Here is a 121896-nt window from a genome sequence, read left to right on the forward strand (position 1 = left end):
CGGCGAAATGCGTCAGTTCACGTGGGTGGGAGGGGGTTGGGCTCGGAGCCCTGCCGCCACATTTCACGCGGATACACACACGGCCCCAGGAGCTGCTGTTGGCTCCACCTGCAAGTGTCTATGTGACTTGGCCTGTGTATCCTCAGTACTTTTACTTGTTCGTCTTTCAAGATTCAAGGACTATTACTTCCGTATCTTCAGGGTTGGGTGTGATCATAAGGCAAGTAATGCCTGTCTTTATGGATTACTCTTGAATATCGTCAAGTGGGAGAATGAGAAGAATGAAAACTCATACCTTATAACTCTGAGACCTGGCCGGCCTGGTCGCTCCCTACGCTCCACTTCGTGGTCCCACTCGTAAGTGGTCCAAAAGTCCCGAGGTTCTCAGTTCTGGCTCCACCATGGTGGAATGCCATCCCTCCTCACTCAGAACTGCTGAATGTCTCTCAGCGTTCAAGAAGGCTCTCATTTCTGGCATCGCTGATGCTCCGATCGAACTGCATCGCTTTCCGAGGAGGCTCGGGTCATTTAAAGTATACGGTTCACTGCCTTCGGTGCAGTTGTATGCTGGGGCCAAGGTATTTCTGCAGGTGATGCCAGCAGACTGACTGATCTAATGAGGACGTTTGCTCTGTCCTTGTTGTTGGCCTGGACCTTCTGAAGGGAGTGCTACAGAGGAGGACTCTCAACAAACTTCTATCCATCATCAGCAATGACTCTAACCTCCCCCAACCCCCCCCCATTAAGCAGGGAAGCACCTTCAGCAGCAGACAGGTTCAGTTGTGCTCTTTCAGGAGGTACTGACCTCTTACTGTTCCAGTGTTACTGAGCTATTGATACTACTTTTTCTTTGCACACATTTGTCTAAATGTGATAATTGTTTTTTCCCTATTTTTGGCACCGCTTTGTGTTTACGCTGTTGTCTCGTGGAATCTCTCTTTAGGTGATCTGTGTATGACCTTCAAAATAAAAAAATAATTCAAAGCACAAAACTAGTTTTTTGCTTTAGCGCTTTCTTCAGAGCTTGTGTTGTAATGATTTAACGTAAATTGTTAAGCAGTTTGAAATTGTCCTGGCAATAGATCGACCTCTGAACATTGTATTTATTTCACACTTTTCTCCAAAGCTGATTTAAGCTGAATGCACTAAGCAGCTTGCAGCGTTTTACCCATTTATACAGCAAGGTATTTTCTACATTTACATTCACATGTATTCATTTAGCAGATGCTTTTCTCCAAAGCGACACACACACACACACACACACACACACACACACACACACACACATTTTCAGAACCACTTGTCCCATACGGGGTCACGGGGAACCGGAGCCTACCCGGCAACTCAGGGCGTAAGGCTGGAGGGGGAGGGGACACACCCAGGACAGGACGCCAGTCCGTTGCAAGGCACCCCAAGCGGGACTTGAACCCCAGACCCACCGGAGAGCAGGACTGCGGTCCAACCCACTGCACCACCACACCCCCCACCAAGCGATGTACATCTCGTAGAAATTCTACTGATCAGACGTATTACAACGGTAACAGGAGTTTGGACCCAGGTCTTTACGTTCCAGCATCTCTAACCTCTACACCGCCTACTGCCCCAGGTATTGCTGTAATATTGTTTCAGTAATGAAGGATATATGTTATATATATGTATATTCGCAGTTATAATCACATGAAAGCGCAAAGATGTTCTCACAATATTTAATTCTAACACATGATGAAATATGTCTAACTTTTTGTCTGCAACTGTGTCTCTCTTTCTCCTAATGTGATGCACACATTGTATTTTCTCTGAGATGTTTGTCGCTTTGGAGAAAAGCGTCTGCTAAAGGAATAAATGTAAATATAGCTCTTCTCCCACATGGACATTGGGTTTAGTTCCCACTGTGCATTTTTCATTTGCTGGTGCCGTCTGAGTGGAAATGTTGGACTATCTGGGGAAAACTAGTTCGCTCTGGTTTGGTGTTACCCAAGATGAACCGGCGGTGTCACCCTCGACTCCCTCACCAGTTTGAAGCGGAAAACCTGGACTGGCTGCGAGTGATTTTTGACATCATGCAGAGGTGGAGCTTGGCACCAGCCGCTCCCCGGTTTCACCTCGGTGAGTCACTACAGGTCGGCAGCCTCCCGTCTTTCTCGTTTCCATTGTCACCGGGGTGTGTTCGGATGCCCCCGGTCTGCTCGTCTGGAATCCTCGCATTCATCTTTGCTGCCGCTGGCTTTCCATGCCGAGCTGCGGAAACGCTCGGCTCAGACACACCCATAAAGGCCATTTTCTGTCGAAAACCTGCTCGCCGGCTCATTGCGCCACCTCACAGACACGCTTTACTCGGAACGAAATTGCTCTGCACCTTGGTGGAGGCTTTTATTAACATGTCACATCTATTTCTCTCACTTATAATGTTATAAAGCCATGTTCTGCCACAAAATAGAATATACTGTACAGACACAGGCCTTTTAGCACACTTCAGTTTTCAAGCCTTTCTGTCAATTTCAAATGTATAAAAATGGTTAATAGGGATTTTGGGCTCGTAAGATAATGTTTGCTTTACTCCAGTTAAGGACATCTCCATCCACAGCCAAGGAACGAGGAGTGTCCTGCTGAACTACTGGTGACTATAAACCATTCAGTCTTCACTAATGGCATCTAATAACCTCGATTTAATGGGAAGTAATGATAACCTGTCAAAATGTGTTGCTGTGACCCATTCCTGGAATGTAGGGCCTCTGGAAAAATATGGGTTTTGCAGCAATGTTGCTGTAAAAGAAATGTGTCACAGGACACGTCTTCAAAAAAAAAAAAAAAAAAATCAGAACATCAGGTCTACTGAAAGCCTTGCCGGAGGCATGAGAGCAAGTACTCTACTTTACCAGTATTTCCGTCTTTCTGGAAGAAAGCAAATTTGGCCGGAGCCTGCTGTGTGGTGGGTCTGGGGCTCGAGTACTGCTTGGGGAGCCTTTTGATGGACTGGCGTTCCGTCCGGGGCATCCACACCCTCTGCCACAAGGTCATCCTGCTTGGGATGAGCAGTTGTAGACATTGTGTGCATGTAACAATGTCCTCCAAAGTGACTTACAGTGTTGTGTTTGTTTCCAAAGTTACTTACACTGACTTGCCCATTTATACAGTGGGGTAATGTTTACTCTCTCAATTCAGGATAAATATCTTGATCAGGGGCCCTACAGCAGGAGGTGGGATTTTTAAACTCAGGCCTATAGACTGAAAGACGACGATTGCAACTACCGCAGCACCCGCTGGCCCTGTTGTGAATGGCTGAAAGCTACTGTGATCGTTGAAGATTCACCGGCAGTAAAAGAGGGGAATCACTCAGCCGCTATCGGCGTGTGCTCAGTTTTCTAACTACATAAAAAGCCATCAAGGTGACTGGGAAGACCGCGGCCTTGCACAAGGCCTCCTATCCCTGTTCTTCCGCAGCCACATTAAGTGCTTGCATGGTTGTGTGTGTGTGTGTGTGTGTGTGTGTGTGTGTTTGCGTGCACGCAGATGAGCACGCCATCCCAGCGTGCTGACCCAAAGGTAAGGGGGAACTGGAGGAAAGGTGACTGGCAAATCGCAGTCCCATGGTTACTGAGTAATCAGCCCCCTCCGGTGCAAGTAAACCCTCTGTGTGTGTTTTTTCACATCGGCCTCTTTCCAGCTGCACTGTTGTGTAAAAATCAGCACCTCGCGGACGTGCAGGGGGTGGGAGAGGACGTGTTCCGGGGCACTGGACACCGGGAACGTCACCAAGCCGCTGATTATTGCAAACTTGAGGAACGTCATGTTGGGGTACCGAGGATGAGCGTTATGCATTTCTTTATGTACTTAGTTATTTGAAATATATTTTACGTGAATAAATGTATTCTTTTCTTACCTTTAATTGCATTTTCCGAAGTTAATCTTATTTTGAGCGGAAGGTACGACGGGAGGCCCATTCCTGGGATTTCAGCTAGCATCCTTGAACCAGAGCACTACCTGCTGGTCCAGCGTCACTCGGATCACGAGTTGTTTTTCTCCACCCCATCAAACTCGTGGCGCACACATCAAAACGGTCGTCACCGGCAGGCCGAAAGAACAGCATGTGAAATGGTTCGACCGGCCGCCCCTCGCCCCCGCAGTCGATACGGCTAGCGTGCTAGCACTCCCTGTATTTACAGACCTTGGCGCAAGGAAGAATGAAAATGAGATGACTGTGTCCGTGAACCTCGATGTGACCGCAGCCGGAAAGACCGGAACAACGTCCCCCGGAATAAGGAGGCCCTTCGGCTACCCGCCGTTGATCCGGGGCGTCGTGAACCCGTTCTCACCTCCGCTGCTTTAGACGCCGCCTAGCTGTGAATGGTGACTTGGGGGAAAAAGGAGAAGAAAATTAATAAAATGGAGTTTATTGTGTGTAATTATTGACAGCGCAGTGAATTGCTCAGAGTCTAGTCACACCGAAGTCATGTACCCGGGTCTGTGAATGAGTATCTCTCTTTCCTCTGTCACAGCTCACCAGTTCCCATGGCGCCGCGGGCCTTGGATCAGCAAGAACTAAAAGTGCCAACGAGTACACCACTCTTTGTTTTTGGCATCGGGCTGCCAATTTTTTGCCTATGAAATTGTCTCAATGTGTCTTTCCGCTAACTGCATCACGCCGTTCCATATCATTGCTTGCTTTATTCTATCAGGGCTTTTATTTCCCCCTCCCTGCTTTTGAAGTCAGTTCACCTCTTGGATGGCATGTGCTGCTTGTCTGTTCACCATTTACATTCATTTAAATGGGTAAACAATTGTAAGTAGCTTAATAATCTAGGTCACTTTGGAGAAAAGCATCAGCTAAATGAATAAATGAAAATGTAAATTTATTTAACTGATCCTTTTCTCCTGTGTGACATGAAATACAAGGTATTTACAGTGATCCACTCATTTATACAGCTGAGTAGTTTTTACTGGAGCACTTTAAGGTAAGTGCTCTTCTCAAGGGTACTATAGCAGGAGCAGCGATTCAAACCAGGTTCCTCCGAGTTCACAGAATCCAGCTTTGAGGAGTAGTCAAGTAAATAAAATAATAACCATTACACATGGGTTTTTATTGCTGAAAGAGAAGGTGTCAAAAAAAAACTAAAAACCAAATTCAACTAAGATGTTTCAGGTTCAAGTCCTTGTGTTTTGGGTCATATGAATCAAAGTGTAAAAACTGATGTCTTTTTCAGTTTTACCCCTATCTCTGATTTGCACACATCCCAGAACAGCAGGTCTATTTTGAAACATGAGAGTAAAAGACTCTCCATGCTGCTGAAATGCTAATGGATCTGTCCAAACTAGTAACCAAATCTAAAGGTCAACAGGGTGCAGAGTAAATATGACCTCTGCCAAACCCTTAGCCTTGTTGGACATTCCCAGTGCCAAACATTTAGACATCAATGGTAATTTTTCCTGGAGAATTTTAAAAATGTTTCTTTCTTATCTGGCCGGAAACCGAAGAAGTGGACCAACAGACCGGCATGGGTTGATGATTTAGAATTACGTAACTCATTTTGATCACGTTCCAGGAAACCACGTTCAGCGAGTTCACGTTGGCCGTTAAGCAAACACATCAGAAGCTTGCACAACAGGCTTGAAGGCACCATGGGGCACATTGTGGGATCCCGTGGTGAGCACCGGGGGGGGGGGGGCATTCTTGTGTGACAGTGAAGTCATCAAATGATGATCTTTGACGGCTAATACCCAGTTACCTCACTCCGCTTTACCTGCTCTGTGTCTTGATTCCAGTCCTAGCACTTTGAAAGACCTGGGAATGCTCAAGTTGCAAGTCAGCAGGTAATTATACTGGATTATGGAGGTTAACCATGTCTAGGCCTGCTTGCCATTAAAGTGGGAAGTATTTCTTGAGAAATATACGTATTGCATGACAAGCTTTAAGTGGGTTTCTAGGGGTTGATCTTTTTGGACCGGAACCAAAGCTCAGAAAATCTGCTCCCAGTAGTACTGTTGGGGTCCAGGTTTCTGTTCTCATGGCTTTCTACTCCTTCTTGCTATCATCAGACTTTCCTTGAAAGCTGTAGGTCCTTCCAAGATCAACCAGAAATTGATTCAACTTTCCAACAGTGGCATGAATGAGACAACAAACCGTATATAAGCAGTGGCTTTGAATCTGGACTCAGCATGTCTGTAGTCTCACGTGCTCCTCTAACACTGCAGTATAAGGGCTGTTTAGATGGGTCTCAAGTGTGTGAGTGAACGTGTGCGCGCGCGTATGCCCTGTGACATCAACCTTGCTTTGCAGTCCATCATCCCCAGATGGTGCAACGAAAACACTGCAGTGCAGCAGCCTGAGCATCAGGTGGCTGGTTGGAGGCACAATATGTTCTTCCCAGTCATATCTTATTAGATAAGGTTTTACAGACTCAGACTCTAGAAACTACACATTCTCTGACTGTCACCACCCGTGACATGACTATCACTGTCCAAGTTCTGCTGTAGAAGGACAGCTCAGTAAAGGATGATTTCTAAAGTATTCTGCAGAGATTCAAATGTGAGACCATTCAAGGGTTTCCAAAGAGTTACATCTCGCATACTTTATTGCCTTTTAATTTTCTGTAATTTCTTCTTTTTTTTTAGATTGACACCAGAGCAGAATTGAGTTGCAGCAACACGTGGACGGAATCAGTACACCATGAAATTACCAATACATACAGGTACAGGTAAATGCAACACAAGGATAAAGTGGTTACAGTTATCAGAAGTGCTGATATAGAAACAGTCAAGAAGTTCCAAAAATGGTAACAGATTTTTAACATTTATTTATTTACTATTTATTCTGAATTTAGAATTGTTGTGTATCATTGAAATGCTCACTTTTACAGTGGAAGTGATTTGGATACTTGAGTCAACTACATATTATAAGGGGTTTTCTGCTGTCGACCAGAGCAGTAAAATACATTTCCTTGCCAAATACGTGAGAACATTTAAGAACATGCAATCTGTTTCATCAAGTTCATCAAAAACTGAAACTGGGTTGTGGTTTAACAGGAATATCAAATATAAATTTTGACAAATCAAACTCTTATTAATGATCTTTTTAAGAGTTGAATGAATGACTTGACATACCTCTGTGTGACATCAAAGAAGTTAGGATCAGGACTGATCTGAACTAAAGTGGTACACACACACACACACACACACACAGAACCACTTGTCCCATACAGGGTCACAGGGAACCAGAGCCTACCCGGTAACACAGGGCGTAAGGACACACCCAGGACAGGACGCCAGTCCGTCACAAGGTACCCCAAGCAGGACTCGAACCCCAGACCCACTGGAGAGCAGGACCGTGGTCCAACCCACTGCGCCACCGCACCCCCCGTCTAAAGTGGTACAATCTCTTAAAATGTTAATCCCTGCAGTGTGGTCCATTTGAGACCACCAGCGTAAAAATTTCAGGCTGTGTTGTGCCTTTGTATTGCAATAAGATTAAGCCTGCATGCCGAACAATGAAGATGCCACAGTTATGTCCACAGCAGTGCTGGAGAATTCGGCTGATGTGGTGGATTCCTGATGAAAATGGGGAGATTTAGAGAAGCGGAGAGGAAGAGAGTATAATGGCTCCAAACTATGGGCTTCAGTTGAGATCCAAACTAGAAGTTAATGGTTCTGCACCTAGAAAAACACATACAGTGTGTAATTCGTGGTTCTTCTGAAGGGTAGTTACTTCTACAGGTCTTAAGATTGATACTCCTGGATAGGTCTGAGGTCACGATATCCTAGCATGTGGAAACGTCAACGGCTTGGTTGATCTGGACCATGACTTCCCTTTCAGGGTGTCCTGCAAGTCCAGTGAACAAGGGTGGCTAAAGCGGCTTAGTAGGGCACTTAGAGCAAGACATGCACCATTCAAAAGATGATGATGTAAAATGATGGTCCACTAATGATCAGTCAGAACTTTCTTGTCTGACTGTAGAGTTTATCCTTACTTCAGAAAATCAAAAAGTCACAGTTTTTGGGTCGTGGTGTTAATACTGACTTTGATGGTCTGACTGGTGACTTGAATGTCTGGGTGATCGCTTCCACAGTAGACAGTCAATTCAATGCAAATGGATTTTTTTTTTAACCATCACTCTGTTGCCTAACCTGGACCTGCTTCATGCTGTTACCTGCTACACAACAGCTGACACTGAGGCCAAAAAGAGACCCAGAGAGAAGTAAGGCAGTATGCCCAGCATGGGGGTGGAGGCTGAAGGAAAGGAGATGTGTGAGTATTTCATAGCAATAAGTTCGTTATCCAGTTTGCTAATGACTTGGGTAAAAATCATTGGCTTCAGATGTTGGTCTCCAGGTGGGACTAAATGGGTCATGCATTTGAATTAGAACAGATATTTTAAAGAATGTGAGATGGGACATACGGTACCACAATTTTGCTTATGGAGTGCAATTCCTAATGTGAATTCCTAGGATTTTGTACAGTAAGATGTACCTTATTTGAGAACGAATTTGTCTTCGGCAACAGCACAATGCTGACTCCACTTACTGCTCAGCGGACTGAGCTCAACAGACCAATATACAACACCGGTGAAAACCGAATCCACTTTCTGGAAACGTGCTTTTTTCCACAAGATATTCAGTTAACAAGTTTCACGAGGAAATGAACCAGCATGTCCTCCCAGCTCTGCTGTAGCAATTCCCTGAGATGTGGGACGCGTGTGCGTCCCTTCGCTTTCACTCTTCTGTCTCGTTCAGCCCATACAAGTGTTGTCTCGGTTACCTGTGTGTATTCAAACTTTTGACTGGTGTTGTAGCTCGGACACTGAAGAAGGTTGCCATCCATTTACATTCATTTCTTTTGCGGATGCTTTTCTCCAGCATGATGTAGAGCTCAGACAGCATTCGTGTTATATAGGGTTTTACTAGTGCCTAAAGAGTATCCCAAAAAGTCGTGTTTGAAAAAACAAACTGTTTTAAAAACAGAGCACAAGAGCAGCATCGAATTTTGGAAAGTAATGGGTTGCATCTTTGGCATTTCTTCCTCTTTATAAAGGCGGTTTTGTCTCACTTGATGTCACAGCTGGAAATAGTAGTGTTCCCAATCCCCATGTGAGAATGGAATAAATATCCTTTCATTGAAAAATCAAGGCAAAAACAGTCCATGTGTGTGTCAGTTTGTGTGAGTGTGCTTCCAGGGCTTCGGCAACAGTTTGAGAAGGGGATAAAAACCTCACACACAGCCTGGGTTTCTTATCCAAATCCAAGGCAGTTTTATTGGACCCAGAAAGAAGGAGGAGGTGAGCGGTGGATGGGTTGTGTGTGTGTGTGCAGGGATGTCTCGTGTCTCGCTCAGTCGTGTCCAGTTCCAGATGCAGAGCTCCGTGGCAGCCCGCCATCCCTGCCCGTGAACTGTGACTCGAACCCTGGGATGCTGCCAGCGCCCAGCAGGCTGTCCAGGGCCGTGATGTCAGCTGGGATTCCTGGGGTGAGGGATAGGGGTGGAGGGAGGAAGGGAGGGAAACTGACACCAGTCCAGTGAGGAAAAGATGGTCCGGTATCATCAGACTGATATCATCAGGCACCGTTAAGCCAAACAGGATTCAGCATAATTACGCATGCATAATAAATATGTAAACATAAACATCTAGGCTGTTTTGGGTAAAAGTGTACAGCTAAACAACAAATAATACAAATAATAAAGAGATTAATAAAAATACAAAGGCTTAATGTGTTTGCGAGCATTACGCTTCCCCCGAAACATTATTTCACTGCACATTTTCGCACTTTGCCGCACTTGACGTGGGATTATGGTCAGACCCAGAGAGGTTTCAGCGCCGGGGTCTCAGCAGAAAGGAGAGCCTGTGTCTTTTTTCCATTATATTTCACTCCATTATACCAGATTGTGGGCATAAAAACGCACGGAGACACATTTTGATATACAAGTACCAATTCTGCCTGGTAATTACCTCTGTTTACTGGCAGCCCTTTTAAATTGTGACATATTCGTGGGCTCCGGTTTCGCATTCCTTGCTCTCGACAAGCGCGAAAACTAAATTTAGAGGACACCTAAAATATGCAGCTGCTTTCAGGACTCAAAACCAGTCGGCGAACTGCTGTTGGATGAAACCGTGTTTTTGTTCAAAATGACAGCTTAGTTTGAGTCCGATAATGGTTTGAGACTTTATTTACCCCTGAATCCATTCCAATTTTTCGGCACGTACATCTCCGAGCGCCCCGCTGTCACGTTCGCTCCTGTCGCCAGTCACCAGCGGACCTTTTTTTTTTTTTTGAAGGCGCATGCAAAATGCGATAGTCGACTCTCCTTCTAGATTCCAATTCCCGTCGAGAAGCTGGCAGCAAATAAGACCTTATCTCTCTCACCTCTACAGAGTTACAGTTTAGTCTGAGTCTCAGTGTTTGGGTCTCAGTGAACCGACTGCCAAATTCTCTACAGTCATTGGAAAACATGTGAGGTGAATTCAATCCTGGAGCCTTTAGGACTCAGAGCTTACCTGTACTGCCAAATGGTCCTTCAGAAGAGTACTCTAAACACACAAAGCATGTTTTTTTGGAGAATGGACACTTTAAAAGAGGATCGGGACGCAAGGCAGAGGAGAGGGGCCGCAGACAGACGCCAGCCTATGCTCTGTTCGTTCTTATTGGCCTTCATTTTGCTGATGCTGTTGTTCAAAGTGACTTTCAACGTTAAGTATGTGCACAAGGCCACTTACCACGATTTATTTACTATGATTTATAGACAAGAGCCATTTCCGCTGTCAGGTCAAGGCAAGTACCTTGATTAAGTGTCCTGCAGCAGGAAAGGGATTTGAACCTATTTTCCTTGATTCTAAGGCTCTAAGCACTACACCACCGATTCGGCTTTGTCCTCATAACTGATTGCCCTCCGTCTTATGACACCTTTAAAACACAGCAGGAGTAACTCTACTGTTTCCCAGATGTCACGCATAGAAACCGGATCATCTAAACTGGAACTAGTTTAGTGAAGGACAAAAGGGTTAGACCACATACTCCACCTCAAAACTTTGGAGTGGAGAATGGAGAATGCATTAATAGCATATTAATAAATTATTAATATTAAGGTTAAGTGCTACAGAGAGAGAGGGCGCGGTGGTGCAGTGGGTTTGCCCAGGTCCTGCTCTCTGGTGGGTCTGGGGTTCGAGTCCTGCTTGGGGCGGCTTGCGATGGACTGGCGTCCCGTCCTGGGTGCGTCCCCTCCCCCTCCAGCCTTACACCCTATGTTGCTGGGTTAGGCTCTGGTTCACCCCGCTCGGGACAAGCGGTTTCAGACAGCATGTGTGCTACAGAGTTATAGATTCTGAATATTTTTTCTTGCCTATGTAACCAATGTAGACATAATTTTAAAACATACTGTACTTGCAGTTTTGTGTCACAACAAAACTCATCATTCCAAGAATATCTTTCCATATGTTTTCTTAAATTTCCAAGGAAGGTAACCTTGGAATGGTGGACATGGGCTTGGATTTCTGAAAAGAATACTGCTGTTTCTCTCCGCACGAGGGAACCGTCATAACTAATAACTGCCAATGGTGTCTTATGAGTGACTATGAAAATGTGATAATCTTTTAGCAAGGGTGGGGATCCCGGGCAACAGGTGCATTACAGAACAACATAGTCAACAAAGTTATGAGCTTAACGAGGACAAAGCGTTGTATACGAAAGGTATGGATTTTTTAAAAACTTTGGCTACGATCCTGGACGGCCCTGCAGCTCCTAAGTGTGGTTTCATTACACTTTCGTTCCTTTGGATGAGGCTCAAGGGGAGATGGAGAGAGGACAGAGCAGAGCCATATAGACAAAGAGAAGCATTTAGAGGAGCATGAGCCCAGTGTGTGGGGTCTGCAACCCCCCTTGAAAGAGTGGAGAAGGAAACCTTTCTCTCCTTTATTTTTTCTGCGCCAGCAGAGATACCTAATAATAGAAAATGTGCAACATCGCATTCAAAAAACTCCCTTTCCCTCTCTTTGGTTGCCTTAAAACACAAGCAGCGAGCGGAGGTTGGCAAGCCTTTCTCCCGCAATTAAGGGATGCCGTGACTGGAGGCCCGCGAAAGCACCATTGTCCTGGGGAGCGCTGCCAGCCGACCCCCCGATTGGTCCCTGCCTCTGCCAGGCGGCCACAGAATTCCACTTAACTATCTCTTTGAGATGAGGGCAGGGTAGGGAGAGAGGGCCCGACATGCCGAACACGTCCCAGTTCTAGCGCTCAAACGCGCCTCGCTGTTTCAATGTTGTTTCTCAGAAAGAAGAAAAAGACGTTTAATGGGGAAAAGGGGGCAGATGTGTTCTTTATTAAAGGCAGAAACAAGCCAAGCTGACATAGAAGAGAGTGGGATGGGGGAGGGGAGGTGCTTTGTCGTGTACTGGGGACGGGTGAGAAATTTATTCGCATTGTGTTGGACTGATTTTGTTTGCTCCTTCATCTTGCATACGTTCCCACAGCCCAGGAAGTGTTAGAAGCTGGAGAGAAGCTGCATTCGTGGCCTGCAAGAATTCCTTGGGGTGCTTGCTGTGGCTGTACCCTTCAGCTCAGGATGGAAATGGGTCTGACTGAGTTGAGCTTTGAGAGCCTTCATGAATATTGATAGGGGTTCAGCAGCGCTGAGGAATGGAGGATGTTTCTTCTACCACACTGGGTCCCAAGCTGAGAACCTGTGGGTTTTCAATTTTGAACCCCTTGTGAGTGGAGCCAGTCGGTGCTTACCAGTTGCAAAGATTCACCCATTTGTACAGCAGGCCAATTTTACTTTATCAATTTAGGGTAAGTACTAATCAGGTGTATTTCAGCAGAAATGGGGAATTCAAACCCATATCTTGCTATTACAAGGTAAGAACTCTATCTGCTGCATTATGGAAATCTTCTTTTACGTGTTATGGCACCGTATTTCTATCTTCAGGAACCGTAGGAAGAGCACCGTCAAGAGTAGAACTCAGCGCTGAAGTGAGTGCTGAACTCAGTGTTAATGAGGTAGTAAAAGGGCGGTTCCTCCTCTCAGTAGGTGAAGGTCAGCTTGAGGAGCGTTGTGATTTTAAAAAGCCGTTGGATGTGTCGATCCCCATTTTCTCTCTCTTGCGCTTCTTTCGGACATGAAGTTCAGGTCAGAGGACACGGCCCGACAGAGCTTTTTAAAATTTTATTGTGAAACAGTGCGGTTACCGTCTCTGCCCCCGTCGCGTTCAACAGAGACATTATGGACTGTCCAGACCGTGAGGGGTGCCTGCGTGCTTGTCATATGCTTTTAAACACAATTAAAAGAGGTATGTGAGCGGGTCTCTTATTTTCACCATTTTGCCAGCAGAGAGAGCGGCCTCGAAAGAGCCGCCAGCGAGGGGCAAAAAGTGTGTTGCAGCGACACCTAGAGGCGCAGTACCTGCACTGATATAACAGGTTATGTTTCCATGTGTATGACTGAAATGGAGGGGGGAAGGAAAGTAAAAGCAGGGGGAAGGTATTTAGGAATGATTGGCGAAAGGCCCTCACCACATCCTAACAGTCGAATAACGCCTGAACGCCTAACCAAGAGTCCTCTCACCAGTCGCCCTGCTGCCCCGTTCCTCTTGCACTCCTGCCAGATTGGTATATTACAGAGCGCGAGGGCGGTCCCCCTACACACGCGTGACATCCAGCCTGCCTGCTATGTACGCCCTATATTCTGCGTTTACCTTGTCCTTTCCTGTCGGTTGAAAGAGTGGCTACATGCAGCACGCAGAATAAAATCAAATGCTTCATGTGCATAAGATTTTCATGTAATTTAATTTCAAGTTCCCATTTTATAATTTGGGACGGTCCACAAAGGAAACTAAATCAGTCCCATGTTAGGAGCAGTGGAGCTCGTTGGCAGCTGCGTGTAAAAGCAGTAATTCGCTTCATCGTGATGAGGCACCCAGCTGGTGAACGATGGCAGCTCGGAGCTTCGCACAACTCTAAACTTTACCTGGACTTCAGTGGCTGTGTTCTGTTACTGATTCCAGCTCCACAGGGCGACCTGCTCCCCTCTGACCATCTATTAGGACTCAAGGTTTCTCAGTTATTTGGCCATGATTTCGAATGGTGAGTTCGTGTGGGTGTGTTCCACGTGTGTGGTAGAGCGCAAATGCTTGCGTGCCTGTGCAACTGTACACCTTTTCAGTATGTGTCTCTTGAACATATGTAAGTGCACGTGTGTTAATGTATGTGTATATGGGTCAAAGCACCTGCACCCCTCTATGCGCAAGACCTGATCACTCTGTACAGCTCAGCAAAGTTTACACTCTGCACTCCTTCATCTCTGGTAGCTTGGTGGTCCCGCACACCAGCGGTCTAAAACTGAAGGTCTGTTGGTTTTCAATTTTGGGCCCCACTGTTGTGGAAGAAACTCCCTCTGTCCCTCAGGGCTGCTGAATCCTTCCCGGCATTCAAGAAAGGTTCCAAGCCCTTCCTTTTCACAGCAGTTTCTCTCCTGGTCTCCTAATGGCTGCATAAATGTGTCTAACGCCGTCTGCTGTGATTGTCTATATATTCAAATGTCTGAATCCTCTGTCCGTGTCTAAAGCTGTTCCTTTGTTTTTCATGAGTTTTTCTGCATGCACTTTCTCTGAGCTGTACATCGCTTTGGAGAAGTGTCTGAGAAATGAAAAACATATGAATGTTTCAGTGTAAATATGTTTGTTTTAATGTGTGTTAACCTCTGGATGTATTTATGTGGGAAAACATGTTTGTATTTTAATGTGTGTTAATGTATGGGTATATTTATGGTCTTGCTTGCTTGCTCTCCCCATCCCATCACGCACTTGTTGCCACAACTGGTTTTGTGAATTACTCACACTTGCAAACCAGTTCAGACAGCTGAGGCTGTGTTTAAATACCAGTGTGTTGCTCTCCATACATGTACCCGAAATCCTATGGATGTCCAGAACAGTTTTTGACTGACTTTAGAGCTATACTTCTGCACATCTCTGGTTGGAGCTCCTCTTGGAATCCCTGTATAACATGACATCGTCTTTGTTTGCAGTTCCACATACCACATCTTGCATTCTCATATCTGTATGCACATTTGTCTGGACTTGGTGAATAAATGCAACCATCTTCAGGCTGATGGGATGTGTGTTTAGTATTATCAGGGTTAAGATCACAGAAACCCCACAGATCTCCTCAGGACATGGGTGGGAAGATGAGGGTACCCTCATATGGCAATCTAATAACATGTGGACAGTTTGGGCTGATAAACATGTGGTTGGACTGAGAGAAAGTAGAGGCGAAATGGGCTCACATTGCATTGTGGGAAGACACCACCTGTGAGTGGGCCTGTTACCCCACGGTGACTTGAGGCTGGAAAGTCTCATGGACTCAAGAAATTTTGACCCTGCTTAACCCGCTTGCTTCCCCAAGGTTTTACATTTACATTTGCATTTATTCATTTAACAGGGGCTTTTCTCCAAGCCGACATATATCTCAGAGAAAAATACAATTAGTGCATTACATCAACAGAAGGACTGATGCGAACTGTGACCACGACTATGTTTTGAGTTACCAGCTCACCTGAAAACGGGAGAACCTCCAGGAAACCCACGCGAACATGCAAACTCCAGACAGACCGATTTGACCACATGTCCGAAAACACAAATCAGGAGCTGTGGGGCAGTACCATTACCTACTGAACCACCCCCATCTGTGTTTTACAGTCAAATATTTCTCAAGACTTATTTTCACACAGGTACAACAGCAGTTCCCCCTACAGATACGAACCTGGCTCTTGTTAGTCATGAGGCCACCAGGGAACAGAAAGTTTCCTTTTACACAACAGTGGATAGGAATTTCCATTTCTACCCCACCGCAGTCACACACACACACAGAGTCTAAAACCGCTTGTCCCAGGCAGGGTTGTGATGAGCTGGAGCCTAGCCCGGCAACACAGGGCGCAGGGCTGAAGGGGGAGGGGACACACCTAGGACAGGACACCAGTTCATCACAAGGCACCCCAAGCGGGGCTCGAACCCCAGACAGCACTGCCATGCCCCTCCCCCCCACCCCCACCCCCACCCCTTCTCTACTCCTTTTATCCTGTTTAAACAGCTACCAGAAATAAAGCATTCAATCCCACCTCTCGGGTGGAATGCTAATATGCATATGAGAGTCGAAGGCGCACCAGGTGGTGTAGTGGCTAGAGCAGCGGTGCTTAGAGGTTCAAAAATATGTTTCGGTACCCTAGTGCTGTTGGATGTACAATCAAGAGAGCTGGGTTTAAATTGCACCTCCTGCTGTAGTACTCTTGATTAAGGTACTTAACTTGAATTGATACAGTAGAAATTACCCAGCCGTATAAATGGGTAAATCATTGGATGCAGCAAAATGTACAACCCTAAAATTGTAAGTCGTCTGTATGAAAAGTTTCCTATAAATGGATAAACAATTTTCAAAGCACGTATCTGCATTTTAACAGTCTTCATTATATCTTTTCCCTTTTCGCTGCAACTGACCATTCTTTTCTCGCTGAGCCGTGGGCAGGATGGTTAGTTAATTTCGTTATAAACCATGTTTGTGCTCATAGCTTGTTCACAACATTGCCATGGTAACTTAATGAACTCACAGAGGCTGTGTAAACAATGGGGACTTTGCTGGTGAAAAAAACACTGAAAAATTGGGCCACTGCAGCTGAGGGTGTGGAAATGCAGAAGAATATTTCCCTGCAGACAAGAGTCTTTTGGAAAGCCATTACAGTCGCTTAAAAATAGACTAAATTTTCTTTTACTTCTACTTCAATTTTAAAGGCACGGTTATTGATTTTATATTATTTATTGCTGTCGTACATTTTACTGTCCCGTCAATGTCCGATTATTTGTGGGAATGCATCTAAACGGAGTTTTTTTAGGAAGACCTATAGTGTATAATTTGTGCGTGTATGCATTAGTTGTACTTTTCACTATAACGCAGCAAGTTCTGTGATCTGAACTTAGTGACCTATTGCTGTCAAGTTCCACAGGCCGATGACAAGCTAACAGGAGCCTGTGAAGAGGGGCCGTTCAAATGGATGGTGATGTATGGAGCTGGAACTTCAGCACTACCTCCTAGACTGCAGAAATGCAGGATGCATCTTGAAATGTGAGGCACGTGGCTGCTAAGCAGATATTGAGCTGTTGTCCAGGAGATGGGAGATGGGAGACAAAGCAAGACCTCTGGAGGGGGAGAGGCTTATCTTCTGCTTTAATTGTGGTAAAGCCACAATCGCATCCACAATCCACAATCCACAATCCCCAACTGTACATTTTTCATTTCAACCAAAGACAGCAGCTGGTTCGGTTCTTCAAGCACATGAGTTGGATAAATCTGGTTTTTGCAAGCTGTACTGACACGATATTCTGGTGGATCAGCAAGTGCTCTGCTTAAAGAACTGAGCGCATGATTTAGGCGTAATCTACGTCTTTAGCTGACACACTTCTTCAAAGCAATTTACAATGTTAGGTGACTTACAATGACTTACCCATTTATATAGCAGAGTAATTCAGGGTAAATACCTTGTGCAAAGTACTACAGCAGGAGGTGGGGTACCTTGATGCTTCAAGTCACACATTAACCCCTACACTGCCTGCTACCTAGCAGTAAAACTACTGCTGCGTCCATCACTGAAGTATTGAACCAAAACTGTGACAATCCTGTAAACAGCCTCAGAATATTTTTTGAGTACTGTAAGCAATGTCCTAAGCTACTTTTACAGTTGTGTTCTGTTCTGCTTTTTGGGTTAATTACATCTGCTATTTTTACCCAACAACAGTTTAGTGTACATCTAATGAATGTATTTAAAACATGTGACCTGTTTTCACCCCGAGGCCAGATGATGGTTCCAGCTAATAACAAGATTGAAGAAAGGGCTGAAAGTCTCTGATGAGTGTGCCAGCAGCCCTGCAGCTTATCCACAGCGGAGGGGGACAGGACCTTGGGTACTGTGCGTACCTCTGAGAGAAACACAGCCTCATGGCTTGGCCAAAGCTCCTTCCTGGATTATCCTGTAAAATGAAGCTGGTTCAGTTGTTCCAAACTTCAGCTGAGTAACCTACCCTGGAAAGTTCCCTTTTCCTGAAGACCTCTGATCTGGAAGTGGGTCCATCTGAAAAAAGGCACTTCGCATTCAGCCTTGACTGCGGCGTGCGGACTTGGTCCTGCTCCTGATCGTGCTGTTCGGTTATAGAGCCTCATAGACCTTCACACATGCCCTCATAAAACCAATCTCCTTAATGAAGCACAACGCGCCCTGAAGCCTTGCGCCTCGGCCTTTGTTCCTTCCACCCACCACCAGACGCCTCGCAGGGCAGAGTGCAACCCATCTGCGACCCTGGCGCTACTCCACTCCAGGCCAGAAGACGTGGTCAGCGGTGGCAGCCTGCTGCGATTCCATTATCGCCACTTTGAGGGGATAATTTGCTCACCAGTGGGGAAGGGACAGGAAAAGATGGCTTGAATCTAGCTGGTCGCTCACATCGATCGACAAGCAAACAGCCTGTTCCGTGAAAAGAATTGGGCCATGTTCAGGGAGTCAGCAACTCCAATTCTCGCTCCCTGGAAGAACTGGCGCTGTTTTTTGCCTCATTTTGTTTGTCCAGCTTCCTCGTACTACATGTTGACCAGCGCCAGCACGAACTTCGAAGGAAGCTGACCGAAGCTCAAGCTGCCTGATATGCGGCCGACTCCTTCCGTGCCGTCAAGTTAGCGTCCGTGGCTAACGACACTCTCGCTGCAAGCCTGGGTCCATTTGGGAACGGAGTCAGGTTTTCACAATGCATTCCAAATTAACCTCACAGCGCATTTTTGATTTCTTCCTCTGCGTGCCAGGCATAATGAGCCAGGAACACTTCTGCAACATTTTCCATATGCACATCTGTCAGTTGGAGGTTATGAAACAAACGCAAATGAGGAGGAACAGCGATAGCTACTCATTGCCGTACTATAGCTGCCATATTTTGACACATTTGACACGTTTTCACATTGGATGCAGTAAACTGGGATCTTTGGAGCCTACTAACACCACCAAGCTACAGACAGACAGGTTGAATATTCCTCCAAAAAATTAACTGATACTGGCACTCAGCCTGGAAGGCTTCATAGAGTAATTCTGGCACATATGTATCCCGCACTGGTCTTAGAACTGATGGAATATTCCAGGACCCGTTGCTCAGGGCTTGGTTTCATTCTGGGTGTCTTTCCACAATGCTGCATTGTCCCATTGCTTGCCACCCTTGGATACAGCGAGGCAGAGCGGTTTCTCCCGACCCCCTCCGGGCTGTGGCCAACTGGCTGCCACGAGACACTGAGGAGAATAAATCAGGAATTTCCTCCACTCTCAACACTGTGTTTTTACGGCCCGATTCTGGCAACGCGTTGCCTCAGAAATGCCGCTCTGGCAAGAGCAGCGCCTCTTTATCTCCAAAAAACTTACATTTACGGTTTTTGCGAGGCCAGGAATGTACTATGTTTAGTCTTTTTATTTTTTAAATCTCACTACGCTCCGCACAGAAATTGCGTTTCTTGTTCACTTCCACATGGAGTTTTAATTGCATATCCGATTGTGCTTGAAGCTCCTGGGAAAGTCCATGGCTTGAGCGAAGGGACTATATTTTACCATACATTTCCCAAAAGCCTTCATAACCCCAACCATAAATCTATTGCCTTTGAGAAAGGACCTTGATCAGGCAGGTTCGTTACGGTGAAAAGTAAACTAAAGTGGAAATTGAACAACACTATATGTCCATTTCTGGGTACATTGCGTATCCACAACAGGGTTAAAAAAAGTCTTCATAACGTGTTTTGTTTTGAACTCCAGCATTACTTTTACCACAAACTCACAATCAATAAAAGGGTTTATTCTAATTCAGACATAAGTTTTCTTGGCGTTACACTGTATATAAAAGTTTGACATAGTTTAATAGATTATACTTTGTAAGACTTTCTTCTATTTTTATTTACTTCCAGCTATAACAAAAGGAAAACTAATTTAAAATTACTGAAAAAGTCAGAGGTGTTTCCATAAACTCCGATTCGGTGTGAATCCTTGGCAGGTTCGTCTTGCAAACAACGTTCCTCATGCTATGATCGATCACCAACATACAAGTAAACCAGACATGATCGCACACTCGCGTTTGGTGCATGTAACTATCGGCTCCACAGAAGCAGAAATTTTAGGAAATTTGTACGTGAAGAAAATGCAATAGTGAATAAACGGCAGAATTTGTATATTTTCAGATATTTCCATTCATAATATGAGCAGTCAGTTCTCCTTCAAGGTTATGTAGTAATGCTTCGTGGCTATAATAGTGAGACTCATCAAGGAACAAGATCTGGTACCTTTGTGTTCAAGGTCAGTGTCTTTAACTTCTAGACCACCTGCCTCCCAGGTCGTAGCTGTCAGAAGACAATGAATTTGACTTTGTACCTCCTTGTATTTTACTTCAACCACTCTTTGGATTTCTTTATTGTCATATTCAGTCACACAATCCATGTTTTACTTCACTCTCTGAGGGCACCACCAAAGGCTCATAAACTGCAATTAGATTTGATTACTGGTAAACCTAGACATCCAGCTGTTGACATCACTGGCACATAAAAGCTCATTTGTTTTTGTGAGGGCAGATTGAGAACTCAGTGGTATTGCAGACCCATAAGGGTACAAACCCAAAAGACGCAAAGGACCATTGTCTTCTGGGATTCAGTTGTTTTTAACACACATCATCTTTTCCTCCCCCAGAACTCCACCCTGTTCTTCAGACACCATGGTACTGGTGCCCTGGCGCCATGCTACTGTCCTGCAGCAAAACCAGCTGTACCCGAACTGGAGTGTTAGGATGTGTGAGCATTAGTACAGAAGTGAGTACAACATCATCAGCTACTTCTATTAATGATGATGAATAAGACAAGGCACAAATTTGTTTTATTCTCTGACTGCACTGGGTGGAGATCTCACATTTCTGACCCGTGAAAGACATCAACTGCAGGTGTATGTGCGGTATCTGAGCTTATTAATGTGTGCGTCTGTGAGCGCACATGACTGTGTTTTTTGAGGATGTGCATCCATTCGTGTCTGTACGTGCTGGACCACGGTGGACCAGAGCAGAGGCTGGCGCCAGTGCTTGAAATGCAGCCCGTCCATGAAGGAAGTGCTGCAAAAGTCGCCCGAAGGAGAATGTCCTGTACATTTTTATGGCAGCAGTCACCAATTAGCAGCCTTATGGCCCATCATGCATTTATAGAAATGTTGCATTTCATAAGGCCACGAGCACAGCAACTGCTGCTATTCGCTGGCAGTAGATTATTTCCGTTACTGTAGGCTCTGCAGAGAGGCTCTGAAGGTTGTAGACCTTCGTCATTGTCAGGCCTTTGGTGTTACCACTCAAATTAATGAAACACCATATCAGTGTTGTTTTCACAATAATTATCACTGTCACGTTCTGTATTAATCCTTTGAATTGTATAACAGTGAATTTATCTAGCGTCATCCCTATTGAAATATGAACGTTTACACGTTCCCCCCATGAAAGAGTTGCTCTCAAACCATTACTCTCATTACTTGTGGTGTCTTTGTCCAGGTAGTCCATTGCTCAGGTGGAGAAGGGTCCATATGTCCTCAACACACCAGAATGAACCACAGACAGCCTTTTCCTGCTCAGTAAGAGCTTACCCTCAGTGACTCCTGCTGAGCTACACCCACATCTCGACCTCAGAACTCCTGCTACAATAAACTAGACAAGACAAAAAGCCATAACAGTAAATAGTATTGTTGCTGTTATTAATACTTTTGTCGTAACACAATTAATCCGGATGAAATTACGTCATGAAATGAAATACACCGCCAGGATAAGAATGTAAACACATATAGCTCTTGTTTAGTCTTCCATGCAATGGCTGCTACTAGCCATCCGGTTAAATTTATTCCAAACACGACATTGAACCATAACAGAATTCCAGGCATCGCTTCACCTCGGCTATTTAAACGAAATGTGTAAAAAATGTAATGTGCTCGACGAGTTACGAATGAAAACATCCAAAAGGGGAGAAGACACTGTCCCAAGAGGAAAGCCTGACCTCTGAGTGACGGACAAGACGGATAGCGACAGATGTTGGTGAGCACAATATTTACTTTTCAATGACTCTCTTATCTGTGGCTGAATGACACGTAGTGCTGGGGGAAGAGAGTGAGAGGAGTCTGCGATCGCCGGGGTTCTCAGAACTGTCAATACTTGAGATGGTCCCGCGATATCACCGTGTTCCAATCCAAGGTATCAACATGTTCCTGGAAGTCTGTTCCCTCTGGCTCGGTAGTTCCTGTAAGGGAGAAGAGGGGTAGGCAGAGAGGTTTCGAGAGCTGAGTGAGGGGGAGGCTTTTAGGCTGAGGAATGGGAGCCCCCAGGCGTTTAAAGAGAACCTCTTGTTCCAGACGTTCTACCCTCTGGCCTCAATCAGTTCCTTCTGCTCCTGGCTCTTCTTGTTGTGTCTGCTGTGTTGCAGCCCTGTGGCTGCGGCACCAGCACGCAGCAGCAAAGAGAGCGCACTGCAGAACCCAGGAGGGATGCAGGCGGTGCTGATAATTCAGAATAATTTACCCATCATGGGCGTCAGATGTATAGGGACTGCCAGAAAACAACGCTTACACTATTAGTGTGAATGTTTGACTCAATTAAACCTCTTAGGATCCCTGAGCGTCATGCTTTGCTCACGTTTATTCGCAGAATGGAAAAAAAAGCGGCTCCAGTCAACCTCGAGTTCTCTGAGATTGTGGAGGCTGTGGGTTCCAGCTGTGCTCCAGTGCTGGGCAAGTGAATCCTCTCCTTCACCTCCCAGCTCCACAGTCAAGAGGGAGAGCAGCTAGTCCACAAAGTGATGTGGATTGTAACTGTCTGCTCATGGTGATAAATCTCACTTCTTGCCTTTTCAGTGGCAGCTAACAAGTTACTTTCAGCTAGTTACCTTTCATGCGTGCTGTGAAGCAGATACTGGCTTTGAAGGGAAATTTCGGATGAATGTTATTCCCAGGTTTGCTGTCTGAGCTCAGACTTTAGCAGACACGGGATTCAAGCTAGCAACTGTTTGGGTTCTAATGACCAGAGTTAGAAATGACAGACTAAACAGGGGTGACCAATACACACAGAAGCAGAGGTCTGGCTGAGATAACAAGAGTATGCCCTTGGGATTTAACCACCCATCAGGTGAATTCTTGGAAACACAGGAAAACATAGAGGAGGAGTTGTGGGGTGAGGGGTGGGGGGTTAGGGGGGCTGTTAGGATCCAAGAAAAGCGGAACAGGTTTAATTCTATTACCGAGACAGCAGTTTTTCCTTTTTTTTTTCTGCTGCAACACTGAACACGGGTTTATGTGTTATTTCAAATGCTGTTTGGTATGAAAGGTGCTCCCATTTTGTTACCAACCTCCCCCAGGATCATAACTTATTTACGAAAGGCCACCAATCATTAAGACGTCTAAATTGCAGTAGTACTGATGGACGCAGCTCGGTCTTGTAGGCTGAACTTGATATTATCCAAAAGCAGTTACATTCTGCAGTGGTCCTGCCTGGCACCAGAAAACCCCAGCACTACTGGATCAATACACAGGTTGAACTTTGATGTTGTGTCACTGACAATGGTACTTCGCTCTCCCATGAACAGTCTTAAGAACGTAAAGAAAGTCTTCTGTGTGCATACATGACAGTCTGGTGACACAAAATAAGTCTGGGCAGGTTGTTTAATATTATTGTTATAAACCTTTATCTAAGGTGATTTACAATATCAGCTGTGAAAAGAGGAGGGTATTTTACTGGAATAATTCAAGATACATTTTTTGATTAAAGGTTTATCCATAGGATTAGGGATTTTAACCAGGAACCTAACCAGGAGACAGTTCAGTATTTTAAAAACATTAAATACTTTCGCATAAGCAATTCAAGTTGAGTAATTACCCCCAGGTTTGGTCTGGGGCCTTGAACTCACAGTCATCTTTGCCATAAGTTTTTATGGCAGCCTATATTATCAACATCTGTACATTTCCATATCACTGCTCTCCCAGAACTGTCTTTACCACCTTCAAAGGCTGCTGAGTGGATCTTTGGCAGCAGAGGGGTATAATGTTCATCTGTTCAATTTACAACACAGTCATCATTTGGTTTGTTTACTCTTCATCACGCAGCCTTTTTCAAGTTCTTTAACTCAAGGATCAAACTCCAATAATAGATCATAGTTGATAGATGGGGACAGCTGGTAGCTTAGTGGTTAGCACCTCTATCCCTGTACCCAAGGGTTGCAGGTTTGATTCCCCTCTCTGGCTGTAGTACCCTTGAGCAAGGTCCTTACCCTGAAATTAATCCAGTAAATAAATTAACCAGCTGTATTAATGAGTAAATACTTGTAAGCATCCTAAACATTGTAAGCTCTTTTGGAAAATAGCATCAGGATAATGTGAGAGTACTGTTCATCTCTTGTCCTCCTCATGGTATTCTCAGACCACACACTGTTCAGGTGGGCAGCAGAACCTCAGCCCTGACTAAGTGCATCCACTGTTCTCAAAGGCATGTTGGAGGTTCTGTGGGCTGCTAGAGAGCCCCACAAAGCACAGGAAAGAAGCAAAAATTTCTCAGTTTTCCACACTTGTGTCAATGAACAGCAGTTTTTTTTTTTTAAAAAAAAAAACTTTAAAACTGGGTTCTGAGAAGAGATGGATCTCTGCAAAAACTTCTGTTTAATATTTCAGCTGGACAACTGAATGAGACACTACAGGAGCCAAAGCCTACAGATGACTGTAAAATGTGAATGTAGAACTGAACATGTGTTGTATTTTTTAGTCATCAAAGTTAACCTCATTGACTTTACCTCTAGTACAGCTCTGTTTTTGATAGGAGCCTGTGGGACTAGGTTTCAGGTACACTGTATATTTTATTGTTGGATTTATCAGCTCTTTGAAGAATACATAAGGAGCATCTGCAGTCTGTGACGTTTACACACACTGACTTTCTGAGACTTGGTAAAGACAGATGTGTTCCGGATTTGTTGGAGAATAGCGCCATCTGGAGGTGACTGAGTGCAACTGCAGCTTCGTCTGTATTTCACGTGCAAAAGTGCTTATCATTTACTATCATTCGTTCAGCCGATGCTTTTCTGCAATGCATCTACAATGTTAAGCTACTTGCACATAATTTACCCATTTATACAGCAGGCTAATTTTACTAGAGAAATTTTGGGTAAGCACCTTGCTCAAGGAGGGGCTGTGGCAGCATGGCATGGCATGGCATGGTGTGGCAGATTTGGCCAGTGCCCACGGTGTGCTTGGGGTGCCTTGCAACAGACTGGCATCCCATCCTGGGAGTGTCCCCTCCCCCCTTTAGCCTTGCTCTCTGTGTTGCTGGGTTGGCTCTGGATCACTGCGACCCTGCTCGATAGAGGTGGTTCTTCATGATGGATGGATGGACCTTGCTGAAGGTGAGATTTGAACCTGTTCCTTTTGGATGCAAAGGCAGCAGTTCTAACCAATACATTACCAACTGCCCTTATCAAATATGCAACCAGTTTATAAAGCTGGAAAAGTAGTAACAAAACTGAGGTTAATAACCTCTCTGAAGGGTGAGGTCAAAAATCTCAACCACTCAACCTGCAAGAAGATGATCAGGTCCTATGAATAACAGCTGAGTAAAGGCCAACATTTTGAAGGTTTGGGCTGCTTAGGTACTTTGGGGTGTTCTGGTATGGTGCATTAGATAGGAGCATATATGGGATTTTATAATATGTTTGGGATTTTGAGTTTAGATGTTATATTAATAATTTAGGTTCCACAGTAAAATATTACCGCTTAAACCTATAGTCATTTTGACTGAGTATTGATATATTTTTAAATAAAAACAAGTCTGCAGCATATTTAAAGATGGAAAAATGCCTGAACTTTCCAGCAAAGAAGAAGGCCTCTCAGTTGAACTTTGCTTGGTATTTAGGAATGCACCATCACCTTCTACCCGCCATGTGGCAGTGCCGCACCTTGTGCGCTCCAATCGAGCGCGACATGGCACAAACACACAGCCACATAAGAGTCTTGCTGCTTCCTATCACTATAGCTTGAGCACAAGGTGTTCAAAGGCCTGCAGCACTTTGCATCTCATCCCTGTGATTTAAAGACAAAAGCAGGTATACAGTCTTTTAACCAGCAGTTGTGTGTCTTCATACCAATATTCTCTTCCAACAATTTACGGAAATTTTGTTTGTTGGAAAATATTGTCCGCGCATTTTAAGTGATGCACATTTATTAATAACACTTGTGATGAGAAAACAACATTGAAGGGACTGCAGAGAGGAAAAATTAAAGCCCAGTCTCCAAAGCTGAAGGCAAGGATCTTCACATGACCAAAAGGCTCATCGCTCTTACGGAGGCTTCTGGTATCTCTGTGCTTTGCTAATGGCCCTAATGATGCAAAAATTTTAACTGTGGAACAGGTGACTGAAGTGAAACATAAGAACGGGTCTCTGAGATAAGCTTGGCAGGAGAAAAGGACACAAACTGAAGGAGAAAAGTGGAGGTGAGGAGGGCTGAAATGGGATGAGAAGAGTTGGGAGGGAGGAGAGTTGATAGCCAAAGAAGTTCTTCAGCAGTTAGCCAAGCAGAGATGAGGTTCCAGAACACAGTGGTTCCCATGGCAACAAGACCTCCCCACCCCAAGGCCTTGGTGTAGTGCAGAGGGCCCCACCCCTATCCCAGACCCCCCACCCTATGTCTTCCTATTTGTCCTGTTTTCCTTATGTTTTTTTAAACATCCCCAGCTCTGCGTATATGTATTTTTGTTGAAATCAGTTCCAGCTGTATTTTGGTCACTGTTAAGTTCATTTTAAATGCATGGTAATACTTAGAGCACCTGTCAAAAAAAAAAACACCAAAAGTGAAGCATCATTTAAGAAGGGCAGCAGATGGCGCATTGGTTAGAGCTGTTACTTTGTATTCTGACAGCTTCTGCTTTGAATCCCACCTCCTGCTGTGCTCCTCTTGATCAAGGCACCTAGAATGAATATAGTAAAAGTAGCATGCTGTATAAAAGGGTGAACTGCTGGAAGTACACAAATTTCATCTTGGAGAGAAGTGTGAGGTAAATGAGCAATAATGATGTTTAGGTGCATATTTCACTCGTTCTCTTCGCTCTGTGATGTGCGTATTTTTTCCAGTGTAATTCAGTGATCTCTCCATGTGCTCTCTCCTGTCTACAGTCGTGAACGCCCCCCTACCAGATATCAGTTTCCTGGGTCTCACCTGGTCACACACTCTTCTCTCACACACCTGTTTGTTACCCAAGACAACAGCGGCGGGAGAACTGGAACAATGTGGCTGCAAGTGGTGCTGTGATGAAATGGTACCTTTAAATATGTCATAACACTCATTCGGAGCTGTCAGGGTCATAACGGGCTTCAGCAGCCGAGCAGCGGGATGAGTTCGCATCGCTTTCCGAAGCTGCGTCAATGTAAATGTGTCAGAAAAAACTCAGCAGTAACTCTGTCTGTGTCTGCTGCCCTCAGATGAGCTGTGGCCTGCAGACTAACACTTTCCTACTCCACATGGCAAAATGCTGTAAATACATGTGTATTTAACTGCTCAAACTGAAAGCTTAAAGTGGCATTTCAATTTGCCACTCAACACACACACTGGCTGAGACCGCTTGTCCCGAGTGGGATCACGGTGAACCGGAGCCTAACCTGGCAACGCAGGCCGCAAGGCTGGAGGGGGAGGGGACACACCCAGGACAGGACGCCAGTCCATCCCAAGGTACCCCAAGCAGGACTCAAACCCCAGACTCGCCAGAGAGCAGGACCCAGCCAAACCCGCTGTGCCATTGTGCTCCCTTCGCCACTTAAAACTTCAGTTATACTTGCTTTCTGCTGTGCATTTATGTGGTGGCAACATTTACTTTTAATTGGGTTCTGTTGGAAAACAATCAGTTAGCCATAAATTAATTGTGATACTTTGCTAAAATGTTTAAAGTTGTGCGGAAAGGCTGAATGTATGTAAGCAAATCGATAAATTTGTATAAATGAAAATATGAACAGACGGGACAGAAGTTAAGTGTTAGATCTCCCATTACATTAAAATGAATCTCAGTTTAAAAACGAATGCTTTGCCTCCTTTCTATCTACTATACATTCGGGAATTTTTGGGACGCAAAAGAGTAACTTTAGGCTGTATTGTGACAAATTTATATTCATACCAGGAATAATCAGAGGATCTGCAGTCTTTTTATTGAGGCAGAAAATGTGCTTTTGTTTTGTGATGGGGACCCTCATTTCCCACCACTCGTCTCCAGCAAGGTCTTCCCTTCTTGGGAGAAGTCAGCAGCCGTGGGGAGCATGATGGACGGGGGGTAATTCCCAGGAAAGTTCACACCTTTCCCATCTTCATGGCAACAGTATCGCCCTGCAGCTCTTTTCACCGTTCATCTGCTGGCTCACGCAATGCTCTTCATCCAATTCGTCCTGAACACAGTTGTTTTTTTTTGCATTTCTTTCAATTTGCAAAACTATTCACCAGCCCAGTGATCATAAGATGAGAAAAATACCTCAGGGCGCCGCAAGTCGTGTGTGAAACTTGCAGTGTGTGGAGTTCATTATGAAGCCCAGCTGATCAAGCTGTAATAGAATGAGTTAATGAAACTGAACATAATGCCATCAACCCCAAAAGTGCAGTGTGGTTTCAATACATTGTATGCCGCACTCTGAGCGATAATAAACAGAAAAATAAGCACTCATCCTGAGCTTTTGAAGGATCATCGGCCTGCAAGCATACTCACTGCTGTATTCATCTCACACTAATATAGTTCTCCTCATGGTGTTCTTACAAAGTGCATGAGCTGAATTGCTTCATTTCAGATTTCTGTATTATAGTAGAATTATGAGAACTCTGGTGCTAGAAGAGACTTCATGGACAGTCAAGATAATAAATGGATGTAGGATTAGATCAAACCAGAACTTAGACTGGAGGATGAAATGATGAGACTGAGGTTATTACGCTTCGGACAGATCATGAGAAGATTGGATTCTGTCGATAAGACGGCGATGACTGGAAAAGATGGAGGAAGACGAAGAGGATGAACAGCAACCAGATGGATGGGCTCAAATCACAGTGACAATGGACACACCCTTTTCAACACCCAGGACACAAGTGGAGAACAGAACTTTCTGGAGGGACACTATACTATATATGTGGTCAACAAGAGTTGAAGTCCACTCAACAGCACTTAATGGTTTATCGTACTGATTTCAGTAATTTATTCTGGTAACTTATAATTAGCAGATAAAAATATTTGTATTTGTGTGTTCAGGGAGGGGGGTGGGTGCGTTGGACCACAGTCCTGCTCTCCGGTGGGTCTGGGGTTCGAGTCCTGCTTGGGGTGCCTTGCGACGGACTGGAGTCCCGTCCTGGGTGTGTCCCCTCCCCCTCTGGCCTTACGCCCTGTGTCACCAGGTTGGCTCCGGTTCCCCGCGACCCCATATGGGACAAGCGGTTCTGGAAACGTGTGTGTTCAGGGAGTCCTACTGGTGATGATCCAAAGAAATGCTCCACAGCTCAACACTTTAGCTGTAGATCAACCTGAAACTGCGCCATTCAAGAGTTAATGGCAGAAATGGGTTCGGAACAGCTCCAGCTATAGTGTAATCTCTCAGAAGCAATTCAGTTCCGCCGGTTTGCAATTTCTGTAGGATCTTAACCGCAGTTCAGGAGCAGAGCCCCATGCTCTTCTGTCCCTGAAGAAGGGGGTCTCCACCACCTGGTGGAGCACACCAGGGCTTGGCCTCCTTTCTCTGCTACAGTGAGCCTGGGGCAGACCATTTCAGCATCTAAATGAGCAGGGACACAAGCTGCACATGCCTCAGTCCTTCGAGGAGGGGAAGGATGAGTGGTAATATGAGTAACCTTACCCACACCCCTCCTCCGCCTCCCCTGAGTTAAGGTCTGTAATTAGAACCTCTTTTCTGGGACGAGTTGCCATCACACAACCACCTGACACCTTCAGAAACAACCTATTAAAGGGACTACGGGAGCCATGTGGCTCGAACTTCAAGTACCGTTACCTGGCACCGGGTCATCATTAGCGTTCAAGTCGAGCCTTGCTGTTCTGCCACCTTCCGAGTGCAGTCAATCACTCTACGACATAACTGGAGCAGAGACAGAGGGTGATGGGCTTATTCCACCTTGTCATCCTGGACTGCAGCGGCAGCTGAAAAGATCATGAACAGTTGTGGGACACCCCCGAACGCGGGTTCACGGTCAGAATCACCATCAGAATTTAAATAGAGTCTGTCCGAATACAGGGCTACTGGACAATCTGGATTAATGAGGCCGCTAAAGTTGGGGGTTTGATCCATCACATCAGGGAGCTGTCATTGCAAGGCCTCCCATGAGTTCTTCATGATCCTTTATGCAAACCAACCAAGACAATTTTTTTTCCAAAAGATTGTCAAGGTTCCATTTTACACCGATAATTGGAGATCGATAGAAAGCCAACGAAGCAAAGGTGGCTTTGGGAAATGGGTCCAAGGTTACCCCAAGGTTGGAGACTCAGTGACATAAGGCTGGCTCTGGAATCCAAGCAGAGCTTTTCATTACTCCTGGAACACAGGTTTGACTGGAACACTGGTACGTGCTGATTAGATCATTGATCCTTGAGGTCCCCTTGGGGTTTCATCATGGTGCCCATTTTATCACAGCTAAAATCTTTAAAGACTGTATATTGAAACTTACTTTGAACCAGCCACCATAAAAAGCTATTTTCACATTGAAATCTGATGGTGACCAATTATTGCAGAAGGGTGGAGTGTGGAATTTGTTGTCATTTGTCATATGTGTGCAATGCCATGATAAGATCTCCTGAGGAAATGGTTTAAATTACAGTAAAACTAATTTAAAACACCTGAAAATGAAAATACATTGTCTTGCCAAATTCCTATTCAGTGTAAATTGTTGCCTGATTCTCCATAAACACGGGCAACATTCCTCATCACACTTACACTCATTATTACACTGAACACCAGGCACATGCTGTAAACACCGTGGAAGCGAACTGAATTAAGGAGGTGATTTATCAGCTTGGCTGATAAACCCAGGATGCATTCTGTCCTTAACTGAAATTTTAGAAAAAATATAAGCGAAAAATACAGAATTTTCGAGAAAGTGTAAAATTTTACATATTTGGTGCAGAGAACGTAGCCGACAGTGGCTTTCCTTGTGTATTGTCACCAAATGGAAGGACTCAAAATAAAATGTGCTTTGTGAAATCCAACGGGACAGAGAAGGTGTGACGCCACAAGTATGTGTGACTAATTCACGTCACATGGTTGTTTGCACATCAATCTTCGCTACTTACCGTCTGACTGGCACTGAAAATCACCCACACAGACATGAAAGAGCAACAAGGTGTAGCTGGAAATCAAGCCGTCAAAACATCAACCGCTGTTTGACAGAGGAGGAGCTCGTTTTGCATGCGTTTTGAATTGGTTTGGTTTTAATTATTTGAAAAAAAAGACCTTGAATGGAATCTGTCCCACGTGAGAACAAGTCCACGAGAACATTTTCAGGGATTGCAGTCCCCTGGGGATTATATCTGTTTCAGTTTACCTCATCCTCATGAAATGCTGCTCCCCCAAAGGAGGGTGGGACTAAGTTGAGGGATGGGACAAAGGGACATCTCTCCTTCTCCCAGGGGTGCTGAGAGGAGGACAGCATTGGCCCAGCTGTGTCCCAGCCTTGTTTGTTCTGTTCACCCGTGTCCTTCGGGGATCTTTACAGGCTCCCTCTCTCTCCAACTCATCCAGCTTCTGCTTCCCCATCATCACTCTTTCCATCTCTCTTTATGCAGCCTGACATGCGTGTGCTCATTCGTCTGTGTGCATGCAGTTTTTTGGGGAGGGGTTTTATTACAGACAAAGAATGTCCCAGTCATGTCGACACCTCCTTAGCATCACCCATCCCGGCAATAGATGAATTTTATGTAAGGACACCTGTGAACCAGCAGGGTGACTTATGGAAAGTTACTTATTTGTTTGCTGATGCTTTTCTCCATCACAGCTTGCAAGGTTAATGTACTTTTGATTGTATTTAGCATATGTGAGCTGGTTGATAGTTTAACCCAGGTCAGGCTGTGAGAGCATCATGATGGACAGCTCCAAGGGAGCCACCCCAGCCCTAATTGAAAAATGATGACCAGCTGCTCCCACTCAAGGACAATAAGAGGCAGTGTAAAGGCAGCTGGCCTGAAGACTTTGGGACTGGTGTTTTGGGAAATAATGGGCTGAGACTGGGGGGCTGCGGTGGCGCAGTGGGTTGGACCGGGTCCTGCTCTCCGGTGGGTCTGGGGTTCGAGTCCAGCTTGGGGTGCCTTGCGATGGACTGGCGTCCCATCCTGGGTGTGTCCCCTACCCCTCCGGCCTTACGCCCCGTGTTGCCGGGTCAGGCTCCGGTTCCCCGTGACTCCGTATGGGACAAGCGGTTCTGAAAATGTGTGTGTGTGTGTGTGGGCTGAGACTGTGGCTTGGAGAAGAAGCAGTTTGGTTTTGTTGTTGTCTTTCTCATCAAGGTAAGTTCCTTGATGTAGAGTTTTGCACTAGGAGGTGGGATTTAAACATGAGTCCTTCAAGTGAAAGGTGGCCACTCTAACCAATATACCCCCTGCTGTCGGTTGAGAGGTGTTACTGCCCCTACAGTGGTGTAAAAATACATCACAAATGACACCTGAAGGGAATCAGCCTCCCTGTGAGTGTTGGAGAAGAAGCAGTTTGGTTTGGTGATGGTCATCTCAAGGTGATGGTCATCTCAACGGGTTTAACAGATGAACATTCACAAAGGACCTGCACCTACGAACCGTGTGTCGTGACCACATACCACCCGAGTGAAACTGAAAAGCAAATGTGTGTTCGGTGCTGGGGCTGATAGGGCCAGGAGAGCGGCCACATTAATGTCATAACCTTTGTCACTTAGCATTGCTTTGTCTTCTCCTGGTATATGCAAGTTTTTCTAAATAAGCTTTTTAAGTTCTTATTTTCAACGTTAAATTGAAACATTTTCTTAAAGGTTTTCAAAAAGGATTATGACTTTGAGTTAAAATGCTAATGCAGAATTCCATTACTTATTTTGGTGCTTGACATTCAGGCAGCACCTGGTATTTGACATTCGTGTGAGTGTTTTGGCAAATCATAAGGAAATTTTCTTTTACAAATTATGTTTAAACATATTTCCTTTCATTGCTGTCATTCTTTATTGCATTAACTTTTTAAAATAATCACTTCAGTTTTTTTAAAATTACATCCAATCTCAGCATAATGTGATAAGCCATGCCATGTGGGATAAATATTTCTATTAAATATACCAAAATAACAGTTCCTGATTAAACCATCTTGAAAAAGAGGAGCTGAAATACAAAAAAAAAAAACAAAAACAAAAAACTGCAGCATATTTAGAATGTCATGGAAGGTTGAAAGTGAAAATAGTTTGCATTATTTAAAAATCAGCCTTGAGTTTTTTTTTTAAAAAAAGGCGCAATGTGATGCCATTTATGTGACGATAAACGAACATTTATATTCTTTAAAAATCTGAACTCTGCCTCAGTTTGAGGTTTTAAATATCTGCATGTTAAGTGGCTTCAAAGGAACATTCTGACAGCTTGTCAACACTTTGGCAGACATAAGAAAGGTTCATAGTTGTGTATATAATATTTTGTTTCAGCTGGAAAACAAGTAAGCAGTGAAGCCAGTATGGGGCTGCATTTGGACATTTATAATTAAGCAGTTAAAATTTGAATGCATGATGTGCAGAACTGTCAGATGTACAAATCTATATTAAACCTTTATCAAAATAATAATTCCTAGTTGTTTTGAGCACAAGATCTCTGTGCTGTTTGTACCTAACAGTGCTATAGTGACTGCTCTGCATAATTATTTTATACTGTATTATATTGGAAGGGGGTGCGGTGGTGCAGCGCGTTTGACCGGGTCCTGCTCTCTGGTGGGTCTGGGGTTCGAGTCCCGCTTGGGGTGCCTTGCGATGGACTGGCGTCCTGTCCTGGGGGTTTCCCCTCCCCCTCCAGCCTTGTGCCCTGTGTTGCTGGGTTAGGCTCTGGTTTGCCGCGACCCCACTTTGGGACAAGTGGTTTCAGACTGTGGGTGTGTGTTATATTCTACTTTGTATACAGTAATTTGTTGGCTGGAGACCAGCTGAACATACCATGGCAGGACAGATTTCTCAAGGGCTGGCAGTTGTTCCCCTCCTGGTTTTCCAGCTTACAACCTACAACCCTTACTTCTCTACCAGCTACTATGGCTTTTATAGCATCGTCCTACAGAAAAGAACACATCCCTGTTCTGGAGTTCTCTTCCCAAACCACCTTCTTGTTACTTCGATTGTATTCTTCAAACTTGCTGCTTTTCAGTTAAGTTTACTATCCCCTTCTGTTGAGCGTCTCATTGGTTCTTTATTGCTCTACATGATTTGGATGCAAACTTCAATATTTCCTGCTCTGCTGAGTATTAGCAACCATTAAGAGCAGATGAATCAAAAGGGCTGGAGCTTCAGCGCCGAAGAGGTGTCTGGTGTCTAGCAGATCAACAAGACTTTAAAGGTCCATTAGGAGTTCATTCCTCTGTCTCAAGGGAGGGATTCTGACTTTCATATACTGATTCACTGGCGGTGGTGGTGACTTCTCAATGCACTTGGAACAGCATGGATGTGGGCAGACTGCTGAGATGACCGCTGTCCTCCATATTACTGCTACTGCTGCTATGTGTTTCTGGTTTACTAAGTGTTCGATCGTAACTTTTAATTCTGGGAATACTGTGTGTGTGTGTTTGTCTATGCTCTGCCCTATTACTAGTACATGTGCTTTTTGTTATACCGTTTTACTCTAGGAATAGTTGTGCTCCTCAGGTAGTGTGGAAGATACAGGTTCCAGGCTTCAGACATCGCACATATTTCTTTCCTAATGAACTTCTACACTTTAAGGAAATCTTTTCCAAAATGTCCATTGATCATAATTCACCATGAACCCTTGCCCTGTGTTCCAGACAGCTTTCTATTTTTGCAGCTCCTGTCCGAAATTGGACAGCTGATTATAAATGTTTATAAAGCACAAACGATCACACGATGTGTCACCTTTTCACCGGCCTCATTCCAAGCCATTATCACAAATTCTACATGTCTTTTTGGATTTAAAATCTATTTACTGAAATGAGAGCACTTGCATGTGTAGCTCCTGAATCTGATGCTCTTGTTTAGTGTCACCCATTGGGCCAAATCTGACTACACACAAAAGAGACGTACAGAATGTAAATAAAATGCATAACATTCATTGGAACTGGTGATACAGGTGTAACCTTATGCGTTCAGGTGCCTAGAGTTGGGGATGTCATGATGCCTTCTGGCAGTCAGATGAACGATAGAGAAGTTGATTCATGCACAATATTCAACAGAATTAAGCTTTAAACTGTAAGACACTTTCAGTCCCTGAAAGTTTTGAATATTGGAGGGACGTTAGATATGTGAGCCATCTGCCTTTCGAGAAGACTGAACCTAACCGAACGCAAACACAAAGTGGGAGGAACGAGAAGATCAGGCTGGAATGTATACATGCAGTTCCACCCATAACCCACCACCATGACGGAGACAGACTTCTGAAACCTGACTTTCGCAGAACAATAACCATAACAATAGCGTGATAGTTGGAGCAGACACCTAGCGAGGGAAACGTTTTCTTTTCTGAATTGGCGTCATGAGTTATGTGGCAGTGAGGGGTGGGTCAGTCGCCAGCACCTTACCTTTTACTGGAGGAAGGCGACGTGTTTGAACTGGCCCACCTCAGACCCCTGTGTGCTCCATCCAGGCTTTTTATAAAATGACAGAATGACAAAGGGGTTGATTCACCGCCATGCAGCTTTCAGCAGTTCCAGAACACTGCTCGTTGTAGGGGGGAGGGGCCAGCGCTGCACTGCAAACCAGGTGTTGTACACAGAGTCCCTGGGAGCTGCGGTGAAAGCCCTGTGTGTTTTCGATGATGTTATCAAGAGTGCTCTTTGTCAGTTCGGTTACCCCAAACTGAAAGTTCATAGGTTCTCTTTATTCCCCCAATGTGCTCGATTAAGCTCCCTCCGTCCCTCGGAGCTGCTGAATCCCTCCCAGCATTCAAGGAGTAATTCAAATCCATCTCTTTCAGACCCATTTCTCTCCCGATCTTCTGACAGCTACATAAATGAGTCCAACACCATCTGCTGTGATTATCTAGGTATTTGCTATATGAATGTTACTTCTGTAGGCAGCTACTTGTGTCATGTGGACCAGCGACATGGTGGTATCAGACAAACAAGTTGTGCTTTGATAATACTGTCTGTGTCTAAAGCTCCTTGTCATTTGCTGATGCACTTTGGTTTACTTATTTGCTTTGGAGAAAAGAGTTGCAAAATGTAATTGTAAAAAATGAAGTGAATAATAAATAGCAAATGAAAAGATGCAGCCCTAAAAAAGGCTGTGTATGGGACTGTAGAAGTCTTGTTTTCGGGCTGGGGGGGGTGGTGCATTGTTAGGGGGTATTGCGCTATGCCTCGTTAACCTTCTTATTATCTAATTATTTAACAGTGAGGGGGATGATGACTTTGACAAGGAGAAAGGGAGAGAGAGAACGCATAACAACCCAGGTTGGACTACTGCTGTTACGCCATTACAGAACACCATCAGTCACGCTCAGTCTCACACACACACACACATGGTGGGAGGAGGGAGTGTGTTCATCAGACCTCTGTCCTTCAGCCTGCTGTCAGTAGGACACACCCTGGCAGCACTCGCTGGCCACGTTTGCCTCCACACCACAAAGGGGTGTTGGGGGACAGCCGAGAAGAGCACCGCGGTGTCTCCTGTGGGGGGTCCGTCGAAGTCCCGCCCTCCCCCACCAGGTGTAAGTCACCACATGTCATCACATTTTTGTGATGAATCTGCTTCTGTCCTCCATTAAGCATATTTAGTATATACAGCATATCATCTAACATACAAAATATTGAGGTTTTGCTTCTAACAGTGCACTGGCCCCTTGAGCTACAAAGGGTAGAGCTACACATTTTTCACGGTACATTATTAAATTTTTAATTACATTTTTTGTCTATTTTCTAAAAGTTCTGATTTTAGGGGAGTGAATGTGACCCTCTGAGCCAGTTTTTCCCAATTTATTTTTAATTGCATTTTATTCAGTTTTCTAAAATGTCTTTCTGCAGCAGACCAAATGCAACCTGCAAACAGACTGCGGAGTTCATTACTTTATATCATAACACTCCTAAGTCAAAGTCTGCAAGGTATAAAAGATTTATTTTTGACACTAATATCATGCAAAATCCCTTTGTATTATTATTAGTATTATTATGTTTACCTTAGGTTGTGGAGGATGTGGATGTGTAATTTTCAGGTATGTTGAGACATGCATTGGTCCTCATTGTCCTCTGTTTCCGTAGTCCTGACGACTCCTTTCACGGCCCCCCGAGGCCCCACAGACGGACGCACAAAGACCGTGGAAGAGCGTGTGTTTGAAGATAAACAGGGTGCCTCCCTGCCACCCTTCCATCCTGCTGTCACCTTCTGGAGAACCACCTACAGGTTGGAGGACACTCAGTACCAAATGCCCACTGCAACAACAGCCAGTCACACACCAAAGCCCAGGACAGATGATCCGTCCGCCTCAACCGCTCGTCGTAACCTTCGATTCTCTTCGTTCATATACATTACATTTATTCATTTAGCTGTTGCTTTCTCCGAGCGAATTAAATTTACACAGCTCAGCTAATCTTTTTCTTTCCTGTAAACACATGAAAATGCAGCCCAACACGCCTTGTATTTGAAGGACCCGGGTCTCAACGCCACCTCCTGCTGTGGTATCCTTGATCAAGGTACCTGCCCTAAATTAATGCAGTAAAAATGTCCCAAGTGTGTAAATGGGTAAACCGGGGTGAGTCACTTGAGAGAGAAGCATCAGCTCAATCAATAAATGCAAATGCAGCAAAATATTCAAATATGTACGTGTGTAAAAACGTAAAGTATGAAAGCAGCTTCTCCAAATCATAAATAACATAAACTTACTCATTTGCATGTTTCTTACCAGTTGCGGGCAAGGTTTTGCCCGACTCTCTCTGTAACGTAGTATCTTCCTCTTACTTTCCCGCAGCTTGACTTTCTAATGGCCTCAGCGTTTCCCATGCTTATCTGCCTTCACCCGTGTTCCCCTGCAGTGGCTGGGGAGAGAGGAGATGAAAGATCTCCCTGCCACGGGGTTCCACAGCACAGGGGGCTTAAATAAGAAATCTACAGTGGTGGGAGTACAGCCCCCCCGGATAGAATACAGCCAGGAAATGCTCTGCATATTGAAAGTTAGGGGTTGATTGGGGCTTCCTGTGAAAGCACCCCCTCCTGAGCAGAACTGGCATGATGGCCTTCGTTCCCTCTTTTTCTGACTCTCCTTCCTCTTTCTTACCTGCTTTTCCATCTTTCTCCACCTTCCCCCACCGTTGCTCTCCTTCCGTACGCCTGGCACCGATTCCATCGTGTCCAGGCAGCAGGACATCTTGGCTCATCCTCTTGGCCATGGCAGACCTCACACACCTCCCCAACTCAGCTACTTCGCCATCAACAAGGTCACGGAGACCCTCACTGGTCTTGACACTGACAGCTCTCAGGCTGTCCAAGACAGGTCATTTGCTTACATTTTTATAGTGGGACATATACAATCATTCTGATATTTGTCTGATGCACTGATGGATAATAAGTTAAGATAAAATGCTGAAGTTCAGTGCAAAGTGATAACTGCCATCGTAATAAAGATACTGTGTGACTTGCTAATTGTGTCATCTTTTAAATAATTTTCTTGCTAGAGAGAGAGAGCACAAAATTGGCAAAAATAAACCAAAACACCCCCATATCTTGACATTGAGTAATTTCTTTAAGCTGAACTCTTTTTGTAAGGATGCTTCCTTTCGTGTAGAATACTGAAAGCCTTGCTTTGGTTACAATTTACAAGGATTTTGGAAACCCATTTACTCATTCTTGTCTTTCCGGTATGTTCCAAAATTGGAGAGGTGCAAAAGTGATGGTACAGGAAAAGCGGAAAATGTAGAAATGAAGGAATCGATATCAAGTCCTGCCAATCATTCACACCACCATTTGTTCACATGAGTTAGAGACCATGAGTCCCCTACAGGCCTCCTGATCTCCCCTGTTAGCACATCCCTCCTTCCTGTTTCAATGAGTCTCAGAAACACCCTGGACTATCCTTGGGGCACCGCAACCGTCAGGCAGTCGTCTCTAACAGGACCGAATGCTTTGAGTCGGATTCTGCGGTGATTTCAGGCCCCTTCATGTGGTTTGCACATAGCTTTCAAGGGATCAGCAGATAGATGTGTGTGTGGAGCCTGTTGAAGTCTAATTGCTGGTGTGGGGATCTCACACGCGCAATGGGTAATTATAGAGCGCCACCACGCTGGAGTACAGTGACCACATTTCTGCCTCTGTCTAGAGAAAATAAACAAGAGCGCTTAGCTTCCCGCACCTTATAAAACACAGGAAATGTGGCAAAACTTAAAAATAAATTTCAGTGTTTCCATTCTTCAGTACACAACTCTTAGTGGCTTTATGCTATGTGATTTTCCAGATGTACAGTAAGCAATGCAATGGACACAGCTGTCCAACTCTGGCCAAGTAGAGGAAACACACACACACACACATTTTCAGAACCACTTGTCCCATACGGGGTCGCGGAGCCTACCCGGTAACACAGGGCGTAAGGCCGGAGGGGGACTCAAACCCTAGACCCACCGGAGAGCAGGACCGTGGTCCAACCCACTGCACCACTGCGCCACCGCACCCCCTGTAGAGGAAACACTGGTGCACATTCATATGATGCTGTTGAACGCAACTGCTTGTCTGCACAAAACTATGTAATGCATTAATTCTTTTCCTCTGAAATTCTGGCTAAGTCCTTTGTACAAGGGTTAAACAGAGGTGTAGCCCCTGCAGTATCCTCAGTACCATGTCCTTAAGCTAGAGTAATGCTGTCTACACTTTTTGTCCAAAACAAAAACTAGCTCAGAATATTTCAGATTTTTTTTTAGTATGAACGATTGCACTGATTCTTTGACTTCTGGACACAACAGGGACCAGAGGTCTGTTCAAAACTCAATTTCTTCGTAAATACCAAGTCATTTCTGCTGCTAATTCACAATAAGTAAGAGCTTAATAATACAGATGTACTAAGTTAGGTTCTGCAAATGTGTTGGATGAAGCTATAATATATAAGAATACTATGACTTTTTTTTTTAAAAATATTTAATGAACATTGAACATATGAAAAGGGGTGCGGTGGCGCAGTGGGTTGGACCACAGTCCTGCTCTTTGGTGGGTCTGGGGTTCAAGTCCCGCTTGGGGTGCCTTGCGACGGACTGGCGTCCCGTCCTGGGTGTGTCCCCTCCCCCTCCAGCCTTACGCTCTGAGTTGCCGGGTTAGGCTCCGGTTCCCCGTGACCCTGTATGGGACAAGCGGTTCTGAAAATGTGTGTGTGTGTGTGTGAACATATGAAAATTAAAACTAATTTTAAATGACGTAAAATAAAAAAAAATCCAAAAACCAGTGATTGTTGACCGATTTACCGCATAAACATGTCCAGCATTCCTGACCTTGTTGTTGATCACCGACACCCAGGAACACCAGACACAAGCTGTGAGCACTGAAAGGCCAGTGCTTGAAGGTGGTCCCACAATCCCACTGTTTGGATGCTCTTTACTGCCAACTAATGGCTAGGTTTGGAACTGCAGGTCATTTTTGCTCCACAATGTCAAATGTATAAATGAAAAAGATGTTTGCATCTTCAAAAATTTTTTCCTTGAGTGTTTGCAACATAGGGGGGGTGCGGTGGCACAGTGGGTTGGACCACAGTCCTGCTGTCCGGTGGGTCTGGGGTTCGAGTCCCGCTTGGGGTACCTTGCGACGGACTGGCATCCCGTCCTGGGTGTGTCCCCTCCCCCTCCGGCCTTACGCCCTGTGTTGCCGGGTAGGCTCCGGTTCCCCGTGACCCCATATGGGACAAGCGGCTCTGAAGATGTGTGTGTGTGTTTGCAACATAATGTGGTGCGGTAGCACAGCGGGTTTGGCCAGGTCCTGCTCTCTGATAGGTCTGGGGTTTGAGTCCTGCTTGGGGTGCCTTGTGATGGACTGGCGTCCCGTCCTGGGTGTGTCCCCTCCCCCTCCAGCCTTACACCCTGTGTTGCCAGGTTAGGCTCCGGTTCGCCATGACCCCACTCAGGATAAGCAGTTTCAGTCCGTGTGTGTGTGTGTTTGTAACATGAGGATCTAGTGTGAGACTGCAGATGTAGGTGCTGGAGTATGCTTGCTGTACTTCCAGCCATACCTGGCTTCAGGTGAGCATGTTGGCTCCCAACTGTAAAACATCCGATCTCCACACACCCTTAGCTGAACCCAAACCACATACCCACAGGGCAGCTCAAAGGAGGTGAGGTACCAGCCACTGTGCCACCAAATCCTCAACCATTTTGTATTTTAATGCAAATAACATCCAACTGAAAAAGTTACATTTAATAATTTATTACACACACAATTATTATATATTTATTGGGCTAGAGGAGACATTTAAGGACACCATGGATGGTCAGAAAAACAAACAGATGGATCTTGGATCAAGTCAAAACAGAAGTATTGCTTTCATTTTGCCCTCACACTGTGGTATGCAACCACTGTTTGAGGAGCTTCTCTGAGCTGCTGTCCTCAGTCTGTTTCAGAAAAACAATGGAACAATCAGGAAGGTTTCATTTTTTTCATATCCCCTTTTGTGTGAAAAAAGTAGCCTATGATTTCTAGGCAAAATTAGTTTTCATTTATTGTTATTATGTAGATGCTTTGCAAATTCTTTTATCCAGAGAAGTTAAATGGTTTAATTTTGTTTTTAGTAGACCATAACAGCAAGGAAAAATGAAAGAGTATTTTGAGGTTTTTAATTTGCCTTTCACACTCAGGCGTAGACCACCGTGGGGTCCCAGCTGGTGCTGTGTCTGCCCTCTTGGCTGCGCTTAGCGGCTCATCATCAGTGAGGACAGGCCGTGAAAGTCACCTTGGCGGGATGCAGAACTGAGAACAGCTGATGTCTGATGATCTGGAGAGGCAGTCTGGAAAACAGGCATCGCGGTTGGGCAAAGAAGATTCTGGAACACTCTTAATACGCAAGAAGCATGTGAGGTTTCTGTCTTTATCTCCAGAAAGTTATGTCTTCCACTTGTGTCCTTGGTGTTGAAAGCAATGTGCCTATTGTTATTATAACTGGGTCCATCCACCTGGTTGGTGTTCATCCTCATCTTCTTCCTCCAACTTTTCCAGTCATTGCCATCTTATTCATAGGATCCAGTCTTCTCATGGTGTACCTAAAGTGTGATAACGTCAGTCTCATCATTTTTCCTTCCAGTGAGAGTTCTGTTTTGATCCAACATCCGTCTGTTTTTTTTCCTGCCCACCCATGGTGTGACCTTAAAAGCCACCTTTTCTTATTCTTTTGCTGGACATATTAGCCATTTAAAATCAAACCAAAGGTGAGCTCCATTAGCTGACAATCATTTAGGTAACACATTTTTCGCACATCACACATGACTGCACACGTGACAAGTCATCACGTGACTTGTATTTTAAAAAATGATTCTTAACTGATGCGGTGGTGCAGTGGGTTGGACCGCAGTCCTGCTGGCCGGTGGGTCTGGGGTTCGAGTCCCGCTTGGGGTGCCTTGTGACGGAATGGCGTCCCGTCCTGGGTGTGTCCCCTTCCCCCTCTGGCCTTATGCCCTGTGTTGCCGGGTAGGCTCCGGTTCCCCGTGACCCCGTAAGGGACAAGTGGTTCTGAAAGTGTGTGTGTGTGTGATTCTTAACTGACATGTTTTCATTATAACAATGTGTCCATGTTTACTGATCATGTACTAACATTCTGCTGTTAGTCAAATAGTTTAACTCGCCTTTGAAAATGATATTTGATAAAACACGTCTTGCATTATGTATGCACATGTCCAATTTCACAGTCTTTAACGATAATTACATTTTATGTAGTCAGTGACTGTTTTACTCCATGGATTCATTCAGGGCAGTGATACTTAACCTTTCCGGCACTTTCTACCCCTTTATTTAGCCAAAAACTAATTACTCTTGTCCCGTTCTTTAATGAAAAATACTTAAAGGTGGTTGTGCTCTCCAGGGCAGGGTAATGATGGTGGCAGGAAGGGGATTTTTAACTTGTGTGATTTATAGTGTCAACACAGCACCGCTGTGTTATTGCTGAATAATGCATAGACTTCACAGCCCAAAAAGGGCTGAATTACTGCTCTGAGGGGTAATTACCTCTAGGTTAAATACCTCTGATTTGGTTCATGTTATTTGTTCAAGTCCATAACTGTCATGTCAAAGGAACAAAGTAAACCTATAACCTTTTTAAACCAGGAATGGATTTTTATGGAAGGTTTTCAAATCAAATATCCTTCTCTATCTATACAAAACCAGCATGCTGCTATGTAGCATTTGACCTTTCAACATTCAGGGGCTAAGAAGCCTTTTTTCACCCAGTTGTTGTTCTTCACATGATGAAATGTGAGTAAAAATGTGAAGAGCTGGTCAGGTGTGATTAAGAAATTCAAAGACCTACCCTATTCACATGACAGCACCAGGGAAGGTGGACAAATTACTGCTTTGATTCAAAGGGACACAAACATCTGTCTTGTTCTGTGGTCAATATCCGAAATAGCTCTGTCACACTGGATAACTGTCCAGAACAGTCATCACTTGCTAAATCATATAACCAATATATATTCAAGGGATAGCAGGTGGAGTACTGGTTGAAGCTGCCACCTTCAGAAGGACTCAGGTTTAAATCTTACCTGCTGCTGTAGTACCCTTGATTCCTGTACCTTAGTGAACAAACCTTACACTGTAAGTCTCCTAGTAGAAAAGCATCAGCTAAACTAATAAACATTTTGTATATTTGTGTGCATATGTCTTATTAAGATACTTTTTCCTTCATTAGCCATGCTTTGCTCTGTTTTTAAGCCTTACCTTTATGCTCTCATTTCTTCATCTCACAGAGTACTTTTATGCATATTTATTATATTGTATGCATTTATTCTGAGATAATGAGACAATGAGCTAAAATCTGGGTTTTAAATCATTTATTTGCTTAAACCACCTTTTTTAAACCTGGACAAATACTGAAGATTACCCAAGGTGGACAGAGGTCTCCTCCACGTTTGTAAATATTTTCTGGAGTAAGTTTGGGAAGACACTACTACTAGTACTGGAGATGTTCCTCCTCCATCTTCACGTCCAGAACTGTCCTCCTAAGTCCCTGACACTCACCCCTATCATAGATGGTCATGCTGTTGTACTTGTCCCCTGGAGCTCTGAATGAGAGTCTGAGGTTGTGTGATGAAAGTGTTCAGATGGACACAAAAGACCCCCGTGAGAGTCCAGCTGTGAATCCAATTCTGCGTTACTTTGCACGGGCTCAGTGGGAATTCCAGCGTGCTGCTCATTCGTGAAAAGGTGTGAATTTATTCACCATGTGTAAAATGGAAGTGGAATTCTGCAAATTCTCCAAAACGTTTCTCATGCATCTGCAGAGATGTCAAGGACGGGGACTTCGAGAGGGGTTTGCTCATTCGACTGAGCCTCTCTCCTCACGCCTGTAGCGTAGCACCTTAACCTAGAGACTGCAAAAAAGTAGAATGCCATGATGTAAATAATTTAAATAAGGCGCTCTGGATAAGCAGCGATGCATCGATGACACTTTACAGAGATGTTTTACGCCGTCGCGTGCGCCCGGGGTCCCAGCAGCCAGGCGGTGCACGCGCGCCGCGTGCCTCGTGCCGGTCGGGGGGGGGGGGGGGGGAAGGGGGGGGATTCTGCTCCGGGTCCGTCCGGGGCGTGGGGTGGTGGAGCTGGTTTGGAGGTGGAAGGGGCGTGGGGTGTCAGTCCAGCCCCTGGGTGGAGATTCCGCGTGACGGACAGCGAGGCGCGTCCCTCTGGCAGTGGAGCAGCTGTTCCGCCCCAGTATAGCAGCGATCCTCCGCGGATGTGATCCTGCGTGGAGAAGAACAAGAAGGCGCTCTGGAGCTCTCCTCCTTCTCTCACCTTCCCACCGCACCGGTCTGGACGTCACCTCCTCAAGTTCTCGTCCTCGAACCCAGTGCACGATAATTCCGGAGCGGCGACGGCGGGGCTGCGAGGGGTCGGGGCGCCGTGACCGTCCATGTGAGTCCACTTCTCATAAATATTCCTTATCAACATCCCCTCATATTCATCATGATATTGTCATATTCATGCACTAGTAGTTATCCAGCACAGTGCCAGAGCTTGCAGCCTTGTTGTACCTCCGTGTCGTCTGTACTACTTTTATTTATCTTCTGTGTCCTTATTTATTATTATTATTTCGTATTTATTTGTTTTCTTTTACTTGTTTATTATTCTTACACGCTTTGACATGTGTGATCATTTTCATTCGTGTGTCACTCCCTTCCACGACCACGTACGCTGATGTAGCCTCGTGCAGTTTCTTGCTGAATTAAATAAAGTTTCCACCACCACCACCATCATCATCTCATAACCATCATCATCATCAGCTTTAAAGCGCAGCTTCCACGCGTGCGTGGCCACGCGGACCTGCTGCTCTGCCTGGGAGCGCGACACTGTTTCTTTCCTTCAGGAGACTTCCGTCACTTGCTTGGCTTCAGGCTTCGGTCTTTTGACTCCCTGTCTTGACTTGCGCACATTTTAAAATGGTCAGTGTAGTTTCCTCAGCGTCCGCCTCTCCGTAAATATTCTCTAAATGTCCCAAATGTTCGTGAACGGAGCTTTTAAATTTAAACGGAGTTTCCTGCCCCCTTTCCCCTGTTCCGCGCGAAAGGATCGCGGCGGTTGAGTTGCGCGCGCGCGTCGCGCGAGGCGAAGAGTGACGGCGAAGACGGCGCGCGCGACCTGCTCACTGACTGTCAACCTTAAAAAGGCGTGCGGTGCCATCACGTACAAACAATAACTGTGCAAATAATAAACATGTGTATGAAAATGCGTCGTTACTACTCATTAAAATGAAAAAAAACTTATAAAAAATATACCTTTACGGACCTTTATATTCCTGTGTGGTTGTGATCGTGTTTTTACATGATGAGTGAAAAATCAACTTGCAGCACAGTAAATCTTACATTTGGCTTTACATGGAGAATCACAAACACCAATCTATCTATCTTTCCAGCCCCCTCACACAGTTCAGTAACAGAAAGTGTAAAAGAAAGAGCGAAAAGGGACAAACACATCGCTGTTTTACACACCACTGCTTAACTGCATGAATGAATAAATGAGAACTTTTTCAGTCCAGAAGGAAATCACAGGAGGCCACAGAGAGGCACACGCACTACTACACAGAAGACACTGGAATCGCGCTACATGCTTCCTTCCCGTAGCGAGTGATTTATTGGCGCAGTGATGACCGCTGGTCACTGGAACATCGCTTTTTACAGACCACTTGTAGGCCCTGTCTGTGATACTCCATTAACTCTCCCTTTATCCCTGCAGGGATCTCCAGGCGGTGGCGGTGCGAGGACAGCAGCAGTGGTAGCCGTGGATACAAATGTGGGAAGAATTTCAAAAGTATCCGGGAGTAAAGGGAAAAGAGAGTCGAGACGCGGAATAGGAGGATCTGCGCACACGAGGGAGCGCATCTGCGATGGCGTCGAGCTTGACGTGTGTGGGCGTGGTGTGGGCGCTGCTCTCCTTCCTGAGTGCCGTGGCCTCCTGCGTGGGTTTCTTCATGCCCTACTGGCTGCTGGGCTCGCAGATGGACAAGCCCGTGTCTTTCGGCACCTTCCGGCGCTGCTCGTACCCGGTGCTGGACGAGGAGCGACGGGCCACGGTCATGCTAGAGCAGTGTGGCCGCTACGCCTCCTTCCAGGGCATCCCCAGCCTGGAGTGGCGCATCTGCACCGTGGTGACGGGCGTGGGCTGCGGCCTGCTCCTCCTGGTTGCGCTTACGGCGCTCATGGGCTGCTGCATCTCCGACCTCATCTCCCGCGCCGTGGGACGCGCCGCTGGTGGCATCCAGTTCGTTGGGGGTAAGTTGGGCTCGTCGACCCCCTCAGTCCCCTCCCCCGTTTCCCCCGCACTACGAGTTGTGTTCACGGCCCACCCTCCCACGGTTTCTGTCACTTTTCATTCTGCAATGGGAACCCCGCCGTATGGAGCATGCTGAGATTTCCGGATTCTGGAATTACGCATTTGAGCCTCCGCATTCCTTCCCCCCGCCCGAGCGTGGGCCAGGAGAGCGACTTCGGAATGTTCCTCGGGTTGCTCCCTCCGACCTGCGGGGTGTCCGAGAGCAGCTGAAACGCCCTGCGGATGCTTCTTTGTCCCGCTGGGCTGCTCTGGTGCATTATGGGCCGTGGTGCTCGATGGAGGTGCTCGTCACTCGGCACTGTGGGTCATTCAGGACAGCCGGTGCTGCCTTGCGCTGCTCCTTCTCTCTCATCAACACATGCACTCAAACACACACTCACTGTGTTTTGCCACTTTGTCAGAAAGTGAAAGCAAACGGATTTTGGTAGTTTTGTCCTTTTACAGCTTGGGGCTCGAACTGATCAAGCTGACCCTCGGATTGTTCAGTCATCAACTGACCTTGACGGTGGTGTCTGTTAAGGGGAGCCACAGGTGCGAGGGGAGACGACCCTTGGGAACCCAAGAGGTAGCGAGGCCACATGCGTCGGCCCTTGGGCCGGCTTTAGCGCAACAGATGTTATCCTCCTTCTCTTGCATCTATGGTGTCTCATCAGCGCAGTGTGAAACGGGCACATGTTCGACCAGATGAACGGTCGTGTTCCTATTTTTTGATGGCGAGTGGCGTCACTCAGAACCGCTAACCAGCTGTCAGGGCAGCTGCGGGGACGACTGGGGGTAACATTTACATTTACTGAATTCATTTAGCGGATGCTATTCTCCAAATCAACATACATCTCAGAGGAAAAGACGAAGAGTGCATTACATCAGTAGAAGGAGAGGTTAGGATTCAGACATGTGATTCCAGAGTACAATTAATTTATTGCATTCCACCATATGAACCAGTGTACGTCACACAAGTAACTGAATAAAGGTTTATGCATTATTCAAAAAAATGTTATTAAAAACTATTAAACATAAACACACATTTATCATGCATGTATGAGATGGGGGGGAACGGGGTAAAGTTTAGTGCAAACAACTGGGCAGATTGTTTCTAAGGCTGTTTTCAGGACCTGGGTTCTGTGCATAATGGGTAGCAGGTAGCATAGTGGATAGAGCTGCCACCTTTCGATCTGAAGGTTGCAGGTTTGCATTCCACTTCCTGCTGTAGTGGCCTTGGTTAAGGTACTTTGCCTGAGTTGGTCCAGTAAATTTACCTAGCTGCACAAAGGGGTAAATCAGTGCAATCGGGGGCTCCAAGGGGTGCTGTACCCATACGCCACTGGGGTACCCTGTGGGAATCAGGTGGGTAGAAACTAAATGGATCCAATTCTCTGCATGGTGGGTGACTCAGCCATTGTGCCCATAACCTTCACATTGGTCCTCCTTCGTGGGGAATATCTAGCAGAGGGAGGGAGGGAGGGAGGGGCGGTCTTAGGGGGGCAGTGGGAGGGGCCTTTCTCCCGGCAATGAAAGGTCCCTCTGATTCATCCCATTCATCTGTCCGCCGCAGAGAAAGCGCTGAGGGAAGCTTTTCATCTTTGCCAGGTCTACAAATTGGATTGATGAAATGAAACCCAAGCAAAGAGACAGCCCCCCCTGGGGGCGATGAGGGTGCGTTTGTGAGACCTGAGGTTTATAGCTGGGCGAAGGGACGTTGCTCAAGACAGTATCGCTCCTATCAGCTTTATATTACACCCCCCATGCTTTGCTACGAACTCATCCCTCACAAGCTGTTGGGCCAGACCCTTGATCCATGTTCTGAGGATAGCCGTCTCGCTGGCCACCCGGCGCCACCGCGTGCAGCAGGAAGTGCATGTCCTCCAACTAGAAGAACCTGCTGAGACTGGCCTGGGGTCTGCAAGCGCTCCATCTCTTTGTACTGGTTCCAGCTGGACCCAGGCCAGCTGGAGAACATGGCAGTCCGAGCTGCCAGGCCAGCTGGATTTAGCTCTGGTAACCAGGAGCCACCAGGCAGAATTCAAACGAAAACCCTCGGCCATTATTTTTATTATTATTTATGTGCCTAGAAGGGATTCATTGTCTAAAGCAGCTTGTTTAGCTTGGGGTTTTAAACCGGTACACATTTGTACTGCTGCACGGACAGCTCAGGAGAAGCACCTTCTCGAAATTGTCACACATGGTGTAATTGGTGAGAGGAGCATCTCCCAGTCTATGCTGGCTTCCGATCTCCTCAGCATCTCTAGAATTAGCTCCATGTCACTTGGAGGGTTCTCTAGTCAATCATACACACAAACTGAGTCAAGCTTGGCTGTGACTTTTCACCCCTTTGGATAGAATATACCCTCACGGAGGCTCGGTTCCCCTGACCATCTTGGAAGGTAACGCCATCTCCTCCTTCCACAACTCACAAGCACAGTGTCTTCACCGAGGTCAAGGTGACTCTGGAGATGGTCTGTCTGCTGTGTGCGAAATGCTCTTTACTGTGTTTCCCAGCAGTACCGTATGAGTCCCCGAGGGAGAGGTGTCCACCTCCTTGTGTGGCTCAGCCAGAAAGTCTCCTCCTGTTGGAAGTCTGGTGTTTACATTTCATTTTTTGTTTCTATTCCCCACTGTAAGAACTCGTACACATTAGAAGGTTGTCTCTCTACTGAATAAACCCCGATCTCTTTCCCTCTTCGTGATGGTAAGAAGGAGACGTCTTCAAAACGTCTGTACGTCAGCAAAGCTATTTGCACTCAGTGTTGGATTAAAGTGGGTCAACAGGCATTTCTTCGCTTCATAACTCATCTTCCCAGCCAACAGGTCCATTAGCGCCTCACGTGGGTGACAGCTGGGGCCATATGGCTTTTATTAGTTATTTCTAATCATTTTTATTAATAACTTCAGTGCAGTTACCACACGGTTCTGCATGTGTAAACTCACACTTTGTCAAGGACGGAGTAGTGGGGGGACTAACTTTACAGCTCATGAGACAAAGGCAGTGTAACCCCCATTCATTCACCGTGTGTGTATCCCTGTGTGTGTGTGTGTGTGTGTGTCTCCCATGTGTACTCTTTCATTAGCTGGGCTGTGTGGCCTTTGACTCCAAGATATTAGACATTTACAGCCTTTTGCACCTGAGGGATTCCCAAACTCCATCAACTGAGTGTCATAGTTCTTCCACCAGCATGGTTTGAAGTGTTTCGGTGTCTTTCAGTGTTCTTGCACGTGTGATTTTTGTGTACAGTCTCCTCTGGGACTGTGCAACGATGTTTTCATTGATTATAATTGATTATCCCCTGTGGTTGAAATATGGAAAGTAATGGCTTAGAGATGATTTATTGGGATCCTTCTGTTCATGTGAAATTACAGTTGTGCAACAGTCTACACACAATCAGGAACTGGAAGTGCTGTGTGGTGTGTAACGAGCCCAGTTATGCACACGACTCTGCTGTAGGTAGTTATATAACCCCTAGAGTCCTTCCTGGGATTTGAACCCACAACCCTGACCATGCATCATTGGGTTGCTGATGACGGGCGGTCTCGTCGAGCGCAGCGATGTGAGACAACATGGCCGTTCACTGGGAGTGTGTTCCACAGATCCGACTCCCTCTGTGGGAGGTCTGCGTTCAGGTCTCTGGAAGGAGGTGGGTCGCGTCCAGTCATGCGGTTTCGTCTATTTCTCTCTCTTTTTCTCACTTTTCATCTGTTTCTCTCTTTTTTTCTTGCTGTTTTGTTATGTTTTTGTCATACTCTTACTGGTGCCCACACATGTTGGCCTTTCGTCTCTCCAGTCACACAGCCCCTTGCATTCCTGTCCCGCCTTTGCAGTCAGCTAGTGTCGGGTTCCAGTCCCCCGTTCTCTCTTTCTCCCTCCCTCTCCTTCTCTCCCTCTGTGTTCACTTTCAGAGCCACGGGGATTACGGCCATGCTTAGCGATCCATGGTGCGGGCCAGGCTGCGCACTGAAAGAAGGCTTGGGTTGAAAAGTCCAGTTGCGGCCCAGGCGTTTATCTAGGCCAAACAGGAAGTCTGTGGAGTGGGAGGTACGGCGAGAGAGTTATTTCAGGCCATTGTGCTGTTAAGACTTTTTGCCGTTGCTATTGCAGAACCAGACGAGCACCGCAGCCAGGATTCCTCCCTGGCATCCAATCTGAGGGTGCCTGGGGGTAGCGAGGTGGGTTTTTGCAGCAAGTAATGCAAAATGTGGTCAATGTGGGACACCAAGCATTGAACAGAAACATAGGGACCTGCAGATCTTTGACATCGAAGGGAGATTTGAAACTGCGCACCATCCGGTTTGCGCAATTGGTATAGCCCTCCTAGAATAAACTCCACCCCCCCTTTGCACCCTAATCCTGTTTCTAGCGCCATACTAACTTCTTTAGGATCACCTGTTGGGTCTGACTCATCCATCACCCCAGGTCGCTCGTACCAGGGCCGCTCCTCACCGCGTTTGGGGTGGCCGAGGGTGTCAGTCACCGTGTTTCCTTTAAAAGACACAGTCACGGTTGGTTTCCAGAGTTAACAGCCACTTCAGTGCTGCCACATTCCTGCCCCCCCCCCCAAAAAAAAGATTTTTAAAGAACAACCACAAGGCTTTGGCAGCATTGGACTAAACCAGCCGGGTAACGCCCCATGACTCGGGCCAGTGTCATGTCCGCTTCACACCTCACCAGCCTGCCTGACATGGGTGACATACTGTACAGTGGGTGGGAATAGACTTGGGGGAGTGGCTTTTGAGTGACAAGACAGGGCATCGCCCATCTGTCTGTGGTCTCTATGGGAAGTGGAGCAGCTCTGGATGTCATTGAGCCCAGTGAAGGATCCAGCAAGTGAATGAATTAATGACTGGGTGTGGGTTGTGGGTTTGGCTCCTGCTCTTTCATACAAAAAAAGACTTTGGGCTTGTGGTTTGAGCCTTGTGTTCACGCCCTCATTTCATAATCCAGGGCTGCTTTGCTGGGACCGTTCGTAACACCTTCGTTCCAGTTCAGCAGTCTCAGGTCACCGTTTGAGAGCAACTCCGAAACATCGGATGGACTCAAACCCTAACGAAGTTACGGAAGTGCTCTGTTTCCAATCTCATCACACTACTTCAAATCCTGCAATTTCGCTGCCTCGTGATTTGATGAGATAATGCAGGTTGTGATGTCTGCATCATTTCCAGTTGCCGTTTATAGTTGAGATGCTGCTGTGGTTCTCTCGTGATTCTTCTGTAAATGTTCAGTTATTTTTTCTTGGTTTATAATAGGTATATAAAATTAGTCATATTAATCACCTTGAGGATGCTGTGACGTGAATATAACAACATGTACAGTATAATGTAAGTATGAATTACACAGAATATTCTAGAGTCACTTTATCTGCATAGCGACTAAGAGTTGACATTGATTCGTTCATAATTAAGATGATTTTTAAAGTCCCCAGACATTCAGGTTTCTTTTTATATTTCTGTCTGAAATGCAGAATGTCGTAAAACAGCCTGCTACATGCAGGTGAATGGGAGATGTGGATTTTATGTCTAAATTATCTGTTGGGAATACAAAATATATATATTTTGCAAGTACCTCTGAATTTGCCTGGAACTCTGGGAGCTTGAGGGCTCCCAAAAGCAAAAAGTGGTGAATGGTCACATGGGATTTGCATCACATGGCAGGGTGACTGGCTGCACTATGAGAAAGAGCTTGTAGTGTTCCTGTGTTCCATAGTGGGACAGCTGGTAGCGTTATTGCCTTTGGATCAGAGGGTTACAGCTTTAATTACTACCTTCGGCTGTAGTACCTCTGAGCAAAGTACCTACCCTAAATTGCCCCAGTGAAATTACCCAGCTGTATAAATGGGTAAATAATTGTAAGCTTCTAACTGTAATAACTGTAACATTCTAAGTTGCTTTGGAAAAAAGTGTCAACTAAATGAATAAATATAATAAATGTAACTCACACTAGGGGGGTGCAGTGGCGCAGTGGGTTGGACCGGGTCCTGCTCTCCAGTGGGTCTGTGGTTCGAATCCCACTTGGGGTGGCTTGCGACGGACTGGTGTCCCGTCCTGGGTGTGTCCCCTCCCCCTGCAGCCTTACGCCCTGTGTTGCCGGGTAGGCTCTGGTTTCCCGCGACCCCATATGGGACAAGCGGTTCCGAAAATGTGTGTGTGTGTGTGTGTGTGTGTGTGTGTGTGTGACTCACACTAATCATAATGTGGTCTTCCTCTTGGTCACTATTGCTGTATGACACCTGTTGTGTGATACCAGTGCAGGGCATGTTCACTGTACATAGTGACACCTGCTATGTGTTTACAGAGGCGGGTGTGTTTAGAGGGCAAAGCAGAGGTCAATGTCCGTTCATTCTGTTTACACTTAACTGTGAAAGGAAGATATGAAATATAATTTTTGGATAGTTTAGCTACATACGGTGTTAAGATACACTGATTTGCTCTTTTATATAGCAGGGTCATTTCATGTTAAGTACCTTGATAGTACAGCAGAAGTTGTGATACAAGCTTGGATCCTCTAAATGTGCGGAAGTCAATAGTTTAACCATTATACTACTTTTCGGCTTGTAGTAGATGATGGTTAATAGTAGTTAATACTGGTGGATACTGCTTGGTACTCAAGAATACTAGTTGACACTAGAAAGAAGAGGAAAGATAGGTAGCTCCGGAGGGTTAGATTAGTTACTGAACGTACAGGGGGCTGAGTACTCAGTGCCTAGGAACCAACTAGTTAATACTTTGGATATCGGTTGATAATGCTTGGTACTGGTGGGCACTAGTTGAAACTGTTTTATAATGTTGGATACTGGTGGATACTGATGAATATGGGAAGGAGAATGAGTCACTGTAACAATGAGCGTGTCTGTTTGGAGGCTGATGTGAGGAGGACTCTCGGGAGAGAGGCGAAATAGGCTGCGATGCGCAGGCGCTCAAGCAGCAAAACCTCTGAGACCCCCAAGTGAACTGCAAACTTTAATCAGCCTGCATGTGTGTTTTGCACCTTCAGTTTGAATTTGTGTGTTTTTTGACCGTGACCCTGAATGTTTGTGTGTCAGGCCAGCGTCTGGATGCTTACATGTCTGGAGTGTTGGTATGTGTGGAGCCATAGGGAAGCACATGGTGGGAGTGTAAGTGCATACATTTGCGAGTAGAAGACGTAGTGTTCATCTGTGTGTTTGTGGAGCAGGAGGGGAATATGTGTGAGCAGCAATGCGTCAGAGAGAGATTTTGAGTGTATGCGTGTGAGAATTCCTCAGACCACGAAATATGGAATTCGGTGAGTATCTCAGACAGACGTCCTTCCCCACCCACCTTCACCTTTTCGTCTCCGAAATCATCCAGTGCAACATGAAGCTTGCTGTTCATTTACCACCACGCTCCCAATCATCTGGAGTGGTGGGGTCGGGGGAGGGGAGACTTTTTCTTTGTTCCCGTCTGCTCATCCTTGCATGATAATCAACAGGAATTTACATTTATCAAGATGTTTTTGATTCAGACGAAAAAGTAGGTCTTGTGGTGAAGCTGCATACCGATTCCGCTGTGGTTCCGTATCCAGTTTATTGCAGATTAAAGCCTCACGTTCAGACTGTTTAGGCTGAGCCAGATTCTTTGGAAATTAATCTGCTGACGGCATCTTTGCTTTGAAGAACTTGCATTCCTGAGTCCATCTGAACTTAATTGCCTTTAAGATTTTTCTTCTGGGCGGCAACCGGCTTAATGATTAAATATCAGGACTGTTGTACTAAGTTACAGATGTAACCCAACATGAGCTTGGATTATGTAACTCACAACTGAACATGTGTGGGGTATACAATTGCTTGTGGTAATTGAATTTGATTTCGAGATATATCAAAAACTACCATTGGTGGTTGTCAGGTGAAGAAGGTGAAGTAAAGGATGAAAGAGGAGGTAAGAACTGGATCCAGGTCCAGACAGAAAGTGGAACCCTGAAGACTGTTTGGAGATCAGGATTACAAGCGTTGCTTCAAACTGTATTTGTGTGTCTGTGGTAATAGAATTTCACATGTATACCACACTGGGCTCTGGATTGTTCCATTGCCGCGTGCCACCCCCCAGCCGCCCACTGAGCAGAACACAGGCAAGCCCCGTCACTTGCGAGGCAGAATCACCCATATAGCAGGCTTGTTAAGTATGGCAGGAGTGTGGTGGTGTGTGTTGCGACTACAGAATAATTTCAGAGCAGTCTGGAGTGAAGCCCTTAAATGGTAACGGATCCAATTGGCTGATCACAGGAATCCCTCCTGATGGAATTTATATGTAAAAAAATGAGCTGCACAGTCAAATACAGTGCTGCTTGAAAGTATGCAAACCCCTTCTGTCCCTTACTTTTACCATTAAGTGGTTATTTAATCAGAAGCAGTTTGTCTCATCTGACATAATAGGTGCGTAATTACCGATTCCATGTGTTGGTTTAGAGGAAGTCATGCATGTAGTAGAAACACGCAAGTAGTGCAGATGCAAAAATAAGTGAACCCAAAATTGTGTTGGTTAAACCAAGTAGGTGAGTAGAATTAGGTGTGTCAATGATCATCATTTATTAATTTTTTAAGTTTAAAATTTAGATTTTATAGGTATATTTTAATATTTTTTATAAGAACAATGACAATCCCTGTAGGGTTCTAAAAAAATTATAAAGCATAACAAACACACATTTATCAAGAGGTGCATGAACAAAAAAATTAAAAAAGAGAAACATTGCTCAAAACTGTAATAAAACAACTTGAAAAACAATGCAAAATTAAGAAGAAGTTGTCTGTGCCTGATTTGCTCGTGACTTCTACATCATTGGTGAAAAGTCTGTGGCTCATTAGCTCATGACTTCTTTATCATCGGGGGAAAAGCCTACCTCAAACACTGGAGAAAAGTATGTAATACCGGGAGCAGTCGGCTCATATACCAAACGTGGGTACAACTTTTACAGGACCATAATACCGAAAGTCTGCAAACTGGGACTGCGTATACCGGGGATACAGCTGTATATTATTAACCATTGCTTGTAAGTATTTAACTGTGGTTCAGTTGCTGATGCACCAGATTTTGGTTCTTTTTAAGAAATTAGATTTGACCTGCAGGTTTTTCTTAGATTTTTCTTTCCTCCCTCTGTCTCGGTTGATGGATTTTTGTGTTTGGTCTCAGACTGGACCAGGGAAAGCACACTGGGCTCGATTCTCATCTTTTCCGGCCAATCTGGTCATTATTTTTGCCTTATTTACTGCTCCTCTCTCTTTCTTCACCTTCCTCTAACAAAAGCTGGTTACAGAGTGGAAGTTTTGGCATCCGTGTCCTGACAGAACCACATGTATCACACTCACTGCCCCATTAACATTATCGCCAATTCACTGTCCAACAAAGCTGAAGACAAAGAAAGATGGACACATAAAGTTGCTGCTGAGCCAGTAGGGGCCAGCGGCCAGAGGTGGGTGGTCCATGAATGTGGAAGGAGAGTTGTTAAAGACCCTCTCTGTGAGCAATGAAGAGTGTAATTTTCCAGGTGCATAGCAGGACTCTGCACACCCAGTCCTTGGACGTACATTCGGTTACTGTTGATCCATGGTGGTGTCGCCACAGCATGTCAGTTTGCTGCCACAGGGCACTAGGAAGTGAACAATTTAAACACCTGGACTTTCAACCAGGAGGACATCTGTTCAAGACCTGCTGGAGCACTGCTTGAGCATGCGACCAAACATTGATTGCATCAGTAGATATCCATTTGAGGATGTCATGAGTAAAATGGATATAGTCTTATGATACAACTGCTAAGCGGTAAAGATTAATGTGTCCTGTGCTTCGCGAGTCATTCTGTGAACTGACAGCGCTCCGTTTTCCTCCATTCACAACGGTCTGTGTGGCGGCGCTTTACTCCTGTATCGGGTTTGGGGCACACTTCAGGCTGTGCACTGGAGCACTAATGGCAAACACATGCAATCACCAGTCATTTTGTTTCCTATAACTTGCCGATAACAGACTGATAGCTTTATAGTAGCTTGCCGATAATAGAGCGATAGCTTTTGAATAGCTTGCCGATAACAGGCCGATAGCTTTGTGGTAGCTCGTTAGTAGCAGGCTGGTAGCTTGTCGATAGCAGGCCGATAGGTTTGGGATAGCTTGCCGTTTGTAGGCCTTTGTGTTTATGGAGGGAAACGTTTGCTTGCGTTTGCAGTTTGTCGGCGTCTTTCTTCATTCCTTTTCGTTTCAGATCTTTAACCAGGTCTTTTGTTTAGCAAAACAAAAGGCTCATTGCTGTCTGAAGGAAAGTCAACAGAGAGGAGAGTCGTAGCTCTTTAGCGCTAAAGAAACTGACTGCCAAGGAATTTTAAACAACCCAGCTTTGGCCATCGACACTATTTCACCTTCCAGCGTTCATTATGACTGCACAGATTTGCTTGGCATTTGTTTTAATTTCTTATTGTGTGGTCATAAACAAAAGAAACTGAAGTCGTTTTTGGGTGGATTTCCCCTTCAGATATGGGTGAAATGAGATGGCTTGTTTGAGTTCATTATCTGATGAAAGACTGAGACAAGACGGTGTCCCAGCTGTATCTCTCATCTGCCCAGACTTCCCGGGGGGAAGCTGATCCTTGGGTGAAGTGTGCCCAAGATGAGATCACCGGGAGTCTCATTAGTTTTGTTGACACACCCGGTTCCCGGCATCCTGAGGCTTGCTTTACACCTTTCCTTTGTGTTGAGCAGCATGTTTCAAAAGAAAACAAGTGTGTAACTTGATCAGGTTGATTTAAACCACAAATATGTAGATTCATCAGTATAAACCTGTTGCCTTTTCTAATCTATAATTCATATGGTCTGTGCTTTTCTTGAGTAGTATTGTAGGTACTTTATCCTATGAGTTTTGTGATAACGGAACCCATGTCTGCATTTGATAAGGAAAGCATTCTGTTCCTTAATGACTAGTTCTTGACACTCTGGATACAAGCCTGTCTTTTTGCTGGTATGCTTCACGGGGGGGGGGGGGGGGGGGTCGCTGTGAGGAATAAAGCACTATTGTAGCATTGATGAAGTTGGCCTTTATGATTCATTGCGGAATGCTGGGGGTTGCTGGATGAATCTTGAGCACACATGTTACCGGGCAGCATTCTGGTTCCATAAGCCTGTCCGTAGTCCACAGTGGCCCGGTCTTAGACTCTAAGCACTCTTACACTCTTAGCACTGTAAAACAAAATGCAAGGTGTGAATGAGGACGATAGATGTCACAGAGGGGGTAGTGTCTGTTATTCTTCTGTCCTTCCTTACTGTCTCTCCTCTCTTTGTCGCTGTGCTCCCTCTCTATTGTTTCTGTCTCCTCTCTTTCTTGCTCTGTGACCCTCTGTCTTTTGCTGTCTGTCTCGTATCCTATCTAAGAACAGACCAGTGTAACGATAAGCAGACTAATGTCCATTGTCGCCATCGCTTCGACTACATTGGAGTGGGATGACAGCGAGGTGCCCCGTCGGCTGTCACAGGGAGATAAGTGCCGTTTGGATGTCAGCCAGGGATGATACCCCATAATAAACCGTCAGCTGGAGTCAAGAACGTGGTTATCAATCACAAAGTGACAGACAGCTCCGTGTTTGAAGTAGTTACCCGGTGAAGCATAAATGTGGCTGTTAGGGCTTTTATAAACATTCATATTAAGGTCCATCACCTTGCAATCTGGTTACTGGTCTGAAAATTTTAGTTTTGATTATAAATCACACATAACAAATATAAATAAAAAGTAGCAACCAATTACAAACCACCCCAGCATCATGGGAAGTAGAAACCACATTTGCAACAGTGAACTGGGACAACTTGACATTACAAAGCTGAAGTATTGAAGTGGTCAGTCGACCCTTGACTGTTGTACTGGTATCAGGACACAGTGAGGAAAAGTGCAGACATGCTCAGTTTTCCTTGGGTGTTGCTGCTGGAATGAACATGTCCCCCAAACTTCCATGGCAGAAGTCAAACCTTTGCTGTAAAGAGACTCCCTGTCACCCCTAACCCAAGTCATTGACATATGTTTGGGTTGTTCAGATGTTTGTTGACGGTCTAGTTAGAAATGACACTGAACCAAAAGGGTGATGTGCACATAGCATCATGGGAATGCTACTTCCCTTTGGCTCTGTCATCCCCGCCATAATCCACACTTCCTCTCCACAAAGACATTAGGTATTTCGAATCTATATGTCTGCCAGACAAAGCAGGTGTTTTTTTAAGCATGTTCTGTCAGATTTTTTTCCAGTTGTTTGATTTTTTTTAATATTTTATGTAGTTTTTTCCTGGGAATGTTTACAATGACAAAGTGGGACAATTTTAATTTTTCCAAATTGTGATGATTTTTCCTTTCATATGAAATATAAAATGTGGACTTGAATAAAGAGCCTCATGCTAATAGACTCTCTGGTGAGGTGTAAAGTTTTAGTTTGGCAGTCCTTGACAGGACTGGGTGTGAAATGAAGAGATATGTGAGATGTGTGGGACCAGGTTGGTTCTCACACTTTTCCAGCCCAGAGGTCTTTAACCATTGAAGATTTACCTACGACAGATAAATGACCTGGGATATTTTGTAGTCTTTCCTGGTGTTATTAGCGTTTGTATTTTCTTTTTGTTTTTGCTGGGTCCTTCACCTGGAAAGACTGCCTGCAGGGGAAGTTGCACATTAAGCTTTACAGTTCAGACATTTTTCCAGTGACCCCCATGTGGTCCATAGTGTTCCTCAGCCTTGTTGACACCTGACTTACAGTAGCTCCAATGTGTTATACCTATACATGAGGCAGGGATCAGTGCCTCATGAGCTCCGCTGAGATGAGACAAGTGTATGATTAATGCTCATCCTTGTGTGATGGTGCCCATCAGCCCGAGCAATGAACGGAGGCATGGTGGTAGCATGAGGTGAAGTATTGTTAGGGTTGGGTGGGGTTAGGTATGGATTTCACTGATATGGAAAATGGGGAATGCAAGAGGTCTATTTCAGCCTCAGATGAGATGTCTTGTTTTTATTCCCACTTGAACTTTTTTGTTTGTCCAATGTCAGACTTGGGTTTCTGCTTCCTCCACATTTTTTGCCATGCTGTCCTCGAACCACAGCAAGTGAGAGAGCTACTGTGCTCACAGAGTAGGAAGGGTTAAATGAACAGTTTTAACCTCAGTTGAGGGTTTGGGTCTTTATTAAAGGGGATGGTATCTGGTACACACACACTCACACGCATACATGCGTGCACGCACACACACATGCGTATATACACATTAAAGAAGTGCTCTGATTCATTGTCGCCTGCTGGGCAAATAGGAGCCTGCCAGCCTCATTCTGTTGGTTTCGGTAAAGATGGCTGACTGGCTGAATGTGGTATGGAATGAAATGAGATAGGTGTGTTTGTGAGCTATACCCCACCCTGTGTGAATACAGATGCGCTGTGTGGCTGTGTGTGCTGCTTCCCACAGAAATCATTGTGCTGTGTGGTGGTAACAAATGTTCCCCTTCATCCCCCTCCACTGCACCTCTGTGTGCCAGCTGTCATCCATACTGAATACACACCACCTCAAGACGGCCCCCGCTATACTGTTTCCCCCATTAATCTTGGGTGTAAGTAAAGTGGACTTTATTTCCCCCCCCCCCCCCCGGGAACCCCACAGTCATCAGCTTATACACAAAGACTCATGCACATATACCTAGTCTTTATTGCCCACACCCATTGCCCATTGGACTAAGGAAATGCACACACACACACACACACACACACACACACACATTGACTGAAACCGCTTGTCCCAAGCAGGGTTGCGGCAAACCTGAGCCTAACCCAGTGACACAGGATATAGGGCTGGGGGGGGAGGGGACACACCCAGGACGGGATGCCAGTCCGTTGCAAGGCACCCCAAGTGGGACTCAAACTCCAAACCCACCAGAGAGCAGGCACAGGCCAAGCCCGCTGCCCCACTGCACCCCCTCCTAAGGAAATATGGTCACAGTCTAATCGGGACAAGTTTGTTTCTGTGTTTGTTTGTTTAATTTGCTGTCTGTTTACTCCCACGCTCTCACTGTGCTTCTACACTCCCCGTCGAGGTGACTTCCAGAAAACATGCTTATCCACTTACCAGCAGTCCTTCAGGGATGGTAATGTTGGTGCTCTTCACTCCATAAACTCATCCTTCGTGGGCAGGGCTGTAATGACAGGAAAAGGAGTGATCAAACCTGGAGCAGGAGGATGTGGTAAGTGTGGTGTGGAGGGGATTCAGGAGAAAGGCGAAAGAGGAGCTTGCTGTTGCTGTTGTTGTTTCTGTTATTGTTGTCAGTGCCTCTGCTTGACTTCTTGTAATTGTCTTGCTCACTGTTGCTGTCATTTTGGTTGTCATATTTCTTCTCCTCTGTTAGTATGAAAACAGGTTCCACTCGAGCACTGTAGATGGCTTCTTGGCAGCACTTCCCAGGTCATCAGTGGTTCCGCTCTGTTTCTGTGTCAAGATCATAAATTCTACAGGCGCTGGTGAAATGCATCCAAGAGAGAGTTTTTGTTACGTTTTGTTTAGCTTTTTGTGCTTGGCTTGTTGGATCAAAGAGTTGGAAGGAAGTGTAAAGGTACAGAAAGGGGGGAGAGGAAGAAGACGAGTGAGGGGGAGAGACTGCGAGGACAACAGAAGACATTGGATGAGACGTTGACTGTGAATCTGTTGGAGTCATTGGCTTCCATGTTGACCTTGACTTTGATTGAGACGTTGGCCGAATCTGTGGCTGAGATGGTGGCTTCAACTTTGGCCAAGATGTTGGGCGAGACGGAAGCCGAGATGTTGGCCAAGCCACTGGCCATAAGGATTGGTCTTGGAGTGCCTTGTGTTTGTCACAAGAAAATGACATGTTTCCTCTTTAAGGATCCAGGTTTGGCTACATTTGGTTTGTTTGTTCCTCTGTTTAAAAAAAATTATGAACTATGGGGACACTTGGCTTTTGTTGGCCTGCCGAGACACAGATGGACTGCTCTCGCTGAGAGGAGACATGGCTGAGGAGGGGGAAAGCTTAAATTAAGTTCCCTCTTGCTGGCTGAGTGATGAAAGGCCTTTTATTGTTCTCTAAACCACGGCAATCAATAAAAATGCAGCACTGGTCATATTAAATTTTACTGGCTTCATTATCAATGGAGATTTTGAGAGATTTTCTTATTAAAAACTTAGGTTTTGTGTGTTTCGCATCAACGCGACTGGTTAGTTCTGCTCTTTTTATATATCTCTATCCAATATGGGAAAACTGTAGGAAAAAGCCATTGAAACAGAAACAACTAAAACCGCACATCTGATTACTGACCTCACTATAAGGAGCAGCAAGTGACAAAGCGAGTGTGGAAAAAGGGTATTGTACAAAAGAGTAAAGTTATGGCTGCATGCTGACCACCTCTGCATGGTCTGAAACACCAAAAGACCAGACCTGGTATTTGTCACCATGCTTTCCAGCTGCCACAGTCTCAATACCATGGTCTTATGGGTTCTAGAGTCCCAAAACAGGTCCCATTTTGCTGACATGCAACTTAACTTATACACAGATTTCATTAAGTTGGAAAATTGCAGCAATGTGAATAAAATACATAATTAAAAACATTTTTTGCCTGTGGCGCTTGAGTAAGTATGAGAAGTTCTCCACTTCAAAGATAAACGATTAATGACCTGTGGGGAGTGAGGGGTCAAATGCAGCCAGCAGCTCAGCGCGTTGTGGGGGTGTGACTGGAATCCATTAACGGTGCTCTCACGGGCGTCTTGGCTGCAATGAGATGCTGGGATTCACATGGGAAGACAGACAGCCCACTTCCCAGGACTGCTTTATACCCTCAGGGTAGACAGTTAAAGAGCGTGTACATGGAGGTAGGCAGATGAACCCATATCTTTTGCTTTGTTCATGAAGGATGAGGCAATGGGTGGTGTCCAGGACTCATTACGGAGTTCCAGCATGGTATCATTGACTCTGATATGTAACATTCAATGTGCATATCAGAGTCAGGTCCTGAGAAGTATGTGTGTGGGATCTTGATTATAGAAAAAAGAAAGGAAGTTAGGAAAGAGGTTTTTGAAGACAGAAGTAGGCAATCAGAACCCGCTCCATCTGGGGTCAGGATGTAAGCCTTGTGAAGTTAGCCTTGGTCATGCTTTACTATCATGACACAGTATAGGGAGTCAGTAGGTGACTCAGAAGGTATATATCTTTGGCTCTCCTCTGTACCTTCTTGCACCTCATGTCTCTGGGGAGTAGTCCCAACTCAAAAGCAAAACTATTAGAACAAGGAGAAGGAAGTCAAAACATGTGTGCAAACCCGCAAGCTTTGTTTCTGCGATTCCTGGGGGACTGAGACGGTTTCATTCATCTTGTCATTTTCATTCTACTCCCGAAATCTCCCAACAGGTAGTGGAGTCATTAAAGTTCTGACCATGACCTAGAGGTTGTCTCATTATCAGAACCTATAGCCTTGGGGACTCAGCAGGAAGATGAGCCTATTTCCATGACCCCTTGAGTCTGACCCATCTCCTTCTCTTTATCTCATTCCCTCCATTCCTCTTCTTCTTATCCTTCATTCTTCTGGCTCTCACCATTGAAATGAAATGAAAACAGAGGCTCAGGTCATTGCACTGAAAACCAGCTGAGGGATCCTGGACTTAACCAGCTGAAAATTTCTGTCTCGCTCCAGTGAAGAGGCCGATGACCATACGACCCCTTTTTCAGCCCCAGTTCCCAGTGCCTCTGTCCAGCAGCAGTACAGGCTAGTTTTCACTGCTAAAGAAAATCGTGGCTGAGAGGCTCATTTTCTCTGTACACCTGTAAAGATAATGAGGGAAAAGTAAAAAAATCAAAGATCTTTCGCACTTCTTCCCAGCGATCTCCCTCCCGCAAATTCTGAAGATCCAGTGCAGCTCCAGGCCCCACTTCAAATCAGGACACCCCCTGTGAGGATTGTTAATTGTTTGCGTTTCGGCAACCCTCACAGAGCCTCATAAATATTCATCTTTTTCTGTCTTTCTCTCTCACTCTCATTTTTAACTCCTTAGCAGGAATTTCATGTGTGCTTCCATTCTGTCGGCCATGACTCAGCTTAAAGTGTCAGTCAACTTTGAGGTCCATGATTTCCCACCACGTCTCCTCTGTCATAAGCTGTCCTGCCCTTGACTTCTCCCTTTATCTGTTGGTTTGGCTGATGTAACTAGAAGTGTGTAGTGGAACCCAGCCATTGGACCCCGCTGGGCTTGGACTAGTCCCCAGGCCAGTACTGGTTCCCTCCCCCACCATCATGGTGTCTCATTGGAAGCTGTCCATTTTTTTTCTCCCAAGGCTAGTTAAAATATGGACTCACTCTACTCCTTTGTGCTTTGGGACTCTTGTTCAGTCATGCTGGGTTCTGTCTTTACTAAACCGCCCAGCAACGACATGACAATGCCATGGGAGTGCCGTGTCTCCACTTCTTCTGTCCTTCCCTTCTTATACCAAATTATTCTCACCTGACCTGCAGTAAACCAAATCAAGAAAAGGAATTTCAGTAGAAATGCATAATCTTAAAAGAATGTATAGAAAATGTAAAATCATAATTTTTCCATTTATTCCCATACTGAACCTTGAGAAAACAAAAAATCTGTTCAGAACACAATGAAGATGAATTCACACAGTGCTGCACAGAGTGTCTGCAAATGAAACTTGTGGAACACTTATTGCTGTACACGCTTTCCTTACTACTCCTACATAATTACTTAAATTTACTCTAGTTTAGCAACTTGTTCAATTGTTCCAGTGGTCTTCTAGTATAGAAAATTCACCCATCCATCATCCACTCGTCCACCATCAATCATCCATCCATCCATGCAGAACCTTTGATCAAAATTCCAGTTTCTCAGCCTTTCTTTATGTTGAAGTATAGTAATAAATTACATTTTTTTCTCATTGTTCTTATAGACAGACTCCCACAGTAATTTCTACAGTCATCTACACTCCTTTGTGTTGTCTCTCGTTTTATGTCTGCAAGTTTCATGTGGCTTGTAAGAAGTTAGCATAAGCGTTGGCGTGTTGTTTCCATGGGAACAGTTCACTTCAGGTGGCGACAGAACTGAGAGGGAAGCGGGGAAGTCTTCGATCGATGGTTTTCATTTGCCGGTGTTCCCAGTGTAACTCATAAAGTTTTAGATTAGCCGACGGGCCTTCCCTCAGGCTGTTGGTAGGAGCTGGGTCCAGGAAAAAGACATGAGGACTTGCATCCAGGAGTTTTAATGCCTCCAGCCTTTGTGACTTATGGGGAAAGTGGACTTATCGCAGTGTGTGTGCAGGAGATAAGATTGTGGAAGGAGAAAATTGAAGAACGGCAAAAGTGAGCATGGAGGGTCATTTGAGGGGCATAGCTGGTGGCCTCACAGCTGAAACCATCAATGGATTTATGTTATACTGTGGATGGAGGGAGTTCAAGACCTTCTTGCCTAACCTGGCTTCCTTCTCTTTCCCTCCATTCCTTTCGCTGTTGATTAGTCAGCTGTGGTTCAGTGCCCCAGGGGACAAAAAAAAGTCATTTCCTCAAAAGGCTGCATGGCATTCAGGAACATGGACTTGCCCATCTCCAGGATTATTGAAGATCTATACCAGTTCCAGAGTCCAACAAAGTCCTGTCCTCCAGTGGTCTTTATAAATACTATGGCTGATCGTGTCTGATTCTCCGAATTTTACCAGGTGTAGCCTTACTATTCAAACAGACCATCGGAGGGCAGGAGTCCATCATACTGTGGATATCAGAACAAATGAGGATGCAGATGCTGGTTTGTATTCTTATGTGTTTGTCTCACAACTTGTTTTGTGGTTTTATTTTGAAAAGCTTATGCCTTGTGTTTCTCCAAAGTGGGCACTTCAGCTGTGTCACAGACTATGATATATCATGCATGTTGTTGTCTCCAAACTCCTCGAATGATGCGTATGAGTGCCGGACACAAACAGTAAATTCTCCAATCACACCTCCACACAGCACTTCTATTTTTGTCCATGCCCCCATGCCCTCGTGGCTTTTTGTGCCATGTGGCTCTTTCTACCGCTGTAGCCTGGTGGCACTAAGCAACAGGAAGCTGCTGTTGTCTCACTGCTAATAAGACTGACATTAACAGGTCTGTTGTGCTGGCTGGGAGCCAGATGCTGGAATGTGATGGTGTTGTAGAATTTTCTAGAAGTGTTACCCCTAGTGCCCCACCCTCTTGGATTTGCCTTTTGTGTGCAGCCCCCCAGGGTGTGACGTGTTTCTCAACTTTGCTGTCTTATGACCTTGCCTGCAGGTATTTTACATGCTTATTGCAGTTTATTGAGCCTCCCACATGTTCTCACATCTCACTCAGCAGCAGTCTACTTTTTTGGGGGAATTGTGATGTATGTTTTAGCCTGCTTTTGGAAAAATTTCCAGTCATCCTTCAGATTCTTGTTCTTGATACTGTGATAGTCAGACCATTGCTCACCTGGTCACACACTGGCCAACATTTAAGGAGACTCCTCAGAGATAATGGAGTGTGAAGGTTCAGGATTACAGTATTTAGCCAGAAACAGAGATTCAGGAAAGCCTTTGGTTTAGTCACAGATTTTTAAAAATTTCATTTAGAGTCACAAATACAACTAACTCAACAGTTAACCTCGCTGTCCTGAGAATGTTGTGGTTTGAGGATTTAATGGAGCCTGGTCTGATCAAAACCTGAAATGCGTGAAAATTCATTCAGAACATGTTTCAAATCATTATATGGGACCAAAATAATATCTGCTGTCGGATTTGCAAAGCCAGCGGCATGGACATTATAACTGCACATCTGTCTCTGCTGTTAGATGCTTGCACACTGAGTTAGGCTGTTTTGGTGTATCGTCGTGTGTGTGTGTGTGTGTGTGTGTCTGTTTGTGAGTGCACGCATGTCAACTTGCATTTTTGGTGAAGGTCTCATTCAGCATTTGGCCCAGTCTCCTTGTGGCCCATAGGTGTGGCCTGCACACCCAGCTGTGTGGAACTCCAGATGTTTCCACTGGCTGCTTTGAAAGGAGCCTTTGTTACGTGGCCAACAACGTGGAACTGTAATCGTGGACCCTTTTCTGTCTCGGTTTTCTCCCGTCTCAGACTGAGCCCATCTAAGCACTATGCGAGAGAGATGGAGGTGGGGTTCTCACTGTGATGCTTCTCTTCCAGTACTGTTGCTGTTTGTATCATGTTCTGTATCCAGAATACCTTTGATTTGTGATTATTATTTATTATCCCACACTTTTGTCAGACGCAAATTGCAATGTTAACGTTCCGTACCAAACTTAAAGCGATTTACCCATTTATATGTTACTAGTCCTGTGTTGCCAGGTTAGGCTCCGGTTGGCTGCAACCCCGCTCGGGACAAGCGGTTTCGAACAGCGTGTACGTGTGTCTATATTACTAAATTTAAACTGCATCAGTTCAGGTTTAGAACCTTGATCAAGTGTACTAATGCTATAAGGGATTTGAACCAGCGATATTTCAAATTCATGGGGATGGTTCAAACCACCATGCCATTTACTGCTCCTTTGTAACCAGTCACGATTTGCAGGTATCCCCTAATGAGACCTGTGGGTCAGTGCGGTATCACATTCACTACTAATAGCCTCATCTGTTTCCAGGCAACAAATAGCAGATAAACAGCAGGAAAGTTTTGTAGGCCAGCGTTTGACAAAACTTATAAAAATAAAAAAATGGCCCTTGCTGTCAGTGCTCTACATACTGTATAACACACACACACACACACACACACACACACACACACACACACACAAACACATAAGGTGCTTTACTTTGGCTCCATGGAGGAGGATTATAGAAAATCCTGATTGGCTCTGAAGCCCTCTTAAATTGAAGCATTGGGAGAATGCTAAGTGAGCACGAGCGGCTGAGGTCCCTTTCATTCCTGAGGAGTGTGCAGAAATGCAGCACGAAACAGGGACGGGCTGACGGGCTGTCAGGATTCACTCTCAATGCACCCCGAAGCTCCTTGCTCTTGTTTGCTGTCCTGTTTGACGCTAAAGTGGGAGAAAACACAAGTCCAGTTTGTCGGTCTTGATTTTGCAAAAGCGAGTCCATAGCACCGTCCGCCTGATGACTGATGGTCAAAGCCTTGTCTTGCTGTGATTTACAGAGCCGGGTTTAATGGTGCAGGGGGATTTAGAGTCTGAGACATAAACAAGGTTCACACACGATGTCTGCAGAGGCTGTACAGAAACACGTCATTTCTGCAAGGCCAGACAACGCATTAACCCATAATTTAACCCTAATCCTTAAATAAGTACACTGACACAATGCAAGACAGGGATCGAATAACTGCAGAGGAGCTGTGGGTGTTTGAGGGTGAGTAGGGGCGAAGCCAAGGGATTGATTTTTTTGGTCAGGTCCTGACAGCTCATGCATGAGAAGGTCAGACTCTTTACGAGCAGATTCAGTCGTTTTACGGCTGCCGTGATGGCAGCAGTGGTGATGTTATTGTAGTTGTCATGCAGGCCACATCAGCAGGCCACAGGAATGGTGTTGAATTCTCAGAGCTGAGAGATCCCCAAAAAATGCACATTTCAGCATCGTGGAAGGCCAGGGCTGCCAGGCCACAGCAGAAACATCGGGTGATGGTAATATGCCCAATAGGCCTGCTAATGCCCCAGGGTGGTTTGTGTGTCATTCAGATCAGTCTTCATTTGGATTAATTTATGTAACCAGACAGGGCGCTGGTGCTGGTAGATGGAGGAATACATTGAAGTGTGTAAAGTAGGAGCTGCAATAGTCTACATATGTGGTTGCCAAACCCAGGGTGTTCCTGAGGGCCACACGATTTTCTTAGAAAAGAAATATTACTTTTAAGGGGCTTAGTGCATGGTCAAAATATTAATTATGTAATAGTAATCAAAGTAGAATCGTTTGGTTAATATGGCATCCATATACACTCAACATAAGAGTGATGGTGTTCGTTCACATCCAGGCAGAATCCAAGGTGAATCAAGGAGGCCAGCGAGGAGCTTGTTGTTAAGTAGCATTGTCACCTGAATGCCATATTATAGGTGCTACTGTGATTTTAGCAAACTTAGAAACGCTCGCTAACAAAATTAAGCATTACTATGGCAGCCACTGATATACTCTGTATAAAGTATCATTTATGTTAATTTTTTTTTCACTTTGTTTAAATAAAATCTCATTGAAATCATTATGTGTTTGTAATTTATTTTTAAAAAGGATATGAATAAACACAACAATGTAAAAATATATCTACTAATGTTTAGGGTGGCCAGGTTAGGACAAGACCGATGGGGTCAACACAGAAAGTCTGGGAACCACTGGTCAAAGTGAATGGAACCTTTGAGTTTTTCAGAAGAAGTAAAATGACCAAACGTTATAACACAAAGCATCAAAAACCTCAGTTAGGGGCATTACAGTCTGTGGTGCAATATTTACGTCATATTTGTACCGGTGACATTTGGGTGTTTTGGTTTGTCTGTGGTGTTTCCATTGCACAATGGACTGGAAATAACGCACATTCTGCACGGGATGCCTTTGTGGCGACTCGAAAAGCGCTTGGCCTTGATATGTCATGTTGATAAGACCATCTGTGAAAACATCCTGAGGTCGGGAGCCCCGGATTCCGCGTGCTCCGCTCCACAATGAAGCAGAATGTATTTGCGCAGCACACTTGTTTTTTTGGAAGAAAAGCCCTTCAGGACAACTTTCTGACAGCTTTTATCCAGATGGGGAGCAGGGAAGCAATTGGCAGGAGTTTATCTGACAGATTACATGCTTTAAATTCTCTCCTCCTGCACCCCGTGTTGGATATGAAAGAGTTTGCAGTGAGGGCTCACTCAGAGCGTGTCAACTTTTCATTCTCAAAATCCATTCAGCCCATGTTTAGGAGGTTGGCTGCAATTCAGTGGCATTTTATTGAGTGCAAGTGAGGCAGAAAAATGATGTTAAATAAAGGAGCCCACCTGGAATTATGAGCTGAAAGCTGCTGGAATATCGAAGCTGCTTGTGTGGGGTAGTAGTAAGTTTGGGGGGTTTGAACTGATGCAGACTGAATAAAAAGTCATAGAAATTGAAGAGTTGGCATAATGCCTGGGATGATGGTGTTCATCAGAGAAGACCACAGTCTTCTCACAAGGTGCATCTAAATAAATTTTCTGAGACCTGTGCTCATAACCAGTTTTGTTATTTTACTGAAGTGTGTTTTCCAGAGTGTCAGTGCAGCTGTTGGGCACATGTATCCAGTGCCCAACACTTTTTGACCGTAATAACCCAGCTTCAAATTCACAGGGTCTCGGGAGATCTCAGGCAGGAGGTGGAATGGGGCATTAATTAGAAAGTGTGGTTTAAAGTCAACAGAACTGAGGTTTCCTTCGTTTATTACAGGGTCTGCGGTTTGTTCGTGTTGCATCAGTCTTCTCCCAGAGGCTCTGTTATTGGACACCTTGATGGAGAGAAAAAGTAAAATCTCTGAGAGTTGCAACAAAAGAACCTTTGTGGTATGGAATCTGGAGAGAGACACTGAAAGAAAGCAATATGATCACTGCAAGATAATGAAGGGTAGAGAGAAATTCAATGAGGCTAAAAAGGTCAGCTTGACCTCCAGAGTATACTTGACCTCCAGCTAGATGGCCTCACAATTGACCAGGGATGAGGTTTGCTGTACCAACTGGTCTCTAGGTCATTGATCTGTGACAAGCACTATGCATTGTTTGGATAGACAACGAAAGTGCCAGTTGACCAACTTGAGCGTAACACACATATCCCTCTATCCATACACCCTTACAGGTAACATCCAAGAGCTCATAAAGTCAGCTCCTTTGTTTACATTGTTCAAGAGGTGGTGAGATACCAGGTATGCAGCTCCTACCTCTTATGGCTAGGGGGTTTAGATTCACAAACCCAAAACTCATGTTCTTCAGCTTGTCTCCAACCCCATTGTTGACTGGGTCTGTTGTGTTCCTTCTTAAGCTTCCTGATGAGTTTTGTCAGTAATCAGTGATGAGCATGTACTGTGCTGGATGGAACAAAGACTCCTCTTTCAGTTAAGAATGCCTTATTATTTTCACATACTAATTTTAGAGGAGGCCCTGTTGATTTATAACTGCCTACACGTATGCTTTTTGGGCCTGAATACAAGAGCTGGAGATATAATCAGTCTCTCACTCAAGTGTCTTTTTCAGAGTGTCCCAAAGCACTTACCAGAAAATATTTTCCAGTGGGAAGGCAAATAAAAAACAGAGACCAGGAAACAAAAAGAATTTTTCACTTGGCCAAACGTAGCCAGAAAGGCACTACAACTTCATGGAGGATCTCAAAGTTATTTCATGGTAACCAGAACAATATTCTTCCCCTTCCTCTGCTTTGCAATGTATGATGCATGATTCTGGTCTGCAGGACTCTTGATCTGTGATCCATTGTGATGCAATAAAAAGCAGCTGGAGTGTCTCTCAGTAACTGTGGATGCTGCTGAACAAAATAAAAGAATAGAAATAACAAGGAGATTGTAACTCCAGAATGTTCTTTCGTACACTAGTGTCCTTAGTGTTGAAAGGGGTGTATCTGTTGTCACTGTGATTAAGTCCATCCGTCTAGTTGCTGCTCACCCTCTTCTTTGTTTTCCTCAAGCTTTTCCAATCTTTTCAGGAGAATCCAATCTTCTCGTAATGTGTTCAAGCTATCTCAGCCTCGGTCCCTGTGCTTCCAGGGAGAGTTATGGTTTGAGTCATCATCCGTCTCTTTGTCTTCCTGGCTCTTAAAGGTGTCCTTAAAAGTGTCCTCCAGTACTACAGCTGAAAGGAGTCAATTTTTTTCCTATCTTGCTCCTATCCTGTCAAAGTTTAACATCCACATATCGTTACAAGTGTCACAAAAAATACTACTGTTTCAACAATTTAAATGTTTTGTCTTGTGCACACACTGGCACATTTGAGGACCTTCTCCAGATCTTTCATTGCAGCACTGCCACATGCTCATCATTAGTGTGTTTCTCAATTTGGTGTTGATAATTGATCCCAAGAGCCAAAAGTTCAGAAATGTTCCATTAAAGTTCAGTTTTTTCATGTCTCGAATCCTGATCTGTTTTCCTGTTTCTCATACTTTCCCTCTCCCTTCTCACTGGGCATGTAAAAGGTCATGGGAAATGCAGAGATACACGCCAGCATTTCTCCACTCGGAGGGGGGAATAAAAGAGGAATTTCCATATAATGCATGTTTTCTTTGAAGATGTTTCCCTCAGGGTTGCACTGGTGCACTGACACAGTGAAGGGCAAAGAAATAATTGATAGGAGGAATCCCTTTCTGCCTAGGGGGTGCGGGGGGGGTCTCCATTCTTTCATATGTCTCTTGCTGTTTGGCTGGATTGAGTCTTACCACGGTGGGTGGAGTGTTGCTCCAACTCCTGGATCTTCTTATTAATTCCTTTGCAGTTCCTCTCACTCCCCACTGGGCCATCTGATTGCTCTGTCTTATCTGGGTCACTTTTATTGGAGCTTTTCTCTGGGTGTCCCAATCTAAATGGGAGTCGCCACACACTGTGTTACCACGGCAACTCTGAAGGATGCATAGCTCCAGCATCACTTGAATGGGTTTATTTACAGGGGCAGGGGAGTAATGGTCATTTTGATATGTTTATTTTTAATAGTATGCTGCTTATGTGTCCCTGTCTTTTCAAACAGCCCAGCTTGAGTGTGGAGCCAAGAGCCAGTTCATTTTCATCTTCTTGTTCCCCTTCCTCCACCCTTTTGCTTTATCCGGGATTGTTCACACTTTCCCAGTGCCTCAGTCTGCTGGCAAAACTTTGAAGTGCGGCCGGGAAAGGATTTTCGGCTGAGAGGTCAATTAGGGAAATAAAAATAACGCCTACAGCATCTGCATTGAGCTCCACAACATGAAAAGGAAACTTTGTGTAAGAGGTGGAGATGGTGTCCACAGAGATTCATGAACGTCATGCTTCTGGCTCCTTCTGAGGCTGCAGGGTGTTTACATATTCATGGGTAGAGACTTAGTGGCCAGGACGGTGTCCTCCTTTTGACTCCCAAGACATGGAAGGGTGGCTGTCTGTCAAAGGAACTGCCGAAGAGGTTTCTGATAGCTGCCGGTCAGATTCATCTTGGGGGAACCTCCAAGGGACCCTGGGTGGCTTCTTCAGCTCTTCACCACCGAACTGTAGCTGGACTTCTTTATCACATCAGGAAAAGTGGTTCATCAGTGATGTACATGACAGCCTTCCTGTTACAGGGAACTCCTTGTGCCTTAGCCTAAATTAACTGGGGCACAGATATTTACAAACATCCTGTAGACCCATTCAGATCACCTGGGAAGATCATTGATCATAGACTTGGGTCACCATCAGACCAAGCCAGTATATACACTGACATTAGTGTGGTTAAATTGACGACACATGATAGAATAATGGAGTCAACTGTGAAACCACCCTCTGTGAGGACCCCACACCACACAGTGGTGCATTTATTCATTAATCTGATTTTTGTCCAAAGGACTTAGAGCGATAAGCTACTTACAATGATTTACCTATTTATACAGCATGACAGTTTAGGGTAAGTTCTTTGATCAAGGGCACTACAGCAGGAGGTTGGATTCAAACCTGGGTTCTTAAAGTTCAGAAGAGGTCGATTCAACCACTATGCCACTTGCTGCATGCTCTGGTGTGGTCTAAGTATAGTGTAAGCAATTGGAGAAAAGGGCAATAGGAGTCCTCACTGTAGAATCACAGCCCTCTGACCCCCATCCTCATGAAAACCCCTGGAGCTAACAGAGTAAAAAGTGTACTAGTAGTATATTGAGGGGCAGCTGGTATCATAGTGCTTAGGCTGCTGCCTTTGGACCCAAAGGTTCCAGGTTTAAATTCCACCTCCAGCTGTAGTACGCTTCAGCGAGGTATTTATCCTAAATTGCTCCAGTAAAATAAAAAATAAATTACCCAGCGATATAAATTAATAAATAATTATAAATTGCTTTGGAGAAAATCATCAGCTAAATGAATAAATGTACATGTGAGATGCATGAAACACAGCAGCAGAAAGGAAACCCAACTTTGTTGCCAGACCTTAGAATGGGGACCTTCAGAAGTGGCTGTGAGCTCTAGATCATACACCAACGCAACAGTGTTAGGGAGACTAACCCCTGTGGAATGATGTGAGTTCCTGGACTAAAGCCCCTGTATTTTTAATTGTGGGAAACATTTCCCATGTTCTCCACATTTCTTAAAAGGAGACTTTCTGAGCTCAGTGGAGCGGTATGTGACGTGGAGATTTAGATGGGATTAAGGTGTAGTCTCACAGTTTTCCATGAGAGTTACATTTTGCATATTTGCCTAAGAAAAAAAAATTTTGCAATTACATTTCTACTTGTAATTACATTTGCATTTATTGATTCGGTTAAAACTTTCCCTTTATACAACTATCTTTTTTATCTTAAAATGTGCTGCAGATATATTGTAAGTAGCTTAACACTGTAAGTCACCTTTGGAGAATAGTGTCAGATAAATGACACTAATATGAAAAATATGTTTCGTATTGAAGGTACAAGATTGACCATGGCTGACTGATACACCAAGATGAAAGATTTAGTGTGTTTTTTTGTACAGATGAAGAGTCACACTAATGTGTGTTTGTGTTGAGGAGAAGGAGTGGATCGCCGTGGTGGGTTAAATAGGATTATGGCTCAGGGTCAAACTTCACTCTTTGCATGTGACCAGTTCCCAGAGAGTGGCTACAGCAAGATGGCAACTCTTTCCAGCTCTGGGGTCAACGCCTCCTCGGGTCCGTACTCTTATTATGTTTTAGAGGAAGAGTCTGTCGATAACAGTGTTTACTGGAGCAAACCGAAATTGAGCTGCTTGTTGAACCACTTGGGCACCTCAAGGCCAGGATCCATGGTGGCAACAGTATACACACACACACACACACACTTGTGATCTGATGTGTGCCAAGATCACGATCCAGCTCATCACTTTTTCCATTTATTGGCTCCATTGTTCAACATTTTTCTGGCTAGCAATAAATTCCCATTTGGGGCTGACACGTTTTTTACGGGACAGCAACACACAGTGCCCTCGCCCCCCCCCCCCCCGCCCCAGCCTCATGCCTCCCCTGTGCCATCTCTCCGACGTGCGTCCAGCCATGACCGTCTCTCTTCTCCAGTCTTTCTCTGGCCGTTGCGGTCGGCCGCCCTCGCAGCACTCCACCCTCTTCTCACATTTCCATTCCCATTAGCAGATCCTTCACGGAGGCAGCCCATCCACCCGGGACGTGCACCGTCCCTTTCTGCCCAATCACAAAGGGCTCAGCTCGCTCGCTGGCGCCCCCCTCTCTTCCCCCTCCTTCTTCTTCTGCTTCTGAATAACTGGCGTGAATGACATTTAAAAGGGCGCATCGTGCCGATTCTGCGGATTTTGCGGGTCCTCGGAACAGACAAAGGGAAGAGGCATTCCGGGAATGCCAAGATACGGGTGAGAAAGAGGGAGCCTCAGGTTGGCCCCGATCGCGGAAGTGTCAAACTGCGCCGCATGGAAGGAAAAACAGTTCTGGACCTCATATTGGGCGCATTCCTGACACCCAGTCATTCTCTCCACTATCATATCACCCACACCCTTCCAAGCAGATGGCTCTCAACTACTCTTTTTGGTGCGTCGCTATGACAACCATTTCCCAAGTGGCGCGCAAGGACATCCAAGATTTGTCAAGATTAAGCTGCCTGACAGGAAAAAAAGGGAACCATCCATAAATAAACAAGAGCACGTTGTCTTGCTTGTTATTCTCCTTCCGCCGTCAACTAACAGCACATCTGTCACATAGGCCGACTGGAGCTGCCGCTGCGCCTGACAGCGGGAAATGGAGTTGTTTCATTACGGAGAAGCGGAGGCCTCTTCTCGTACTGTACCCAGTAGGACGCGCAACATGTGTTCAGTCCTGATTTTATTGGCGAAGGGAGAGTGTGGGTACAAGACAGTTTGTGTACCTTCCAAAAACAGCTGGCAGCACACGTGTTTTCAGGACCCATGCATTAACCGTGTAACCTTTTGGGTTGTTCTCATAAGGTAATTTCCTGTTCAGTTTGTCACATTTGCATTTATTTATTTGTTTGTCCAAGGTGTGTTACAGTATTAGGTTTGTGCACTGGACTACTAACACCGATTTACCCGTGTGAGACAGCAGGATAAATTTTACCCTGTTGATTTTACCCTGACTGGTACAAGCAGTTAACAGAAGCGAGTGAGTGAGGGGTAGGTATCTTGATCAAGGGAATAACTGCAGGAGGTGGGATTCATTCCCAAGTCTTTTGTTTATAAGGTGTCAACTCCAACCACTACGCCACGTTTACCACCACCTAGTACACACACAACACACAATAAAACACAGTAACCGTGAAATATCCAAATGAGTGAGATGGCCACAAAGGCCACTGCACCAACAATCTTCTTATGTACTTATGAAGTGATAAACCTAAAAAGAAGTTTTAAAAGACAGCAATATCAAACGGAATTAAAAACGTTTCACGGAAATAGAAAAAATAAATAGCTTTAAATGATGAAATCCTGCAACAATAATGGCAATTACATTTGAGCCCGAAGTTTGAACGATAGAGGCAGCGCGGCTGGTGCGGAGCCGGGGAGGGGTTCGAGGTGGAGATTGCCAAGAGTGATGCAAAGCAGGCGAGGTGGGGGGTTAGGGATGTTCTGCCTGGGATCGAGATGCGGCGGGCGTGAATGCAGAGAGGTGATAATAGGCACGTGTGGCCTCGAGGTGCTTTGCTGCGAGGTGATAACCGTAACGCTAATGGGCCTGGAAAGGCAGCACAGCTGCATGTTGTTTCCCGGGTTTGTGCGTCCGTGCCGCTTCCTTAAATCACGCAACCTCATACTTAATGGAACTCTTTCATCAAATACAGAGTTCCCCTTTAACGTGCCCGTGTTCTTCTTCATTGCATTCCTTTGTGTTTGGGTCACGTTTTCCATCGGGCAGTTGCAGGGAAACAGTTTATATTTAAACAGCGGACGCTTTACCTTATGTGGTCTGAACACTTTGCACAGTCGAGGTTCTGTTAGTCTTGCAGTCATAAAGCCACTCAGCTGTGGCTACTTCAGCTGGTTATGGAAACATCATGGTTTGGCTCATGTTATACTCTCCCAGGGTGAACACAGGAAACCATTAGGAGTTACATTTAAATTCATTCATCTGACCCTTTTCTCCAAAGTGACTTACACTGATTGACCTGCTTATACAGCTGGATAGTTTTTATTGTTTTAGTTCCAGGTAAGTACCTTGATCAAGGGTACTACAGCAGGAGGTGGGATTCAAACCTGGATCTTTCTAATGCAGAGATGAGGCTCTAACCGCTACGCCCTCTGCTGGAGGCCATTACCGAGCTGCTTGATCTGAAGCATTTGGTTCTTGGAATTGAGATCCTCAGCAAAATTTCAGCGCAAATTGCTCTAACTAAAATTCTGGTTCAGCACCAATCGCAAACATATTAACATCCCAGCAAATAAAATGCATAAGTGAATATTTGTGAGCCACAACCTTTGACCCCTCCCCTCAGATTCACACACTGCACTGGGGGGGTCAAGTAGCCCCCTTAAAGCAGAGCAATACGACTTATGTTTCACTTTCATTGCTGCGGGCATATAAAGCCAATTACAAGCCCTTTTTATCTCCCAAAATTATTGGGGACTTGAAAGAGAATTTCTGATTGTGTTTAATATTCAGCGTGAATACATTACCACACCGGCACCCCCCCCACCCAACCCTCGTCGCCTCGAACCGCTGCAGCATGTGATCTGGGAGTGTGGCCCATCCCAGCTTATCGCACTCGCAGCCCCTCGCAAATTGAATGCAAACGCAGCGTGACAGAATATATCCGTCTGTGTTGGTAATTCATGCTGTTTTTGAAAATCCACGTTGCGGTGCCACACATGGAAAGGGGGATCCGCACCAGGGTCCGCTAACAAGAACAATGAAGAGCAATTACATCTGGATGGTCTCCTTCCTGACTGCACTTTCCTATCAGCACGAAAGCAGAACAACCTTTGTTCTGAACAACCAAAGTTTAAAAATAGAAGCTTCTTATTAAAAAACTAATTATTTCAAACCTTGTAAAATAGATGGTGCATCTTCACAACTCTTGCAGATTTTACTACCTGATTTTAACATTTTATGATGGAATTTATTGTCCTAATATTTTTTCCTTGGCGAATCAGTTAAGAGATGATATGAAAAACAAACTTTTGCCACTTTTGAGGATGAATGGACATGAAGGTACTAGAAGAGACTCCTCAGTTAGGTCTGTCTCACACACAGACACACACACACACACACACACACACACACACACATATATACACACAGCTGGGATTTGAAGTACGTTCGTAAGTTCTGTTTGTAACCCCAAAGTTATTTTTATCACTAAATCACAACAATAAATAAAAGCTTGACAATACAGATGGTCTTTGGTTTATTTTTGGGATTGTAAAAATCTCACAGGTAGCTAAAATAAAAATACTTTCCAATACTTGTAACTGCGGTATATTTATTAACTTTTTGATGTAATGCACTCAATGTATTTTTTTTCTCTGACATGTACGTCGCTTTGGAAAAAAGCATCTGCTAACTGAAATAATCTAAATAATAGATTTTGAGCTGAATTAAAAGAAATTAAAAACAACTAGAAGAAAAAAATGCATTGTTTCCATAGACTCCTAATCAGTGCCAGTTGTTAACAAAATCCTCCCATGAACATGCAGTGTTCCTCATCTTGAGGAGCCATACACAAGGTGTAAATAATGTGGAAGTGAGTTGAAATAAGGCAGCGTCACACCACTATTCTGGGTGCTCTTTACTGCCATCTCTCCTCTTGGAACGCAAACACTGGTCATGTTTCCTCTTCCGGAAAGAGCGATCTTAGAAAATATATGAGGAAAAAAAAAGCAATTAAAATAAACCGGAATCTTTAAAAATGCATAACTGAATCATTCGGAACACAAGGAGCCAGCGTAGCTGAGAAAAGCACATTTACTCAGATTTTCTTTACCGTCCTTGGACTGCAAACACGTTCTTCTTTTTCATTGTGTGCCTAGTGCAAACGGCAGTGTGTTTCCGTGGCCTCGCCATCTGGCTTGATCAGAAGTTCAGTTTGGGGAATTTATTTAGAATCTGTGAAAACAAGAGAGCCTGTTAATAAGGGGAAAAATTGAGGGAGACTCCGGCTAAACTGGCTCCTTATCTTCATTAGAACCAAGGTTAAAGCCTCTGCTCGGGAAAGTAATTAGTGCAGCACTAATTAGGCTCATTGACGGAGGGATTTGTCTCACCGTGGGGAACCCGCCAAATTAGATCTCTTCTGGGCCGCCGACAGTCTCCAGTGGATGAGTGTTTTTTTGCGGGAAGGTGTTGAAAACAATGCCCACCTCATCCCCGTCTTCCCTGAACCTCCTTCGGAGGATTGAAATGTGCTTTTTTTGGGCATAGATTGTGATGAGAGATATATTGGCAAGGGAAGAGCTTGAGGTAGAGCTCTCAAACCTTTGCCACATATCTCATAACGCCAGATTAACCAAAGAAGCTTGATCTCAGGAGTGTGGAAATAACGGCATGTGGTTGAAATCCACCCTCGGTGACCATTTTTGTCTCATCTGGGATTTAAATTCTCAGATTCAGGCTTTGCCTGCAATTGCCTTGGCTGACGTGACATTGGAGTAGCGGTTCTTATCGTAGCGTGTGAGAGCCAAGGTACCCCGCTGCGGTCCTGTCTCCGGGCAGCGCTAGTGCAGGATAACCTCAGCTCCTTATCTGCAGTGGGAAGTGGTGGTAATTGGGTCCTGCATCGGTGTTGACGGCCCACCCAACCACCCACCGTCTCGTGCGTCTGCACGGCTTGCTAGACGGGAGGCAAATTGAAAGGGATTAGGCTAATTTAACTGTAAAGGAATTTGCCAGGGAGAGACCCACCCCACATCCAAACCCGCATCCCCCCTTCCCTGGATTAGGCTGTGCCTCCAGCATCTTGTGTCCTGAAATTGCTGCCAAATATCTTATTGTAGCTCTACCCGTTTAGTGTATTTAACATTGTTCTTTACTTACTACGCATCCGGAGGTTGGCCTTGTCCTTTCAGTTTGTGATCATTTAGTGTCTTCGAGTTGATGTTGACTGTTGTTGACCACATACACAGAGTTCTTCCAGAAAGTTCCATCCATTTTCACTGTGATTGAGTCCATTCATCTGGTTGCTGGGCGTCCTCTTCTTTTCGGTCCGCCTTTACCCAGTTCTTACTTCTCGAGCGAATTCTAGGGAGATGTGAAGTTGTTTATCATAATCATGTGTTAGCCAAAATACTGTCAGAAATTTCTTTTTATAGTTTTGTTGTTATGCAAATTTAACGAGGAACGGCCATATCTGTGTAGCACGTGGTTCAGTGGTTAAGGAACCTGGCTCGGCCTGCTTTAAATACCAGAAGAAGCATAGCCTACAGCATGCTTTATGTTGAGATTTGTGACAAATATCTAGCCATATAAACAAATTAATGTGTGCAGCTGTAAGCCACAAGTGTTTTGCTCCAAGCCTCTGCAAAGCAGATAGAAATTTAAAATAAAGTAACGTCTGTCGCTCTGAATCACTTGCGGGTGCTTGAGGTGGTGAGTGTCATCAACACCATCAGTCATCATTCTACCCTGAGGGACTATAACTGCTGGTGCTCTGTCACCCCTGGCCTTGTACTTCCACGCCCTCAGGAGAAGGGTGATTTATGGTTGTGGCCTGCGCTTGCACATTCAACGTGGCGTCTGAAAGTACGCACAGCACTTTGTCTTTACTTGCTGTAAATATATTCTTTGTCCGCATGTTTATTGTCAGGTACATATTTCTCTCCCCGGAGCAATATGTTTGCCCTGTAATGCTCTGTCGTTTGTAATGATAGGTCTCTGGTGGCGTTGCCTGATTCCTACTGTGAAAGAAATAGCAGACAGCAGAGGATCTGTTCATCACAGCTGCCTTCCGCCACCCAGCCTAACAGAGATGATGCCACTGGTTACACAGCTGTCTCAGTCCATGATTATACCTACACCTCACCTGGGTCTTTTCTCTCAGTAGCTGAGTTGTGTACTGTCAGACGAACTGACCATCAGCGCCACTAAGAGGGTTGAGGTATTCTTTTATGAGTGTTAAGCATGTGTTTTTCACGGAGGTTCTCGGTTCTGGCTCCGTTGTGGTGGAACGCCCTCCCCCTCTCACTCAGAACTGCTGAAACTCTGTCTACATTCAAGAAGGGTCTGAAAAGTCACCTTTTCCAGACTCACTTCACCCAAGATCTCTCAAGCTCATCTATGGTGTAAGTGTTCATGCACCGTAGCTTTATGATCATGCCCAGATAAGCCTTTACACAGCCGCTACTCCTGTGTTGTATATAAATGTTTGTGTACCTTAAAAAAAAAAAATTGTAGGAGGTTATCAGGATTCATCTATCCTGCATTTTGTGCACCTACTTGAGCAATGAACATCAATGCATCAAGTGGAAAGAAACAAACTGGGTTTACTTAAGAATCACATGTCTACATCTGTGTCGCTTTCTCCTAATGTAATGTACAAATTGAATTTTTTTGCTGAGATGTATGTCGCTTTGGAGAAAAGTGTCTGCAAAATGAATAACTGTAAATGTAATGTATTTCTGTATATATATAATTTGAGTTATACAATCCAATACACGCTGGCTCCTCAACATATGAGCACGCTTGAGACCGATAGAATGTTCATAACTCAGTTTGCCCAGAAAACATATTAAAAGTCACTTGTACCACTAAGTTGTAAAAGCTCAGCATAAACATCCTTCAATATATACGCACGTTAGGTTTTGAAAAACCTCTGATACATCCGTAATACATACAAAAATTCTCTGTAAGACTTTTAAAGTTTTTCATTAAAATTAAAAACTCATTCAAAAGTGCTGAAATTTTTTAAAATTCCGCATCACAGATTTTTAAAAACGCCACATTCCTTTTCAAGAACTTTCTAATAAGTCTGAACAAATGATGGATTCATCCCATAAGTGTGTACAATGTTTTACAGCCTCAGGTCACTTTCACCTTCTTCACCGACACAGTAAATAAAAGCTTAATAACACAGATGTCCCTTGATTTAACTGTGTTCTGTAAAAATCTCGGAAAACGGATGAGTGAAGAAAATGCTATTGCATAGAAATAAATCAACTGGAAAAAATGTCCACCTCTTTCAAAATGTTTGCAACATGAGGAGCCAGCATATAAGTATAATGAATAATTGAAGTTGTAGCTGTTCTGTGCATGTCAAATACAGACATTTTCTGCTTTGTTTTGCTTTGTGCACAGCAGCTGTTTTTAAGAAGATCGCGTGTCATTCTGTTCCTCCATCCGTGCCTCAGTCATGTCCCCCTGTTCTGTGTCCAGGGTTACTCATCGGTTCTGGCTGCGCCTTGTATCCTTTGGGATGGGACAGTGAAGAAGTCCGACAGACCTGCAGCAACATCTCCAACCAGTTTGAGCTAGGTGAGTGAAAGACTGTGTACCCTTGCATGTCCACATTATCAGTAGAAATAAAGTAGAACACTCAATACACATCTTGTTATACATTATAATAATAGTTAATATTATTGTTAACTACCATTATAATTAGTTATAATAATATATATATGGTCCATTTAGCTGGTGTGTTTCTCCCAAACAATTTTCAATGTAAGGTTTATACTCTAATTTAATTATTTACCCATTATGTGGCTGGGTAATTTTTATTATTTTTAATTATTTCAATTGAGTTTAGGTACCTTGCTTAAGTGTACTGCAGGAGGTGGTGGAGCTTAAACATGGGACTTTCAAGTAGTAGGCAGCAGCTCTAACCACTACGCCACCTGCTGTCCCTAGACAAGCCATTGCGGTTCTGTACCCATTCGCACAGCAGTGAGTAGAAATCCATATTGATTTCTGGGTCCTGTGGACCAGAGTCCCATCATAATGACCCTAAAAATCTGTAGTCATGTTTAAGGCAAATAGAGAAGCAATTTAAGTGCGCTCTTGTGACATTCCTGCACACCCTGACTGCTGTCGTCCGGGGACCACGGGAGAGGAATGTTAAACATGTCTGGACGAGAGGGAGACACCCAAAGTAAACCTCACATGCAAATAAAGGGCAAATGCCAGCAGATGATTGACTTTTTGTCACTAATGTGTCTGAAACCCGTATTTTAAACTTCACACACATGTAATGGGTGTATAGTTACCACATTCATCCAATGGATTATAATTTATTATTTCCCTCCCATTTGTGTTTAGTAATATGATAACACATAGGAAAAAATTAAAATGTATGTATTTTCATCATGTCTCCCCTTTGTGAGGTATTATAATTGAGCCTGATAATGTTTCCTTAACTCTTCATCCAGTCAAATGGGTGATCAGAGTTGCTTCTGTTTCCTATTGCTTTTAACATTTTTTTTTAAAAAAACAACATGACAGTTATATAAGGTAGAATTTAGGGGACTGCAAGCAGTTATATTAAGAAAGCAGAATGATGTCCAATTTCCCTTCCAAATTAAGGGAAATAAAGGCAATTAAACCAAACTGTTTCTGCTGTAGTTGGTTTTGGCTCCTCATTTGTAAACAAGACATACAGTTGAAAGTTTGTCAGATTTATGTAATTCATCTTCCTGATACATAAACCAGCTGAGGATATGGACTGACCCACTTTTGGCACTGATTTGTCTGAAACCTGTGTTTTAAACCTCACATCCGTGTAGTGGCAGTAAGCGCACTGATCCAGGGGATTATATTTTCTTTCTTTATTTCAATCCCAGTTTGTACTTTGTAATATCATAATGGATATTTAAAAACTCAAAATCTATTCATTTTCATCATTTATGAGTATAATGCAATCTGATGAGAAGTTCACTAAACCTACATGAGCCTTCAGTCAAATGGATGGTCTCCTCTTCTTTCTTATATTTCTTTTTCTTTTTCCTGTTTTTTTTTCTTTCTATGGAAAGTGCAGTAATATAAGTTATAATAGTAACACAATGGAAACAGTTATGCTAACGAGACATAGAAAAATGTATTTTGCTGTGCAGCTAAATTTAGGGGAAAAAACTTAAACCAAATTGTGCTTTTTTCTGTATTTATTCCTGGGGCCTTTATTTGTACAAAGGAAATACAGTTAGTTATTTATCAGATATGCATAAGTAGTTTATCTTACTTATAAACCAAAGTCATTTTTTATCCTGGTAGTGTTAGTTTGAGACCCCCAAGGGTCAACAGATACCTCACTACATCCCTACACCTAACTCCTCTGGAATGGACTGACTTTCAGCAAACTTTTGTTTATTGGGTTTTGCGGAGAGGGCTCATTTTCACATGGACTCATGAAAATGGGATACTGCTGATGACAAAAATTCCAAAGAGTTCATAAAAACATTCCAAAGAGTTCATAAGGAGTTTCTGCTATGTTACCCTTGTGTTTATTATCCCACAGAGTAATGTTTTGTCTGCTCCACAATAAAAATGCGAAATGTGCTTTTCATACCTGTCCGTTATTATTAACATTAATCGTTAATAGAAGGACACAGTGAGGAGCTCACACATCAGGTCTTCTTAAAGTCGTGAGAACTCCAATAATTTCTAGTTCTCAGACTCATTTGTGTGGCAGCCGAAGCTCAGTCATACACACACATAAACACACACTTACTCAATGGACTCACACCCCACCACCGCTACCACTAACCCAAAAGAAGAGGCTATAAAAGAAAACGAATTCCAGCTGACACTGAATGGAATGGGAGAACCGTTATGTGATCCGAATTTACCTTCCTTAGTCCCAACCTGTCCCATCAATATCAGGGCATCTCCAGTGGTCTGACAGTGGTCATGTCTCACTGGAGTTCACCCTGAGGTGAGGCCACTTCCTCCTCCAACACGGCATCTGCTTCCAATCGTTGTGTCACAGCGCTTGTCCTTATTTATATAGTAATACACCCAAGTATTTAACACCCCAGCCGAGCTTGCAGTGAACTTGGAAATATCAAAAGCAATCAGTGAAATAAGGTCACTGTACATCTGAGATGTGGTAAAAGTACAAGCTTAATGAAGAATTCACTGTGCGTACTGCTGCCCCTGCTAAAGGCGATGTGTGACTGCAGCTATCAGCATAATTACATTTAATTTTCATTATGTTTCTTACTCTTAATGGCCCTTATGAAGCTGCAGTAATTTTCTAGAATATTCCAGCGATGTGATATTCTGCAAAAGAACTGGATTCCTTCCACCCCTTCTTCCTGCAGGTTCCTGCGAGATCGGCTGGGCCTACTACTGCACGGGTGGTGGAGCCGCTGCAGCCATGCTGCTGTGCACCTGGATGGCTTGTTTCGCTGGCAAGAAGCAGAAACAATACCCGTACTGACGGAGCCGAGGCAACGGCCAATACGCAGGGAAAGGCCACCTTCAGGGTGAACCATGGCAAACGGATCACCAGAGGAAACTTTTCCAGCATACCTTGCTGAGGACTTATAAATAAGGGACACGATCCAAGGGACTCGCACCGGACTGTACCTCACTGCGCCCTCCGCCGTGAAGCGTTGTGCACCCTACTGGTGCCATTACGGGAGATAGATACCATTTTCATGCTCCTGCTGTTACAGACAGCCCCTTCTTCTTCATTTCCCTAAAATACACTCTAAAACGACCAATCATCCTTCTCTTTTTTTACTTAACCTTTACAAGTGTGTGACTTCGTAGATGCTGAACCTTTGTAGTCTAGCATGTCCTGTGAAGACTTAACAGAATAGTACTGACATTTATGTGAAAAGATCATTTTCCTTTACAGTATATCTATATGTATATATATATATATATATATATATATATATATATGTATATATGTATATATATACATATACATAATATTACTCAGATTGGCCTGTTGTTGCCTTAAATACATCAACCTAGATTAGAAAAGTTTTATAACCTCAGTATTCTTTGTCATTTCAGTATATATCGTATTCTTTTTCACTTACATAAGTCCGTATCATGGAAGACTGTCATATTTTATTTACAGGTTTTGTGTACAATAATGTATATTGTATAATATCAACATACACTTTTTGTATAAACAAAATAAATTTGAGTGTTATACTGGGCCATGTTTATATGTAAGATGTTATATTTTAATTGTGAAATTACTGATGATAACTGTAATTATCTCTAGTTGGTCACTGTCCAATCAGTAGCAAAGAACACATACACTTTATAGTTAAGTCCCGCTGAGTTGATGTCGACTCTCATTGACCACGTACATGAAGTTCTTCCAGAAAGTTGTCTTCCATTTGTGTCCTTATGGTTGAAAGTAGTGTGTCCATTGTCTCTGTGACTGAGTCCTGAGGTTGCTACTCATCCTCTTCTTTTTCCTCTAACTTTCTCCATTATCATTGCCTTTTTGAGAGAATCAAACCTTTCTATGACATGTCTTTGAGTATTAAAACCTCAGTCTCATCATTTATGCTTCAGGTGAGAGTCCCAATCTCATCTGATCCAACAAACATTTGTTTGCTTTCGTGGCCATTTGGGATGTTCTAAAATGTCTACTCCAGGGCTATAGTTCAATGGAGTTTCCTGTTTTTTCTGTCCTGCTTCTGCAATGTCCACCTTTGACATCAATATAGTGTTATGGAAAGTACCTTTGGCTGAACAATCTCCGTTCTGATCTTTGTTCTTGTCGACACATCGGCACATTTGAGAACCTTTTACAGATCTTTCAGTTGTTCAGTTGTGCCAAGTGCTCATCTTCATGCATGGATGACTACAAAAGGTCCATAAATCTTCAGTATTATAAAGGTTTTTATGAAACGTATTAAATCTTAGTGACCCTACCATGGATCCTAACTCTAATATAGTGACCAAGCCTTTAATGCACAACCAAACTCACTTCTCAACATCATATCTGTTTTTCTTGTCCAAAAATACACAACAGAACTCATCCCTGAATTTCCACATTAGTAATCTCTCGGCAGTTGTTTTTCTTTTTTTTGGCCTCCAAAGTCCTTCTCAGCTGCTCGGAGAGATGTTGGCTGTTTGCTAATTATTGTTACAATCTATTGATGTACTTCACAGTCAACAAAAGGAGGGGCCTTTCCATCCTCCAGATGCTCCAGACATTTGGACTTAGCACAGATGTATAAATGATCCCCAATTACAGCCCACTAACAGGTGAATTTCAGCCTACTGTCTGCTGTCCTCGGTATGAAATGGAATGTGGAATTTGGGAGACCAAGAAACAAGAGTTTTCTCAATTTTAAGTTAAGTTTCTGGGATGTTGAGCATCTCAGTGACGCTTGACTCAATGAGGTCGATATCTCAAAAACACCAGGTTTCAAATTGAGGATGAACTGTCAACTTGCAGCAAATCTCAAACACAGATCAGTATGTTATTTTAAACTATTGTATTCATATTTAAAAAGGAAACCATTAAACGATATAGTTACTTTTATCAGCTGAACTTGACAAGCTCATTAACAAATGTACTATTCATCGCACCAGGTCTCCTCCCAAGTGACAACATGCTGTCTATCTTCTCGTCCCGCTTCTGTCTCCATCTCAGTCTTTCAATGTTTACGTAGATTAATGATTTTCTCTCAGCACCTCTGATCTTTCCCATCGAATATCTCTTGAAATCATTACAATGCGTGAAACACGCAGGTGACTCAGCCAGACAGATTTGGGCTGCCATCGAGCAAATTTAATACAAACTTTATCACAGCAAATGTATTGCAACAGTCAGTGTAAAAAGTTCCAGATAATGAATTTCAATTTAGTTTGAATGGCACTTTTCCCAACATGTTGGCACAGGGGATAATGAGAGAAAGAGAGCATCCATCTTACCACCTGGGGTTTTATTTAATGCTGACATGTAACAGCTTGGCACACATTGGAGAGACCAAAGAAACGAGCAATCTCGTCTTCGTGTTTGCTAAATATTTAGCAAATTAGTCTTGCCTGAACATTTTTCTATGGTATCAAAGGTAATGAACCTACTAACTATAGTCTCGTCCCTCACCGTCTTCTATTGTCATATGGTGTTTCATGTTTGGCACTGAACCACAACCAATTCCAGTGTGCTGTATACTAGCAATAAAGCGATCGGAGTTATATTATCTTATCGCTATCATTGAGAATGGGTGGTAGCGGATTTGTGAGAATAATCATGTCATGCCAGCATTTACTCAGGAGTATCGAGAGAGTGCACCGTCTTTCACTTTATTTTCTCAAAACACTCATAGCAATCTACAATTCTGAGAAAGTAAGGCATGTTATTATTTCTCTAACGTCCAGTAGCGGCACACATCCGACCAGAAGATCTATGACACTCACTGAACGTAAAGGAGGCTGTCCCAGAGGAGCAGAAGCTGAGACAGCTCAAGAGCTGAACCATAACATAATGGCCCTTTGGCTACTGTCTTTTTTAAAATTCAGTTCTGCTCTCATTCCGAGTTGCTTTATGAAGCTCACAAACACACACATTGGCCGAAACCGCTTGTCTTGAGCGGGGTCGCGCCAGCTGGAGCCTAACCCAGCAATGCAGGGCGCGAGGGGACGCCAGTCCACTGTAAAGCACGCCCAAGTGGGACTCGTACCCCAGACCCAGTGGAACTGAAAGCGGGACCCGGTCAAACCCGCTGTGCCACCACACCCCCAGCTTTTATGAAGCTGCCTGTGCGAATTATAATTTAATGGTAGCGGCAGAGGAGGCTATAAAGGGAGTATAAATTATAATGTATGGGATACTAGTAGTTAGCAGGGATTCTGTTTGAGGTGTTATATTTTTGTTTGCGGTTTTGAAAACATGATCACTAGCTGTTCAGTGTTTGTTTTTACATTGTACACAATCCAGACAGTTTAGAAAGCGACCGCTGGTCACCAGCGACTCAGGAACACGATTTCTGTCTCTGTCGGACGCGCATACCACAGTAGACCGTCGGAGCAGTTTAAGCGCGAACATTCTGGAACATCCGGTGCCATTTACGAGCACGAGGAGGAGGCGCGCGTCCGAGCGTCGCGCCGTACGGCCGTTTCCGTTGTTCGCGTGCGGCACGTAATCGAACGTCCTAGCTTTGATGTAGTTTGTGATAAACGGTTAAGAGGGGTCATGTGTAAAATTTTTTTTTTTTTTGGCGAGTGTTGGTATGTATTTGTGGTTTTGCGTTTTCTATTGACCTTCCATTTAAGATTTAACTTAACTACGTGTGATGATGTCAGTCATTTAACTGTTGAATTTCGGCATTTCGTTAGGCCTACGAGTCTGGAAATTTCGTTAGCAACGCGACCCGCGGGGAATCAATCCCTCACTCACTGCGTGTGACTGTGTATAAACTTTTTCAGTACTGTACTTTTATTTACTTTGCATCGCGATATAGATAGACTTAGATCATTTTGAAAGTTCATAGACATTGTTTGAGTGAAATTTAATTTAAACTGCTGACACCTCTGCTGGTTTACCCTCAGATACACAGACACAGTGAGTGAGTGAGTCACACACACTCCTCCAGCAGATCTGCTAGTTATATTTCCTGCTGTGCTTCTAAATTTTAAATAGAAAAGATTAGTTTAGTCAACCATGTTAAGGAGGCTTTTGGAGTGTTTCAATTCTAAAAGTTATTGCATTCTGAGTACTTGCCAACAGGGAATGTGTTTTCCTTATTTCTTCTTGCTGCTTTTTTTTTAATTTTATTTATTTTTTTTTTTAAGAAGATTAATGCAATTATTTAGCATTTTGTAGATCACCTCAAATAACCAGAAAAGAGCTGGAGATGTTTGGATGGAAAGATAAAACAAGGTAAAAACAAAGATTATTTTCGTGGCAGTACTTTCATACTGTACGGTACAGCTGTTGATGGCAATACAGAGAAAATGTAGTGACGCTTCATTGAGTGATTGCCGTTTATTCTGAGTGCTGCTATTCTTTCTTCATGAGGTCCTTTGGTTCTTTAGTAATGACTGGAGAACCTCCGCACCCATTCCAAGCTTTACACCGGTCTCTCCTTCACATTTGATCTCGTGAACCTGCCAGTTTGCTGGGCAAGCTTGTAGCCGGCGTCAAGTCCCTTAACGCTTGCGCTGAATCCTCCTTCTCCTTCGACGTCAGATCTTCCTCTTCCTTCGATTAATTACACAGGCATGTGCTGTACGGGGGCTGTGAAAGTGAGCCGCCTTCTCACCAGTGAGACGAGGAGAGAAATAGGTCGATCCCTCCCAATTTAAATGCATAGCAACACATTCGGTGAGACCGGTGGAGTAGGTACATCTGTTGGTGCGAATAATGGAAAACTTACAACGGAAAGTAAGGCTTTCGCACTTCTTGTTTAAATTGCAACCATTTTCTGTGACAAAAATTACATCAGCAGTTCGGTACAGCTCAGTTGGGAGTTTATTTTTGCTGTGTGGAATAACAGCAGAAGAAATAACAAATGTCTTTGGGCTTAAATTTTATTTCTTTAAATTTTAACTGCACCCAAGGAATAGTTGTAGGCCTGCTTTTATTATTTAACACTCTCAGTCACATTAAGAATGAGCTGCTGAAGACCCGGTTTTTATAGATGCATCAGTATTGTACTTTGAAGACTTTAAATGATGAAATAACTGCTCCTGACTTGTACTCTGTGTTTTAGTGCTGTTATGCTTTTGAATATAAAGTAATGAGCAAATTAGACATGGAAGATTGTCACAGCACAGCATTCTTAGACACATCGTATATGTCCAGGAAGAGCCTTCATTAGATAACTGTGAGTGCGAACAAAAGTTTTTAGCTGAAAAAGGACTGAATACAAAAGAATGACGATTTGCAATACCTTTGTGCGCACGCTTGCAAACAAAATTAGTTTTGTAGCTATCGGTGATTTAACAACTCTAGGTTTATGAGTACACATTAACACAAGTCCTTTTTAGCAGTCGTCATTTTCAGTAATTTCCTTTTAACTGTTAATGTGCATTGGAGCTTTGCGATTCCTCACCTCCAAAAAATCAGAACAAATATCTCAATTGTCAGTGTGCTCTTCAGTACTTTTTAAGCTCTCAAAACCTTCAGCAAGTTTCTTACAACTGTTCATTTGGCCCAGTTTGGTCAGGGCTCTGCTCACAAACCGATCTTTACAGACTGTTTGATCTGAGCCACATTAGTGGAAGCCATGGCAGAACCTGAAAATCGTGTTTCCAGAAGCTGAGTGCCCTGGTAGATGGCCCATTCCCTGGTTCTGATGACAGCTGGTTTGTACTGTATAAGTGGGGTGAGATGAGGGGCCATGGGGAAGCAGCCATAGGCTCTCAAGGGCCCCTAAACGTGGCAGCCTAGTGAGAAGGAAGTTTGTCTGAAGCCGCCCTTGGTCTGTCAGCCATATGAGGGTGATGAAGACCATATGTGAGTTTAAGATCTACTGCAGGTTTTTAAAATAAATGAGGGCATTTTCCCACCAATCTTCCATATGCATGCAATTAAAGCAGGTTTTTTTTTTTTTTTTTTTTTTTAAATATATAAAGGGGTATGTAAATAGCCCCCCACCAAAAAGATTCCCACTTTCCCAGGCTCGTAGCTCATCCTGGAGCCTGGAAAAAGTTTAGGAAAATGAAAATGGTGCTCAGTTTTAGACTTTTTTGGAGGGGAAACTGGAAGAGTTTTGCATGTGCTTTTTTTGTGTTTCTGTTCACCAGAAACATGGAGTTTCCGAATGCCATGAAGCTGTTTAAATCTTCCAGCCCAACCAATAGAGGATGCAAATTCACCCTGCAACTTCATTTTCTCAGGCAGGACTTCAGCCTTTTCTTACATCATCAGATCTGAAATGGAAACACCTTCAGATCTTTTTAAAGCAAACCACTCGTATAACAAATGATCGAAACCCTCACTGCAAGACTGATGAAAAGTTTGCCAAACTGAACTTTTGGGGAGGGGCTGAGTTTAGGGGTGGAACCTCCATTCCAAGAAGCGCCGTCATTCTGAGTTTGCCAGGTTGTTTGAGTGGCGGCTGTGACAGTCTAACGTATTTGCCCTCATGTGGCACCTGTGTTTTGAACCTTCGCTTTTGTGGATTAGCACCTCTACATGTGGGGTTTCCTTCATTGTGGGATGCAGGTTGTCCTTCAAATGCAGCCCATCGATCCATTCCAAGCCGTTAGACTTTAATTCCACACAGTGTGGAGGAAAAGGCGTCCAGCTCCAACCCTGGAGAGTCAGCAGTCAGGAGTAATGAAACGCGGTGGACGTGGCACTGAAACATACAGATGGAGCACAAACTGCTTTGAACCTGTCAGCACAACAGGATCTGTACTGCGGGCATGTTTGTACCCGAGTGCGAAGAAACTCTTCAGTACCACCTATAAAAATATCTTTAAAGTCCTCGTGTAAAATATTTTACCCATAGAAAGAGGTTACTGAAGGTAACCAAATATATGGTGATAAAAATAAACCAATTTCTGTTTTGCTGGGAGAAAATGATTTGGAATTCAGTACTTTTAACTTTTTTGAGAAATTTTATGTTTAACTTGTATCCAACATGTCTTACGGTACCTGTCCTTAACTACACTGCACTGCTGCCCCAGTTTTGAAGCATGCTGGTGCATTAGCACACATTGTTAATTAATGGACCTCCTCCCCGGGACCAGAAGCTTTTGCAGGTTCTACTGTGCGTGTGTGTATGAGAGCATGTTTTAGGGCATGTCTTGTCAAGGCTGTCAAAGACCCTTCAGGTTAATTAGGAGCGCCACATCTCTGACAACTGAGCGGAAGAAATTATCACTGAGGTCTTGACTGCAACCTAATCTCACAGTCAGACGTCAGATGTTCCCCTACGACTATCGGTGGATTCATTTCCAGAACGCTTATTTTTTTATTATTTACATTTGAAGTGGCTTTAAAGCTCATATCAAAAGTCAGTTATGCTACTATAGGGCATGAAATGGTTTTATCTGTGAATTTCAATTTTCAGTTTGTCACATGATTTTGTTCTAATAATTTTAGAATAGATCTTATGCTTCTCACCTTGTTTCTTGTTCCTCTCTAGGTCTTATATGCAGGGATGGACCCTCATCAAGGGAGAGACAGAGCTGTTGACAACCTCTATGCCCCCTACTGGGGAATGATGGTATTGCAACAGACCATTAAGACCATTATTGTGGGTAATGGGCAACTTCACTATATCTGTTTTCACTTTATAAAACATTATGATGATCTTGAATGACTTCAGAAGAGAGGACTGAGAGCTGCTTGCTCACTCAGGCCCTAATTTGGATGTCGTGCCCTGTTATATTTTGCTAATTGCAGCGGCTGCACAAGCTCTAAAATCAAACTGGGAATGATGCTTTTAAACACTGACATCTTTATGCGGAACCTCTTTGATTTTTCTTTGGCTGCTTAATTCATCTGAGGCATTTGGTTCTCTTTACAAAGTGAGTTTGGTGTTCTGGATCTGCGTTAACGACCGTATTAAATATTAATGCACGTCAAATCTATCTCATCCATAATGTATCAGTTCTCTGATGCTCCTTACTTTGCTGTGGCTTGTCAAGGATCTTCCTTCTGTAGTCGGCTTACTCAGCTTCTGTAATTTAATGTAAATTACGATATGTTTTGCAATGAACATGTGGAGATATATTGGGGAAAAAAAAAAAACTGTCCATTAAATTGAGCGGCGGTACATTACATAAATTGCAAAGAAAACTCCAGAGGTATAAGAATTAGTTTCATGTTTATTGCTGTCTTCTGCTATTAAATGGTGAGGAATTTAAAACACGAATGGTTTATTGAAAGTGCGAACACTGCTTATTGACAGTGTGATCACAATTCACCAATATAGAAAAATGGTAGCACTGAGCAGCCACCTACAGCTATGATTTACTAGGACACCTAAGCACCTGTTATAATAATCCTTTTATCTGGTTGAAATGGTCTTCATTTTAGGATGAGCACTGGATCATAAATTGTTTTACATGACTGTCAGTTCCTGCAGTATTTTGCATCTCACGCAGGGCTTTTTTATTTTAATAATTTCTAAAATAATTCAGGTGAGACCAGTAAAATTTCCATCAAGGATCCAGATGTCTTTAAAGCTGAACCCACCTTGTTTTCTCTCATTATGCTCCTGAACCCAGCCATACATATTTTTCTCTTCTAAGACATTTTTCACTGAGTCTCCCAAACAGTACATGCTACAGTCCTGACTCCTAATGCATCTTATAGAGGACAGTCTATACTTTTTTTTATTGATACCATTTTGGGGGTGGTGCTTGAACTGCTTCCTGGAAACCCTGTAAATCAGTCTACAGACCTTTCTTGTTGGGTGTCAGGGTATGATTAGTGTGTGTGCCAAGAGTATCGGCAAATTATGCTTAGGCCTGGTTTCAGAAACCATGTCAAATAAGGTAAGAAGCAGCTAATAAGTACACCACTGAGCTTTTGGTACCACTAAGATCTGATATTTCACTAGCACTATAAGGGAAGGCTGGTAAACGGGGGAAAAAATTAAAACAATGAGGAAAAGCCTAGAGGGAGTTTGTCATCTTAATCTCCAGTAAAGAGCACAGGGGCAGAAGGAGCCTTAATCTAAGATTTGTCTTTTTAGTGTTAATTATATGTTTTATAGGGGGGTGCGGTGGTGCAGTGGATTGGACCACAGTCCTGCTCTCCGGTGGGTCTGGGGTTCGAGTCCCGCTTGGGGTGCCTTGTGACGGACTGGCGTCCTGTCCTGGGTGTGTCCCCTCCCCCTCCAGCCTTACGCCCTGAGTTGCCGGGTTAGGCTCTGGTTCCCTGTGACCCCGTATGGGACAAGCGGTTGTGTGTGTGTGTTATATATTGCTTATATGTGTGAGAGTTTGAGTGGATGGCACCTGCAGATTTATCTTAGATCGTTTGGGGGAAATGATGAATAGCACTTAAGTGCTGTCACCATTGCAGCATGTATTGCAGCATCAAATTTGCTCGAAGCTGTTACTAATTCATTACCTTGATATTTCGTTTTCACTTACCCCAGTGTGCTCCACTAGTGACTGTGAGTATGGTAAAGTTTAGGGCAATTGGTAGCGTAGTGGATAGAGCTACTGCCTTTGGCCCCAAAGGTTATAGGTTCAATCCTTACCTCTAGTTGTAGTGCCCTTGAGCAATGTACTTATTCTAAATTGCTCTGGTAAAATTACCCAGCTATATAGAGGGGTAAGTGTAACCTTAATAGTATAAGTTGTTTTGGGAAAAAAACCATCTGATTTTGTTGTACTATAAAAGGTAACCTTTTTTCCCCTACCTTAGTTCATTCTCTTCCTTTGTCTGAGGGTATGATAGCTGGGGCTTGAACCCCAGACCTGCTGTACTTTAGCCACCGACTCAGCCTGTTGTGCTATGTATCCCTCCCAACCACCCTCCATTTAAAGACATGCTATTAGGGTTCACCCATAGTGTATGTGCTGCATCCCCCCCCCAAACCACACACACCTCGCCCAGTCCAAAGACATGTTATTCAGGTTCACCCATAGTGTGTGTGTGTTCTACTGATAGGGATGAGTGACCCATTGTGAGTAGTGTGTCTAGCAGTGTAAGACACCCTGGTGAATAAAGTGTGTGGGCTGATACTACACGGCATCCTTTGGAAGTTGCTTTGGAGAAAAAGCATCTGCTAAATGTCATGTAACTGTTTGCTACTGGGCCCGCTGTAGTATCACTTAATAGCCTTAGTGCTTCTGTCGCCCCCTAGAGGTAAGAGACATACACCTTCCCCCACCTTGTTTATTGAGGAATGAAGAGGGTTCCAGTGTACAAAAATTGAAATGCTACACAGGAAGTCAACACAAAAGCTAAAAATACAGTTACAGTAGTGAAGTGTCAATTTGTCTACCTCTATATAGACAGTGACAAAAATAATGTACTGATTCTGAGTTTCACATTCAGTATTTTTCCTTTGTAATATGGCATCAAAACTATGCAAGGCATTTATATTCACTTAGGCAATTTACAATATATACAGATTACATATCAGAAAGCTAACAAACACTGATGCACATAAAGAGCTCATACAGAATCCAGTTTCACAATATCATTTACTTATTTTTTAAGAAGCAGCACATGAAAACTGAACAATTATAAACAATTTCTGGCAAAAGAACTCATTGGCATTGTAAGTATATGCAAATCTTGCAACAATTGCACTAAATATCCAGTTTATAAAACATGCCAAAAAATGTATCATAATAATTATTCCTAAGTAAAACAGCTTTTTTTATGTTATAGCCACCTGATTTTCATTGACTTTTCAGAACAGTGTAAATATACACAACGCTTCCTTCACAGTATTTCAGTTGGGCACAGGCACTGAAGTTTCCTTTTCTGTATTTGATATACATTCTTTTAATACGTTTTACATTTTGTCCACTTGAGTGGTCGGGTGGAATATGGACATTTGAGTCGGAAACCACAGCAAGAAATGACAGGCAGGTAAGACCGGTTAGACACTACAGCAGAGCAAGACAGGTGTCCTTTTGGATGAACAACACAGGAATGACGACCTGTAGAAAAAGGATCAATACTGTATCTCTCCGATGCCCCACCCTCACCATACCTCACAGGAAACCACCGCCCAGCGTGAAGGGCGTGAACTTCTGCGCCTGCTGGGCGCCAATCTCTGCCACATACAGGGCCCCTGTTTTTAGATCCAGGTCCACAAGGTGGGGCTTGATATCCTCGGCCAACTGAATGACACTGGCCACTCGGCACTGACCAATTACACCTACAGGTGGGGCCTCCAGCAGGGAGATCTGATTGGTGTTTAGCTGCACCACCACAAAATACTTCTGATCAGGTGTTTGCCTGGTGGGGTTAGTAAAAATGAGGGTGAGTCAAAAGCATCAAAGGGATTGATTCTACCATTAGAAGTTGTTTCCCGGTTTACCTTACAGTGCAGTAACCAAAAACAGCTAATTCATTATAATTATTCAACATCATCATCATTTGTATTCAGATGCATGGAAGACACAACAACATAGTAACAGAAAGATTTAAACATGTATAGAACTGCTGAACCAACCGTGAGCAATAAATCGGGACAACACCTATATCGCTGTGTTTCCGCTGGTTCCTTACCTTATATACACAACTGGAATTAGGAGTCTGTCTCTAATTTGTTTTGTTTACACATCCAAAATCACGTTTGCCAATAAGTCATAATCACTTTTATTAGCTAAAAAGCCTTCTCTCAATTTATTCACTGGTTAGACTGTAAAAACCTCAGGAAAAGCTGTAATACTAGGTAAAATTTTATTTAATTATGTTTTAATTAACTCCAAATCACATTAATATTGTAACTGACTTAAAATGACTGAAAGCAAGAATCCATCATCTCAGAAACGTGCCATTTGATCCCAACTGTTGACTAATTTATTACATATGCAGGCCCAGTGTTCATTAGTTTCTAGCCAATTTCTATTTCTTCCATTTTACACTCAATAAAAGCGTAATAATACCGATGCAGCTTGTTTTATTTGCTCATATTTCAGTGCCAATTATTGACTGATAATCCAATAAACATGGAAAGTTGCACATGTTTTTATTGATCGCTGACACTAGGGAACACCAGACACAAGCTGGGCAACACCACTGTGTTGGAAATGAACCGAAATAAGGTGATCCCACCCTTCTTCTTGGACACACTAACTTAACGATTCAGTATAAACACAGGCTGCATTTGGTCTTGAACAAACAAGTTTTAGGAAAGACACATGAAGAAACTAATTACTTAAATTCAATTTGACTGATTAATTCCTGTTTGGAGTCTTGAAAATGTACCAGTCAAAAATCCAGAACATGAGGAGCCAGTTTGGTAGAATTAAAGGGGCAAAACTGCATGAACTGGGGGTCTTACCTTACAGAGTAAGGGGCATCTTCCGTGAAGCAGCTGCCCCATGACCCCAGCCAGTCACCCGTCATCGAGTTGAACACCTGGATCCGTTTGTTGCCGCGGTCAGCCACCCACACCTGAGAGCCATGGTGTTTTGGGCATCAGAGTGGATATGCAGACTGCTTTTATGTGACTCCATAACCCAACCTTGTGGTGGACATACCCTCTGGAAGGAATCCACGGCCACGCTGTGGGGGATGTAGAACTGCGCAAGACCGGAGCCCTTCTCTCCGTGCATCCACTGAACCTGCAAGTCTGCAGAGACAGACCGATCAAACTGTCCATCACAGGGGGACCAACTGAGTGCCATGTTGCTGTGAATGAAAACACGGCCGATTCAAAGCTGACAGACACCTTTGGAAAGCTTTATCAGTCGGTTGTTGAGGCCGCCATCACCATCCACGATGTAGATGTCCCCGGAGCTGTGGACGAAGATCTCAGCCGGCTGGTCAAACTGCAGGGGGTTTAAGCTGGAGCCGGCCTTCCCAGCAGTGCCTAGCACCTGGAGCAGCTTGCCGGAGGGGGAGTACTGCTTGATGGTGTGTCCGTATGGCCCTGTGGGGGAACAGCAGAGAAGCGTCAACTGGAGTACAGGGTCCTTTCGGTCTCTGGTGTGTCTTCAGGAGACCAAGCACTTTAAATCAGAACAGCAGATGGAGTGTTGGATGCTGGATGAGGACGATCACTGGTTTAAGCCTCAAAAAGCTTCATGTTACTGTGCACTTCGGAAGTGTACATGACTTGAATTAGTTCAATAAAACTGGACATCCTGAATGAATATGTATAAATAAGGTCAGGTTAAAGTTTTAGCAAAGCTATTTAATAAGAAAAAACAATATTAAATCAGAGGGAGACTCTTTTTTCCGAGCCATGACTCGCAATATCAGTAAAGTGAGATTTCCTGTGATGCTCACCGTTGCCCACATCAGTGATCCACACTGTGGGGCTTGTGGAGGCGTTGGCCAGGAAAATCCCATGAGGCATCTCCAGGGTGCTGGTGTTCCAGGCCTGCAGGAAGTCGCCATCCGTGGAAAACACCAGTACTTTGGGCACGTTGTCTCCTCTCTGGGATGAAAAAAAGTGTCATCTCGCTCAGCAGAGCTCAGAAGGCCACCTCACATCGGCATAATATAACCTTGAGAGTAAGAAACCCAACTCCAGCAGAAACATGAAACTCATGCTGTGATCAAAATACCAGACCACATATCTTCCTATCAACACGTCTTACATACAGTCAGCTGAGATACACATGATCCTGAAGAGCACTTAAAGTCACCCGTTTGTCATCAGCTTGCTTTCTGTTTCAGCTCAAATATGTGTTAAACGTCAACTTTTCCCCCAAAAACACACACCTGGCCGGACATATCGTTAATTCATTCATTCCTCAGACAGCTGCACTAATGCCTGCGAAATGTGTGTGCCTTGGCACTTGGTGGATCTCACCTATGCTACATACGTGCACACCAGGGTGGGGGAACACAAGTTAAACTGAGCACCTGCTAGGATCTGGGAGAGCTCACCTGTGCTATGTACACCACTCCAGCCAGGTGGTTCACAGCGACACCAAACACCTGGCCCGTAAAGTGCTCTGTGTATTTGGGCCAGGAGATGTCCAGCTTGTAGAGCGGCCGCCCCAGCAGGCGGTAGTCCGACTTCAGGTCCGGACGATCCGACAGCTGCAGAAATTGGAGTGAAGTTTAACCTCGCTGACACGTCCAGTGCCGTGTCCACGTCTGCAGCCACGACATCACATTTTACTCTGTTCTAAATCAGTCACGTGTCCTGTAGTTCATTTCCAGCTGTGCCAATGCACCAGTTATCCCACCATGATTTAAAATGACAATCAGCCCTAACAAATACTAATACAGAATCAACTTCAATAAAAAAAAAAAACCTAACAGACAAAATAATAGATAATACAAATAACAGATAAAAGCCAAAAGATCCATACAGAGGAAAAAAAAAAAAGGTTAATAAACATAAATAAAGCATAAACCCTACTGGACAATAAACTCTAAAAGAGAATAAAGCCTAACAAATCCAAATACAGAATTAACTTTAATAAAGCTCTCACTTTTAGACCCAAAGGTTGCCGGTTTGAATCCCACCTTGAGCTGTATACATGCATAAATAATTGTGAGTTCTCTATATTTACATGTATTTATTTAGCAAACACTTTTGTCCAAAGCGACTTCCAATGAACTCTATGTAGTGTTATCAGCCCACACACCTTATTCACCATGGTAACTTACACTGCTAGATACACTACTTACACTGGGTCACTTATCCATACATCAGTGGAACACACTCTCTCTGTCACCCACACACTATGAGTGAACCTGAACAGCATGTCTTTGGACTGTGGGAGGAAACCAGAGTACCCAGAAGAAACCCACGTAGGAGAACATGCAAACTCCAGACTGAGTGAGTGGGGATCGAACCCACCACGCACGACACCGACACGTCCTCACCAACCAGACATGATGATGTGTGAGACAGCAGCACTACTCGCTGTGTGTGCGGTGCCGCCCTCAAGTAAGTAGTTTAACATTCATTGTGATTCATGTCAGTCGCTTGGACAAAAGTTACATCACGCTGAAATTTATTATCTAACTTCCCGCACAATGACAATCAACTCAAGTGTCACGGAAATGAAGAGCGACACACAGTGAGTGCCAGCAGTGAGTGAGCGAGAAGCTGCAAGAAGAAGCAGAGAGAGACAGGCAGCGCCGCTCACCCGCGAGTCCCAGGTGCCGTACAGCGCCACTACGAGCACGAACACGGCTGCCATGGCGACCGCGGCCGCGCACGAGCTGCTCCTCTTCTTCATCCGTGAGGCTCCCAACGTCTCCGTAAGCTTCGTTCACTGGGGCACCAAGAGCGCTCCGTTCTTCCGGCTGCTGCCGCTGGCAGTCTACCGCTTCCTGTTTTGATCACGTGCGAGTCAGAGGGGCGGAAATGACGTCACGTAGAGGAACGGATTGAGCGGCTTCAACTTGAAGAACTTAGTTAAATATTTTAAGTGCACTGACTACAAGTTAATCAACCTCGGCGATGACAACTGATACAACTCCAGTGCAAAAAACTTTAAGCTAATAAATATATATGATAGATATAATATGTATTTATTTATGGTTTTCTCCAACGTAGACAAAAATACAATGCAACATATCTACATAATCTAATGTAACTAAAGGTAATGTAGTTGATCTGAGCCCTACCGGTACAATTTAAAAGTCCCGAGTACAAATCCTTGTCCTGCTGTAGTATTTAACCGGAATCGGTAGAGTGAAACATTTTGTTTTCCAGCTGTAAAAATGAGTAAATAAGGTGATTATTTTGAGAGTGAAAAAACGAACTACTTTGACCAAAGGCATTAAGGCTAATGATAGTATACAAAAAAATTAGTTAAATATTAAATCAAGTGTTAAATATTTCTGTGTTAGAATAATAATAGGCACTCAGATGGAGATTTGTTATTTTGTAGCTTTTAAAAATGTGTTTAGTTGTAAAATGATAACACAAAATGCATGTTTGCCCCTGGTAATGTTCATTTTTTATTTTGCTGTAGCCTAATCCCTGACTTTTGTTTTTAATTTTAGTCACTTGATCTCTTAGAAAATAATAGTTATTAAGAGCTAAACTAAACGGCTACAGGCTCGAATCCCAACAAGGTTTGTTGTACTCTTGAAAGGCACGTCCACCCACTTTTCATCAATAAATATAAATGTTTTAGGTTACGTCATATGCATATGAATGTATTTGTTCGTGTTTCTCTGGGTAAATCTGGTGTGTTTGTATAATTACCACGTGATGCAATGTTTTTATTTCAACACACTGTTCAACGGCAGTTTCCACAGGCACAGTTTGAACGAAGAAAAAAAAGTGGAACGTGTGGAAAGTGGAATCATCTTATTTTGGTTCGAATTTTACAACGCTCTATTATATGTGAATGAAGTCACCGCGCGCCGTACCCGCGCGGCAACGCCTCTAGTGTAAACTATGAGTGACGACATCAACAGCCGCGTTTTCCAATTGGTTGGTTCAAGTTCGCGTGCGATAACGGTTCGCCAATGAAAAGGCGACTCTTTAGCGCCGAGCCCAACGAGCGTTTAGCGCTGAGAAGACGGTTGGGCTGCACGTGAGGGTGCGGAGGGGAGTTGCTGGAGGCTTTGAAAAGGCAGTTTTAGTTTGTCTCTCTTGTTCAGTTGTTTTAAATTCTTGTATATTCGCAAAAGCACTGTCAACGGCTCTTCGGGCTTCAGCAGGTGAGAAAGTTACTTTTAAAACCAAGAAAAACAATGGCTTCTGCGGTCCTGTGTTGTATATTCTCTACTCTGCTAGTACTACTATTATGTAATACGATTCTTCTGACGATTATGTTGCTTAATCTTCCTTTTTATTTAGTTTTAAACTCATTACAAAGTTAATATTAGATGTTATATATATATATATATATATATATATATATATATATATATATATATATATATATATATATATATATACCTCTTCTCTTGGCAGATCAAAGAACAAACAAAGCATCATGGAAAAGTATCAAGATAAGTCTGTGGTACCTAAAAATAAAGTAATGGATTCTACAGCTAAAAGTCAAAGAAAAATGGCCATTACAAGGGTAAATTTGCATTTTTTTTTGGTTATTTTACCATAGCCTGTTTGATTTTCAATCTATAAATCCTGATCTAACTTCATTCTCTACTGTTACCTTAAAACAGAGTAATAAAGAGAATACGAAGCCGGCCAATGAATGTAAGAAACTACAGAGAAACGAAGATGCCCAGAAGGTGAAAGAAGGTTTTATTACAGCTTTAACTTCAGAAAATGGTGAAAAAGGTGATGTTTTCATTCTTAAGAAGACTGACAAGCAGGAGGTGAAGGTGAGACTTGCAGGACCCCCAGCCACTATGAAGAGTCGAACCCTCAGCCAGGCCTTTCTCTCCCAGCAGGCTGTGCAGCAGAAGAAACTGGTGGCAGAGGTCACCAAGCCCCATGCCACCATGCCACCTAAAGCAACCCTAGGCACTTACAAGGGCCGTGTTGTCCCCTCAAAAATAAACTCTTTCCGGAGGAAGCCGGCAGATGATGGAGAGCCTGCAGCCAAAGCTGGCGAAAAGCCTTTGGTACCAATGGCAGAAACACTGAAGAAGCCAGGGAATGTGAGGAGGGAGAGAACCAAGTCTGCAGCTTCCATCCCAGGACCTCTGAAGCCCTCTACTGCTTTGCAGCGCAGACCCAAGTCTACCTCCGACAAGACAGCGCAGCCTGTGATCAAACCAGCAGGGACCACAGTCATAAAATCAGCCATCTCTGGTGCCCAGAAGCTGGCTTCCAGTGTAAATCATCCCGCAGCTGGAACTTCTGCAGTGGTTTCAGCTGGACCTGGGTGCAGGATATTTCCTGCCACGTTGAATCAGAAGGGACTACCACCAGGTGGCAAACCCCGGGTGGCAGCAGTGGCAAATGAGAAGACAAAAAAACTTAGTGGCAGCAGCACTGTCAGTCAGTACCGGGTTTCCATGGAGACAGCAGAGGAAAGGAGGTGGGTTCGTGTGTGTGTGTGTGTGCGCTGCCCCATGCATAGCTTTTAGTTCTGCTGTGTTCTAAGATAGGATGTCCTGTACAAGATTAACTTTTTACTTTAATATCTTAATCTAGAGCAAAGCTGTCTGACTGGTTGGCCTCCAAAGGAAGGACCCTAAAAAGACCACCAATTGCCTCAACTCTGTCCAAAACATCAAAACTCATGTGCAGGGTTCAGTCAAAACATCCACCCAGCTCACAACCCCAGTCTAACCCAAAACCCACATCTCCCATGCATCTGGGTTCAAACCTGGAGTCTCAGGTTGTTGCACAATCTGAATCAGTGTTTGAGTCTGCTGCACAACCTAATTTGGACCCGGAGCCCGAAACCAAACAAGCACCAACTCCCAGCCCTGACATCATGAACACCACTTTAGACTTGCTGGACAACTCAGACATGGACCTGCCTGTGGATCCACAAGTCAGAATGGAAGATGTAAGAATCATTTTATTTGTGCCTTGATGTTTGTGTAAGAGAAATTGTATTACTAGTTCAAAACCTTCCCCTTTACCTCTTCAGCTGGTGGTTAATCTCTGCAGTGCTTTGGAAGCTATGGAAGTACTTTCATCAGGTGGTAAGTTAATCAGCACTTTTACAAGGGTTTATGAATTTTTTTTCATGTTCACTTATTGTTTCTTGCTTTATATTTCATACTTTAAGATCATGGGGAAAGTGGTGAGAATGTTACAAAAGTATGTCAAGTAGAGCAACAGATGGAGAAAGCCAACATTTTGGAACCTGCTGAAGAGATCTTTGATCAGAAAGTGAAGGAAGAAGGTTCTATTCTAATGGAGAGTGGTGATGAATGTGTGGAAGAAACTGAGATGGAGGCAGCATCGGTGGTGAGATACAGTGTGAGGACAACCCCCTACCTCCAGAAGTAAGTCAAAAGGTTGGAAGGCCTCTGTGTCTGCAAATTCTGACCTTTAGTGTAGAAACTTGTTTCTGCTCTTGAACATTTCTCCATTTTCAGTTTTTCCCCTTTGAAAATCCTCTGTAAACGGTCAATGTATGACCAACTTCTTGACAATTGCTGCAATAACTTGGTTTAAACACTCCTTTCTGTCTCCCCTTTTCTGTCCAGCATGAAGCAGAGGATTCAGTGTGAGATGACCCCAAGCGAGGCCGCTGGCCGCCATCGCCAGAGCAGTGCCATCAAGGACCTGAAGTTCCTGACTCCGGTGCGGCGCTCCTGTCGCATCCACCGCCAGTCGGCCCGGTTGCCAGGCATGCTGACCGACCATGACCCCACTGTGTCCTCGCTTGCCGAGTTGGCAAAGCTGGATGATGATGCTAACGCTTACATTTTCCGGCGCAACCCGGCACTGCTGGAGACCCTACCAGACCAGCCAGGAGAGGTGCAGTCCTGCTGAAGGACAGAATGTTTTACAGCAGAAAGGTAGTGCAGGTGTGTAGGCTGAGCCCTGCCTGTACCAAGTGTATTTAACACAATGTCCCAGTTTAGGGTTCTGTAACCACATCTTGGGGTGGACTGAAGGCTCTCTGGAAAGTAGGTATAGCCTCCTAATTCTACATCTATAAATGGCAACTTGTACATGTTAGCACAACTGGAGTACACTTGCTGTATAAATTTGTAATGGAAACTGCTTGGCACTAACCCCCCACCATTTAAAAGCTCTATGTTTTTAGAGGGATGACTTTCCAAAATTTGAATGTTTTACCTAACTGCAGTTTTCCCTCAGCTGGGAAGTGGGTTTTAAATATCTTATGTGTGGACATAGTTGCTTGAATTATGCTGAGTTTATTTAAAAAAAAAAAAAAAAACTAATAGAGAACAAGCAGCACTAAGGAAGTTGCTTGGCTGTAATAAGTTATACAGTGATTTTAAAATGTACAGTAAAACACATGGAAATAAACTGCCTGGAACATTGTGGTTAATTGCCATTGTACCTTTTACAGTGGCTGTAGCAGCCTGGGCTTGTGACATTACTTTTAGAGGGGGTAATGTAGACAAACACTAAACCTATAAAAGCCCTTAAATCTTCATACAGTTAGGGTTAACAATTTAGCATGTCTAAGTGATTTGACAGCCTGCTTTAGAGTGCCATCTCCTAGGGCTTTTCAGCAGTCAGTGATTTCTTCTGAAAAATCTTCCCTGGAGGAGACATTTGAACAACCCCACCCCTTTCAGTAAAAAGCTATCAAGCTACATCCATATTGAAATAAAACTAGTGAAGGTCCACTGTAGCACAGCTGCATTTTCATAAGATGACATCACGAACTTAAGGCAATCATTTTCTTTTAATAAACTATCTTCCAAAACTTTTGAAGGATCACAGGGCTATTGGGGGAGGAAAAGGTTAAATTCCATAAAATCTTTAAAAGGCAAAAACAAAACTGTTCCATTACCTAGAGGCCTAGCTTAGACTAGATGAGGATACATCTGGCTGTAAGGGGGACATATGGGCAACAGTATCAACCCAGATCTAAGTAGACAGGTGACATTTTTGTGAAGACCAGTCAACATGATTCATATTTTAAAAAAAACACCCATAATTGTGCACACATGTGAAAGTGTTGAATGTACAGAACTTTTGTGATGAAAGCAATGCTTAAAAATAAAGTAACACTTGTAAATGTCATTACATTCAAGAGACTGAAAATAGTCCAAGGAAAACATTGTTCTAACTATTGTTATCTGTATAACTCCCATCAAGCTGAGCACCAGTCTGCATTCCCCTGTCCTGGTCACAAGCCAGACTGAAAAGCTACACACCACATCACCCACACAGCTCTGGTACACTTTTTCTTTCCTTTATCTAAAAGCTAAATATCAGATTTCCTTGCACTTCAGTTGTGTAATCTCATGAGTCAAAACACTCCCTGTTCCTATTGCCATTCCCACCCTTTCATCTACCCCCAAAAGCCCATTCAATACTAGTGGTAACAGTTCAACAAAGAGCACTTGTAGAAATCACAGAAATATGGCTTTTAAAAATTGTAACAAAGTTTAAAAATATTTCAGTGGAATTTCTTTTAAAAAGTTCTCCATTCAGGTTTTTCTACAGTCTCTAGGAAAAGAGGTGAGCAGCTGTGGGTATGTGAGAGTGACCACTGTTCTAGCAAAGGTTGTGTGTTGCATATGCTCTGTGGTGACTCAAACAGGGGTATATGTGTGGACAGCTACCGGTCAAGCCACTTGTTTCTAAAGTTAGCAGTCCGCCCATTGTTGGTTGAGCTGTGTGCGCATGCGTGCGTGGTGCCTGACAGCGTCACTCCCGTATGCTAGCCGAGTAGGAGAACTGGGGAAAGTGTGTGGGCTTGTCGGAGTCCTCGCAGTCAGCGCTGTCATCTGCAACACAACATGGGACAGCAGTGTGAAGGCACTTTGTGTCGCTCACGTCTACTGAGGCACGTTTGAACCGTATGTCTACTCACATTTGTCCGGAGGAGTGAGCGTGATGGTCTGTGCCGTGAACTCGTCATCGAAGTAACGCGTGTCCGTCTCAGAGGTGACCTGGGGCTTGAAGAGTGGAATCAGCTGAGAAAGAGAAGCAGGGGTTAGATGCTGCTACTAAAGACTCCCTCTGACTGCTCTTGGCAGACTGAACACACCTGATGAGTCTCTGCCTCTGAGAATATTACTGAAATGGATGTACCTGAAGACAGTCTCCTCTTATGACACAGACCAGATAAGACATCTGTCAGATAACAGACCTAACCACCTAGAGAGTACCATTACTGTTCCGTATCAAGGCATTAATAAGCCAGTATAGTTGAGCGTTGCCATCTATTTAGCCACAAAACTACCAAATTCAACGTCTTCCAGTGGTCATACTTGCATTTATTCATTTAGCTGACACTTTTTTCCAAAGCAACTTACAACATTAAGGTATTTACAATTATTTACCCATTTATACAGCTGGGTAATTTTACTGGAGCAATTTAGGGTAAGTACCTTGGCTGAAGGGTACTACAGGTGGAGGTGACATTCAAAGCTGTAACTTTTAGGCCCAAAGACAGCAGCTACAAGAGGATCAGCAATCATTACTGTAAAAATGGAACTCAAAACATTACACTTACAGTAGTCCTCAACTTGTAACCAGCCAGACTTATGACCATACCATTAACCTTATACTGTTCTGGAGTTCTGAAATTTGGTTGTAATGTCTAACTCAGACTGCTCCATCTGCTCTATTATCTCCTCAGAAGGCATATTTATTGACTCAGCATATATTAGCAGCAATTTTACTTCAAAAAAAAAAAAAAAGTTTTTGGTTCCATTCAGGTCACAATTTTTAATTGCTAGGAAGGGAAGATGTGAGCATTCCAGAGGTGCAGAAAAAAGCCAAAGAAAGTGGATTTAGAAATGAAAGTGAAACAAAGTGCAGCATGAAAAAACTGCACTGTATTAATATAAATTTATATTATGAAATTGGTGAAATATATAAAAACAGCTTTGTTAAATATTTCAGTATCATTGGAACAGAGCCCCATTTTCAAACAGAGGGTGACCTGTACTTATCTGAAACTTTTTCTCAAGTGAGTTGAATTCTTACGTGGGAAGTTACTTAAAACTTAACTATTTATATAGCAGTGTAATTTTTACTGTATTGAATCAGGGTAAGTACCTTGCTCGGCAGTACTACAGCAGAAGGTGGGGATTCAAACCTGGGTTTTGAGATCAAAGACAGTGGCTATAATCACGGCGTCACCCATTTCTGGGAGGGCTGTCAGACATAGAGGACCGACTTGTGTGAATCTCAGAACTGTACACACCTTTCTCTGCACTACGTCCTGCCAGTTGATGGAGATGAAGAACTTGTGGCTCATCACTTCTTTGGCATCTTGAGGACCACCTCCGAGCCTGTGGAGAAAGCCCCCTGTAAGCCTACTGCTCAAAACCTTCATTGCTGTCACTCATCTGCATCACATCCGTGAGAAGAGCACCACCTCTGCTTGGGGTCCTTTTTGAGCAGCCCAGCCAGCAGTGCTTTGGCCTCGGGGGACAAGTTGCGCGGGAAGCGGATCTCCTCCATGAGGATGAGCTCAAACAGGCGCTCGTGGTCCTGGTTGTAGAAGGGCAGTCGACCACACATCATCTCATACATCACCACACCCAGCCCCCACCAGTCCACTGCCCGGCCATAGTCATTGTCCTCCAGCACCTATGAGCAGGAAAAAGGTGGAGATGAACACCAGGCCTGCAAATTCTCCTCACCTTGGGCAGGAGATCAAGTGGAATTGCTGACCTATCATACTGGTTCATACCTCAGGGGCCAGGTACTCTGGTGTGCCACAGAATGTCTTCATGGTGGCTCCATCAGTGATGCCCTCCTTGCACAGGCCAAAGTCGGTGATTTTGATGTGGCCATCTTTGTCCAGCATGAGGTTCTCCAGCTGCCAAGAGTAGGGAAGGAATAGAATGTATGGAGTCAGCAGTAACTGGTAGAACTATTACATCCAAGGTATCAGCCCAAAAGCAGAAAAGGCCTGTACATCAGGTCCTCGTGTCACAAACCGTTAAATATTTCCTACTTTACTTTTAAATGTAACTGCACTTTGTCTTTCTGATTCCTGTAGAGTAGATGTCACCTGTGTTTACCTTCTGAGCCAGTAGATGGCACTAAAGAGCACCCAAACATTGGCATGTAAGGCACCTTAATGAACAGTGACAAGATGAGGAATGTCGCATGCTTATGAGATGAACTGGTCAACAATCTGCATTAAATGGACGTTCGTGGAATAGAAGTCTTAAAAGCAATTTATTATATCTATATCCGAGACCCTTACAGAAAACAAATGAAATCACAAACTGACAAACTTAGTGGTAAACGTGACTACGTGTACAAAAAACTGAGTTTTTAAAGACTCCTGGTTCCAGCCGTTTTTGCACGCCCATTAGCCAGAGCAGCTGAAGTCATCAGCAGCATCCCCCCCAGTAGCTCAAAGCGAGCAATGGAACAGATGACGAGACTCACCTTTAAGTCCCTGTAGACCACGTTGCGCGAATGCAGGTACTCGAGCGCCGAGACGATCTCGGCACCGTAGAACCGTGCCCGGTCCTCCGTAAACACACGCTCCCGAGACAGGTGGAAAAACAGCTGGAGAGAGAAATTTAGTCCTGGACTCTGTACCTCAGCAGAAATTGTGACATCCCAGAAATGGTGACATCCCAGAAATGGTGCACAGGTTGTTAAAGATGCACAAGACTCACCTCCCCTCCATTTGCATACTCCATCACAAAGCAAAGACGGTCATGGGTTTGAAAGGCATACTTTAGTGTCTGTTGGGTAGAAACATTTCAGATATACTTTGCAGGTATGTGCACCACAGAGCGTCCACTCTTCCAACACAACTCAGCCAAGCTGACCATTTGATTCAGACACAGAAGCGCAATTACCACTGACTAGAGACCAGCAATCTGAACAACATTTTGAATCTCAGTCACAAACCACCTGCCGTTTGCACGGCTCATCCACCCAGAAAAAAAAGCACACAGGATCATACTCCAGCTGCTGGGCACTCACAGTGAGGAAGGGGTGCCGGGTATTCTGCAGCACTCTGCTCTCAGTCACCGTGTGGGCCACCTCATCCTGGAAGGAATGTGACAGGATGGGTGACTAGATGAAAAAGGAACAGATTCTCCCTTTTAAGTTTGACTTAAGTTTTCCTGGGCCATTAAATTCTGGTCAAACATAACAGTTCATTGTAGCACAACCAGGTAGGTAATCCTGACAGAGCCACACTCCAGTCACCAGCGCTTATCCTACCTTTGCAATGATGACTTCCTTGCGCAGGATCTTCATAGCGTAGTACACTCCAGTGGCCTTCTCCCTGACCAAGATGACCTTTCCAAAGGTCCCCTTCCCCAGCAGCTTCAGGTAGTCAAAGTCACTCATTGTCTGGAGAGGCGGAGGGGTGTGATTGCAGAGTGTTATGACAGCTTGACTCATAAGTGATATGATCATTTGCCAAGCAAAAGAATGAAGCTATCATTTCCATCACCAGACAAAGCAGTGAGTGATAAGGAAGAAAATAACTTTTCCCAAAGTTATATAGAGCACTGTATAAAATTCACAAAATAGAGCTAGTTCTCAAATTACTATAGATGTGACCTGTGAGTGCCTGGACTCAAGACATCCACCCAGTTAACACTTGAGTGTCAACATTTCACTAACTTCTAAAAATCACCGCTTCATCTGCTGTACGATAACATCAACTGGCCGTGCCGCTGCAAGACACCACATCTGTTACCAAGTCCAAGTCTGTGTTTGGGTGTCTAGCAGCGATTATGTTTTGTTTACAATTCCCTTCAAATTACTTCTCATTCAAAATGGGTAGAAAGCAAAAAAGTGAGTTCTGTTGGCGCTTAAAGCGGAACACAATATATCTAGTAATGAATGTATAATGCTGTATATTCTATTATTTTAACATGAATGTGAAGTTTGTGGAAAAAACACCCCTCTTATACAACATAGCATTCTTGAATGTTAATTCCTTATATGTATATCCTTATGGCTTTTCAATTTTGAGGATCACTTCTATACATCTCAAAGTACACAGAGCACAGTCTAAAAGGCAAGGTTCAAGAGACAATGAAGGAAAACTGGTGCTGTGGGACACTGACCACTTTGGTACGAGACTTGGACATGGCCACTTCCATCTCCTCCATCCCACTGCCATCACTGAAGGAACCACACTTGATCTCCATGGGTTCCTCCTCCTCCCGCATCTTCAAGCTGTTGGCCACCGCCTGGATCGCCCTCATCCACTCCTCCCTGGATTGTGAAGTACATGAGAACATTGGTGGTTTCAGTAAATACACATCCACACACACACACACACACACACACACACACACACACACACACACACACACAGTGAATGTAATACAATGTTTACTGAATTGTTGGATGACTGTCTATCACCTCACATCTCCCCTCATTAGTTTTTTGTAGCTGCCAGTATCAAGTTCAACTCCCTACTTACAGCCTACAGGTAGGTAAAAGGATCTGTACCCTCATACCTACAGGAGGCGATCATCACCTACAGCCCAGCAAGAATGTTGTGCTCCTTCACCTCTGTCTACCTGGAGATCCAATTCAAATGTCTGTTCTCAGTTTTGGCCCTGATATGGTGGAAAACTCTCAGAACTGCTGAATCTCTCTCAGCATTCAAGGTCCTCAAATCAATCTCTTCCAGACCCATTTCTCTCCTGATTGCTACATAAATGAGTCCACCACCATCTGCTATGATCATCAATGCATTTGCTATTTAAATGTCATTTCTATAGACAGCTACTTGAATCATGTGAACCAGCAACATGGAGGTACCAAACAAGTTTTAGACACAGCATTATCGAAGCACATGTCAAATACATGTAATTCAGAGTAAACAAGTGTATTTTTGGACTAAACCATCTGCTAAATAACCTGTCTAGATGAACATTTTCTCCATCTGTCAGTTTCACTGTTCTACCTGCATCATCTCCTCATATCATCCCCCTCCCTCACTCTCTCCTCCTTGGCCCTAGTTTCCGATGAGCAGCCATCTGACCTCTCCTCATTGCTGTCCACATGGAACGTGCGTTCAATGACAGTGGTCCACTGCAGGCACCGAATAACAAAGGTGTTGGGCTTCGGTCGCTCTGTCTTCATCAGCTGGCACTCTGCAGCAGAACAGGGATAATGACACCGACACAGTAAGGACATCCAAATCATTGAGCATTATGCGTATGATGGGCAGGAATTGAGCAGCTGAGACTGACCTGCCACAGAAAAGTTGTTGAGGGGGGGCAGACTGTGCTCCAATGTTTCTGGCTTCTCCTTGTAGCCAATGAAGGAGCCATCGCTCTTAAGGATGAAGTACCGAGGCCTCCAGGTCTTGATATACTCACCTGAGCAGATACAGATCCATCTTAGCAACTACAGTCATTGCCTGGTAAAATGCTGCTGGTAAATGCACTTGTCCTCGAACAGCATGACTGGGTAAAATGCCCGCTGAGGCCTGAGGTCCTCTGATACCATTCTAGTAAAAATTAGGAAAATGACAACCCTCATGTCCATTCTGTACTGGCTATACCTTACTGAAGTGGGTCACTTCCAAAACCTAGCATACCCAGTGCACCACAATACTTTAACATGTGTAATAATTTATTCCCTTTGTCCATTATGTATTGTGCATGTTCTGCATCATATTTACATTTTATGCAAACATGTCATAACATACACACGTGAATCTGATTTACAATCAGTTTTTCAGCTATCAGTGTCAGATTTACAGCATTTTATTCCCCGCACCAAAAATACAAAAAAGGAAAACCTTTTAAGTTTAAGGTATACACTATAATGTATGGTTCAGGTTTGTATTTGCCAGTTATTGATATTAATATCTAAAATGAATTTATGTCTATTCACCTTATCCTTGTAAGCAATGCACACACACGCAAGCCAAGTTGTCCTGGTTTCGAGGTATGTGTTATAATGGAAATGTACTTCCAAGTGCAGTTTCAGTGAAAATCAATGAATATAGCCCAAAAATGGTTGTAAAAGTATGCTGCCCTTAACTGTGTATAGCATAATCCAGGCAATAACAGCATTTACATGCTGATAACTAATAAACAAAGGGGGGAGAGGAAAAAAAAAAAAAAAAAAAAAAAACCTCGCACTAGACCATGAAGGAAATACCTTTCAAAGATCAGCAGATTAACAAAAGAAACATGATGCTCAGCAAGTCTTCAAGCAAGACTGTGCACTTGACTTTTGCTGCGTGCAGCACTTATCTAGCCTGATGGTGAAACTACAAAAGATAAACATTGACACATCCTGCCGCATCTGTGAGCCGATCACTCGAGCAGACGATGGCAGACATATGGGCAAACAAACAGGCGGCTGACGTGGGAACGGTGTCCTTACCACGCTTGTGCAGCCAGCCCTCCCTCACCACGCTGACGTCGTTCATGCTGGGACAAGGGCGTCTGAGGTGACGGGCTGGGATAGGGAAGGGGGTGGGGAGGGGGGGAGGGGTCGAGGGGGATGCACTGTTGTGGTGGAGGGGGGAGGCGGGGTGCTCAAAAGAGCGTTAGCGCCAGCAGGGCCCCGACAACGCCACCTGGAAATGCTGAGTGGAAGAAAGAAAAGAAAAAAAAAAAGTACAGAATAAAACTGACGTTAGAAGCTTGACCACAATAGTTACCCCAACACACAAACATTGCTCAGCACAGGAATGGATAACATCAAAGAGGAAGTTCTCATCCTCAAAACAAGTAGTCAACAACTTCAAACAAGTCCCATAGCAACCCGGGAGACCGGCAAAGCCAGCCAAGAGAGCAACATGAGAAGAGCGGCAGGGGGCTTGATGGAAGAGCGATGGTGACCTTTGCTATTTTTGGGGTTTAGGGCAATTTCACCTTAGAAGTACACTTGCTTCTTTCATTTAAGATTTTCAAATTGTTGAAAACAAAAAACATTCCCCAGTTTATGTATGCATTTTAATTACTTTTTCTCCCGCTTTATCCATTTGCTTATCACTCCGTTTATTTTCCATATTTTGTCTGAAGTAGCACAGATGTAAGTGGTTTTCAGATGCCCAGTCGATAGATGGCAAAGAGTAATGAAAAGCAAAGAATACTGAAACGGAACAGGAGTGTGGGGCCGCCTTAATTCGGCTTACTTCCACCGCATTTACAGCGCACGCCTGGTCTTGGATCATAAACAAGATGAGAAATATTACACGTTTATGAGAAATCAACCAACAATCAGCACTGAATGAGTTCATTTTAAGTAAGTTAATAAAATGTGAAAGTCATTTGTCATGTTCTATACTTCAAACACGTCCTCTATTCTCAACGGGGTATAACCATAACGAGGCTACACTTACAGCCTTGGTGTCCATACACTGGAAGTTCAAAACCACAGGACCACAATCCTACTGTTACAGAAGACATCCCAGAAAAAAGATAAATCTGACAGATATCGAAGGCTGCTGACTTTAAGCATGAATAACCGACACAGAAAATAAACGCAGTCAATTCCGTGGCTTTAAACGGTGAAATAATTTTCCGACAGCGGCACCAACTTTTGGCCAAGTATCTGCTCATCGTTCGTATTTCTTACAAATTGTCATTGGCCAGTGGTATCTCCATGTTCCACCAGGAACAAGTTTTGAGTGGAGACAAGCGTGGGCTGATTTCTCCCCAAAAAATTACCTCTGGTCACAAACAGGCATTCCGTGCAGCTTTCTGAGCGCAAAGCACAGAAAGACTCAAGATGAAGGATGAGAAACCCACAAGTACTGGACAGCTGAGAGATCAGCTAACTGCTAATATGTACCACTTCCAACAAGTGTCTTGTGGTTTTAAACAGCTAAAAACCTCACAAGGCACACACAATTACTACTGACCATTATTTAACAGACACCTTTCTCCAAAGGGAATTACAATGTTATGATTGTACACAAAGCCACGCAGAGTCTTTTTTACTGTATCGGTTCAGGGTAAACACCTTGAGGGCAAGCCACAATGTAACAAATAAGAGCTACGGTGTTAACCTTGGCTGCTGATACTTTATAAATAACTGATGTTGGTAAAGACCCAAATGACTGAATGGATAATAGAGAGCAAGGAAGGTTTCAGTGAAATTTGCAGCCCAAATGCTGTATATGTATTCAAGAATTAAGCCTTATGTTGCATCACACAGCCTTCCATGCCAAGACAGGTCTAGTCTCACCTCATCTGCCCTTGCAAGCACTGTGGACACAGCACCGGATTAACTCCAGAACACGTACACACCACCACCATGACGACGACCAACTCCTCAAAGGATGTGCAAAAATCCAGACATGCACTTCATGTTTGTCATAATGACAATCATCCAATCACAGCATAATTACGGTAAATCTAACTCACAAATAAAATATATTCAATACTAACATCCTGAAATAAACTATGAATACCTAAATTAAATAAAAATACAGCTTTTATAACATGAACGCCCTAACACTGTCACAAAGCCTTCATCTCAGTCAAATGGAGATCACCCAGTGTAAAACACTACACAGTACCTCTTGTGTGTGCAGTGAAAGATCTTATCATTAACATCAATTTGCAAAATTACAAAAATGTCTAAGCTTGCAAAGGAGAAATTGGAAAGAAAAAATATGAAATTGAAAAGGAAGTTAGAGATCAAAAAGTTCATTAAATGTAGTGAAAAGAAGAAATGTATATTTCATACTGGTTAAGATGATTCTGGTATTTATATGATTTATTAAAAAAAAAAAAGTGAAGAAACTAACTGGCAGTGACAAACCAGAGGACAAAAAGACTGAAGAGCAAGTTAAAAGTAAAGTAAGTCATTTAATACTGCACTGTCCTCTCAGGTTTCAAGTTTCTTTAAAAAAAAAAAAAAAAAAAAAAAAAAAACACACAACAAAGAGGAAAAAAAGAAAAAGTTTCCCCTGTGTATGAGTCAGAGTCCAGCGGTCCAAAAACTGTCTCCTGTGCAACTCATTTACATTTATTTTTTTAGCAGATGCTTTTCTCCAAAGTGACTTCCAATGAACTTACACTGCTAGATACACTACTTACACTGGGTCACTCACACACTGTGGGTGACCCTGAACTGCATGTCTTTGGACTGTGGGAGGAAACCAGAGCACCCGGAGGAAACCCACGCAGACACAGGCAGAACAGCAGCGCTACTCTGTGCCACCGTGCTGCCCATACTCATAAATAATAAGCGATAAAATTCAATAATTTGTCACAACTATCATAAAATGTTTGTCATCATTCATACAGACAACCTATATTTATTCTCCCCATAACAAAGAATGGTAATTGGATGCCCTCCAAATGGAATTTGCCTAAATGAACTTGAAATTAACTGCTAGACCAAGGACTGTCATACTTAAATTTTAGTTACTACCATCTAATACTACCATAAACTTTTACTACTACTGCTTTTAATGCCTAGTCTTCCCAACAGCAAGAATTGGATTCAAACTCATGAGCTTTGAGTGCAAGGCAGTGAGTATTCCCACAATGCCACCTGTCCTAGCACTGATTTCCTCCTGGACCGCACCTTAACAGAGCACTGTGGCAAACATTTACCCTTCACAGTGAATCCATAAAGTGTAACATACTTCTAATGATTAAAACAGAGGTGGTTTGGTGTTTGATGTTCTGTGAAGTCACACCCAAATCTTAATGCATATTTAGGATTTTTGTAATCTGAATTAGAACTGAAGGCATCCTCGTGCTTCTGGGTGAGATAGGAACGATCGAGATACGATTTATTGAGAAGGTACATTTGTGCAGTAAATCCCATGCTGAAAACAGCAAAAGACTGAAACCTGAAGAAAACCGACGCTTCATCACCTTTTGACTACAGTCACAAGGAATTCGAAGCTGTCAGCTGATTATGGGCCAATGAGACAAAGTTCCCATGTAACTCGGGGATTTTTCATCACGCACATCTGCATCTTGACAGTAAATGCAGACCAAGAATTTGCTTTTGACCGAAAATGTCTTTACCGATACACCATCTGTTTATTACCTTCTTGCCACCACAGGCAGCTTTATTCACAAAGTTCTGAGAGCTGTGATTCACAAAAAAGCTTCAGCGCTGATTTTTTCCACCTCTGGTTGTGACAGATAACCTGATAACACAGATGAGTAAATATACTGTAATTTACACTACCTGACGCTATCATCAAACTGGTCTTTTCAAGGCAGGCACTCGGGCTCAAGAATACCCCTCCCTGTTACCACCAGGCAGCAGGAAGTATAGTGGTTAGAGCCATTCCCTTGCATTTCAAGGACCCAGGATTGAGTCCAACATCCTGCTCTCATACCCTTGAGCAAGATATGTACCCTGAGATGATACTTATACAACTGGTTCATTTTTACTGTAGTTTAAGTTCCTTCACAGAGAAGCAACAACTAAATGGACTGAAAGGTCCTTCTTACTAATTTTGGACTGGAAAACCAAAAAGCACCTGATTTTCTCTTTGACAGAACTCTGTGGATTTGTACCTTAGAGTTGGGTAATGAGAGCCACAAAACCACCTTTGTTAACACCTCAGATACTATGGAACCCATATCCCATCTAAACAAGAGGGGATACCAAGGGCCACAAAGACCTGGAACTGGAAGACCTTCCAAAACTTAAAAAAAAATGAAGAAATAAATAAAAAAAACTGTTTTTGCTTTATTTTGGGGGCAGTTAGTCAACATATCACACCAAGTCACCGAAAAAGGACGGGCAACAGTTGGCTATCAAGACATCTGTTCTTAGCATCTGCAAGCTTGCCCCTTGTTTCAGTTTTTGCATGCATCTGCTGAGTCCTGCGCATTGTATCTCGCCATCAGCAGGCACTCAGGGTCCAGCACTCGGTTGGAAACGCTTACTAGAGCTCCTGCTTATTTAAGCTCTAAACCAGTTTATTTCATATTCCCTTAAAGGCTAAACTGAAATTGTCAATCTTTGACGAAAAATAAAATGATCAACGCAATACTGAGGGGCTGCAAAAGTACACACTTAAAGATGTAAACAATTGTCTGCTAATTTTTACCTCCAGCTGTTGATTTCAAATTGCTTGTGAAAACTATTTAATATAAGGGCTGAGGTGGGGCACCAGTCAATTCCACACTCCTGCTATACACCCCTTAATCAAGGAACTTACCATGAACTGATACAGTAAAAATGACCCCACTATATAAATTAGTACATCCCTGTCAGCAGCTTAAAATACAAACCTAAAACTGTAAGTTGCTTTGGATAAAGACGTCCTGTAAAAGAAATCTTGGTAATTTGTCTTAAATCTGTTTTACATATCTTTGAACTTCACAACTGACTAATTTTGGCAGCTGAAAGGGTTGATTCAGATTTAGCGGTGCTCTGAAGAGCACAAACAAAGCAGATCTCTTTTGCCCTGAATGTGCTGCTAGGTTCCTCAACCGTTGCAACACCGCAGATGATGCTGGAAGCAGTGCCAGAACTTCTGTTATTGAAGTTCTGCAAATCTGTCTTCCCATTTTAAAGGTAACGGCTGGAAGGTATGGCTACGACGTGACCCGACATTAAACTTCGCTTCAAGCTGAACGGCCCCCAGCCGAGCTGGCGCCCACTCTCCACCTTCGGAGGACGCTAAAGAGGGCATTCTGGAAGCCACTCGATTCAAAGCGTACGCCACACTGCATGGTACTCGCAGCTTAACATTTTACTGTATTTTTTATTATTTAAACTTATAAACTTCCTGTTCATTGTACCCAGGCAAATTTCAAACTGCAGTTCCTCTCCCAGGACAAGCTCCTGCAAGACTCTGGGCACCAAGCCAACCCCTTCATCCAATACCGTGTGTCACCTGCAAATAGGAATTTCAAACTTCACTGCAGAGCACACTAAATTTTGATGCAAATTTATTTTGACAAATTTTGAAGAGTTCTAAACAGAAGACTATGAACTTTACCATTTACACGTTAAGAGTTCACAAAGCACACCAACAATGATCAAGATGTTAAATATTTCTTTAAATGTGATCATCAAATCCACGTGCATGTACATTCTAGCTTAACCTCAATATTACTGACCAGTATTTCTTAATCGCAGAACCAAGTGCCAATATTGTATTAGTCATTGATTTTAATATGTCTGTGCTTTGTCAGTATATTGACTAGGCAAATACTGAAATTTATTCTGGAAATGCAAACAGACTAATTTGCATCTGGGCATCATGTGATTTAGAAACTGTTGAGTCAAGCTGAAAACTGTGGATGAAAAACAGGCCCACGTGCACCTACCTACCACTTCAAACCGACCACATTTCACAGCATCTGCTCATCAGGCCAACACACCTTGTTTTGGAATAGCAAAACGAGGAAATGCCGCTATTCGGCAGCATCGGTGGCAGGGAGACACTTGTGTCGTGGTGATGTGCTGGCAGTCTTTCAACTAGTAACCTCCACCTTAACTTTTTGCAAGTTGTCCAAGTTTTCCCATGACATCACCTGTCCATAGTTATCATCTTACATTAAATGGACCTTTCAAGATGTGAAATCCACATTAATGGAAATATTCTCTTGCCATTAGATTTTTCACCTGAATTACAAGTACTTTCCTTTAACCTGGAACCCTGGTTTGCCATCGACCGTTGCCAACTACACGGGGCACGCAGCCAAGTACTGTTACATAGCTGATGACGACAGCTATATTTCATAACTTCTGTGGATTATTCAACCTGATCAACTTTTTCTGTTATTTATGCAAGTTATGAAGTACACACTGACACATAAACAAGGTCATTTAGTTGTTAAACAGAGTTTAAAAGCTTTCTATTTTGTGGTAATACTAAACATGTTACCAATCTCTGATACTTACTGTCAGAATCATTTAATCTTAATATATGTGACCTTTACTTAATCTAGCACATGTATCCAGTACAAAAGAACAAAAAGGTCTTAGGTCAGAGACAAAGAAAGGAGTTCCACTAGTTAAAAAATGTGAAGTAAGCAACAATGAACAAGTTGATAAGCATCTCAAAAAAAAAAAAAAAACCATTAATATAAACATTTCCATACATTCAGAACATTAGTTGCTGTAATTATTTTTGATTACCCAGCATATTGCCACTTTTGCCTCCATATTAAAGAATATCTGCATTTATTTTAAGGTTGGATGACAAACAAAAAAACCACCTCCTCACAGACCAGCATTTGGTGGAGAGAGAAATTTGGAATAACGCAATAGTTATATAAAAAAAAAAAAATCTGAGCATCAATAAACAGCTAAAGAAAAATATAAGTTGTTGTTGCATACATTTATTCATTCAGCTGATGCTTTTCTCTAAAACAACTTACAGTACAATGTTAAGTTTATAACCACTTACCCATTTACAGAGCTGAGAAATTTTACCGAAGCACTTTAGGATCAGTACCTTGTTCAAGGGTACAACACAACATAACAGCCGGAGGTGAGATGTGAACCGGCAACCTTCGGATCCAAACTAAGGCAACAGGTCTAACCACTATGCGACTATGCTACCTGCTGCCCCAGCTGCGCAGCGGCAGCCAACACCGTCACAACAGCAGCACTCAGGTGAAGCCCCTGCAGCCTACAGAGAGCTGCACATAATGTAACTGTGCAGCTGTGCAGCCAGCAGTGGTGGCAGAGAGTAAACAGCAACACAGACTCAGAGCAGGCCATGATTGGTCGATGGCAATACCAAAGACAAAGGTTACTTTCCGCACTGGAACTGGGTCTGGGGGGGGGGCAGGGAGAGGACACAGGTGTACGCCTACAGCTTACTTACTAATCCAGGAGGAGAACCGATCGGAAGTGTTCAGGTTGTGTATTTCACTATGGATTTCCCACCCACCACTCTCTCTGGATTGTTTGTAAAAACTTCTCCAAACTTAACCTAACAGATTTATTCACTCTCTGCTTCCCCGCTAAGCGTACTAATAAACAACAACATCACACACCACCGCCGCCGGTCCTCGCGACGGCTCCAGCTGAGCCCATCGCTTAAACTCTTCTCCTTACCGCGGCTGCCGAAGCCGAACCTCAGGCTCATTTACGCCGAACCCGGAACCCGGGTCTCCCGGAGCGTGCGCGCGGGGGGGGGACGGGACTTCTTCTCACTCAGCGCCGAGGGTCCACGGAGCGCGAGCGCGAGCGCGACCAGCCAAGCAGGCGCCTTGCTTCTTCTTCTTCTTCTGCTTCTCTCTCTCTCTCTCACTCACATACACTGAGCGTAAAACACACACTGCCCGCTTTCTTATCACGCGCGGTCTTCTGTTCCCGTCACTCTTCGACATTTACTGCCTTTCTACTTCGCCTTTCATCACCAGCAGCATTCGCGAGCGCTCACTAACGTTTACCACTGGCCACCGTTAACAAGGCCGCGCTCAGTACAACATCAAAAAGAGGAACTCAACGCGGCCCCCATCCGGAAGTGACGTGTCGCGTACAACGACGACGTCAGCGCTACTTTCCTTTTATCGCTCGCTGACTGTACACGCAATTATGACGATGAACCAAAGTAGCGTTTAAGAGGCTCTGTTGCAGGGTTAATTATACAAGGAGGAGAATAAGTGCTGACTATACAGGAAAATTCACCGATGATATGCAAAATACAGTGTGATCATTAACAAAGATCTAGGTACATTTGCCTGACGCCTTTCTTCCAAGCGACTTACATGATACTTTACAATTATTTACCCATAGCTGAGTCATTTTTACTG

At 44.0% G+C, this 121896-nt stretch overlaps 4 protein-coding genes across 8 annotated transcripts; 2 read left to right on the forward strand and 2 right to left on the reverse strand.

Moving 5' to 3' along the window:
* Nucleotides 1-45026: 45026 nt before the first annotated feature.
* LOC108921374 (LHFPL tetraspan subfamily member 6 protein) lies at nt 45027-85957 on the forward strand. The gene is made up of 4 exons (XM_018730852.2): nt 45027-45280; nt 46598-47133; nt 82581-82679; nt 85457-85957. The coding sequence occupies exons 2-4, from the start codon at nt 46749-46751 to the stop codon at nt 85573-85575; spliced, it is 603 nt and encodes a 200-aa protein (XP_018586368.1). The 5' UTR covers nt 45027-45280; nt 46598-46748; the 3' UTR covers nt 85576-85957.
* Nucleotides 85958-96310: 10353 nt separating this feature from the next.
* LOC108921550 (NHL repeat-containing protein 3) lies at nt 96311-101017 on the reverse strand. Its single transcript, XM_018731044.1, has 7 exons — nt 100830-101017; nt 99613-99768; nt 99007-99157; nt 98447-98647; nt 98256-98347; nt 98057-98169; nt 96311-97005 (listed from the first exon to the last, which is right to left on the reverse strand). Exons 1-7 carry the CDS (start codon nt 100920-100922, stop codon nt 96759-96761), a joined length of 1053 nt encoding a protein of 350 aa, XP_018586560.1. The 5' UTR covers nt 100923-101017; the 3' UTR covers nt 96311-96758.
* Nucleotides 101018-102215: 1198 nt separating this feature from the next.
* LOC108921699 (cytoskeleton-associated protein 2) lies at nt 102216-105479 on the forward strand. Of its 4 annotated transcripts, none has more exons than XM_018731318.2 (8): nt 102216-102360; nt 102617-102728; nt 102829-102990; nt 103042-103652; nt 103769-104129; nt 104214-104268; nt 104355-104574; nt 104779-105479. In XM_018731318.2, the coding sequence occupies exons 2-8, from the start codon at nt 102639-102641 to the stop codon at nt 105065-105067; spliced, it is 1788 nt and encodes a 595-aa protein (XP_018586834.2). In that variant the 5' UTR covers nt 102216-102360; nt 102617-102638; the 3' UTR covers nt 105068-105479. The 4 variants fall into 4 exon arrangements, with proteins under 4 accessions (XP_018586834.2, XP_018586835.2, XP_018586836.2 ...); XM_018731319.2 differs by having other exon boundaries at nt 103060-103652; XM_018731320.2 differs by having other exon boundaries at nt 102829-102897; nt 103060-103652.
* Nucleotides 105480-105937: 458 nt separating this feature from the next.
* LOC108921701 (RAC-beta serine/threonine-protein kinase) lies at nt 105938-121607 on the reverse strand. 2 transcript variants are annotated; one of them, XM_018731321.2, is made up of 14 exons: nt 121196-121607; nt 113573-113777; nt 112426-112554; nt 112215-112326; nt 111286-111436; nt 110429-110560; nt 110186-110251; nt 109873-109941; nt 109637-109759; nt 108927-109055; nt 108609-108823; nt 108435-108522; nt 107094-107196; nt 105938-107007 (listed from the first exon to the last, which is right to left on the reverse strand). In XM_018731321.2, the coding sequence occupies exons 2-14, from the start codon at nt 113616-113618 to the stop codon at nt 106928-106930; spliced, it is 1443 nt and encodes a 480-aa protein (XP_018586837.1). In that variant the 5' UTR covers nt 113619-113777; nt 121196-121607; the 3' UTR covers nt 105938-106927. The 2 variants fall into 2 exon arrangements, with proteins under 2 accessions (XP_018586837.1, XP_029105032.1); XM_029249199.1 differs by lacking the exon at nt 121196-121607 and adding an exon at nt 120540-120635.
* Nucleotides 121608-121896: the final 289 nt, after the last annotated feature.

The sequence above is a fragment of the Scleropages formosus genome, chromosome 25, assembly GCF_900964775.1.
Source record: "Scleropages formosus chromosome 25, fSclFor1.1, whole genome shotgun sequence".
Lineage (NCBI taxonomy): Eukaryota > Metazoa > Chordata > Actinopteri > Osteoglossiformes > Osteoglossidae > Scleropages > Scleropages formosus.

Excerpts from the sequence above, each read along its gene's own strand:
- LOC108921374 (XM_018730852.2), top strand. The coding sequence starts at position 46,749 with ATGGCGTCGAGCTTGACGTGTGTGGGCGTGGTGTGGGCGCTGCTCTCC. Across the intron at positions 47,134-82,580 it reads TGGCATCCAGTTCGTTGGGG|GGTTACTCATCGGTTCTGGC; the intron begins GTAAGTTGGGCT and ends TTCTGTGTCCAG. Across the intron at positions 82,680-85,456 it reads CTCCAACCAGTTTGAGCTAG|GTTCCTGCGAGATCGGCTGG; the intron begins GTGAGTGAAAGA and ends TTCTTCCTGCAG.
- LOC108921550 (XM_018731044.1), bottom strand. The coding sequence starts at position 100,922 with ATGAAGAAGAGGAGCAGCTCGTGCGCGGCCGCGGTCGCCATGGCAGCC. Across the intron at positions 99,769-100,829 it reads ACGGCACCTGGGACTCGCGG|CTGTCGGATCGTCCGGACCT; the intron begins GTGAGCGGCGCT and ends CAATTTCTGCAG. Across the intron at positions 99,158-99,612 it reads GAGTGGTGTACATAGCACAG|AGAGGAGACAACGTGCCCAA; the intron begins GTGAGCTCTCCC and ends TTTTCATCCCAG.
- LOC108921699 (XM_018731317.2), top strand. The coding sequence starts at position 102,639 with ATGGAAAAGTATCAAGATAAGTCTGTGGTACCTAAAAATAAAGTAATG. Across the intron at positions 102,729-102,828 it reads GAAAAATGGCCATTACAAGG|AGTAATAAAGAGAATACGAA; the intron begins GTAAATTTGCAT and ends ACCTTAAAACAG. Across the intron at positions 104,575-104,778 it reads ACAACCCCCTACCTCCAGAA|CATGAAGCAGAGGATTCAGT; the intron begins GTAAGTCAAAAG and ends TTTTCTGTCCAG.
- LOC108921701 (XM_018731321.2), bottom strand. The coding sequence starts at position 113,618 with ATGAACGACGTCAGCGTGGTGAGGGAGGGCTGGCTGCACAAGCGTG. Across the intron at positions 112,555-113,572 it reads GGGCTGGCTGCACAAGCGTG|GTGAGTATATCAAGACCTGG; the intron begins GTAAGGACACCG and ends GTATCTGCTCAG. Across the intron at positions 112,327-112,425 it reads CAACAACTTTTCTGTGGCAG|AGTGCCAGCTGATGAAGACA; the intron begins GTCAGTCTCAGC and ends GTTCTGCTGCAG.